The 144,179-nt window shown below is 38.7% G+C and overlaps 1 protein-coding gene across 2 annotated transcripts; it reads right to left on the reverse strand.

The window, feature by feature from the left end:
• Positions 1-16,426: 16,426 nt before the first annotated feature.
• On the reverse strand, positions 16,427-100,797 carry BARD1 (BRCA1 associated RING domain 1). Of its 2 annotated transcripts, none has more exons than XM_004262755.3 (11): positions 100,488-100,797; positions 88,642-88,698; positions 85,144-85,292; positions 71,429-72,390; positions 55,565-55,645; positions 53,695-53,867; positions 43,477-43,585; positions 37,350-37,482; positions 36,680-36,772; positions 19,191-19,288; positions 16,427-18,132 (listed from the first exon to the last, which is right to left on the reverse strand). In XM_004262755.3, exons 1-11 carry the CDS (start codon positions 100,628-100,630, stop codon positions 17,800-17,802), a joined length of 2,331 nt encoding a protein of 776 aa, XP_004262803.1. In that variant the 5' UTR covers positions 100,631-100,797; the 3' UTR covers positions 16,427-17,799. The 2 variants fall into 2 exon arrangements, with proteins under 2 accessions (XP_004262803.1, XP_033284044.1); XM_033428153.2 differs by lacking the exon at positions 100,488-100,797 and adding an exon at positions 88,156-88,322 and having other exon boundaries at positions 88,642-88,687.
• Between the last annotated feature and the right edge of the window lie 43,382 nt (positions 100,798-144,179).

The raw sequence follows: 144,179 nt of genomic DNA on the forward strand, positions 1-144,179 counted from the left end.
TTTCATTCCCTCTCTAACTTATCTCCCCCGGCTTCTACGAGCTGTTGCTGCTTCTTACGTTTGCTGCTGGCTATAGCTTCTACTGCTCCAATTCTTCCCTAGTTTTGTGGTAGTTTGTTCTTTCTGCTATGGCTTCTGGTACATAACACACACATGTAATCGCCATGTATAAATACACATGCACACTCACATACCTATGTTGGCTAGCTCCTGCTTCATTGCTAACAGTTCCATTTTCTTTTGTTGTTGTTAAGGGTCAACACTTTGCAGATGGGGTGATCATGTGACTTTCTGATCAATGAGACAGAAGAAGCAGATTTTAGGTGTGGTTGACAGAGCTGGTAGCTCTCCGGCTCTCTCCTTCCAGTCTAAAATGCAGATGAGATGGCCAAAGCTATAGTGAACACCTTTAACAATGCTGTAAGGTGGAGAATGGGACCCACTGTACCCGCCTTGGACCACTTGCCTCTAGATTTTTTTGTTACATAAGATAAAAATAATTCCCTACCTCATTTAGACCGCTGCCTTTCAGATCCATGTGACTGATGTATTCCTAAGACAGATTCCATGTATAATTATTACTCTATTCATGCCAAGGACTTTATATGTATTAATTTAATCTTCATGACCCTTCAAGACATTTTTGTCCCCATTTTACAGATGATGAAACTGAGTGTCAGACACGAATCATTTAAGTTAACTTTATAATTTAAAGTTAGTCCATTATTAACCACTACACTACGTCCTCTTTCACACTGCTTTTCTGAGTTCATCCTCTTTAGAGCTGTTGCTTCAGCGAGCTTAGGGTCTGATTCTTTGCACTAAAAACTCTTCTGGAGCTACATGTGGCTTCCAAGATGTTGTGGAGGGCTGAGGTAGTAAATAGTTCACGCCCTTGAGTGAGATTATCTGGATTCAAGTCTCAGCAGGACTAAAGCTATCTGTAAGGCTTTGGCCAAAGTACTTAAACTTTCAAATCCTGTTTTCTTATCTTTAAAATGGGACAAAAATTGTACCAAGGAAATGAAAGCCATTAAGAATTATTTAACACTTGTAAACCAATGAAAATGATGTCTAATCATGGTAGGCATGCAACAAGAAAGCATTCCCTGCTTTGATTACTATATAGTCCTGACTTTTAAGGAGCTTATACAAATTAGGTCATGGTTTCTTTAGTAAGAGCCAAAAGACCATTGACTTTCACCAGTAACTGGAAATAAAAGTTTTGGTAATTTTCTGATAGCTACACTGAGTCAATGTTGAAGTAAAACCCAAATTCTGGAGAGAAAAAAAGAGAGAAAGAAAAAAAGCTAATAATTCATAAGGCAAAAAAACCCAAAAAGTAGTGTTTTATTTACTGAAGTGGGTGAACCTCTGATGGCTTTATAAAAGTAGACAATTCCAAGAATCCTGTGGAACCTTGTTTCCTCTTGGATGACAAAGCTAGAAAATCACTGGGGAGCATGGAAACAGACTTTTTGAGACTGAATGCCATTGAACAGTCAATGAGAGGTAAAAATACAGAGAAGGCAGGAGAATGGTGATATGGGGGGAATGGAAGTCTAGCTGAAGCCAAAAAAAAAAAAAGTAAACCAAAGACAATGCAATCAGTCTTCTGTCCAAGATGTAGATGTAGGGCAGAGGTAGAGGCAGAGACCTTTCTATTAAGGAAGAATGTATTAAAAATATCTGGTGGTAGAACTGGCAATAAGAAAACACTCAAATATAAAGTGGAGAAAAATGGGGGGAAAAAAAACCCCTTAGGTCCAATTCTGTAGCCTTTTAGTTTATACGTGATGTAACATTTTAAACAAGACAACTGAAGCAACATGCTATATTTAGTGATCCTTAGATCACCTACAAATGGAAATGATTTATAATGGAACAAAATTTTGGAAAAGGTTCAAAACAAGAGAAGAAAATGGCTCAGATTCTAATTCACAATTTCCTGAAACCCAGCACAAGTTGACAGTATTACTAGGGATGATCCCATCAAGGACATGTTGAACTCTGAATTTTTTTTTTGTTGTTCTATGGATTCCTTTCCTTCAAAAATTATTATATAATATTAAGATATTCTCCAGAGATAACCACCTGAATATGATATTTCTATGGATTATTTACCACTCATAGCAGGGTAAGAGGTTTATTGCCCTAAACTCCCACAATGTACAGATATATTGAGAATTGAATGACTATGTTTTCTTACAGATGAAAAGCCACAAAACCACAAGCTTACCTTTGAATGAAGAGGTGTAGCTTACCTGCCAATTCTTAAGAAATTATAGTGTAATTTGTGTATTTATTAAAGCAATTATTATGTATGCTTCATTTTGTTTATTCTTTCTTCCTCTTTCCTCAACCATAGTTCTAGGAGATTGATAGACTTTCTACTTGGTATTCCACCCTCCAAAATGTCCAATCGGTCATCATCAATTGGCCTTATCTTTTTGTGTCATCATTACCTGATAGCTTTCTCTTCTTATGCCCTTTTAAAATCCCCATCACCTCCCCTACATCTAGATGACTTTCATTTCATCTCAGCAGATCTCCTGTGAATACTGCCTTTACTTTTAGGCTCTAAGATTTATAAATCTCAATAGTACTACCTAAAGAAAAACATGCCTGGTCAGAAAACATTAGGTGGGAAGGCTTGCTGCTAAAAAGATTAACCATGAATATCATGATAGTTTGTATACAGAATACTACAGATGGAATCAGTAGGCTTTTCTGGGCAAAGAATGATTCAGCCATTTAAAATCACCATTCAAGGGCCCAAATCTCATTTGGAACTGTTTAACTAAGTTCAGTTAGCAAGTTGCTCCAAGCCCCACATGACTAGCCTGCCTTATTTTGTCAAACATTACTCTAAGAGGGCCAGAGAACACCATTTAAAACAAATTATGCCCAGTTATTTCCAAATGACAAAGTAGTCCAAAGCACCGTTTTATTAACTATATATAAAAGGTAAAAATTTCTGGTTTTCAGAAGAATGAGTACAGATGTTAAAGGCATTGTTCCATTGCTTGCCCCTTTCTTGGCCTGGAAACCACACTGCAAAACCCAATATACGGTGGATGAAAACAGTATACAGTAGATGAAAATGACTTCGTAGATGGGAGGAAGGTCAGACCCCAGTGCCTGCAGAGGGAACACAGACGAGGAGAAAGAAGTTGACTCACCCCTTAAAATCCCACTCTGAGGGAAAACCATTACCACCTAAGAATTATTTACCAAGCCAAATGTCAGTGGTGATAGGAGAATAAAAACATTTTTCAGACAAAATACTTAGAGACTGTATTGCTTCTCATGAAGCTACTGGAGGATATCTCCATCAAAATATCGGTGTAAAGCAGAAAACAGGGATTCCAATAGAGAAGAGAAGCAGAGGGGTTTCCAGGACCTGGGAGAGAAGAGAAGTCGCAGGATGAAAGCTATGCAGCAGATATTACCAGTGAGCAGTCCACACTGGAGAGGGGAAACCAGAGGGCTTAGGAGGGAAGTGTCCAGAAAAACACTGAAACCAGTCTATTACCCGAACAGGTTCATCTTGGAGAAAAATTATATTGTGAGACCTTTCTCAAAGATGTCAGGAAGGGGCTTCCCTAGTGGCGCAGTTGTTGAGAATCTGCCTGCTGATGCAGGGGACACGGGTTCGAGCCCTGGTCTGGGAAGATCCCACATGCCGCGGAGCAACTACGCCTGTGAGCCACAAGTACTGAGCCTGCGTGTCTGGAACCTGTGCTCTGCAACAAGAGAAGCCGCGATAGTGAGAGGCCCGCACACCGCGATGAAGAGTGGCCCCCGCTTGCCACAACTAGAGGAAGCCCTCTCACAGAAACTAAGACCCAACACAGCCAAAATTAAATTAATTAAAAAATAAAAAGTCAGGAAGTATTGGAAGATGTAGACATACGTTCAAACATTTGAACGTAAATTTTAAAAACTTACAAAAATTCAGGAAAAACAAAAAGGTTTGCAGAAAGGAAATGCAATCACTGCAAATAACTTGAAAGAACAGGGAATATTTCCACAGTCATCACGGTGAAAACCCTGAAGAGAGATTTAAGTCACTTATTAGGAAGATTTGGAGAGGAAAGGAGACAGAATCTCAGACTGCCAAGATGACCATGTACCATAAGAGGAAATCAGTAGGTGTCTAGAATGGATGAATCAAGAGAATGCAGGGCACACATACATACTAATGGAGAAGGCAAATACCAAAGTAAACTGCTGAAAGGGTGTAAAATGATTGTTTCTGGGGAGAGACTAAGAGAGAGATTCAGGAGACTGATGCTTTTTCATCTAAATCTTTTAGTATTATTTGACTTTTTAGACTACACAAATTACTTTGCTACAAAATGGAAATTATTTTAAATGGAACAATCCATATAAAAAGCCTTTCTTACATTAAAAAAAATCCCTTCTTAATGACTACATCTGAATTCATAGAAAACCAGCATGAATATTAAAAACATGCATTTTTTTGGAAAAAAGGTAGAAGACATAATCTGTATAGCTTTAACTACCGTTTAAATTATCTTTAGATTAAATGTGATAACTTAGCAAATTAAACACTGATAGCCAAAAAAACCCACCTCATTTCCTATTCATGGCTTCAGCAAGATACATTTCCTATTTCTGACTTGACTTTCTAATTAAAAAAAAAACCTAATAACATATTGACAAAATGTCATTCTTAGAAATATCACTCAAGGGAAATCAAAAAATGTTCTATGGTGAATATTAATTCATCTGGTCCTAAGAATGAGTCCTAGAAACCTTTTCAAAACATACCTGTCTATCCAGAGCAAACGCTGGTTGGTCCTTCTGCCAAGTCAGTCACGTATGGCTGTGTGTGAGGAAGTCTTCTTGATGCCCCGACACAGAAATGCCCACTAGGGTACAGGTCTCCACCAAGGCGTTCTTCCTGCACAGGTGACAGGTGCCAGCCTTGCCAGAAACAATACCACCTGTGCAGTCATCTCTCTACTTGCTGGCTCTCCTGCTGGAGTGTAAGCCCCTTGAGGGCTATGGCCATGTCTTATTCACCTTCGTTGTTCCAAGTGAGCAACAAAGCCTGATATCCAACAGTTTCCAGATAAATATTTGATGAATCAATGTACAAAGTAGTGAGGGAATCAGTATCAGACTCTTGTTCCACCTCCTTTGAAAAGGAGATCTATATTTTTCAAATGGAAAAGGATAAAATGCTATGTGTAATTACTAGTGAATCTTTGCATAGCACTTGAAGAGGATACTTACTGAAAAAGTCAATTGCCTGCCCTTTGTGCTTCTGTCATATCTGCAAAAAAAAAAAGGTCAATGAAAAATAGCTTCACACTTCATTTGCTTTTCACAATGTATTAATTCCTTTTTAAAATAAACATGATATTTATGAATCATTACTTCCACAGCCCAGAAAAATAATATGAATTTACCACGAGGTATCAGAACTCACAGAAAAAAGAAATGATTATTATAGTGAGAATGATGATTTTAAGGCACATGCATCAACCACATTCTATAGCAAAAACCGCATACCTTAGCTTTAGAAATGCATGTCTTGAGGAATCATATATTACATACACAATATAGAGTTACATCTAGTCAAATACAGGCACATTTTGCATTGCAATAGGTGCATGAATCAGAATACAATCTCTAAACGGTGTGACCACATCACAAATAAATTTCCAACAATAAATAGTACCAAAGATGTAACTTGCACTGTGGGAAGTGCAGACATTAAAATCACCTAGAGAGCTTTTTCAAACCATATTCCTCCTTCCCAATTTCTCCCTGTCTTTGAGCTTTTATCCCCCTTCAACCCTCAACTAGGAGGGCATGGCCTCCCAGCTGAGAATCACTTCTATACTGAGCCACAATTAGTGACTGGAATAGGTCCTATACTTCCCATATGCTGTGGGGAAAGCAATGCACATATAAGGATTCCTTAAGTTTTTTAAGCATGGCTCAGTTTAGTGATGGTAAATACATCCAAACTGATAAACCAACTTGACCAGTTGGTTGTGGCTGCCTGAAGTAAGAGTTGAGGGAGATTTTAAGACCCTTTTTGGTCTCACAAACAGAAGTAATGATTAGTAACCTCTGCTGAGGTAGAGGCTGGTGGGGGTCACAGCACGCAGCGGATGGATGCCATCTACTCTTCTAGATGCTCTATATCAGCTTAATAAGTTCTTTTAAGTAAAAGTCAGATTATAGGCTCTATAACAGCGAGTGCTTTGGATTTCTTAAAGAAGCAACGTACCCTGGAAGGTGACATGGCAGAAATAGAAAAATGCATGCTTTTAATCTGGGCCCAGCCAATAACGAGGTATGTGATCTCCAGGCCCGTTTCCTCATCTTAACACAAGAGCTCCTCACTGGCAAGATGACCCGTAAGATCTCTACCAAACAGCCTAAAATTCCTTTTCCGCTTCTTTTTCTAATTAGCTTCTAACCCATAAGAGTTGGAGTGTTCTGAACCTTACATGTAAAGCCTCATCAACTCATGAAAATCATAGCAATCAACGAAGGCTCATTTTCTAATTTTTATATTTTAAGCATAACTATAGGTCTTAATTTAAATATGTAGGGTGTGCACTGCATTTTATAGAGATGGTAACGGTAGATACTGACTTGGCTTGACATTTTAAAGAAAATCTCTCCCTTCCCCCAGGACCAAAACGTATTATAAAGATGTTTATACAGCTTTATCTGTAATGGAAATAACCCCAATATTCAACAGCACAGATTTGATAAATTATACTACATGTTGTTGATAGGCTACTATACAACTACAGGAAATTACATTTAGGAATATTTAATTACATGGAAAAATATGGGAAGTATTTTCAGGGTTTAAATCCTTAGTTATAAAAGCTATATGTGTGTGTGCTTGCATAGAAGAAAAGATAAGAATGTTAATAGTTGTTATTCTGAGTTGTGGATTAACTCAACATTTCCAAGGCCCAAGTAAGTGAATAAAGTGGAAGCAGGGTAAGACAGTAAGGAGTGATGGGGACTGTGGAAAACTGAAGCATACATGACCTTTCAATTAGCATTCAATCTATTTTTTTACATTACGAAAGCCAAAAACCAATTTGTCAGTTTATGGTCCCTGAATTTGGCTATTATTTTCTTCCTTGTGTTTTTGTATGTTGCAAATTTTCTACAGTAACTATGTAATACTTCTGTAAGAAGAGTTATTAAAAAACTTGAAGGTAGCCACACTGGTAAAATTTAGAAAAAGACCTATGTACTTCACTGATGGAAGAATATTTTGGCAATATTATTTTAGCCAGCAGGCAATGGGGAGTGGTTTTGAAAATTTTGTAGTATTAATAATGAAAATATGAGTCTCACAAGTTATAAACCAAAGGCAGCCAAAAATCAACCTCTTTTTTTTTTTTTAAGAGATGTGTAAAGTAAGTTTATCCCAAAGTCATACAGCAGAAGGGTTGAGGTGCCCAAAAGGGATTGTGACACAATGCTGACAGAAGTTTGGCCAGTGCTTTCTAAGGGGCATATGTTAAGTATGGAAGGCAAGTAGTCTTGGTACCCAAAGTACATGCATTCAGGGGATGAAAGCCAAACAAAATCTTACCTGAATGGGTAGGAGAGGCTACATAGCTGGGGAAACTTCACTCATAGCTGGGGAGAGAAGTCAGACATGAGAAATTAGCCAGACAAGCCAGGTCCTGGATGTTGTTAAGGCTAATGTCAGTAAAGTGAAGATAGGACAGCCAGCAGTTGAGCTGGGGATGGGGACAATAGCCAGGATGATTCAGGACCAAGATGAGCTGTGCTACCCAAAGCCACTTTTCAAGAGCTGCTTTTAGAGATGTCTCTGATCCATCTTGCTCACACAGGAATGAAAGGTGATCCTGTGAGTGCCTACAAGGTGCTCAGTGCTTCCATCCACCTTGACATCCAACTGAGACAGACAGTATTATCCCAACTTTATAACTGTACACACAGGTTAACTAAACTAGTAAAAAGATGGTAAACAAACCCAAGTCCAATTGACTTCAAAGCTTGTGCAGGAGGAATGCCCTTCCTGGGTCTTCAATCCAATCTTCAAGCCTGATGTTAGGCTCACTGACCTTCTCAGAGTGGCTCGTGCAGGCAAACCGGAGCACTGGGACCAAAGGAATCCTTGTAAGTGCTGGGGTGTTAATCACAAACCCTTTAAGCCAGGTCAGAGTCAGAACAGTTTAGTGTTTTCCTCACTTCTCCCATATCACCATTCTAATAGACACTTCCAGGTATAGACAGGTGCACTCAGAGACTTAGAAAGCTACACCAATAACCAACAATCCCTAATTCATAAGAGAGTATGCAGCTAAGCAGCCAAACATAATACATATCGGCTGACTGGGGAAAAAAATTAGAGCTGCTTAGTTTTCATTTATTGGTTGCTTTGATGTGCATATTCTTGAAAAGGGCTGACTTATAAAGATATACATTAAGTTCACAATTTGTAGTTCACTCCGTCTTCAAATAAAATAGTGGCTCATCGTTATCAAATAAAAACATTATTTCCTGCCACATTTAGAGAATAGACATTTGTGACTACGATGAGGTCCACAAACCTTTAGAACATCATTGACTCTTTTTTCTACCCCAACTCATGGAGGCAGTAAGAGCTAACGTGTAATGTGGTCCCCCTCTCTGCATCTTATTTCCACAGGAAACATAAAACCTTCCGAAACACAATCTTCATCTATGCAGAGGTCACTTAATTGCTGAATTCACAAAGAAGGCTCAAAAGAAAACAAGAAAGATGAAATAAATTATAAGTCTTACCTATGAAAATATAAGTATCTAACTCAGGTGAATCATTAAAACTCTCACACATTGTTTATTTATCCTTATTTCATCCATAATTCTAATATGCTTCCTATCTTGTTTCCATTTCCCAGAAAGTCAAAAGAAAAAAAAATAACAAATTAGATAGGGTAATGTATTTATGGAAATAGGTAAGTAGCTATAAAGTAGCAGCTGTCAAGGGGAAAACTGCAAAATACAGGTAGAACTAGAACTAGAAAACAGCCATGTGTAACACTGTAGAAAAGCTCCCAACCCTCTGACTTCAGTAGAACCCTAAGACTCTGACAGAGGTGATTCAAGATGGCTGCATAGGAAGAGGCTGAACTTACCTCCTCCGACAAACATGACAAATACAAAACTACATTTGGATCAATTCCGTCTGAATAGAACCTGAGAACTAACTGAATACTTGCTCTACAAGAAAAGATAAAAGGAGATCGAGATGGGTAGGAGTGGCAGAGAAACACTCTTGCCAAAAATCCCACCCACACCTGGTGGCACACAATAAGGAGGGATTTCACCAGGCAGGTGCTTCTCCTGGAGGAGTGTGGGGTTGGTGCCCCACATCAGGCACCCCATCCCCTAGGATCTATACCAAAGAGACCAGCCTCAAAAATGTCTGGCTTAGGGCTTCCCTGGTGGTGCAGTGGTTGAGAGTCCGCCTACCGATGCAGGGGACACGCGTTCGTGCCCCGGTCCAGGAAGATCCCACATGCCACAGAGCAGCTGGCCCGTGAGCCATGGCCGCTGAGCCTGCACGTCCAGAGCCTGTGCTCCGCAACAGGAGATGCCACAACAGTGAGAGGCCCGCGTACGGCAAAAATAAATAAATAAATAAAAAATAAACAAATTAGGCAGTATAGACAACCACAAAGACCCAAGAGACAACCAAGAGCTAGTGCAGGGTTGAATAAGAAGAATCAGCGCCTATACGAGGCCACTCCTTCAAGACTGAGAGAATAGTTTTGCCTAATACATAGAAAAAATACGGAGAGCCAAGAAGAGTGAGGAAACAGAGAAATATGTTCCAACTGGAAGAACAAGACAAGACCTCAGAAAAAGACCTTAATGATACAGAAATAAGTAATCTACCTGATAAAAAATTAAAAGTAATGGTCAGAAATATGCTCAGTGAATTCAAGAGAATGAACACAGTGAGAACTTCAACAGAGTTAGAAAATATGAGGGAACCACTCAGACTTGAAGAATACCATAACTGAAATTAAAACTACACAGATCAGCAAAAGAAAAAGAACAGCGAAAAGAAAAAACGAATTAAAAAAAAAATGAGAATAGCTTAAGGGGCTCTAGAACAACATCGAGTGTGCTAACGTTCACATTATAGGGGTTCCAGAAGGAGAAAAGAGAATGGGGCAGAAAATTCATTTGAAGAAATGATGGCTGAAAACTTCCCTAGCGTGGGGAAGAAAAGAGACATCCAGGTCCAGGAAGGACAGAGTCCCAAAGAGGATGAACCCAAAGAGGTCCACACCAAGACACATTATAATTAAAATGTCAAAAATTAAAGAGAGAATTTTAAAAGCAGGAAGAAAAAAACATCTAATTACATATAAGAGAACCCCCACAAGACTATCAGCAGACTTTTCAGCAGAAATTTTGCAGGCCAGAAAGGAGTGGCATGCAATATTCAAAACACTGAAAGGAAAAAACTTACAACCAAGAACACTCTGACAAGGGTGTCATTCCAAATACAAAGAGAGATAAAGAGTTTTGCAGATAAGCAAAAATTAAAGGAAGTCATCACTACTAAACTGGCCTTATAAGAAATGTTAAAGGGAATTCTTTAAGCAGAAAAGACCATAAATAGAAATAAGAAAATATTAATATATAAAAAACATAAATCTCACTGGTAAAGGCAAATATATAGTAAAGGCAGTGAATTAACCATTTACAAAGCTAGTATGAAGATAAAAAGACAAAAGTAGTAAATCAACTATAACTACAATAAGTAATAAATAAGCACCAAAAAGATGTAAAATATGATGTAAAAAACATAAACCTTGGGGGGGATGTGGTGTTTTTATTTTTATAAATTTATTTATTTTTGGCTGCATTGGGTCTTCGTTGGTGTGCACGGGCTTTCTCTACTTGCGGTGAGTGGGGGACTACTCTTCGTTGAGGTGCGCAGGCTTCTCATCGCAGTGGCTTCTCTTGTTGTGGAGCATGGGCTCTAGGCACACAGGCTCAGTAGTTGTGTCTCGCGGGCTCTAGAGCACAGGCTCAGTAATTGTGGCACACGGGCTTAGCTGTCCCACAGCATGTGGGATCTTCCTGGACCAGGGATTGAACCCATGTCCCCTGCAGTGGCAGGTGGATTCTTAACCACTATGCCACCAGGGAAGTCCCTAGTGTTTTAAACTGTGCTCAAACTTAAGCAACTATCCACTTAAAATAGATTGCTTTATATATAGACTGTTATATATGGACCTCATGGTAACTATAAACCAAAATTTCTAATAGATATATCAAAAAATAAAGAGAAAGGAATCCAAACATAACATTAAAGAAAGTCATAAAACCACAAGGAAAAAGAATAGGAAAAGAAAATAGGAACAGAGAATTACAAAAAACCCAGAAAACAATTGACCAAATGGCAGTAAGTTCCTAATTATTAACAATTACTTTAAATGTAAATTAACTAAATGCTCCAATCAAAAGACACAGGGTGAGTGAATGGATTTAAAAAAAAAAAAAAGACCTATCTATATGCTGCCTACAAGATACTCACTTCAGATCTAAGGACACAAACAGGATGAGAATGAAGGGATGGAAAAAGGTATTCCATGCAGATGAAAACAAAAAGAAAGCTTGCGTAGCAATACTTATATCAGATGAAACAGACTTTAACCAAAACTGTAACAAAAGACAAAGAAGGACAATACATTATGATAAAGGGGTCAACCCAACAAGAGGATATGACATTTGAAAATATTTACGCATTCAACAGAGGAGCACCTAGATACATAAAGCAAAAATTAGCAAACATAAAGGGAGGAATTGACAGTAATACAATAATAGTAGGGGACTTTAATACCACACTTACATCAATGACTAGATCACCCAGACAGAAAGTTAATAAGGAAATGTTGACCTTAAATGACACATTAGACCAGATGAACTTAAGAGATATAGACAAAACATCCCATCTAAAAACTGAAGAACACACATTCTTTTCAAGTGCATATGAAACATTCTCCAGGACAGATCACATGTTACGCCACAAAGCAAGTCTCAATAAATTTAATAAGACTGAAATCATCATCAAACATCTTTTCCAACTACAACAGTATGAAACTAGAAATCAGTTACAAAAAGAAAACTGGAAAAAACACAAACATGTGGAGACTAAACAACATGCTACTAAACAATCAGCCAATGAAGAAATCAAAGAGGAAATCAAAATATATCTTGAACAAATAAAAATGGAAACACAACTTTCCCAAATCTGTGGGATGTAGCAAAAGTAGCTCTAAGAGGGAAGTTCAGAGAGACAAGACTATGTGAATAAGAAAATTTACACCTGAAACTAACACAATATTATACATCAACAATACCTTAATAAATTTTAAAAAAATTTAAAAAAAGAAATAAGAAAATTTACAAATAATCTAACTTTACACCTAAAGAAACTAGAAAAAGAAGAACAAACAAAGCTTAAAGTTAGTAGAAGGAAGGAACCAATAAAGATCAGAACAAAAATAACTGAAACAGAGACTAGAAAAATAAAACACAATAGAAAAGATCAATGAAAGTAAGAGCTGGTTCTTTGAAAAGATAAACAAAATTGATAAATCGTTAACCAGACTCATAAGGGTGTGTGTGTGGGGGGGGGGTGGAGTGGAGAGAGAAAGAGAAGCCAAATAAAGTCAGAAATGAAAGAGAAGTTACAACTGATACCATAGAAATGCCAAGGATAAGAAATTACTATGAACAATCATATGCTGAAAAATCAGACAACCTAGAACAAATGGCTAAATTTCTAGAAACACACAATCTTCCAAAACTGAATCATGAAGAAAGATAAAATCTGAATAGATTAATTACTAGTAGTGAAATTGAAACAGGAATTTAAAAACTCCCAGGGGAATTCTACCAAAATTTTTTAAAGTTAATACTTATCCTTCTCAAACTGTTCCCAAAAGTTGAAAAGGAAGGAACACTTCCAAACTCATTTTACGAAGCCAGCATTACCCTGACACCAAAACCAGACACCAAAACAAAACAAAAAAAGGCAAACCAAAGTCATCAACAATACACTGAAGGATCATACATCATGATGAAGCATAATGAAATAGGATTTACTCCAGGAATGCAAGGAGGGTTCAATACCTGCAAATCCATCAGTGTGATATACCACATTAACATTAACAAAAACAAAGGATGAAAATCATATGATCAATTCAACAGATGCAGAAAAAAACATCTGACAACATTCAACATCCATTCTTGATAAAAACTCAATAATGTGGGTGTAGGAAATGTACCTCAACATAATAAAAACTATATATGACAAATACACAGCTAACATCATACTCACTGGGGAAAAGTTAAAAGCTTTTCCTCTAAGATCAGGAACAAGACAAAGATGCCCACTCTCACTACTTTCATTCAATGTAGTATTGAAAGCCATAGCCACAGCAATCTGACAAAAAAAGAAATAAAAGGAATCCAAATTGGAAAAGAAGTAAAAATGTCACTGCTTGCAGATGACATGACACTATATACAGAAAATCCAACACGCCATGAAAAAACTACTGGAATACATAAATTTAGTAAAATTGCAGGATACAAACTTTATAGAAATCAGTTGCATTTCTATATACCAAAAACAAGCTATCAGAAAGTTAAGAAAACAGTCTCATTTACAATTGCATAAAAAGAGAATAAAACACCTAGGAATAAATTTAACCAATGAGGTGGAAGACCTGTACTCTGAAAGAATTTGAAGACAACACAAATAAATGGAAAAATACACCTCACTCATAGATTGGAAGAATTACCACTGTTAAAATGTCTACACTACCCCAGGCAATCTACAGATACTATGCAATCCCTATCAAAATACCAATGGCATTTTTCACTGACCTAGAGCAAAGAATCCTAAACTTTGTATGGAATCACAAATAGCCAAAACAATCTTGAGAAAGAACAAAGCTGGAGGCAAACCATAAAACTCCTAGAAGAAAACATAGGCAGCAAGCTCTCTGACATTGGTCAAAAGCATTTTAGTTTGATGAACCTGTCTCTTCAGGCAAGGAAGGACACAAAAGCAAAACTAAACAAATGGGACTACATCAAACTAAAATGCTTTTGCATAGCAAAAGAAACCATCAACAAAATAAAAAGGTAACCTACTGAATTCATAAATCATATATTCCATAAGGAGCTAATATCAAAACTATATAAAGAACTTTTATAACTTAATATCCAAAAATAAAACAAACAAAAAACACCAAAAAACAAAAAAAAACCCAGAACAACCCTATTTAAAAATGGACAGAGGACCTGAAGAGACATTTTTCCAAAGACATACAGATGGCCGACAAGCACATGAAAAGATGCTCGACATCACTAATCATCAGGGAAATGCAAATCAAAAGTGTTTATCACCTTACACCTGTCAGAATGGCAATGATCAAAAAGACAAAAAATAACAAGTGTTGGAGGGAATGTGAAGAAAAAGAAACCCTTGTACACTGTTGGTGGGAACGTAATTCATGCAGCCACTATGGAAAACAATACGGAGTTTCCTCAAAAAGTTAAAAATAGAACTACCATATGATCCAGCAATTCTACTTCTGGGTATTTACCTGAAGAAAACAAAAACTCTAACTTGAAAAGATATATGCACCCCGATGTTCACTGCGGCATTATTTACAGTAGCCAAGATACAGAAACAACCTAAGAGCCCATCAAGAGAAAGTGGAAAAAGACGTGACTTATATGTACAATGTTTATATACAATATCAACAAATTCAGCCATAAAAAATAGTGAAATCTTGCCATTTGCGACAACATGGAGGGACCTAAAGGATATTATGCTAAGTGAAATAAGACAGAAATACAATTTCTCTATGATTTCACTTATATGTGGAATCTAAAAAACAAAACAGAAGCAGTCTCACAGAAACAGAAAACAAACTGGTGGTTGCCAGAGGGGAAAGGGGTTGGCGGGTTGGGTTCAGGCAGAATCAGTGAAAGGGATTAAGAGGTACAGACTTCCAGTTATAAAATAAAGTCATGGGGATGTAATGCGAAGCATAGGAAATATAGTCAATAATATTGTAATAACTTTGTGTGGTGATAAATGGTAACTAGTTAACAAGGTGACCATTTTGAAATGTATATAAAATATTGAATCACTATGACACAATGAGACTGATACAGTACTACATCTATTACACTTCAGTTTAAAAAAATATGAACCACAAGGGAATCACTGTGTAATAAATGACAGTCTTAATGATGATTCCAAACTACCAAGGTTACACTGTATTCAAAAAAGTTTATTTAAGTAATAAAGTACCTAATATACTTTAGAAATGCAGTGCTCAAAAAGACAAGCTTTTGTCAGCTGCAAGATTTCCTCACAAGTCTTGCAGAGGATCGTTCTTCAACAGTGCAGAGTAAGTCACCTCAATAGAAGAAACAGAGATGTGGAAGCACAAAGAACTTTAGAGATTTATGGCAAATAAAAAGGAAGCTTGAGGGGCTTCCCTGGTGGCGCAGTGGTTGAGAATCCGCCTGCCAATGCAGGGGACACGGGTTCGAGCCCTGGTCTGGGAGGATCCCACATGCCACGGAGCAACTAAGCCCATGAGCCACAACTACTGAGCCTGTGCGTCTGGAGCCCGTGCTCCGCAATGGGAGAGGCCGTGACAGTGAGAGGCCCGCGCACTGCGATGAAGAGCGGCCCCCGCTCTCTGCAACTGGAGAAAGCCCTCGCACAGAAACGAAAACCCAACACAGCCAAAAATAAATAAATAAATTAAAAAAAAAAAAAAAAGGAAGCTTGAATCTATGACTGAAAAATGAAAATAATTACAAGTATATCTATACAGAAAATACAAGTTTCAAGAGCTTAACATCAACTAACTGCTGCCAAAATAAATATTTAAAGAAACCAAAAACAAAACTGCTTAATAGTGGGACACAAAATACAACAAAGAGGGAGGAGGACAAACCAAGAAAGTGAACGCAGGAAAGCGAGTAGCAACTCCCCAAAGTGTTTTTACAAACGGGGATTCAGATCCCCGTTTGAGGAACAAACCCAAACCTGTCTAGGAATATGACCAATGAGGCAATAGAAAGTGACTAGAAGTCAGTTATAAATCAAAAATGACAACCAAAATCCCAGAGTCTTAAATTATTTAATCCAGACATTATCTAACCCCTCAGATTTGCTTGGTGCTAGGTTGTTTATCATTCTCCATTTGAATGAAATGTGGAACAAACAAAATACTGGTTGGAGAGAGTGTTTCAGAGCTAATTCACCCTTGAAGGTCAGGGTCAGCTGTATTATTGTGTTCACATAATTTATTTCTTTATATAGAAAAATAACATGTCAAAGAAGGGATTAAAGTAAATTTTATTTTGAAATAATCAGCTGAATCTCAAACTTCAAATAAATGGATCTTAAAATGTTCATGAACTTCAGAATCTCAGTATTCTAATCTAATGGTTACCAAACTATTCCCTTTGGCCCAAAAGGGACCAAACTGGCAAGTCTCAACAGTAACACCCTTTCCATGTCTTTAATATTATAAGTACATTAAATTTCTAGAAAGACTTATTAAAGAATTCTACTTCTTAGAAAATATTTTAAAATGATCTAATCTACCTTATTGATTCACAAATAAGAAATACTCAGACCAGAGTAACCTTCCCAGGTCTCCCCATTCTCAGGTGACATCCTGTCTACTATTCTGCAGCCTTGATGGTCCTGGTCCTGGTATTATGAATAAGTCCTTTTCACTACTACCATTAAACTTACTGTCATAGCCTTTTGTATCACCTGGACAAAAATCTGTTCTAAATCAAGTAATCACCAACTTCTGCCTCCCCAGCAATCCAAAAGTGAAAAACAATTTATGAAGAAAGAAGTTAAGACCTACAGAAAAATTATTTTAGCAATACATAAGGTCTACCAGAAAGACTGCTCCCTAATTTATTTACATTTGACTAACAATGTCTCTAAAATGTGTTAGAGAAAATGTTCTACACATTTATATATATATATTAACACAGTTATAAGTTGATTAACAATAAGCAAATATATACAATAAAAATATATATCATGAGCCCAATGTTGACTTTCACCACAAGAGAACAGTAATGTTGAGATTCAAATCATGATTTCCTGATTAAGAGACAAGATTTTTTTAAAAAGGGAACAAAAATGTAGGAACAGGTAAATTATAAGTAGCAAAATAAATACAACTGTAGACAGGAGAAGAATATAACACCTATGGTGGCAAATTTAGACCAGGTAATCTATTTTCATTATAACAAAGCCAGAATAAATTATTTGACGATATTATTTGCTTACTAAACGAAGGCAAGTATTTTTGCTGGTGGCAGGTGTGGATTTTTTTCATCAAAGAACATTAAAAGGGTGAGACATAATGACACCACTTGTATGTTTAACCAACAGTTCTGATCCCCTCTCATTAATCTTTGACAGCTGATAATGTGAATAGAAAGACATGATGAATCAACACATATGCCAGTTTTAAAAAGAAAAACCCCTTAAAGCAATCTCCGCATCTAAATGGTAAACACAGAATGAATTCATAATCTGGCAATTTGGTTTTTTTTAATTCAAGGCCAAAAAATGTATGAATGAGTCTACCTATTTGTAAAAATGTGAATGATCAAAACAGTGCAGTCACTGGGCTCTCACACTGTGTAAGTTCAATTTGAAATGTACATCTGGTATAGGATTCAGTTGTCAAGAGGGATCAACTCAAAGGACATCACACAATCTATAAACCAGCTGGAAGAAGCCATCCAGACTTTGCCCTGCCTAACTCTCTCTGGGCGATGATTAGACAAATCCTCATAGATGATATACTGTGTGCAGAAGTGCTGATCAGAGTCAGGTTTGGCATGGTACGCGACTGTATTGATGGTCTGAGTCACATCACTGTCTGGCTTGGGCTTTCTACTGAGGATCTGTCCCCCAGATGCCGTGACAAGCTTAATAAGGCTGTCCTTTGGATGGTGTTTGAAGGTTCCCCCAAAATAGAAATAGCATCCATCAAACAGCTTTGGCAACTGAAAAAACAAAAAAAAAAAGCTCATTAAAAGCAGACCAAAATATTTAAAAACACTGTATATGAATAGGGAAATAAAAAGAAAAGTCGCAAGCAGTTAAGAAGCTACTTAATGAGGTGCTAGGACAAGCTGTATTTCAAATAAACCATTTAGGTAAAAAAAAAATACTCATGCAAATAAAGGTTTCCTATACAATTTTTTCCTTAAGACTCTGGTGCTTTTCACTCTTCTCACATTTTAGGTGTGCTCTGTGTGTGTGTCTCTGTGTGTGTGTATGGTATACATCCACATAAAACCTGTTCATCAAGCGTCTTATATCAGAATATTTATTCATTTATTTCGTGGGACTTAAAGCCCCAAGAATTCCTTCCTAGGGTAACTGAAACATGCTTCACGGATACCAAGCTAAACTTAATTGTAAGAGTAACAGCTTTTCTATGGAGTTTTCCAATTCTGCCCATCCATATTTAGGTTCCTATATACTACCAATCTAAGGTCCCCAGGGCAGTGACGTGGGAGTGTGGCCTCCAGGATTCTAGAGATGTTTTCCTTAGAACACAATACATTATATGGCCATGGCTAGGGATCCAATTAGATATGAAACACACTTCTGTGAGCTTTACAGAAAAAGTTTCACAAGTCCCTTCTACAAAAACTTTTCTTTGGCATTTTTAATATACCTATATGTCAACAGGGTAATGGAATTTTATCCATTAAAACTACAATATATGGTAATAAAGACATGGTTAACTAAATCCAAGCAGTAGCTCTAAGTCTTCTCTCAAGCTACTTCCTATATCTGAGACTCACCTCAGATTCTGAAAGGTTTATGGGAATGTTCAAGATGCCCAAAATCTAGTAACAGTATGAAATTATTACATTCTGGTTTTTACTGCTCATTGTAATCATCTCTCAGAATCAAGTGCTTGAAATAAGCACAATTAAAGTTTTAATCAGTCACCTGGACTTGTTGAAAGGGCAGGAGAAGTTTTTCCTGATGGTAATAATAGTATTAAGTTATAATAAGAACAATAAAATTAGTATCAAAAGGAAAATACCAGCTGTTCTCTGTTGAGCCTGCTTCTATGTGGTCCTTCAGGAATTTCATACTTTTCTTCCTGTTCATATTCTTTTCTTTGTAGACATGCTTTCACCCCTGGGAAAAAAAATGAGGATAAAAGCAAAATAAATATCAAGTGAGCATTATTTCTTTCACATTGAAATTATGCCATTTACCTAAGTGATTTTTCTTCTTCATGGTTAAATATTGTTCTGAAACAGAAAAAGAAACTTTACTTATGCCAAAACAAAATGTAATAAAACTGGTTTTCCAGGGCTTCCACGGTGACACAGTGGTTGAGAGTCCGCCTGCCGATGCAGGGGACATGGGTTCGTGCCCCGGTCCGGGAAGATGCCACATGCCGCGGAGCGGCTGGGCCCGTGAGCCATGGCCGCTAAGCCTGCGCGTCCAGAGCCTGTGCTCCACAACGGGAGAGGCCACAGCAGTGAGAGGACCACGTACCGCAAAAAAAAACAAAACAAAACTGGTTTTCCATATAAAGAAAATGTAAGAAATCTTTTCTTCAGAGGACTGAGCAATGAAGTAGTACTGAATACAAATTTTAGTTTTCTTTCTGAAAAACCTAAATCAGTACATTATTTCATGTACAAGAATAAAAATCTAAATTTTAATTTATAACCATTATCAAAATTAAAGTAATAAAAAGTCACTCATTTAGTTCAGCCCACAATGATCTGACCCTGAGGTCTTATCATCTGCCCCACTCATTCTGGTGGTCCTATGCCTAACCTCCTGTTAGACTATAAGTGGTCTGACATTAAGGAAAGTACTTGAGTCCAGAACACCTCGCTTATTAAGCTGGTCAAATAACAGGGGCTCTACAGCTCTTGTTAAAATAAACAGTAAAGCAGAGTCTGGGACATGTTTGGAATTGACAGGTAGTCAATGAAGTCACCAGTCTAGAGATGACTTGGTGAATATTTCAAATGTTTTAGAGCTGCTTCAACTGAGATATTCCAAGACATTGCATAATATATAAAAGTTAGAATATTTTAATGACTGAATACATCTATCTCACCAAAAGCAGAGCTTTGTCAAGGGACTGAATTTTTTCTTAACTTGGGACTATGAATGCATATTCCAGTTGAACACTCAACCCTGACATATCTATAATTCCCTATCACATGATTCTTAATTTTTTGCTAGTTTTGCCTGGGGACTAGAACATCCCCAGTGTTTTCAATACAAGGATCATTTTTTTTTTTTTTTTTTTTTCGGTACGAGGGCCTCTCACTGTTGTGCCCTTTCCCGTTGCGGAGCACAGGCTCCAGATGCGCAGGCTCAGCGGCCATGGCTCATGGGCCCAGCCGCTCCGTGGCATGTGGGATCTTCCCGGACCGGGGCACGAACCCGTGTCCCCTGCATCAGCAGGCGGACTCTCAACCACTGCGCCACCAGGGAAGTCCAAGGATCATATTGAGCTAAGTTTGCTATGCTGAATTCTACTCTTCTCACTAACTTATCATAAATATGATGTTTTTTATTAAAAATTGGTTTTTTGCATGTAGTAAAAATCATATTTTAAAAATAGAATTTTTAATAACTACCCACAGGGTATAAAAAACTATCTTTCCAATGAAGCTAATACTAAAATATTAACATTACTGTATACTAAAAATGAGTCTCAAAATAAAATTTTTGACTAGGTCAAAATCATAGGAGAAACACTGACAGTGTGCTTACATGACATCATATATTGGTTCTACATTAAACACCAATGCAAAAAAAATTACCAATCTAGTCAAATCACTGACTTACCTCGAACTCATTATTTCACATATAAATTATTACTTTTACTTTTTATCACTTAAGCATGTTACCCCCTTCCTAAACCTCCTTTCCTGATGATATTTGAAGAGCATTTATACCAGTTCATCTTTAGATGAACTCTATATGCCAGCATATAAAGCCAAGGACTGAACACTGAATACTCCTATAATATCAAGTAACTGTAACAAGTAAAGAGCTAATGTGTAACTACAGAAATAAATAAATGGGCTGTGCCTATGCTGGCTGCTTATGCATTTTATGGGTTTATTTGACTGGTTATTTAAACGATCAAAAAAGCATACTAAAATGGTTTCAATTGATCCAGGCAATATGCCAGCATTAGTCAATCAACAGAATGTAGTCTTAACAGATACTAGAATGAGATAAGCATGGCATCAAGAGAAATGAGATGGCAGACACCAAGAGGGCAGCATGGCACTACCAGAGGAAGATGCCAGTACTCTTTCAGTGTAAATATGCCTCAAGTCACAAAACTTTCAGCCTTATAGCAATTGTTCAGTAAATTTCTGTAAAGGCAGGCAGAAAAATCCAATGCTCTAATTACAATTACTGAGCTAAATGAAGAATGTGTTCCTCTGATATCCTTTTATTCCAAGTAACAATTTGCCAACTCTCTCTACCACTTAATATCAGCTAAAGAAGGAAAATATAGCTTCCCTGTGAAAACTAAGGAACAGTTTCTAGGTCTATAACAATCTGTTAGGATTGCTGTTGTAGAACAGAAAACATGGAGAATTTTTTGAAATTCGGGTGTGACATCTAGTCCAAAGACTGTAACTCGAACACCTACAAGGGCCGCTCAAATTATATAATCATGTGGGGAACCTTGTGTTAAGTGGTAGGGAGTTATGGAGACTGTAACAAATAGGAAAATGTACATGATACCTAAAGACACAAAAATTAAATGATTATGCTGAACTAAACCACATAAATTTTATCTGTTTTGGACTTAGATTGCCAATTTGACTTGATGCTTGTCTAATCAACCTCTTCATTTCATAGATAAGGAAACTTAAATCCTAAGAGATTTAAGCAGCTTTCCCAGTGATACATGTGAGATAAGAACTCAGATATCCTCCAACTTCTAGATCAGTGTTTCTTTATCTTTATTTTATTAAAAAAATAAAGCATCTTAGGAAATGCCAGGTACTCTCTACTCAGATTTAATATACTGTATCTCAAAATAAATGACACAACCACTTAACAGATGACCAAATAGGAGGATCCTTATTTTTAAGAGATTAGCCAAAAGGTACACCAAAGCGTCAAAACCTGCTGACTACCTGGGAGTGGGGGGTTGGAGGGGGGAGAACAATGCATTTGGCTTTGTCTTCAGTGAATCAATGAGTTTGTTTAATCTGACTGATGCCAAAGCTGTCACTCTCTCATTTGTACCCTATGAGTTTCAGAATGTTCATACTTCTCAGTAGACATTTACGATAATTACATTTAATATCAACTCCCTAGTAGATTTCTTTTGAGATAAACCAATTGAACTGATTTACCAAAACAAGAATGAAATGCTTTAAACCTTCAGCAACCTAAATGCTGATATATTAACATCATCAATGACATGGAAGAATCTACAAGCCATAATACTACCTAATTAACAAACCTAAATAATAGATAATATTTTAAGGTTTTAATTACTCAACGTATGTTAGTTAAGCAAACTGCAGCAAGAAGTGTTAAATCTATTTTCCATGTTAAAAAAACTATCAGAACTTTCACAACATTCCTAGTCATAAACTCATCTAAAGTATAATATATACTGTAATCCTTAATCTCTATAAAGATTTTAAAACAGGTCTTTTTCCAGCAATTTAAAGATACTTCCTTACTGTATAGCACACAGAACTATATCCAATATCCTATGATAAACTATAATGGCAAATATAAAAAAGAATGTATATGTATAACTGAATCGCTTTGCTGTACAGCACTAATTAATACATTGTAAATCAACTATACTTCAATAAAAAATACATCCTAAAACTCAACCAAATTATATTTTGTATTTGTACTTAATAAAGTCCATATTATTCCATTACCTGCCAATAAAATAGTTCAGCAGAAATTGATTCTTGTGAAGAAATACGCATATGCAAGATCACTAGTTAACTTTCTCAGCTGAATAGGAGGATCTGAATCCAAATTGAAATGACTATACATGAATAATTTATATTGTTTATGTAAACACAGATTTCTGAATATGCCAGAATGATATATACTTTAAAATGTGTCAAGCCACTATCCTTGTAAAATGTATGCTTTATATCATCTTTCTTACTTTTCACACGTTCTATTATATTTTAAGATTTTGACCAAAGCTATCATTTTTCAGAAGTACAGGAATCAACTACCTATCTTATTAAAACTAAGATTCTTTTCAGCACAGATGTATTCCGGATCATGTGTATACCATTTCAGGTAAGCTTTCTTTTTGCCCTGATTTTATTACTTTTTTATATAGAGGTAAGCAGCCCAATTCCCAAAGTACTGCTTAACTCAGAGTCATTAACTCGAAGTCATTAAAGTAGCTCTGGCTACCTAAGCAAAGTCTAGAATCTGTATACTAATGCAGCTTATGAATTCTGGGATATGATTTTTTTTTTAAAGGAAGCTTGTACCATCCAGAAATGTATTCCTTTATTCTGAATCTCGAGGAGCCACTCTTGCCTCCTACCTCATAAAAGCACATATATCCATGGATGTATATTTTCATTTCAGCTGCATGAACCACTGATGATGTTCATTAATCTATATTAAGTTTAGTCACTTTTCCTAGTTTTAGAAAGAAAAAAAGGATTGCACAAGTGGGAGGGAGTAGAAAAAAGGGTTTCTGAATCTACAGCTACATACAAATGATTATAGAATACAATGAAGACAGAATGAAGCGTTCAAATGGAGATCTGTTAAATGTCCAAAGAGGAAAGTATCCCTCCACGAAGACCACAGAATGTGCTTACTCTCTTCAAAAGCTAGAGCAATAAATAAATTCCTAATTTAAAGAACTGTTATTCTTCTGAAGCCACTGGCTATTTGTAACTGAAACAGCACTGAAAATCAGAATTAAATATTACTCTTAGCCAACCCTAAATGTTATCCTAAAAAACAAGAAAATACAGAATCAAATATTTTATGTCAAAATCAAAAATCCTAATAAATATGTCATTAGATCCAAACTGGGCACTTACGTAACTCAAGAAAACTGCATTATTAGTAAAATAAACACTGAAGAATTTCCTTTCTGATTGTATTGAAAATGAACACCCAAGTTGTAAAAACAAAAAATTATTTTTAGATGCTTTTCTAGTAGGCTTTTTAGTCAAATAGGCTATGATATCACTAAATTTCAGACAAAAGGAAATGGTTTTTAAGAGAAAACTTTTTACAACAATGACAAAAATGGAAAAACAACTTTCACTCTCACTGAAATTTTTAAAAAATAGTATGGCAAGTAAAAGAAGAGCTAAGCCCAATACTATGAAATTCCACAGTGAAGAGTGGAAGGACAATAAAATGAAGGCTGAAAATGTAAAATAAAAGGTAAATGCTCCTCTCGTGCCATCATAAACATTTAGATTTAGGAAATCAACTGTCACAGATCATTAGATTTTGTGTTTTCATATAAATACCATTGAACAACTGTTTATTTTTGGCTACTTTTTAAGCCAATATTCTAATTATAAGCATATTTATACATAAAAATACATTTCCTCATAGGATAGTTTGCTAAATTTATTTATTTTACTTAATGCATATTGAGAAGCAGGTCAAATTCTATCACAAAAATATATTACTGTATCATAAAATTTGCTTGGGCAAAATCTGGGTATCAATTCTAAAACCTTGTATTATGAATAATAATATCAAAACAATCCTCAATAATTTAAAAACTCATACTTGGTGTCCTTTGTTAGTCATATATTTAAAACTGAAATATTTATGTAAGACTTCCGTTTTTATTGGACAATAACCATATTAAAATTTATCTGCTAGGTCTGCACAACAGGTATCAACAATCTGGTGTACCAGACTGGAGCAATATACATACACAGGTTCTAATTTCCCTGATTAAGAATGAAACCCTCTGGTGGCGCGGTGGTTGAGAGTCCGCCTGCCCATGCAGGGGACGCGGGTTCGTGCCCCAGTCTGGGAAGATCCCACATGCCGCGGAGTGGCTGGGCCCGTGAGCCATGGCCGCTGAGCTTGCGCGTCCACAACGGGAGAGGCCACAACAGTGAGAGGCCTGCGTACCACAAAAAAAAAAGAATGAAACCCTCACCTACCCAATTAATTTTTAGAAAAGATCAAAAAGAAGATCTAATTGTTATTAGAACTTGAGAATTTGAACTTCTTCATAAAAAACTTGAATTTAAGAGACATACATTGATTTTGAAACTGTTATAAACTAACAGACCTCTACCTACCAATCTACAACTGTTTTGATTGTTTCTTTCCCTGTACATATTCACACATTTATATATTGACAGTGAAGATATAATTGTTTTATGCTCTTTAAAAAATTTAAACAAATTTGTTTTTTCATATTCAGTCCTACTAATTATCATATAAAAATAAAAATTTTTTCAGAAAACACCTTTAAGCATTCCAGAATGTTCTCAATTTTCTCATATTCCGGTTATTGCCCCCTACTTCTTGTTATAAGAAATAACAATGCAAATAGTTTTTTTTCTTTCTTTTGTATTACTTGCTTGGAGTATATTCTCAGAAGTAGGACTATTATATCAACAGATGTTAATTTTTTTTTTATTCTTAGACAATCTTTGTAAAATATTTCTCTAAGCATGAAGTTGCCTAATCAATCTTAGCTGACAGAAATGCTTTGGTATGTTTATTTTTTGATAATTAGCGAAATATGACTAGTAAAAACTACCTGTATTTTTAAAATTCCACAGCTCACTCAACATCAATTCGAAGAAATAAATTTTAATAGAAAAGTATAAGTTTATTAATCTGATTATGAAGCTATTTATAAAATGATGATATAATGATTGCCTCTTAGGATCAATCTTCCTCATCTAAAACAAAAATAAAGAAACACCGTATCTGGCCCTTCCTCTCTTCACAGACACAAGTCCAGTGCAAAATGTCTGGCACATTCCCACAGCAATTCCCTTAGGTGCTAAGGCCTTTCAGAACTTCTATAGCAGCAATTTTATTTAAACCTAGATGAGAGTGGGGAAGAGGAAGAGATGATGAAAGAAAAGAGGACAACCATTTGCTCTCCCCATCACAATGAGATGAGAAATGAAGAGGCAGAATTAAATTTTTTTTAAAAAAAGGTTAGGCTAGATGAGATTTTGAAAGCAGTGTACTGAAAGAACAGGTCAGTAAAATACATTTTCACTTTCTGAAGGCTAGTTTACATCCTTAGGATGCAATTCCACTTTTTTCATTCTCTAAGAGATGAATAAAATGGCATATTTATATATCTTCTAATCTTCATTCTAGTCACCTCTTTCATTACCAAAATTCACCCTGTCCGGGGATGGTTATTAGTTGCCTGTAAGGAATTAGCACCAAAACTAGGACTAAAGCAGAATCTCAGGCACAAATTTAACCTTGAAGAAGGAACTTTCCTAGCTGTATCTCCCGTTTCTGTAAAATAAAGATAAATACCATTTGATAAAATATCTGTAAAATAAATATGATGAGACAGAATGGCTAGTACAATAGTATAATTATGCCCTATTCTTAGAATGTTCATTCAAAGTTCATTAACTATGACACTGTAAGATGCTCTCTCTATATATACAATATAAAGAAAGAAAAGATATGGACCAATTAAGACAAAATAAGTTTCAACAGAAGCCTTCCAATAGTTAAATTTGGATCCAATGGATTCAGATTGTTTTGTATAATTCTTTTTGTTAATTTGTTTAAATTTGCTTAAGTTTTTAAATAAGACAGATCTCTGCAGAGAAAGTTTAGATGAAATTTCCTCTTTAATCTACTTGGTTTGTGGAAAATGGCATAAAACGTTGATACTAAACTTTCTATATAGTTCAGCCAGTAAAGTTTCTGTCTACCAGGCAAGCTGGTGGATAACCTCAAACACAAGATCTAGTTTTAATAAGTCATAAATCTTTATGATTAATTTTGAAAGCTTTGGTCCACCACATCTTTCCTTAATATAGATGGTTTTCAACTAGTTTTGAATAGCTGTGAACATTTTTTAAAAAATCACACTAAGTTGCCTGACATTAAGAACAACACAGAGACTTCCGGGAAGATGGCGGAAAAGTAAGACGCGGAGATCACCTTCCTCCCCACAGATACACCAGAAATACATCTACACGTGGAACAACTCCTACAGAACACCTACTGAATGCTGGCAGAAGACCTCAGGCCTCTCAAAAGGCAAGAAACCCCCCACGTACCTGGGTAGGGCAAAAGAAAAAAGAAAAAACAGAGACAAAAGAATAGGGATGGGACCTGCACCAGTGGGACGGAGCTGTGAAGGAGGAAAGGTTTCCACACACTAGGAAGCCCCTTCGCGGGCGGAGACTGCGGGTGGCGGAGGGGGAAGCTTCGGAGCCGCGGGGGAGGGCACAGCAACAGGGGTGCAGGGGGCAAAGCGGAAAGATTCCCGCACAGAGGATCGGTGCCGACCGGCACTCACCAGCCCAAGAGGCTTGTCTGCTCTCTCGCCGGGCCGAGCGGGCCTGGGAGCTGAGGCTCGGGCTTCAGTTGGAGTGCAGGGAGAGGACTGGGGTTGGCGGCGTGAACACAGCCTGCAGGGGATTACTGCGCCACGGCTGGCTGGGAGGGAGTCCGGGGAAAAGTCTGGACCTGCCGAATAGGCAAGAGACTTTTTCTTCCCTCTTTGTTTCCTGGTGCGCGAGGAGAGGAGATTCAGAGCATTGCTTAAAGGAGCTCCAGAAACGGGCGCGAGCCATGGCTAAAAGTGCGGACCCCAGAGACAGGCATGAGACGGTAAGGCTGCTGCTGCCGCCAACAAGAAGCCTGTGTGTGAGCACAGGTCACTCTCCACACCCCCCTTCCGGGGAGCCTGTGCAGCCCGCCACTGCCAGGGTCCCGAGATCCAGGGACAACTTCCCCGAGAGAACGCATGGCACGCCTCAGGCTACTGCAACGTCATGCTGGCCTCTGCCGCCGCAGGCCCGCCCTGCACTCCAGGCCCCCCTACCCCCCGCCTGAGTGAGCCAGAGTCCCCGAATCAGCGGCTCCTTTAACCCCGTCCTGTCTGAGCAAAGAACAAACACCCTCCAGCGACCTACACGCTGAGGCGGGGCCAAATCCAAAGCTGAGCCCCTGGGAGCTGTGAGAACAAAGAAGAGAAAGGGAAGTCTCTCCCAGCAGCCTCAGAAGCAGCGGATTAAAGCTCCACAATCAACTTGATGTACCCTGCATCTGTGGAATACATGAATAGACAACGAGTCATCCCAAATTAAGGAGGTGGCCTTTGAGAGCAAGATTTATGATTTTTTTCCCATTTTCCTCTTTTTGTGAGGGTGTAAGTGTATGCTTCTCTGTGAGATTTTGTCTGTATAGCTTTGCTTCCACCATTTGTCCCAGGATTCTATCCGTCCGTTTTTGTTTTTTTCTCTTAATAATTATTTTTTTATTTAAATAACTTTATTATATTTTATCTTATTTTATTTTACTTTATCTTTTCTTTCTTTTTTCCTTCCTTCCCTCCTTCTTTCCCTCCTTCCTTCCCTCCCTCCCTCCCTTCTTTCTTTCTTCCTTCCTTGCTTCCTTCCTTGCTTCCTTCCTTCCTTCCTTCCTTCCTTGCTTCCTTCCTTCCTTCCTTGCTTCCGTCCTTGCTTCCTTTCTACTTCTACTAATACTTTCTTTCTAATTTCTCTTCTCAGACATGTGGATGAAAGGCTCTTGGTGCTGCAGCCAGGAGTCAGTGCTTTGCCTCTGAAGTGGGAGAGCCAACTTCAGGACACTGGTCCACAAGAGACCTCCCAGCTCCACATAGTATCAAACGGCGAAAATCTCCCAGAGATCTCCACCTCAACACCAGCACTCAGCTTCACTCAACAACCAGCAAGCTACAGTGCTGGACATCCTATGCCAAACAACTAGCAAGACACGAACACAACCCCACCCATTAGCAGAGAGGCTGCCCAAAATCATAATAAGTCCATAGACACCCCAAAACACACCACCAGACGTGGACCTGCCCACCAGAAAGACAAGACCCAGCCTCATCCACCAGAACACAGGCACTAGTCCCCTCCACCAGGAAAGCTACACAACCCACTGAACCAACTTTAGTCACTGGGGGCAGACACCAAAAACAAGGGGAACTACGAACCTGCAGCCTGAAAAAAGGAGACCCCAAACACAGTAAGATAAGCAAAATGAAAAGACAGAAAAACACACAGCAGATGAAGGAGCAAGATAAAAACCCACCAGACCTAACAAATGAAGAAGAAACAGGCAGTCTACCTGAAAAAGAATTCACAATAATGACAGTAAAGATGATCCAAAATCTTGGAAATAGAATAGACAAAATGCAAGAAACATTTAACAAGGACCTAGAAGAACTAAAGATAAACAACGATGAACAACACAATAAAAGAAATTAAAAATACTCTAGCAGAATAACTGAGGCAGAAGAACGGATAAGTGACCTGGAAGATAAAATAGTGGAAATAACTACTGCAGGGCAGAATAAAGAAAAAAGAATGAAAAGAACTGAGGACAGTCTCAGAGACCTCTAGGACAACATTAAACGCACCAACATTCAAATTATAGGGGTTCCAGAAGAAGAAGAGAAAAAGAAAGGGACTGAGAAGATATTTGAAGAGATTATAGTTGAAAACTTCCCTAATATGGGAAAGGAAATAGTTAAACAAGTCCAGGAAGCACAGAGAGTCCCATACAGGATAAATCCAAGGAGAAATACGCCAAGACACATATTAATCAAACTGTCAAAAATTAAATACAAAGAAAACATATTAGAAGCAGCAAGGGAAAAACAACAAATAACACACAGCGGAATCCCCGTAAGGTTAACAGCTGATCTTTCAGCAGAAACTCTGCAAGCCAGAAGGGAGTGGCAGGACATATTGAAAGTGTTGAAGGAGAAAAACCTGCAACCAAGATTACTCTACCCAGCAAGGATCTCATTCAGATTTGATGGAGAAATTAAAACGTTTACAGACAGGCAAAAGCTGAGAGAGTTCAGCACCACCAAACCAGCTCTACAACAACTGCTAAAGGAACTTCTCTAGGCAAGAAACACAAGAGAAGGAAAAGACCTACAATAACGAACCCAAAACAATTAAGAAAATGGGAATAGGAACATACATATCTATAATTACCTTAAATGTAAATGGACTAAATGCTCCCACCAAAAGACACAGATTGGCTGAATGGATACAAAAACAAGACCCATATATTTGCTGTCTCCAAGAGACCCACTTCAGACCTAGAGACACATACAGACTGAAAGTAAGGGGTTGGAAAAAGATATATCATGCAAATGGAAACCAAAAGAAAGCTGGAGTAGCAATTCTCATATCAGACAAAACAGACTTTAAAATAAACATTATTAGAAGAGACAAAGAAGGACACTACATAATGATCAAGGGATTGATCAAAGAAGAAGATATAACAATTGTAAATATTTATGCACCCAACACAGGAGCACCTCAATACATAAGACAAATACTAACAGCCATAAAAGGGGAAATCGACAGTAACACATTCATAGTAGGGGACTTTAACACCCCACTTTCACCAATGGACAGATCATCCAAAATGAAAATAAATAAGGAAGCACAAGCTTTAAATGATACGTTAAACAAGATGGACTTAATTGATATTTATAGGACATTCCATCCAAAAACAACAGAATACACATTTTTCTCTACTGCTCATGGAACATTCTCCAGGATAGATCATATCTTGGGTCACAAATCAAGCCTTGGTAAATTTAAGAAAATTGAAATCGTATCAAGTATCTTTTCCGACCACAACGCTATGACACTAGATATCAATTACAGGAAAAGATATGTAAAAAATACAAACACATGGAGGCTAAACAATACACTACTTAATAACGAAGTGATCACTGAAGAAATCAAAGAGGAAATAAAAATATACCTAGAAACAAATGACAATGGAGACACGACGACCCAAAATCTATGGGATGCAGCAATAATAGTACTAAGAGGGAAGGTTATAGCAATACAATCCTATCTTAAGAAACAGGAATCATCTCGAATAAACAACCTAACCCTGCAACTAAAGTAATTAGAGAAAGAGAACAAAAAAGCCCCAAGGTTAGCAGAACGAAAGAAATCATAAAAATCAGATCAGAAATAAATGAAAAAGAAATGAAGGAAATTATAGCAAAGATCAATAAAACTAAAAGCTGGTTCTTTGAAAGGATAAACAAAATTGATAAGCCATTAGCCAGACTCATCAAGAAAAAAAGGGAGAAGACTCAAATCAATAGAATTAGAAATGAAAAAGGAGAAGTAACAACTGACACTGCAGAAATACAAAAGATCATGAGAGATTACTACACGCAACTCTATGCCAATAAAATGGACAACCTGGAAGAAATGGACAAATTCTTAGAAATGCACAACCTGCCAAGACTGAATCAGGAAGAAATAGAAAATATGAACAGACCAATCACAAGCACTGAAATTGAAACTGTGATTAAAAATCTTCCAACAGACAAAAGCCCAGGACCAGATGGCTTCACAGGCGAATTCTATCAAACATTTAGAGAAGAGCTAACACCTATCCTTCTCAAACTCTTCCAAAATATAGCAGAGGGAGGAACACTCCCAAACTCATTCCACGAGGCCACCATCACCCTGATACCAAAACCAGACAAGGATGTCACAAAGAAAGAAAACTACAGGCCAATATCACTAATGAACATAGATGCAAAAATCCTCAACAAAATACTAGCAAACAGAATCCAACAGCACATTAAACAGATCATACACCATGATCAAGTGGGGTTTATTCCAGGAATGCAAGGATTCTTCAATATACGCAAATCAATCAACGTGATACACCATATTAACACAGTGAAGGAGAAAAACCATATGATCATCTCAATAGATGCAGAGAAAACTTTCGACAAAATTCCACACCCATTTATGATAAAAATCCTGCAGAAAGTAGGCACAGAGAAAACTTTCCTCAACATAATAAAGGCCATATATGACAAACCCATAGCCAACATTGTCCTCAATGGTGAAAAACTGAAAGCATTTCCACTAAGATCAGGAACAAAACAAGGTTGCCCACTCTCACCACTCTTATTCAACAGAGTTTTGGAAGTTTTATCCACAGCAATCAGAGAAGAAAAGGAAATAAAAGGAATCCAAATCAGAAAAGAAGTAAAGCTGTCACTATTTGCAGATGACATGATACTATACATAGACAATCCTAAAGATGCTACGAGAAAACCACTAGAGCTAATCAATGAATTTGGTAAAGTAGCAGGATACAAAATTAATGCACAGAAATCTCTGGCATTCCTATACACTAATGATGAAAAATCTGAAAGTGAAATCAAGAAAACACTCCCATTTACCATTGCAACAAAAAGAATAAAACATCTAGGAATAAACCTACCTAAGGAGACAAAAGACCTGTATGCAGAAAATTATAAGACACTGATGAAAGAAATTAAAGATGATACAAACAGATGGAGAGATATACCATGTTCTTGGATTGGAAGAATCAACATTGTGAAAATGACTCTACTACCCAAAGCAATCTACAGATTCAATGCAATCCCTATCAAACTACCACTGGCATTTTTCACAGAAGTAGAACAAAAAATTTCACAATTTGTATGGAAACACAAAAGACCCTGAATAGCCAAAGCAATCTTGAGCATGAAAAATGGAGCTGGAGGAATCAGGCTCCCTGACTTCAGACTATACCACAAAGCTACAGTAATCAAGACAGTATGGTACTGGCACAAAAACAGAAAGATAGATCAATGGAACCGGATAGAAAGCCCAGAGATAAACCCACGCACATATGGTCACCTTATCTTTGATAAAGGAGGCAGGAATATACAGTGGGGAAAGGACAGCCTCTTCAACAAGTGGTGCTGGGAAAACTGGACAGGCACATGTAAAAGTATGAGATTAGATCACTCCCTAACACCATACACAAAAATAAGCTCAAAATGGATTAAAGACCTAAATGTAAGACCGGACACTATAAAACTCTTAGAGGAATATATAGGCAGGACACTCTATGACATAAATCACAGCAAGATCCTTTTTGACCCACCTCCTAGAGAAACGGAAATAAAAACAAAAATAAACAAATGGGACCTAATGAAACTTCAAAGCTTTTGCACAGCAAAGGAAACCATAAACAAGATGAAAAGACAACCCTCAGAATGGGAGAAAATATTTGCAAATGAAGCAACTGACAATGGATCAATCTCCAAAATTTATAAGCAGCTCATGCAGCTTAATAACAAAAAAACAAACAACCCAATCCAAAAATGGGCAGAAGACCTAAATAGACATTTCTCCAAAGAAGATATACAGACTGCCAACAAACACATGAAAGAATGCTCAACATCACTAATCATGAGAGAAATGCAAATCAAAACTACAATGAGATATCATCTCACACCAGTCAGAATGGCCATCAACAAAAAATCTAGAAACAATGAATGCTGGAGAGGGTGTGGAGAAAATGGAACCCTCTTGCACTGTTGGTGGGAATGTAAATTGATACAGCCACTATGGAGAACAGTATGGAGGTTCCTTAAAAAACTACAAATAGAGCTACCATATCACCCAGCAATCCCACTACTGGGCATATACCCTGAGAAAACCATAATTCAAAAAGAGTCATGTATGAAAATGTTCATTGCAGCTCTATTTACAGTAGCCCGGAGATGGAAACAAGTGTCCATCATTGGATGAATGGATAAAGAAGATGTGGCACATATATACAATGGAATATTACTCAGCCATAAAAAGAAACGAAATTGAGCTATTTGTAATGAGGTGGATAGACCTAGAGTCTGTCATACCGAGTGAAGTAAGTCAGAAAGAGAGAGACAAATACCGTATGCTAACACATATATATGGAATTTAAGAAAAAAAAAATGTCATGAAGAACCTAGGGGTAAAACAGGAATAAAGACACAGACCTACTAGAGAATGGACTTGAGGATATGGGGAGGGGGAAGGGTAAGCTGTGACAAAGCGAAAGAGAGGCATGGATATATATACACTACCAAAGGTAAGGTAGATAGCTAGTGGGAAGCAGCCGCATAGCACAGGGAGATCAGATTGGTGCTTTGTGACCGCCTGGAGGGGTGGGATAGGGAGGGTGGGAGGGAGGGAGACGCAAGAGGGAAGAGATATGGGAACATATGTATATATATATAACTGATTCATTTTGTTGTAAAGCAGAAACTAACACCATTGTAAAGCAATTATACTCCAATAAAGATGTTTAAAAAATAAAGGAAGAAAGAAAGAACAACACAGAAACCATAGAAAAATGTATTAGGATAGAAAGTATTTGAGGGTTCTTGCTTTCTTTTTATAAACGCAGCGGCTATTTAAAGTAATTGTCTCAAACTCTAAACCTATTTCTCAAACCTATTTGAACTTTGTATTAGACAATATGGGGATATGAACTTCAGTAAGAGATTCCATCCATCTTTTATCCTAAAAGAACGATTGATATTAGAGTATATTATTCACTACTGTGAAAATCACCAAGCAGCACGCTATTAGGTCAGCTTGAATCCATCAGTGATTCTATAAAAATGACATGACCAAGCCACTAAAGTGACAAAACTTCCATTTCTTAAAGAAGGCAGATATTTGGAAATGAATCATGTAGTCTGTAAACATAGATGCAAGTTTGGCAAATTCACAAGAACTAGACTTACTGGGTAAGTGGTAAATGTCTTAATATTCAAAATTTCACATGGCTTCTTTATTACTGAGACCTTATTATTATGAAAATCCATTCCTTCCTATAACCACAGGCAAGGTTTCTGGCACAAGTTCAGTACAAAAACGTCTATAATCATGGATCCATTTTAAGTCATTTTTTAAAATACTGAGGCCCAATAAGACTTGCCCCTTGATTAGAAAGGGAAATGAAAGTTCAAAAATAAGAGACATAAAGAGAAACTTTTTTTTCTATGTAAATGGCCAATCAGTCCAATTGTTTATCATACTTGTTTAACTGGTTGACTGGCAGAGTCTAGTAACAGATATTGTTGAGAACAGATAGAGTAGCATTACTAGTCACAGCCGACTCAGACCAAATCAGTGGAGACTACCATCACAAGAAAAGTGGTAGCTGTATTTTATAAAGACGTGAATATCAGTTGCTAAAAGAAAACTTTTTTACAAACCAAGTTAATTTCAAACAACAGATTAAATTAATAATATAAAGATTTTGATTAAATCAAGCATCTCTGCCATAAAACCTTCAAAACACAAAGCTATAAAACAAAAGATTTTTCAAAACTAATCCATCATTTGCTTCTTAAAAGGAAAGGTTCATTAAAAATACTCACTATTCTTTTTTAAATTTTTAATTTGAAATAATTATAGATTCACAGGTGGTTGCAAAGAAACATACAGGGAGGTTCCATGCACCCTGTCTCCAATGTTAACATCTTACACAACAATAGCACAATTATCAAAAGCAAGAATTTGACACCGATACAATCCAAAAAACTTATTCAGATTTCATCAATTATACATGCTCTCTTTTGTGTGTACGTGTGCACACATGCGCACGTACACCTGACATTTAATCACATGTGTAGACTGTGTAACATAACTACCACTAGGATCAAGATACTCAACTGCATCATAACAAGATTCCCTGTGTACCCCCTTTATAGCCACTATTCTTTTATAAACAATTAGCAAAAAAGATCAATTCATTGTCCTATATTAGCCATCATATCACAAGTAGATACTTTAGTGACTGAGGAGTAGAAAATAACCTTGCATGAGCTTTCTTTTTATTTTGTTAAGTCCTAGGTGAATCCAAGGTTAAGAAAAACAAACAAGTGAGAGCTGGGAAGGTGAGAGGCAGCTCCAAAGGTAGTGGTGTTTGACTACGTAACTAGAAAGGGGTAATGGGGACACATTTTCATCAGAGGTTTAGAGACTACCCAGTGTATTCGCCCCAAACAAGGTAGTACAGCGCAGTCTAAATTGCCAAACAGCTTCCTAAAATATACCATATTAGCTAAGAGAGCAAAAGAGAGAGCTATACAGGTAAGTTTTTAGGAATCAAAAAGGGAAAGCAACAAACTACTTTCATTTCATAGTTGTATATTTAAAACATGCATTTATTAAGTTAAATATGTCACGTAATAGTAATACAGATTGTTTAAGCTTACAGGTCTATTACACAATCCATTTACTCTTAATTAAAATAGTTGGTACTGTAGAATAAAAGATTTTGAAACATACTTGTGGATATTTACTAAGAACATCTAAATGATACCATTAATATGAGACGCTTTTCAAAATGCAGTGACTAACCAGAGGTAAAAAAAAAAATTAGCATAAGGTCCTTAAATAATTATTGGCAGTAGTGTATTATAAAAATGAAATTAGTCAATTTCATTTTATTTCATTACTTAATTCCTTTTGTAATTCTCCCAAATCCAATACTTACATTCAAATTTTAGGATCCAGCAACCACTGAGAATCCCAAGCATACATTTCAGGGTGCTTTGAACTGTATCACCAGGAACAATGACATGAGTTACTGGAAAACGAAAAAAGCAGTGAGAGAAACAGAAATATAAACCGAAATAGTTTTTTAACCAGTCTGCTTTTTATAACCAGTTAGTCTACATTTTATAAACTTATACCTGAGTTTTCTTGAAAGGCAACAATTTTTATACTTAGGTATAAGACTTCTTTTATTTAGTTTCATTCTCTATTCTGGCTACCAACATGAAAAACCAGATCATAAACCATATATCTTAAAGCCACAGTAGTCAACAAAAATTTTTCTTTTCTATTTCAAATTATAACTAAGGAAGTAAAGCATTACGCTGCATTACAATTTATTTGTCATTAGCAAACTCATAAAGTTGCTCTGATGTATTGTTCTGTCTTAAAATAGGTGCAAAGCTTTAAACTTTATATTTCCTAACTAAATTGAGACTTGTAAGTAAGTAGTTTATAACTGTAAAACCATTTTAGAATTATTACCAGATTCAAAGTATATAGTTAGATCCCAATGGTTAAAACATATAAATTATCAAAGGGAGCTCTACAATGGAATTACCCATTTAAAAATTTCTTCAACCAAAAATAAATAAATAAATAATCCTCACCTGTACTGTCAAACTCAGCACATTTTTTAGCCTTAAGAATTGCTGCAAGCTCACTGAGCATTTGCTGTTGTTCTGAAGAAAGTCCACTGCCTATAAGTACAAGAGGCCCATCCCTGCGCTGACCAGTGTTTACCTGTCAATGGAAGAGGAGATGCCAGTGTTAAAAACATTTAAAGATTAGAGAAAAATTAAACTGACTTTCAATTGATACAAGCTTGGATTTCATTCCTTAGTTTATCTAGTAATTTCCCAAAATTTCCATTGAACTTTAATGCTCAATGCATTTGAATAACTGTTTTTCTATTTCTTTACCCCCTTCTTCCAATAAAACACTACTTGGGCTAGCTGTCTATACCCAGAATGTCTTGTTTCCTTGATTCTTTTTTTTAATAAATTTATTTTACTTTTTATTTATTTGTTTTTGGCTGCATTGGGTCTTCGTTGATGCGCGGGGGCTTTCTCTAGTTGCAGCGAGCGGGGGGCTACTCTTTACTGCAGTACGCATGCTTGTCATTGCGGTGGCTTCTCTTGTTGCGGAGCACGGGCTCTAGGCGCGCGGGTTTCAGTAGTTGCGGTGCGCGGGCTCAGTAGTTGCGGCTCATGGGCTCTAGAATGCAGGCTCAGTAGCTGTGGCGCACGAGCTCAGTTGCTCCGCACGGCATGTGGGATCTTCCCGGACCAGGGATCGAACCTGTGTCCTCTGCACTGGCAGGCGGATTCTTAACCACTGTGCCACTAGGAAGTCCCTCCTTGATGCTAAATTGGGTCTCTCTAAGGTTTTACAACTTCATTCTGTCACCAGTAAGCACTCCCCCCTTTTTTTAAAGTAACCCAAAATACCCACTTAAAATGATCAATTCTCTATCTCCCCCCCACTAACTTATTCCAATAGAGTTAAACTCAACTTGGTCTTTTGAATTTAAACTGAGATTACATAAAAAAATAAAGAAAATTAAGACTTCTAGAACAGCACTGATCTCAAAGACAGAAAACAAAATTTTAACACTAAAACAGTTACCTCTCGAAACCAAGAAAGTGAAAACAGACAAAGGAATACCAAAGTTATATCAGACTCACCAACAATAGTAAGTCAATGCAGCTTATGAAAAGGGAAGTGATCTAACAAAGACTAATATTTTCATTTTAATAGAAAGACTTAGAACTTACAGAACACAAAAAAGACAAGAATAAAAAGGAGGCACCAATGGATACCGTTAAAAATTAGACATGAAAGATTCAAAGAAGCAACGGGACAGTGTTTTCAATAGCAGCCAACAGAAATTTAATAAATGAAATTGGAGTGAGAGTTAGCCAAAAGCTACCTGATAAAAGCAAAGCAATGACCCAGCAGATAAGAAAGAAAACGTAAATCAGCACTACTGTATTACAAGATAAAAAGCCAAACATAATACTTTAATTTTCAAACACCATACAAAGGGTCCTCCTAAATGTATGAGTGTATATGTATTCTGGACATCTGGGCTCTCAAAAGTTCCACAGAACATGAGTGAAACACTGCAGGTATAATTACCAGTATAGTTCAGCAAGTAGATTGGAGAAAACTGATATTTAAATATTCATTTCACATATCTGAGTAGTGATAACAATTTATCTAGTCTGATGCTGTACAATATTACACATAAATTGTTGGCTACAACTGTAAACAGACTGATCTCAATAATTTATTCACTCAAAATACATTAAGTAAGTTTCTACTATGTATTTAAGTGTGTATTGTAGACATTTTTAAAAAGATTTCTATAAAAAGTTTTTTTAATGGCAATATTCAACACTTAAAAGTTTGGCTTACTGAATTACTTCTTTCTCTAAGGTTCAAGTTGCAAAGGTTTTCCTGGATATGCTGTGCACACACCACACACATACTGACATCACATTTCTGTCCACTTATCTTTCCTATTCACTAAATTATAAGATGAGGTAACCATGCCTAACCTAAACACTGTAAACACTCCGTAAGATGAAAATAGTTCAGTCTACTTTATCAATCATTCAATTGCTATACAATGATAATATTAAAAAACAGCATTTCAAATATTCTTGTCAGTTATACAAATAAGTGCCATAAAATAGCTCTGAACGGAACACATTACTTTTCAATTTATATAACTCCACTTCAGCTAAAGTAGTTCTCTGCACGAAATAACAAATGAAAGGATATCAATTCTAAATATAGCATATGATACTATTTCCACCAACCTCAGGAAAGCACCAAAGTGGGTCAAGCATTTTCCTATCCAGTTTCTAAATTAGAATAAAAAATAGAAACTGGCACTAATTTTTCATAGTTAAGGAAAGCTCTTTAAAAAATGAATAAAATTGGGCTTCCCTGGTGGCGCAGTGGTTGAGAGTCCGCCTGCCAATACAGGGGACACGGGTTCGTGCTCCTGTCCGGGAAGATCCCACATGCCGCAGAGCGGCTGGGCCCGTGAGCCATGGCCGCTGAGCCTGTGCGTCCGGAGCCTGTGCTCCGCAGCGGGAGAGGCCACAACAGTGAGAGGCCCATGTACCGCATATAAAAAAAAAAAAGAATAAAATAAAGCAAACAGCTATCAAAGCCACATGTCTGATATGGGGTGGGAGGTGGGAGTGGGGAAGGCATCTGATTTGAGAGTAAGCAGAGGTCTCAGAACCAGGAGGTTCAAAAGATGTTCAGAAAACATCCAAAAGTTTCAATACTCTACTTTTAGAGAGATTAGATATTATGTACACTGGCATTAAATACACTTTTATTTAAGGAATAATTAGATATGAAACTTTTTCTTAGAAAAATTAGTTATTCTGAATTTATCCAAATTAATGAGTTTATCAATAATAGCACCTGAAAAACTATACAAGGAGTCTAAGGGAGTGAGGAAGCATATGCCATGTGTACATCTGGCTCCCTACATTTGTTCCTGGTAGAGAAAACAGCTCATGCTAAGGACCTGAAATGGGACCATGTTTCGGGGGGATTCAAGAAACAGCAAGGCAGCCTATGCGGCTGAAAAAGATGAGTGAAAGGGAGTCTGATAGTGGCTGGGGAAGCAGATCCCAGAGCTTGATTTTAATGAGTACACGTAAAGAAACAACCCTTTCAGGGGCTTCCCGGGTGGCGCAGTGGTTGAGAGTCTGCCTGCTGATGCAGGGGACACGGGTTCATGCCCCGGTCTGGGAGGATCCCACATGCCGCGGAGCGGCTGGGCCCGTGAGCCATGGCCGCTGAGCCTGCGCGTCCGGAGCCAGTGCTCCGCAACGGGAGAGGCCACAGCAGTGAGAGGCCCGCGTACCGCAAAAAAAAAAAAAAAAAAAAAGAAACAACCCTTTCAACTTAAGGACATTTTACCATTCATTGTCGTTTCCTTAGCCAACGATCTACCATTAAGATAGTAAATAACGATATTCACAGGCTATGTCCATGTGACATAAAGAAAGTATAGGTTTCTTACATTTAATAAAAACAGGATCGTAATTGGATAGCTGAATTAAAAGGAAGATTGCCACTCTCAGATTCCGATAATACCATAAAGATATCTTTATTTTTGACATATCTAAAATAATCCTTTCCCAGGTTTTACATAAAAGAAACATTGGCAAATGACAACTTATTTATGTTCTGCCAGCAGAGTTCAAGTCCAAATGAATAAAGTGCCAATTTATAGTTAAGTATGATGGGACTGAATGAATACTGACCTAAGATTTAAGAAATTTAAGTTCTAATTGATCCATTAAAAAAGTTTTTTTTTTCCTATGGCTGGTTAACCCTGGGCAAATCACACTACATCTCAGTTTTCTCATTTATAAAATGAGGAAATTAAACTGCTAATTTCTAGGTCTTCCAATTCTATAGATGGGGCACACTTAAAAGGCTTAAGTCTAGAGCAGGACATTAAGAGTTTTCAAAGTATAAGGGTAACCAGCCTGTGACAGCACCTATGACCACCTCAAATTATAAACACTTTCGGTGACCTCCTTATCTTAAACAGTGGGGTCAATCACTACTCCACTGCCCTCACTAGACAAGAAGTCTTCTCTGAACAGTTCTAGATCTCAGCTCATCCTTCTCTCTCATTTTCCCCCATCTGGGCAGTTGCTAAGATACAGTGCGTCCACCATCCCTGTCTCTCTAAAAGCCCTCATCTCCTCTCCACACACCTCCTCCTTCCCCCACCACTTGTAGTTCCAGTCCTCACCATTTCACACCTGGATCCCACTTCAATAGCCTCCTAACCAGTCTTCAGTCCCGGCCTGCCCCCAACTACCCCCTGCAGAGTCCCATTCCACTTAGAGACACGCTGAAGGCGCCCCACTAACTGGGGAATAAAGTCTAAACTCCTCCACAGGGAACTCAAGGTCTTTCACAATCTCTTTACCTCCAACTGCTCTTTAACACACCTCATGCTCCTCTAACACTGAACTCTAGTTTCTCAAATTTCTAAGGTCCTTCGTGTCTCTGTTTCTCTGACCAGCTGTCCCCTAGATTTGGCCTGCCATCCCTGCTTCGCACACCTGATTGCAGCGACCAATCAAAAGCCATTCCTCACTCCCTCCACACTAAGAGAATCCTAATTCTGTTCAGAGACTCACTCTTCAAGGACTGACCCTATCTTCAACCATGATGTATGCCAAAAACAATTGTGTGACCAGTCCTGACCAGTAAGACATAAAGGGCAAGTCCACTGGAAGGCTTCTGGGAAAGGTTTTGGTCCTAACGCTGGACACTGTCACATCTGGAATTGTGGCAATTATCCTGCAGCCACTAGGAGGGAGATTAGTGAGGACAAAGCCACCGAGCGGAGGATGGCGAAGTAGAACAACAGAAATAATTTGGGTCTTTGGTGCAGCCAAGTAATTGCTAAACTAACCAAATTAAGAGCTATCCTATATTGGGATTATCGTTATATAAGATAATACGCTGTCTTTAAGCATTTGCGTGAACGTTTTCGTTATGTGCAGCCACTAGCACTCTTATTAGATACCCTGCTAAAAGCTGTACCTTTAAAGGCTTACTTAAACACCTTGTCACCTTCTCTTCTGATCCCTCCTAAAGTCAGCTTCTTCCTTCATGATTCTACTGTACATTTTCTATGGCATGTATTACAAATTCACTGCATTGTGTAATAATTTTTTTTACATCCATATTCCCCACCAAACTAGAGGTTCCTAAGGAACAGGCATTCTTTCCACAAGGCAGTAAATGGCACCACCATCTTCTCCACTATTAATTCTACTCCTTCTCCACACTTTGTATGTAATCCATCTAAAAGTTCTGGTGGCTTTAACTCAAAAATACATACTAATCTCATTACTTCTCATAATCTCCACTGCTGTTACCTTAATCCAGGACAGTATCTTTCTCCTGTCACAAAGAAACAGTCCTAAGTGATCTCCCTGCTTCCACTCTTGCTGCCACACCATGTTTCTTGATTAGAAAGCAGCTAGAGTGAACTTTCTAAAGCATAAATCAAATCATACCATTCCTTGCTTTAAATCCTACCAATGGTTTCCCATTACTCTTAGACATGCCCTATTCACTAGCAATAATGACCCTCTCTCTAATCTTCAAATACACCAGGGTCATCCACTGAAGGGCCTACATACTTGCTGTTCCCTCTGTTTGGACACTTGTCCTCCAGATATTCACCTGGATGCCCGCTCATCGTCATTCAGGTTTCAGACCAAGTATCGGTTCTTTAAAGGCCCTCCTCGATGACCCAGCTAAAACCGTGCCTTTTTTGGAGCCCCCATTCTCCACTCTGTTACACTCTATAAGATCTGCTTCAAAGCACTCATTTATAAGTTTCCGAAATTATTTTATTAGTTTACATATTTACAGTCTTTTTCTTTCCTAGCTCTCACTAGAATAAGCTTCTTGAGAATAAGAGTTCTATCAGTCATATTTATTGCTGTATGAGTGCTGCCTAAAATATAGAGGGGGCAGGTTAATAAATATTTGTTGATTTATTCTGATTATGTCTTTGAACTTGAATTCACAATAGCTACTACACAGAAAGTGCTCAATAATTGGTGAATGAAAGCAGTTCGCTAACTGGAAATTTTGTCATTATGTTCGTTTTATAACTGATTTCAATAAAATACATAAATTTCCCAAAGCTAAAACCATACTCACTACTGAACAATGGCTAGTTGATGATGATTCATTCTTCTCTGGTAGCAGCAACAGCGATTTCATATTTTCACTGTCTGTATAATCCACAGGCCGCAGACCAAATATGTTACTGGTAAAATAAGTGCAGATGGGTTTAAGTAAATAAAATGTGTGATTTGATTCTTAACTAAATGAATATACTAGTGGAACAACTTTTTCAACTTCCTTAATAATATACAATTTTTACTAAAATAAATGACTCAAGAATTCACATAAGGCATAAGGATCAAGTACCACAAGCTGCTGAATAGAAAAAAGATATAAAATTTCAATTTGACACCAGACCATTATAGGGAGTATTTCTAACTGAATTTATTGTTACTTACACACGAAGTTTTTCACAACTCTGTATTCTTGTGTATTCATATTCATATTTTAAAATATAGCTTCATAATCATTAATCACTATGGGGTGAGATGCTTTCATGCAAGTAAAAATCATTTACTGTAGCTATTATAGGCTCCATAGTCTATATAAACAAATACAGAAATTAGATAAATTCACAAGATAGGAATTTAGATCCACTAGAAGGAAAACTATGCCACATGACAAACAATTTAATAAAGTAGTAAACAGGGCACTTTTAAAATTAATTTTACTATGTATGTACACTATAATCTACAATAATCACAGCCATCACAGAGCAAACTGACGTGCTGCAGAGAACATGCTGACGCAGAATTCCCAGCATGCACTAATTCACGAGTCACAGAATATTATACTGGAAGAGACCTCAGAAACATGGTACAATGGTTATTTCATAGATTAGAAAAGAGAGAAAGGTTCCAATGACTTGACACGGTCACATTTTCCTTCCATTCATTCCAACAATATTCCATATTGCCCATGACTAGTCTCCAATCATAAATAGTTAAAACTACAGCACCATGTCTATTATTCCACTTCTTTACATATGGTTTCAAAATGATTTTAATTTATTATACCATGGCAGAAAAATTTTCTAAAATGAACATTTCTTTTAAAATTTTCTGTTTTTTTAAGATTACATGGTATCTATATAATGGTCATTAATGTTCATGTAAAAAAATGCAGTGTGGGGGCTTCCCTGGTGGCGCAGTGGTTGAGAGTCCGCCTGCCGATGCAGGGGACACGGGTCCGTGCCCCGGTCCGGGAAGATCCCACATGCCGTGGAGCGGCTGGGCCCGTGAGCCATGGCCGCTGAACCTGCGTGTCCGGAGCCTGTGCTCCCGTAAGAACCAATGAGATATAAGGTCTGCACAGAGCTCAGTGGGGCAAAAGCAGAGGAAAGAAAATAGGAAGAACTTAAAAGTCTGGTGAAGCTGCTTAGATGTGAAAGGAGAAAGAATAAAAGGAGGTACAGAAGTAGAATGAGTCTCCCAGCAGAGAGTAGCGAAGGCCTTGTGCGAAGGCGTTGAAGTGAGCTAGTGTGGCAAATGAGAAACACCAAAAAATTTAAAAACAAAGAGAAGAGCAAGAAAGACAGAAGAGAAGAAGGAGGAGAAAGACAGAGAGAGAAGAGAGAGAATGCACAGAAGAATGGGGTGTTCTGGAAATGTAAGCTGTGACCAGAAACAAAAAGGATGGTACTGAAGAGGTAGACTGTCTCCTTAGGGCACAAGAAACCCTGAACAGCTCCCTAGACGGTTGTAAGCAGAAGGGATATCATCAATAGAGCAGGGTAGCTAAGAGCTAGAGTTACACAATCAGACGGCCTGAATTTAGGTTCCAGCTCTGCCACTCAACAGTTGTATGACTTTAGAGATATTTAACCTCCTATGCCTCTGTTTCCTCATCTGTAAAATGAGAATACAACCTACTTCGTCGGATTAATATATGTAAGGACCAAGTGAATTAATGTATATGTAAGGACCAAATGAATTAATGTATCAAAAGCACTTAAAACAGTGCCTGGCAGATAGTAAGTGCTCAATAATTGCTTGCTATTAATATTAACAGATTGGCATTTTGGGGGAGACAGATACAAAATGAAGATATAGGAACATAAGTTACATCTCCAGTGTTGACCTCTTCTCTCTATTTTCTCCAATTTTATGACATACTTCATGTATGCTTTGTAATGACAATTTAGATATACACTAAAGGGAAGGACAGAAACCTGGTTTCTTAGCAACATTAAAATAGGAGTAGATTTATGTTTTCCTATATGGTACAACATAAAAAGTATGAATGTACAATGTAAAGATAAAAAGTATAAACTAGATGACTCTGAAAAGTCCTTTCCTCACTAGGATTCTTTTTAATCACTAAGGCTAATAAAAAGGAAGTTTAACACTTCAGCTTTTTTTCAGGAGTTTAACATTTTGGCTTTACCCCAAAGGTAGAGTTCAGAATATAGTATAGCACTTCAATGTCCTCTTCCCCTCAAGAATGATAGAATAGACACCCACCTACAACTGTGCCCAAGATGAGTTTTACCACCAGTAGAAGGGGAGAAGGAGAGATGGGCAAATTTAAACTTGCACTTGCACATATAGATCATTCAATCCCAAACACACATGCAAAAAGGCTTTTTTACTAATGCGAAACCTATCATGCATGACAGAATACCAAGATGGTCCATGATGCAATCCTTTATGAACAACTATGAAATTGCAAACATAGATTTTAAGTTTTCAAGTCACTTGAATTGCGGTGAAGCAAGAAAAAGCAGAGAAATTCAAAAGAGCAACATGTTTTTTTAAAAGCTATAAAACATAAATTATCTGTTACAGATTAATTTTTTAAACATTAACTAGGGCAGTGGAATAATTAATAAGTCCAATGGTCTATATACTATTTTCTAATTAAGAATTCTACATCCTTGCAAGGAAAACTCTGTTAATAGCAGACCAAGTAACAAACCCTAAACTCTGTATTTCTGTTAAAAAAAAAAAAAAAAAAAGCATATGATATTCTCCAAACACTCAAAATAGTTCTGATGAGACTGGAATAGCTTTGGTTTTAAGTTCACACTGGGATGCACAGAAGGCAGTGCAGATGGATAGCCAACGAGGTTTTGAACAGTTATCAATATAAATATTCTTGAGCAACAAAGAAGTATAGAAGATATGAACCTTATTCTCACATCTGAAGTTAATATAGAACAAATTTTCCTTCTTAGGTAATGGACTCTCATTTTAGTCCTTAAGAAGTAAATTTCTCATGCAAAACACAAGTAAATTCAGAGTTAAATGAATTAGCACTGTATTCAAATGTAAGAGGCATTTAAAAAACGCCAAAGTTTGCACAGCAAAAGCTCAAAGCACATAAGAAAGTACTCTAAGCAAAATGTGACTTTAAGAAAACAGTAAAGTATTAGAATATTAAAATTAAATCAAGATAAAGTCAGAAGTACACATATGGCCTCAGATAAAACTATAAAATAGGTAAACTTTGTGTTATAGTCCACAGGGACGATTTCAGAATAAATTTAATGGGATAACAAAAAGTCCGTTTCTCTTTAGTTCCTGCACTCTATTATTAATACATTAGTATTTCAGAGTGATAACTAGTAACCAAATTGAGAGAGATCTCCAAATATTATACAGTATGAAAGTTATCAAAATAAATAATGTTATATCAGGTTGGAGACAAGGGACAGGGGATGGAAAACAGGAGGCAGGGTGGGAATTATTTCTGTAAGATACTCCATTCACATCCCCCAGACCAGAGAAGGTGGAAAGCATCCTGATTATTTTTAAGAAGCTGTAAGTATGATTTTCATATCAAAATCTGAGGGCAAAAAATGAAATCTAAAAAACAAACCATTCTAACTTACACCTATAGATGCAAAAGTCTTAAATAAAACCCTAGCAAACTAATGTAAAGTATTTGTTTAAAGAATAACACAATACACTAAGTCAAGTTTATCCCAGGCATGTAACATGGTGTAATATTTTAAAATATGTTAATGACATCAACAGGCAAAAAGTCTAAGATCATCTCAAAATCACTTAATAAAATAAAATACAGTCTTGTTTAAAAATGGTAAAATAACTGGGAGGAAGATTTTTTTTTTTTAATTGAAGTATAGTTGATTTACAATGTTGTGCTATTTTCTGGTATATAGCAAAGTGATTCAGTTATACATACATATATACACATATATATATATATTTTTTCATACTCTTTTCCACCATGGTTTATTATAGGATATTGAATACAGTTCCCTGTGCTATACAGTAGGACTTTGTTGCTTATCTATTTTATTTATAGTGGTTTGTATCTGTTAATCCCAAACTCCTAATTTATCCCTCCCCCATCCCCTTTCCCCTTTGGTAACTATAAGTTTGTTTTCTATGTCTGTGGGTCTGTTTCAGTTTTGTAAATAAGTTCATTTGCATCATATTTTAGCTTCCATATAAAAGTGATATTATATGGTATTTGTCTTTCTCTGTCTGACTTACTTCACTTAGTATGATAATCTCTAGGTCCATCCATGTTGCTGCAAATGGCATTATTTCATTCTTTTTCATGGCTGAGTAATATACCATTGTATTTATACATATACCACCTCTTCTTTATCAATTCCTGTCAATGGACGTTTAGGTTGATTCCATGTCTTAGCTATTGTAAGCAGTGCTGCAATGAACATCAGGGTGCATGCAGCCTTTCAAATTATGGTTTTCTCCAGGTGTATGCCCAGGAGTGGGATTCCTGGATCATATGGCAGCTCTATTTTTAGTTTTTTAAGGAGTCTCCATACTGTTTTCCATAGCAGCTGCACCAATTTACATTCCCATCAACAGTGTAGGAGGGTTCCCTTTTCTCTACACCCTCTCCAGCATTTATTACTTGTAGACTTTCTGATGGTGGCCATTCTGACCAGTGTGAGGTGGCAGGTACCTCACTGTGGTTTTGATCTGCATTTCTCTAATAATTAGTGATATGGGTACCTTTTCAAGTGCCTGTTGGCCATCTGTATGAGAAGATCTTTATTTTTAATATTGATTTTAATAGTGACTTATAAACCTACAATCACTATTTTTTAAAAATGAGAATAAAACAAGCATGCCAACTATCAATATTATTTTATAATATTGTTCTGGAAACTGTGACAAAGGCAGTAAGAAATAAAAGTTAATAAATGACCATTAAATCCTTCAAGTTAGGTGTTGGCTAGGTATAAGAGAAACACACTAAAATCAACAGCTTTCCTCTATATCAGGAATAACAAGTTTTATTTATTAACAGAATATCCACTTCACCAGGGCAACAAAAGGCTCAAATACCTAGGAAAATCTCAATAAATAGTTAGTTCCATGTGTATACACACATATATAAAACAGATTAAAAACTTGACTAAGATGTATAACAGAAGACTTAAACAAACAGAGAAACATACCATGGTCCTGAGTGAGAAATCAACTTTATTAATCCACTATTATCTATACACTTACCCAATTTTAATCAAAATCATAATAGGATATTCTTGAAACTTAACATAGTAAACCAAACTTCATGTGAAGGAATAAACTGATAAAAACAGCCAATTCCCCCTCCACCCCCCACTGCTACTGTCACGACTTTAATTCAGACTCTCATCACTTGTCCCCTAGATTATTGGACACACCTCTTCACTGAACTTCCTGCCCAGTGTGAAGGTGAAAGTTTTGAACTTAAAATTTGAACTCTACGGCTTCCCTGGTGGCACAGTGGTTGGGAGTCCGCCTGCCGATGCAGGGGACGCGGGTTCGTGCCCCGGTCCAGGAAGATCCCACATGCCGCGGAGCGGCTGGGCCCGTGAGCAATGGCCGCTGAGCCTGCGCGTCCAGAGCCTGTGCTCCGCAACGGGAGAGGCCACAGCAGTGAGAGGCCCGCGTACCGCAAAAAAAAAAAAAAAAAAAAATTCAACTCTTTAGCACACAAGGCCTTTCACTGCTTCTGCCCACCTTCTCTGGCCTCTCATCTCATCCTCCTCCCTCCCTTCATTCCAGTCTTGTATCAGCTCCTAGAAGTGAACCAACAAGCAGTCTGGCCGTAGTACCTTAGCACCCATCATCCTCTTTCTGAAAAGCCCATCCTCCTATTCTTTTTCTTCAAATTCAGCTGAAGTGCTACTTCCTCTAGAAAGCCTTTCATGCCATCCTCTAGTCATATTTCTAGCCCCTACCCTGGATTTTCATAGAATCTTGGGGCATTGAGCTATGAAGGCCTGTATCATACTGTTCTGTAACCACTAATATAATTGTGTTCCCTCCTACTAGAATACAAGTAGCAGGTAAAACAACTGGGGAGGTTTAAGAAGTAAAGGGAGTGATGGAGAAGAGAATGAGAAAACCTAACAGCATTTCATTGGAAACCGAGGAAAAGAAGGCATCTAAGTAGAAAGAAGACTTCAACTTTGAGATAATAAAGATTGCCAAAATGTCTGTTCTAGAGCTAAAGAATGCCATTTAGAAATTTAGAATAAGCAAAAGAACCCTACTTATCTACAACTTCAATTAGTCAAAGTACCAAGCCCTAAAGAAGGAAAGATAAAAGAATAGTTTTTGCCCTTTCTTCTACTACTTTCTTCTACTCTAAGAGTAGGGAGAAGGTCTCTACTCTTCTCCCAGGGATGGAAAGAGTCTAGTCCTGGTTATTGAGAAAAAAGATACATTAAGAGTAACAAAGAGGGCTTCGCTGGTGGTGCAGTGGTTGAGAGTCCACCTGCCGATGCTGGGGACACAGGTTCGTGCCCTGGTCCGGGAGGATCCCACATGCCGCGGACCGGCTAGGCCCGTGGGCCATGGCCGCTGAGCCTGCGCGTCCAGAGCCTGCGCGTCCGGAGCCTGTGCTCTGCGACGGGAGAGGCCCGCATACTGCAAAAAAAAAAAAGAGTAACAGAGAAAAAAAAGAAAAGCGTGTTTGCCAACTCAGAGTCTGGAGTCTGAGATATTAATGGCTTAAAAGGAACAAGAACTTCAGGCAAAAAAAAAAAAAAGAGTAGTAAGAACCCTATATAGTCCCCATGCCCTGCTCCCCATGCTCTGCTTAAGGGATGGAGGAAGGCACAGGAACAAACTTCACCTATTCTCACCTGCCAAGTACTTAACTCTAGAAAGACAATAGACAGAACACTGGCAGAAAGAAAAATAGACCTTAAAAATGCCAAGGCTGGAGGAATTACTTTGGGAAATTATTTTGTGATCCCACAAAAGGTAACATGGGTGCCTAATGGGCAAGAGACTAACAATTCTGCTCAGGGAGCACATATCATTTACTCTGGCATCTACCAGGAACCCATTCTACCGGCCTAGACAAGGTGCAGCTTACGGAAACTTAGTTTTAGACATTCTCTTCACAATTATAGTCAAGTTGGGAGCAGAAGGAAGCAATTCCTATTTTCAGCTCATCAGCCCCTTTTATCAAGAGAGGAAAAAATATACCGTCTTTTTATGCATTCGAACACTTACTAATTCACTCTACAAATAAATGTGGGTACAGACTACGTTAGGCACTCGGCAGGGCCTGGGAGAGCAGGCACGATCCCTGGTACCTAGAGCATACTACCTAATGAGAAGATAGTAAAAGGCAGGTGTACTACCACCTCTGGTCTATGACTGGGAGGAAGCGTCACATACAGACAAAGGATTCGGGAAAGCCAGCCAGAAAGAAATGATACCTAAGATGAAACCCAAAGAATGAGAAACTGACCACCAAAAACGAATACTCCAGACAAAGGGAAAGCATATTTAAAGGTTAGGAAGCAAAACAGCTTGGCACATTTTAAGGAAATAAAAATTTAGAAATGCTAGTGCAAAAAAAAGGCTGAAGGAGAAGGGGGACAAGAGGAACTGTGGAGAGACGGGTCTGGAAGGATGAGGAGAGCCAGACCATCTGGGGCCCTACAAACCATGTTCTAAAGTCTGACTTTTATTTTAAAAACATTAAGAGGTGCCAGTGAAGGGTTTTAAGCAAGTAAGTCATTTGACCAGAATTGCATATTTTTAAAGTTCTTGGGCTGCTTTATGAAAAGTAATCCGAAAAGGAAACCAGTTAGTAAATGGCAAAGCCAATCGCGTCAACAACAACTACCACAAAATAAAACAGAAAGCAGAAAACACAGAAAATACTTAAGTATAATGACCAGTAGTCCACAAAATAAGGATGTTTAGAAACAGCTCCCAACCTGTTATACCCTAGATTAAATCGACTCTTGCATTTGCCCTATAGTTGCCTTACTATCCTCTATCCAACATCATTCCCAACTTCTGTCACCAAATAAACCTTCCTTCCCTACTATCCTAATTATATCAACCAGCTCTCTGGAATGCAGTAGCCACTTGGCATATGTGACTATTTAAATTAATTAAAATACATTTTAAAATTTATTTCCTCAGTAGCAATAGCCACATTTCAAGTGTTGAATAGTAACAGATGTCTAGTAGCTACTGAGTGCCCAGCACAGATACGGAGCATTTTCATGAGTGCAAGAAAGATCTACTGGACAGTGCTGGGCTATCGATGTACCTAAAACTGCCACTTCACTATGTAAGCCTATTGAGAACAACACAGCTGTCTGAGAAGGACCCGCTCACTGTCTCAGGCCCTCACCTTGTGTATTAACGGGCTTCACGATGTAGTGAAGAATCATGGTGCACACACCATAAGACAGGCCCTGTGTTTTGGCTCATTAATCCTCACTATGCTCTAAGGAAACAGAAAAGCAGCCGGCATCACCCATGTTTTATAGGTGAGGACACCAAGGCACAGAAACTAACCTGCCTGAGGCTATAAAGTCAATAATGGAGTCACAAATAAAAGCTGGAATCCCTAATGTCCTGACTAGTCCTCCATTCATTAGAGTAGTCATGGCTGATTTAAGAACCCATGAATAGAAACTATTCTGTTTCACCTGACCCAAGCAACCACTTGCTCTATCAAATGGATTGCTATGCCCACAGGAGGGTCATATCTGTTAGATATGTATATATATGTATATACACACACACACACATACATGAATACATACTGTGTATGTGTGTGTATGTAAAAAAACAGAAAAATTGAAAAATATAAGATATGTATTCCCTGAGCTTGTCCTATCTTATTACATGTGATGGGAAATAAAGGATATCAAAAACACCTACAGGGGCTTCCCTGGTGGCGCAGTGGTTGAGAGTCTGCCTGCCAATGCAGGGGACATGGGTTCATGCCCCGGTCCGGGAAGATCCCACATGCCGCAAAGCGGCTGGGCCCATGAGCCATGGCCGCTGGGTCTGCACGTCCGGAGCCTGTGTTCCGCAACGGGAGAGGCCACACAGTGAGAGGCCCATGTACCGAAAAAAAAAACACTTATCAAAACTAACAGCACCAAGGTATGGTATATTCCTGTGTTATTAACTTGTTTTTCAATTACATTATATGATTACCTATAAAAAAAATTACAACCTAGAAGCTCTGCATTTTGTAATCCTTATTTGCCTCTGTAACCAGCGTTAAGTCCTGACTTTTGTGTGCTCCTTCCAAACCTGTAGAAGTAATGCTGGCACAGAGAGGCAATTCTTGCATTTTCATTTCAACTACCTCATTAACTGAAAAGAGTAAAATAATATATAGGGAGACATGAACCAAGTTAGAGATTAAAGATATAAAATCCACATACAGCATTTGCTTGTGACACTCTTGAAAACAGCAATTTTAAAATGCAGCCGCCAGCATTCACTAATGTGTCTCTCTGCCCTAACACTGCAAAACAATTTACCCAGAGCTCATTTGAATGATGTAAAAAAATCTAAGAAATAATTTGACTGCACATGCCTAACATCTGAATTCTTACATATTTTAACTGTGGTTACACTAAATATGCGAGGAAAAAAAAAGGAGAAAAGGAATAGAATATTTAAAACAATTCTAAAGTATTGGGAAGCATACAAAGTAGTTATATGCTTCTAATTCTTGCCTTATTAATAAGTATGAATCACTTTATATAATATAAAAACGAAGTGAATTTTGCCAGAAAGTCAAAGCTTCCAAAGTTAACTTGACAACTGTTTCTGAATTAAAAGAGCAAATCTCCCTCAAATATGTAAGTATCATAAAGGAAAAGGGCATGAATGCTGATTTTAAATCCAGAATATAATGGCCACATCTAAATTTAGTTGTGAAAGAAAACAGAGCCATCAACTTGGGTAGTAAAGTCTCTGTTTCATCACAGACCTTGATTCAAGAATAAGTCAGAGAAAAAAACAGTTTTTAAGTTGAACTACTTACACCGCGCTCCTGGAGGCTCCATAGGAGAGTAACAGCTTGACTATATCCACGTGCCCATTCTTGGCTGCGTCGTGAAGAGGTGAGTCATTCTGATACCCAGTGGTGTTCACCAACGCCTTGTGCTGGAGCAGCAATTCCACCACCTTCAGGTGCCCATGATTGCAGGCTTCGTGCTAATTAAAGAAAAAGAAGAGTGATGAGGAAGAGCAATGAACAGCATCATAACAAAACCACACTTCAGAAAAATAAATGTGAACCTCAATCAGTAAATTGGTTCTTACCTAAATACTCATACTAAACCATAAGTTGTTGACAGAGTAAAAGCCACTATTAAAAGTCTTTATGGTAAGATGCATGGCGATCAAGATTTATGCAATTCATGGAAAAAGATTTTTTTCATTTGAGCCTTGGGTCAAGCTCTCTTAATTTGGAAGAAAATATAGCTTTGGGCCAATTATGGCTCCTAAATTGTTCTACAGTAAGAAATCTAAAACAAGAAAAAAAAAAAACACAGAAAATATTTAACAACCAGATCATGCATAAAATCTGAAATCCTCCAAGGCTGAAGAGAACTCACCAAATCAGGCGCTTAGCCATAAGCTAAGCGGTGCACCTGCATGTATACATAACCACCCAACAAAGTGAATATCCTAGAATGAGTATTTATAAGAAAAGCCTCTCCAACTGCTGAAGCTACAGATACTGTATGGCTGGTGCCAATGATAACAGAAAAAACACAGAGTAGGCACTCAAAAAGAGCTTACTGAATGAATGTTCAAAGATGCTTTACACGCACATCTTTCCTTATGTTTAACGATCTGCTAAAAATGCCACTATGCTGTAGTATTCTAATAAACCTCTGGCATGCCATACTTTTTAAGTACATACATTGAAATCTTAATAGGCGATACACCACATTAAATGTCTGTAGGTCTATTTCTAGGAGAAAGGGATCCAAATAAGGCATTAGGTCCTCTAAATCACTCACCAACTTCTACTACAGTTTGCCTGAGTGGCTTAAAAGAAAAATTAACCATTCTTTGAAAAGGTTTGCCAGGCTGTGGAGTCCAAACAACAAAGTGACTCTGATCCAGAATAAACACTCCTAGCTTAAAAAATTGGCAAGAAGTCATTATATACAACTTTAAAACCCTATGTGCACCTATTCTAATGAGACTCTCAATTTCTGTGAATTTACAGTTCACAGAATAAGGGCATCCACCTCATCTCTTAACACTTCTATGGCTGCATTCAAGCCACATGTTACTGTCCTAATATAATTAGCCGATATAGCACTTGTTCCCATGTATTTGTACCATTCTTTTCCCAGACTATCCTTCACATTTTTTTTTTTAGTAATAATAAGCAAAGACTTTAAAAAATGTTTAACATGAGCAAAGATTTCTACTGCCTCTGTGTGTCATACCCTAGATAGGGTATAAGTGAGACTAAGACAGATCCTCGATAAGAATCACTGCCTTGTGATACATTGCTACACCCAGTTCCTCCGACCTCTCTTTGTTCCAAGAAATGTGGTTCCAATGACATGCAATGCTGCAGAATGGAGCCGGATGTCAGCTGTAGCAGTTACCTCTCCATAAATGAGCTAAATTCAGCAATATGGTGTAACTGGATTCTTAAATCTAAACGTAGTCAGTCAAAAGGTAGCCAATTTTTTGCCCGTCACAACAGAAAAGCTAGATAAAACATAATCATTTACTCTTATTTGTTGAAAATATAAGTTCTTCAGATTAAAAAGAGATTGTATATGTGGTAGAGGATGATATATAGGTGACTATATAACTATAAACTATAATAACTATAAAACATAAACAGAATGATAATAAAAAAACAAACAACTAGAAACTACCAATGGTGTCCATCCAGCATGGTCTTTAACATTCGGGTCACTTCCGTTTTGTAAGAGGTATTCAACAGAAGGTATGTCGCCCTAGAAGAAAAATGAAAAGGTAGAAAGAAATTAAAAATCATCAAGGACAGAAAAAAAATATTAAGATTTAAGATTTTACCTTCTTCAAGATAAAATTTAAATCTTTTCTTTTCTGTGCCTATTGCTCGTGAGTCAATAAATGGTAAGCTATGTATGCATGGATTGTTCCGAGGTACCAACTCATCAAAGCCATGTGGTCCATCACTGAATACAGAGTACAAAATCTCTGCTATTAACAACCTGTATCAAAATTCATTTCAAAATACCAAGGACACTAGCCAAAGATCACCTGATCAAAATGAAGTTTTTAAAGTCACCATTTCGTTTGTGAAAAACATCCTTTCTGAGCACACATGAAAATGGTTTCTGATTTCTGTTTAAAACAAAATTAAAGCCAAGAGGGCTGCTCAGTGAAACCAATGTTAGAAAGCCAAAAACTGCTGTCTTATTGGCAGTTAATCCACTTATCCTCGAAATATTTAGTTTATATTTACCTTATTTGCTCAAAGATATTTTTTAGGCAAAAGCAAAGCTTATTTTCTCCAAAATAACTGACAGCTTACTCTGAAAAAGGCTGAATAAATAAAAGTCACATATGACAAAAGTTATACACGCCAATGTTGTGTGTTGAGAAGAGCTTCTTTAGGGAGAAGGACATCTCCTCTCTCCTACCACTCCCAGCCCCAGCACTCTTCTGAAATGAGTTTTTCTCTATTGGTTTGAAAATGTAGAAGTCACTAAGTCCCCTAAATACAGTAACATTTGCTTTTATTGGATTGTTTCGGACTACCTCTCAAATACAGCAAATCTTAAGATGGTAGCTTACTCAGTTTTCTAAAAAAAACAAACCTGCATACAACATATATTTTTAAGATCCTAAATTAGCAAAATGACCTTAAATATTAAATGGGCCTAAAAAAACAAGTATTCTGTATGTTTCAAATCAATTGCCCCACTTCCAATAAAAAAAAATATGTCCCATAGTTCCTTAGGGGTACAAATTCTACACCTCTAGCACAAGTTAACATACACTTAGCACCTTTTGCACTATATTCAAGTCAGTTCCAAATGAGCTCAGGAAAATCTGTCAAGATACAAATTTGGTTTTTTTTAAACGAACCCATGAATATTGGGGCAGATGAACTGCCAGAACCACACGCATTCCTGACCTTCAAAATGAAAGTATCCACAAAAAAATATATGTAAACCTTCTCAAAAATGTCCTCTGTCTAATTCTACATGGCAATCACAAAAACATATTAACCTAAAGAAGCCTGTAAAATAATATAAACACAACTGTGGAATGGAAGAGTCCCATAGACAATTAGTGACAATTTAGAAGCTAAAAGCAGAATCTCTTTTCAGGTTGCTAGCCAGTGGTACTTTTCTTTCATGTCACCTCTTCATATTATCAAAGGTGTCTTCTGTTAACATTTTACCCCTATACTTCCCTGAAATGTATAGCTGATTTGCAAATTGCTTGCTTATACCCGATCTGCTTTTTCCTCCCTAGTATTTAAAAGCTCGTCATATTTTCTCCTTCTACTTTATGTAAATTTAATGTCATGCACATAAATAAAATTATGATAATTAGATAGGGTCCACAGTAACTGCGTAAGCTTGAACCAATACAAAGTTTCCAGGAAACAAATTAACTTCCGCTTCTGATTTCTTTAAATTACTTTCTTCTCAAACAGAATATTTTCTGAGTAATAAGCATGCACTTTTAGGCTTCTCACAACTTAAAAGAATAATTGAGATTCTCTTAAAACCACAGGGGGGGAAACCATCTAAGAAAAAAGTATTTACCAAAGCTTATAAAAAATCTTAAACAGACTTGGTGTTTTCAAATAAAACCTTAAAGGCTGAAAACAAGGGAACATGAGTGTCATATTGAATTTTCTTATTGCTAACCTTTCATTCATAGGAAATATTCTTCATACATGCATATGGCAGTAGTATAAGTTAACTTTCCAAAAACAAATACACACACACACACAAATAAAACTTTTTCCTTATAAAGGTTAGCTCTTCTAAAATACTATTAAGAATAAATATTTTTATAAAAATAGTACAGGACATTACAATTAAGTACAATAATGATGACTTAGCCAAATGGTTAAGCTTTTCCACATAAATGAACTAACCAGGTACCTAAAATTTCTCCTTTTAGCAACTAGGTGTTGTTAAAAAAAAAAAAAAAAAGTTTAGTCATCTGGAATGGAGCTCTAAAGTTTATTAAACATTTTCTGGGTGTCTTAGTTATTTACTGAATAAAATAATTTCACAGATGACTCGGACAACCTAGCCATCGTGACAGTAAGTTACTGGTATTACAAAGATGGTGTGTGACAAAGGGAAAAATGGAGACTGACTCCAAGAGGTGCTCTAGAAATTGAAATCTTGAAAATATCACAGATGCCAGTTTGCTTTTGAGTCCTTTGTTATTGTCTGAGGAAGCCAGTATGGAGGATAAGTAATAACATGATTTTACACACAATATAACATGACTGTCTTAAGGTATAATGAATGGTTACAAAGTCAAACCCTAAAGGAGATGCCTCACAAGGGATTTTCTCTCTACCTAAGAAATCCTCATCACCTTTGTTATGTTAGGCATACCATCCCTTGTAAGTTGCCTTCAAAATATTATCTATTATGTCTGCACCTTAAATACATCATGGCATGTCAACTTCAAGCCACTCTTCTATTTCTAATACATTCACTGCCATGGCATGAATTATGAGTAATCATTACCATTTGAAGAATCTGTGCTACAGAACTTTGGGGCAGTTTATTCCAGCATCAACAAATTCTAAAGCAAAGGTGAAAAAACAGAATAACAAATCAAATTTTTCTCTCTGTATAAGGAAATGTCAAATACTAAGATTTTTCTTATTAAATCAGAAGAATAAACAATGAGTGTTTATCTTAGTTTCTAGTAGGCATAATGCTTCCTCATAAAATCTCTTGTTTATAACATAATGTTCTCAAAATCACTTTAGCCATAGGTGACATAGATATTCAAGTACAAACATGGGGACATGAAGAGAGCACAGTGAATCTCAACTTTTGTTCTGGTTGAATAAGGATACTCACAACATCCCAGACACAGTATTAATAAATATTCCCCTTGAAATTCCATAGTGTAAGAAAATAAATGTATAAAGAAAGAATTCAAGAATAATCCTGTCTAAGGTATGCATGCAAATGGCACTGAATGTCCAAAAACTAGCTGGCTGGCCTATAAGCCCATGATCCTGAGGAGAAAAGGATCTGAGAACTGAGAACATAAACATTATCTGCTGATGATATAGTAACTGTCTACATTCAGGCAGCCTGAATATTTAGGCAGTCTGGATATTTAATAAGAGACTTCTACTGCCAAGTACGGAGCGTTTCAAGATAAATAAGGTTAACAGATGCTTTACATTAACCCAAAAGTCCCACTTCTAGGAACTTATCCTAAGGATATACCTGCTCACATATGAAACAAAGATTGCCCACTGCAGCACAGTTTATAAAAGCAGAACAATGGAAACACAGGCATCCATCAGTAAGGAACCAGTAAAATAATAAAAATTCATGGAACGCTACTCTACAATAGAATGTACAGAAAAGTGTGTACTAATATGGAAAGCATTTACTTATATTTGTATAAAGAAATTCACAAGAAAGGGCTTGTCAGCAAGAGGGTGGCTGAGGACAGAAATGGGAGTGAGGCTTTCCACTGTAAATACTTTTATTCTTATTTTTGAAGCATGAAGTTATTACTCACATTTTGAAATTACATTTTAAATGGGCAATAAACTCCACATAACCACAAAGTCAAATTGAGGAGTCATATAATAAACAGAAAGCTAAAAACATATAAATGCAAACAAAACAATGTCACCACAGAGGAAAAACCAACTCTGGGAATTCTGTAAAAGACTGATTCAGAAGGCAGGCTATAACCTAGATTTTGAACGTTAGATACAAAGGATCATGAGGGAAAAGGGAAAGATTCAGAGGAAAGGATATAAGCGGCAGAAAAAAGAACATGTGCCAAGTATTCGTAGCATTAAAGTTCAGTGTCAGGACTTCCGGGAAGATGGCGGAAGAGTAAGACGCGGAGATCACCTTCCTCTCCACAGATACACCAGAAATACATCTACGCGTGGAACAACTCCTACGGAGCACCTACTGAACGCTGGCAGAAGACCTCAGACCTCCCAAAAGGCAAGGAACCCCCCACGTACCTGGTTAGGGCAAAAGAAAAAACTAAACAGAGACAAAAGGATAGGGACGGGTCCTGCAGCAGCGGGAGAGAGCTGTGAAGGAGGAAAAGTGTCCACACACTAGGAAGCCCCTTCGCGGGTGGAGACTTCGGGAGGCGGAGTGGGGGAGCTTGGGAGCCGCGGAGGAGAGCACAGCAACAGGGGTGCGGAGGGCAAAGCGCACAGATTCCAGCGCAGAGGATCGGGCCGACCGGAACTCACCAGCCGAGAGGCTTGTCTGCTCGCCCGCCAGGGCGGGCGGGACTGGGAGCTGAGGCTCCGGCTTTTGTCGGAGCGCCGGGAGAGGACTGGGGTTGGCGGCGTGAACACAGCCTGCGGGGCGTTAGTGCACCGCGGCTGGCCGGGAGAGAGTCCGGGGAGAAGTCTGGACCTGCCGAAGAGGCAAGAGACTTTTACGTCCCTCTTTGTTTCCTGGTGCACGAGGAGAGGAGATTAAGAACGCTGCTTGAGAGAGCTCCAGGGACGGGCGCGAGCCATGGCTAAAAGTGCGGAGCCCAGAGAAGGACATGGGACGCTAAGGCCGCTGCTGCCGCCGCCAGGAGGCCTGTGTGCGAGCACAGGTCACTAGCCACATGCCCTTCCGGGGAGCCTGTGCAGCCCGCCACTGCCAGGGTCCCGGGATCCAGGGACAGCTCCCCCGGGAGCGCACGGTGCGCCTCAGGCTGCAGCGTCACGCCGGCCTCTGCCGCTGCAGGCCCACCCCGCACTCAGTGACGCTCCCTACCCGCCGGCCTGGGTGAGCCAGAGCCTCCGAATCAGCGGCTCCTGTAACCCCGTCCTGTCTGAGCAAAGAACAGACGCCCTCCGGCGACCTACACGCACAGGCGGGGCCAAATCCAAAGCTGAGCCCCTGGGAACTGTGAGAACAAAGAAGAGAAAGGGAAATCTCTCCCAGCAGCCTCAGAAGCAGCGGATTAAAGCTCCACAATCAACTTGATATACCCTGCATCTGTGGAATACCTGAATAGACAATGAATCATCCCAAATTAAGGAGCCCTGTGGATAAAAGGCTCTTGGGGCTGCAGCCAGGAGTCAGTGCTGTGCCTCTGAGGTGGGAGAGCCAACTTCAGGACACTGGTCCACAAGAGGCCTCCCAGCTGCACATAATATCAAACAGCAAAAATCTCCGAGAGATCTCCATCTCAACGCCAGCACCCAGCTTCACTCAACGACCAGCAAGCTACAGTGCTGGACATCCTATGCCAAACAACTAGCAAGACAGGAACACAACCCCACCCATTAGCAGAGAGGCTGCCCAAAATCATAATAAGTCTACAGACACCCCAAAACACACCACCAGACGTGGACCTGCCCACCAGAAAGACAAGATCCAGCCTCATACACCAGAACACAGGCACTAGTACCCTCCACCAGGAAGCCTACACAACCCACTGAACCAACCTTAGCCACTGGGGACAGACACAAAAAACAACAGGAACTACGAACCTTCAGCCTGCAAAAAAGGAGACCCCAAACACAGTAAGATAAGCAAAATGAAAAGACAGAAAAACACACAGCAGATGAAGGAGCAAGATAAAAACCCACCAGACCTAACAAATGAAGAGGAAATAGGCAGTCTACCTGAAAAAGAATTCAGAATAATGATAGTAAGGTTGATCCGAAATCTTGGAGATAGAATGGACAATAGAATGGACAAATTGCAAGAATCAGTTAACAAGGACCTAGAAGAACTAAAGAGGAAACAAGCAACGATGAACAGCACAATAAATGAAATTAAAAGTACTCTAGATGGGATCAATAGCAGAATAACTGAGGCAGAAGAACGGATAAGTGACCTGGAAGATAAAATAGTGGAAATAACTACTGCAGAGCAGAATAAAGAAAAAAGAATGAAAAGAACTGAGGACATCTCAGAGACCTCTGGGACAACATTAAACGCACCAACATTCGAATTATAGGGGTTCCAGAAGAAGAAGAGAAAAAGAAAGGGACTGAGAAAATATTTGAAGAGATTATAGTTGAAAACTTCCCTATTATGGGAAAGGAAATAGTTAATCAAGTCCAGGAAGCACAGAGAGTCCCATACAGGATAAATCCAAGGAGAAATACGCCAAGACACATATTAATCAAACTGTCAAAAATTAAATACAAAGAAAACATATTAAAAGCAGCAAGGGAAAAACAACAAATAACACACAAGGGAATCCCCATAAGGTTAACAGCTGATCTTTCAGCAGAAACTCTGCAAGCCAGAAGGGAGTGGCAGGACATATTGAAAGTGTTGAAGGAGAAAAACCTGCAACCAAGATTACTCTACCCAGCAAGGATCTCATTCAGATTTGATGGAGAAATTAAAACCTTTACAGACAAGCAAAAGCTGAGAGAGTTCAGCACCACCAAACCAGCTCTACAACAACTGCTAAAGGAACTTCTCTAGGCAAGAAACACAAGAGAAGGAAAAGACCTACAATAACGAACCCAAAACAATTAAGAAAATGGGAATAGGAACACACATATCTATAATTACCTTAAATGTAAATGGACTAAATGCTCCCACCAAAAGACACAGATTGGCTGAATGGATACAAAAACAAGACCCATATATTTGCTGTCTACAAGAGACCCACTTCAGACCTAGAGACACATACAGACTGAAAGTAAGGGGTTGGAAAAAGGTATTTCATGCAAATGGAAACCAAAAGAAAGCTGGAGTAGCAATTCTCATATCAGACAAAATAGACTTTAAAACAAAGACTATTAGAAGAGACAAAGAAGGACACTACATAATGATCAAGGGATCGATCCAAGAGGAAGATATAACAATTATAAATAATTATGCACCCAACATAGGTGCACCTCAATACATAAGGCAAATACTGACAACCATAAAAGGGGAAATCGACAGTAACACATTCATAGTAGGGGACTTTAACACCCCACTTTCACCAATGGACAGATCATCCAAAATGAAAATAAATAAGGAAGCACAAGCTTTAAATGATACGTTAAACAAGATGGACTTAATTGATATTTATAGGACATTCCATCCAAAAACAACAGAATACACATTTTTCTCTACTGCTCATGGAACATTCTCCAGGATAGATCATATCTTGGGTCACAAATCAAGCCTTGGTAAAGTTAAGAAAATTGAAATTGTATCAAGTATCTTTTCTGACCACAACGCCATGAGACTAGATATCAATTACAGGAAAAGATCTGTAAAAAATACAAACACATGGAGGCTAAACAATACACTACTTAATAATGAAGTGATCACTGAAGAAATCAAAGAGGAAATCAAAAAATACCTAGAAACAAATGACAATGGAGACACAACGACCCAAAACCTGTGGGATGCAGCAAAAGCAGTTCTAAGGGGGAAGTTTATAGCAATACAAGCCCACCTTAAGAAGCAGGAAACATCTCGAATAAACAACCTAACCTTGCACCTCAAGCAATTAGAGAAAGAAGAACAAAAAAACCCCAAAGCTAGCAGAAGGAAAGAAATCATAAAAATCAGATCAGAAATAAATGAAAAAGAAATGAAGGAAACAATAGCAAAGATCAATAAAACTAAAAGCTGGTTCTTTGAGAAGATAAACAAAATAGATAAACCACTAGCCAGACTCATCAAGAAAAAAAGGGAGAAGACTCAAATCAATAGAATTAGAAATGAAAAAGGAGAGGTAACAACTGACACTGCAGAAATAAAAGAGATCATAAGAGATTACTACAAGCAACTCTATGCCAATAAAATGGACAATCTGGAAGAAATGGACAAATTCTTAGAAATGCACAACCTGCCAAGACTGAATCAGGAAGAAATAGAAAATATGAACAGACCAATCACAAGCACTGAAATTGAAACTGTGATTAAAAATCTTCCAACAAAGAAAAGCCCAGGACCAGATGGCTTCACAGGCGAATTCTATCAAACATTTAGAGAAGAGCTAACACCTGTCCTTCTCAAACTCTTCCAAAATATAGCAGAGGGAGGAACACTCCCAAACTCCTTCTACGAGGCCACCATCACCTTGATACCAAAACCAGACAAGGATGTCACAAAGAAAGAAAACTACAGGCCAATATCACTGATGAACATAGATGCAAAAATCCTCAACAAAATACTAGCAAACAGAATCCAACAGCACATTAAAAGGATCATACACCATGATCAAGTGGGGTTTATTCCAGGAATGCAAGGATTCTTCAATATACGCAAATCTATCAAAGTGATAAACCATATTAACAAATTGAAGGAGAAAAACCATATGATCATCTCAATAGATGCAGAGAAAGCTTTTGACAAAATTCAACACCCATTTATGATAAAAACCCTGCAGAAAGTAGGCATAGAGGGAACTTTCCTCAACATAATAAAGGCCATATATGACAAGCCCACAGCAAACATCATCCTCAATGGTGAAAAACTGAAAGCATTTCCACTAAGATCAGGAACAAGACAAGGTTGCCCACTCTCACCACTCTTATTCAACAGAGTTTTGGAAGTTTTAGCCACAGCAATCAGAGAAGAAAAGGAAATAAAAGGAATCCAAATCGGAAAAGAAGAAGTAAAGCTGTCCCTGTTTGCAGATGACATGATCCTATACATAGAGAACCCTAAAGATGCTACCAGAAAACTACTAGAGCTAATCAATGAATTTGGTAAAGTGGCAGGATACAAAATTAATGCACAGAAATCTCTGGCATTCCTATATACTAATGATGAAAAATCTGAAAGTGAAATTAAGAAAACACTCCCATTTACCATTGCAACAAAAAGAATAAAATATCTAGGAATAAACCTACCTAAGGAGACAAAAGATCTGTATGCAGAAAATTATAAGACACTGATGAAAGAAATTAAAGATGATACAAATAGATGGAGAGATATACCATGTTCTTGGATTGGAAGAATCAACATTGTGAAAATGACTCTACTACCCAAAGCAATCTATAGATTCAATGCAATCCCTATCAAACTACCACTGGCATTTTTCACAGAACTAGAACAAAAAATTTTGCAATTTGTATGGAAACACAAAAGACCCCGAATAGCCAAAGCAATCTTGAGAACGAAAGAAGGAACTGGAGGAATCAGGCTCCCAGACTTCAGACTATACTACAAAGCTACAGTTATCAAGACGGTATGGTACTGGCACAAAAACAGAAAGATAGATCAATGGAACAGGATAGAAAGCCCAGAGATAAACCCACGCACATATGGTCACCTTATCTTTGACAAAGGAGGCAGAAATGTACATGTGGAGAAAGGACAGCCTATTCAATAAGTGGTGCTGGGAAAACTGGACAGCTACATGTAAAAGTATGAAATTAGATCACTCCCTAACACCATACACAAAAATAAGCTCAAAATGGATTAAAGACCTAAATGTAAGGCCAGAAACTATCAAACTCTTAGAGGAAAACATAGGCAGAACACTCTATGACATAAATCACAGCAAGGTCCTTTTTGACCCACCTCCTAGAGAAATGGAAATAAAAACAAGAGTAAACAAATGGGACCTAATGAAACTTAAAAGCTTTTGCGCAGCAAAGGAAACCATAAACAAGACCAAAAGACAACCCTCAGAATGGGAGAAAATATTTGCAAATGAAGCAACCGACAAAGGATTAATCTCCAAAATTTATAAGCAGCTCATGCAGCTTAATAACAAAAAAACAAACAACCCAATCCAAAAATGGGCAGAAGACCTAAATAGACATTTCTCCAAAGAAGATATACAGAGTGCCAACAAACACATGAAAGAATGCTCAACATCACTAATCATGAGAGAAATGCAAATCAAAACTACAATGAGATATCATCTCACACCAGTCAGAATGGCCATCAACAAAAAATCTAGAAACAATAAATGCTGGAGAGGGTGTGGAGAAAAGGGAACCCTCTTACACTGTTGGTGGGAATGTAAATTGATACAGCCACTGTGGAGAACAGTATGGAGGTTCCTTAAAAAGCTACAAATAGAACTACCATATGACCCAGCAATCCCACTACTGGGCATATACCCTGAGAAAACCATAATCCAAAAAGAGTCATGTACCAAAATGTTCATTGCAGCTCTATTTACAATAGCCCAGAGATGGAAACAACCTAATTGTCCATCATCGGATGAATGGATAAAGAAGATGTGGCACATATATACAATGGAATATTACTCAGCCATAAAAAGAGACGAAATTGAGCTATTTGTAATGAGGTGGATAGACCTAGAGTCTGTCATACAGAGTGAAGTAAGTCAGAAAGAGAGAGACAAATACCGTATGCTAACACATATATATGGAATTTAAAAAAAAAAAATGTCATGAAAAACCTAGGGGTGAAACAGGAATAAAGACACAGACTTACTAGAGAATGGACTTGAGGCTATGGGGAGGGGGAAGGGTAAACGGTGACAAAGCGATAAAGAGGCATGGACATATATACACTACCAAACGTAAGGTAGATAGCTAGTGGGAAGCAGCCGCATAGCACAGGGAGATCAGCTCGGGGCTTTGTGACCGCCTGGAGGGGTGGGATAGGGAGGGTGGGAGGGAGGGAGACGCAAGCGGGAAGAGATATGGGAATATATGTATATATATAACTGATTCATTTTGTTGTGAAGCTGAAACTAACATACCATTGTAAAGCAATTATACTCCAATAAAGATGTTAAAAATAAATAAATAAATAAATCTGCTACAAATAAAAAAAAAAAAATAAGTTCAGTGTCAGAAGAAGAGGGTTCAGATCATGGCTAAGTGGGAAAATCGCTCAATTATTCAACAAATATCAATCTATTACATACCAGGCAGTGTTCTAGACACTGAAGACAGAACACTGAACAAACAACTCTTGCTCTCATTCTGAAGAGAAAGACAGGAAACAAAAAGATCTCTAATAATGATGTCAAGAAATAATAATAGGAAGAAAAACAAAACAAGCTAAGCATATGGCAGAGACTGCTATTTTATGTACGTGCAGAAAAGTCTCTCTGAAGAGGTGGCGTCTGAGCAGAGGTCTGTAGAGGCCATAAGGAGGACTGTGGATTTTATTTTAAGTGAGCCGGGTAGGGCAGCACAGAAAAGACAAGTTATGGCTTTGGTCAGATGACTTTGGCTGTTATACGAAGAACTGAGTGCACTAAGTACAGAGGAAAAGCAGAGAAGGTAGTTCAGTGATGTGGATGAAAACTGACAACACCCACACTGCCACCAACAATGTCCACGTTCTAATCCCCAGGGACGTGTGACTATGTTACCTTACACAACAAAAGGAACTCTGCAATGTGATTAAGTGTACAGACCTGGAGGTGGGGAAGATTTATCCTGCACTGTCCGAGTGGCTCCCATCTAATCACATGAGTCCTTAAAAGCAGTGAACTCTTCCCGGCTGGGGCAGAAGGATGGAATACCAGGACTCCACCTGCTGCTGTCAGCTCTGAACACAGAGGAAGAGGTCCACACACCAAGGAATGTGACAGCCTCTAGAACCTGAGAAGGGCCCTCAGCTATAAGCCAGCCAGAAAACAGGATCTCAGTCCTACAACCAGAAGGAAGTACACAGTTCCTGCCAACAACCCAAGTAAGCAAGGAAACGGGTTCTCTCCTAGTGTCTCCAGAGAGTAGCATAGCCAACGAACTGATTTTAGTATGGTGAGACTCATACCAGGCTTCTGGCCTACAAAACTGTAAGAAAATAAATTTGCCTTGTTTTAACTCACTAAATTTGTGGAAATTTGTTATGACAGCAATAGGAAACTATTTCAAGTGGTTAGGACAAGAAAATACAGGTAGCTTCCACTAGGGTGATAGCTATGGCCAACAAAGATGCCCAGAGGTAGGTCTGGGGCAAGCTATTAAAGAATTTTATTAATGATGTGACTAAGTTCAAAGATCATTCTATAAAGCCATCACTGTAGCAAGGGAAGCTAACTAGCCCAAGAGAAGAGTAAAACTACTGTGGGGTTCTCTGCCCTCAGTGTATCCACCAGGCATGCACAGTGCAACAGTGCACACTTAGGATCTGGGGGAAACATGGAAAATGTGGACACTGCATGTCTATAAGATGTTTCAGGGGAAAATAACAACTACAATAACAACAACAAAATCTATCTTTGACAGCAAAAAACCTCATTTGTTCCGGCTACCTGCAAAGTCATCAGGTCTGTATTCATGACTCAGCTGCAGTAACTCTTTCCTTTTCCCTGCTCCTCGTTCCATGTTATAGTACAGCTGATCCGTGAACAACACAGATTTGAACTGCGCGGGTCTGCTTATACACACATTTTTTTCAATAAATATATGGGAAAGTTTTTGGAATATTTGTGACAATTTGAAAAACCCTGCAGACAATCCAGGTAGCACAGAACTATCAAAAAAATTAAGAAAAGTTAGGTATGTCATGAATGCATAAAATATATGTAGATAACAGTTTATCCTTACATAGACATAAGGTGATATTTAATATAATTAATAATGTGTTAGTCTTCTTACTGTTTTATAACTTTGCTCTCAAAGAATTACATTACCATACAAGATGCCTCTCTGTACAGCATGCCTCTTCTTGTAATTGGAGAAACTGCCCATTAGCCTATCATCACAGGTAAGTGGTTTTTAAAAAAACGTAATGATGTTTCCAATACTGTAATATGAATATGACTGTAATACTTAGGCCATAAAATTTTATGATTCATTTATAGTATATAGCTAGGCTACAGTGATGCAACTCTATCAATTACACTAGTCTACCATAAAGCAATCATATTGCTGCTTCTTATCAATGCATGAATCACTATACATGTAAATAAATACGAATTTCTTCTTCACAATATCTTTTCATTTTTGATGTCTAGTGTTAGTAATACATATACCAACTACAGTGTTTTGTATCATATAAGACAACGTTGATGCATGTACTGACAGACGATTCATCTTATAAACAGATGACGTAAACTTATGCTATCTAAATGCAGTACAGTACCATAAATGTATTTTCTCCTCCTTATGATTTTCTTGACATTTTTCTCTAGCTTCCTTTACTGTAAGAATACAGTATATAATACATATAATATACAAAATATGTGTTAATCGACTTTGTTTTATCAATAATGCTTCCAGTCAACAGTAGGCTATTAGTAGTTAACTTTTAAGAGTCAAAAGTTATACTAAGATTTCGACCATGTGGAGGTCAGCCCTCCTGACCCCTGCCCTGTTCAAAGGCCAACTGTAGCTTTAACTTTAGAGCCACCTCAGATCCTTTTCTGAAGGAGGTGGATACAAAGCATAAACAAGACAGCAGGATTGCAGCATTTGGTTTTCAAGTATGCACAGATCATTCATTCTCGGTTGTAAACAAAAAAATTAGGATAGAAAATGAAATGAATACTATTTATAAAAGGATAAATATACTGATAAATCCTTTGATTTTTCTTCAAGTATTTGTTTGATTATTAAAATCCAGCTGAGACGGGGACATGCATTCACCTTATAATAAATTTGTAAAAGAGGACATTATTGTTAAATAGGCATTTTAAAAAACAATAGAAATCAATTAACTTTTCTTAAATGTACTATATCAGAATCTGCCAATGAATGACAGTATAGTATTTGATAAGTTCAAGAGAATCAAAATGAGTAATTCTAATTCTGGCAAGACAATTGCTAAGTAAAATGACAATCTGACAAAACTTGTATTGAAGCAATCTTGAACATATCAATGGAGAAAATTCACCAAGATGGTATCATGCCACCATTTTTTCCTGTCTTAAGATTCCACTGGGCTTTTTTCCACAGCCTACGCCAAGCACAGATAAACTATGGCCTGTAGGCCCGACACCTAATTTCATGTGTAAAGTTTTATTGGTTTACATATTATCTATGACTACTTTTGCACTAAAACAGAGTTGAATAGTTAAGACTATATTCCTACAAAGCCGAAAATATTTACTCTAATTGCTCCTTTAAGAAAGATGTGCCAAACCATGGCCTAGACTCTAGGTCCTAGAGATCCTCACTAATAAAGATAAATGATTCTTACGACTGAGTGAAAAATTCTCTACCAATGAAAGCAGATGCTTAACTGCTGGTCTGAAAATAATTCCCAGTAAGCAAAATGTAGAAACTAAAGCAGTCTACATGTATGTATTAGCCAGAAAAATGAACAAAAAATATTTATTATTATGCTAGCTACTTATATCTATGAAGCATTAATAACATTATGTTAGGATTATTATACCTTATATATTATACAATACACACACAAACACATAGATATAAATAAAACAAAGAGGACAAAAAATATAGTCTGCTTTTTAAAATCATGCTTTGAAAAAAATCAGACTAAAACGTAACCAGAGCCAACTCCAAAAATTCAAGTTGTTCATAGGATACGAAATGCCTAGAAAAGTAGTCATGTTGCAGGTTCTCCCCTTACTGGCATCAGGCGTAGAGATCCTACATTCATCATTTATTGGAAGATAAAGCAAGAAAAAAAAAGCGCTGGAAGAAACTCACTTTTGTGCTTTTCCCTTTCTCCACAGAAAAATACAGGAATCCCTGGACTCAATGCCTACTCCGTGTTCTCCCCAGACATTTTATGTTGCTCACCAGCTTCATGTTCAGGGTCTCAAGGGGCTCTTTCCAGACCTCCCAAAGTTCCCCATCCATGCAAAGGACCCAAGGGTTTCCCAGTAAATTTATTGAAAGATCATAAAAGCTACGCTAATTTAGTACTAATCTCTCCCATATTGTATTTTCATAACACTTGCATGAATTCACAAAGTCTATAAAGCTACGATGCTAACTGCTCCCCTCTACGTGCAGCACTTGCATCAATTTCAAAGATTAACCACTACAAGTACATACACCACATGCTCAGCAAACTAGCCAGGTTCCAAAAAACGAACACTGCCGCATCCCCGGTGTAGAGGCAATAAAGGTAACTCAGTGAATAGGCTAGGAAAAGGAATGGGCTGACTGTGGGCTCCAGAGAAGCCCCTTTGTGGTGAACCACAGGAGCCATTTCTGACAATCAAATTTTCAGGTCATTGGAGAAATGTACAGACCACATCTCGCAACCTCCCAGATCCCGGCAGTACCCACTAGGAGTGTCAACAATACAGAAGCTCATCCCCTCTCACACTGCCCCTGAGCTCTGAAGTTAGGTAATAAAGATGTGTTGCCAGCAGTAACTTGGCAAGTGTCTCTTGGCAAGCATGAGAAGAATGGGTAAACAAAATGGTGAAAACTGACAAAAAACATTATGGAATAGACAAAAATGAAAGCACTTGGCAAAGCTGAAGCTGAAATACGGAAATATTGGTTTTGTCCTGCAAGATCAAGCTCCTCAGGACTAGGGGCCACTGCTCTGAGGTAGGGATACAGTCCCTATGAATTTCTGCTTCTCTGGTTCACAGGAAGTATCACATCTGGTTAGGTTAATTAGCCTAGTAATCTTATATCATTTTCCACAAACTCCAAAGAAACTGTTTTATACTGGATCTCATTCTGAAGTTGTATTTTCAAGTAAGCATCCTACCTTAATTGAAGCAATATGGAGCAAAGTCTCTCCTCGATGATTTCTTTTCATAGCCATAAGACTACTGGGCGATAGCTTCATTGCTGAGGGACTACACATCATTCGTCTGTAACTTGGACTATTCAGTGTAGAAGGGGGCGTACCTGGTGAAGGGCTAATGGATTCATCTAATATATTACTGCTTTTCCTCCTCACGGTGTCACCAACTTTAAGTTTCTTTGAAGGTGGTGAAGAACATCCAGGCAATGGCATGTTTTTTGAGAGCACTGTTTGCTTAATAGAATTTCCACTGGTGCTCGGACTGCTGCTTCTACATCTCTTAGAAACAGAACTGGAAAGTCTCTTGCGACGCCCACGTTTCCCATTATGACCTGATGGCAAGGATTTCTTAGATGTAAGATCGTTTTCACAGAGAGTCTTCTCAGGAGTCACTACTTCATTCCTGCTCTCAATTTCTGGAGACTCAATGTGCTCAGCCAATGGTAAAGAGACTTCAGTTAAGCTTCTAGAACATTCAGATTTTGTTATGGAGCCACTCGCTAGTAAGTCTATTTTAGCATTTATCTGCGGACTAGCAATAACAGATGGTTGGCTACAGAAGGATACTAGCTTTTCCTTAAATTCCTCTTCGGAGTCAAGTTTACCGTCTTCTTTTTCTGCCTGTAAATTCCATTTTTGGTTGATTTCAGCCAAAGTTTTCTTTTTCTTTTTTTTTCCAGATTTTGTGGAAGCCTTCTTAGCTCTCTCAGAAACATCCACTGGAGGGCTTGTAGAGACAAATTCGTACATGGAGGCCTGCTGAGCATTTTCATCGTTTATCACAGGAGGATGAGTTTGCACTGAAACTTTACTCACAACATACCTGACCTTCTTACTTCGAGGACTAAACCACATTTTTATTGAATTCTTCTTATATTCTGCATCACTAAATAAACTTTTCCTAGATGTTTCTTCTTTCACATCTGATAGGAAAAAGGAAAAGAAATCTGTTACACGACAATCTCTCCCATCTTGAGCTCCCAAAGAATTTTGTTGATAGTTCTCCTAAGGTGTATCACCTTTTATTTGTGTACTTCTTCCTTCCCTCCTAGATTCTGAACTCCCTGAAAGCAGATATCCTCGTTCAACAAATATTTACAGAATCCTACTTTATTTCAGACAATGTTCTAGTGGCTGGAGACACAGCAGGGAACAAAACACGGGAAAGACAAAATATACAAATAAATAAGTAGAACATACAGTCTGCTGTATGGTAGTGATAAGAGCCATGGAGAAAAGCTATACTAAATAAATAAACAGACTGATAGGCAGGTATGAGACTTGATAAGCAGTAGTAAAAAAAAAATTAAGACTTATTAACTGATGCTTAATTTAAAAAAAGACTTTTGAAAATCAATCAATATAATTCACTGTATCAACAAACTAAAATAAACCATGTGACTTTTCTCAACAGATATAGAAAAAAGCAAAATCCAACATCCATTCATTATTTTTAGAAAGGTTCAGCATTAGGGATAAAAGGAAACTTCTTCAACCTGATAAAGGACATCTACAAAACTACACACCGCTAGTACCATCCTTAATGAAGAAAGACTGGAACTACTGTTTTGTTCCTATTACCTTGTTCCTGTCATCAAGAACAAGGTGAAGATGTCTGCTCTCACCATCCCTATTCAACATCATACTGAAAGTCCTGGATAGCACACCAAGGTAAGAAAAAGATAATAAAAGGCACACAGATTGTAAAGGAAGATATAAAACTGTATCTATTCACAGCTGACTTGATTGGCTATATAGAATATCCCAGATAATCTTTTTAAAAAAATAAAACAGGTGACTGTAACAAGGTCATAGAATACAAGGTCAATGTACCAAGTTCAACTGCAACTGTATTTCTGTATACTAACAATGAACATGTAAACTGAAATTTTTAAAAAATCTGGTACTGTTTATAATAGTACCAAAAAAAATACTTAAGTACAAGTCTAACAAAATATGTACAAGCTCTGATTGCTGAAAATTAACAATATTTATGAAAGAAATCCTATACAATTGGAAAGACATACCGTGTTCATGAACTGGAATACTCATTATTGTTAAGATGTCAATTCTCCCAGACAGATTTATAGACTGTAACATAATCCCAAGAAAATTCCAGTATGTTTTAAAAAAAAATAATAGACAAGCTAATCCTAAAATTTACATGGAAGAGCGAAGTAACTATAATGTGGAAAAGCAGAAGACCTGGATGGCCAACACAACACTGAAGAAGAACAAAGTTGAAAGGACTACGCTACCTGATTTCAACTTACTTCAGACAAAATGAATCTCGGGAATTAAAGATAATAGTCACAACTCTTCAGGTACCATCTAATGTAACCTCGAGCTATATAAACAAAAAACTAATGAGAATGAATGAACTATAACTCTATACTCAAACATGCTCTTGAGCAAAAGAAGCCAGATATAAAAGAGTACCTAGAAACGGCTGTAACTAATCTAACGTGTTAAGTCAGAACAGTGATCATCCCCATGGGGAAAGGAGTCAGTGACTGGAAACAGGCAATGAGAGGGGCTTCTAGAGTACTGTTTATTCTTCTGGGTAAGTTCAGTTTGTGAAAATTCATCAAGTTATACATTTACGATGTATGTATTATATACTATATAAGAAAGTTTTTCTAAAAAAATACTATTTATAATCAGGAAATAAAACACAAAGATTCGTTAGAACTTTAAAAAAGAAAATAATCATTGTCCCTAATGACATTTTGTGAGTGAGCACTCTTTACACAAACACCTTGCTGCTTCAGCTAAGGTCATGAAGAAAGGCCTCTCTGAGGAGCTCACTTTTAAGTTGAGACCTAAATGACAAGAGGGAAGCAGTCACTTACGGATCTAGGAAAGTGTTTCCCAGGCAGAAGGCAGAGTAAGTGCCAAGGTCCTAAGATGGGAACCAGTTTAGCATATTCCATGGATAGCATGCCATTGTGGCTGGAACTTGGAGAAGGAGCAGAAAATGGAGGGAAATGAAGTCAGGCAGGTAAGCAGAAGCATTCTATAAAAAGCTCAGTCTCGGGGTTTTTTGCTGCTACTCCTCATTCCACTCACTTCTGAGGTGGGAGGGATCAGGACTTTATCTGCAGTCTCTCCCTTAATAATCATATATATACATAACATACACGCAGTTATTTATGTATACGCTGGCAACTCCAAATGTGTAAGTGCAGCCCAGACCTCTCCCCTGGACTCCAGGCTCCACTATTCAACTGCCTACTTAACGACTCTACCTGCATGTCTACTCCTAGTAAGTATCTCACACCAAGCATGACCAAAACTTGCTCCTCGTACAATTTTCCCATCTCAGTAAATGGCACATCCATCAGTCCGGCTGCCTTAGGACAAAACCCTTAAGAGTCAAACCTGTCTCTGTTCTCTCTCTCACATTCCGTATGTAAATTACAAGTTCTACCAGTTCTACCTGAAAAATACATCCAAAATCTGACTACTTTTTGCACCTCCACTCTTACCACCACAGTACCATACTGTCTCACTAGATTACTGCCCCACCCTCCTTTGTCCTCTCCCTGACGATGTCTTTGCCTCCTCCGCTCTAAGTCGATTCTCAACACAGCAGTCAGTGGTCCTTTTATAACTGGTCAGATCCTGTCACTAAAACCCACCAAGGCTGTCAATCTGACTCTTAATAAAAGCCACAATTTTAGTCTAAAAGGCCAGAAATAACCAGACCCTCCATTTCCTTCCTGATCTCACCTCCTGTTCTTTCCTTCCTCACCATTCCAGCCACTGGGCCTCCCTATTGTTCCTCAAACACAAGAGGTATGCTTCTGCCTCAAAGCCTTCACATTTGCTGACCCTTTGCTTAGAGACCTCTTCCCCAAATATCCGCATGGCTCACTCTCTCACCAACTACAGGTCATTGCTCAAAGGTCACATTTTTTGTGAGATCATCCCTGACACTCTATTTAAATTTACAAATTCTCACCTCCTACTTATTTTATACCTCTTTTGTGTCTTGTCTGTCTCATCCTATCAGAATATAAGCTCTAGGAAGGCAGAAGTTTGTATCTCTACCCTGCCATTCCCCAGTGTCTACTCAATGTCTAACACACAGTAGATGTTCAACCAATGCCTCCTGCTAAATAAATGAACTTAATGGGATCATACAACCCAGCTAAAGCAAGCTGGATCTCATTCACACTCAATTCAGGAAGAATGTTTTATGCTTTAGAATGATCACTCTGGCTGCTATTGAGAAGGAACTTTAGAAGAAAAGAATGGACACAGTGACCAATTACATAGCAATCATCCACTAGAAAGATCACAGTGGCTCTGACAAGCACTGTAGCAGTAGAAATGGTAAAATACAAAACCTAAAAGGCTACTAATTAACTAAACAAATAGGCAGGGGAGAGATGATAAAATGCTTAAAGCCCAGTAGCAAGAGGGCGTATGATACATTTCAGTAACTAAAAGACAACCAGTACAATTGCCTTGCAGAGAGACCAAGGAATAAAGTGGTTTAAAGATGAAGACTGTAAAGCAATAGTCAGACCGTGCAGATTCTAGCTGGCAATGTTAAAGACTTCAATACCTATGCTAAGAGCAATACAAAACCAATATATTGCTTTATATGAATCAGGTGGCATGACTACACCTGTGTTTTTAAAAGATCCCTCTTGGCTTGAGTGTGGGAGAATAGGTCGGAAGAAGGCAAGAGTGGATGCAAGAATAATTATTAAGAGGCCGAAAGAGGAGTCTAAGTAGAAGATGACAGCCTGGGGAGGTGATAGTAGAAAAAGAAAGAAGTAGAATTATTTGAAAAATATTTAGGAGACAAGATTTACAGGATTTGGTGATGAAATGAATAAAGGAGAAGGTGACAAAAACAATTCATATGTTTCTGGCTTGCACCACTGAATGCACCTAGAGAAAAAACACTGATGCTGGAAGAGACAGGCCGCCCGGGCTCCTAAACATCCCTACACACTCTTGCAGGATGTACCGAGAAGGCAAGGCCCTGGCTGCTTTGTACCCAGGCCATTGCTCAGGGCTGTGTTTGCAGCAAGCCACCGTGAGGGATGCAGTAGTGTCTCCTCAGGGGAAAAAAAGCTCCCCTATTTCTGCTTATTATAAAAACAGTCAGTTCCCCAAAGCTCAGAGCTCCTTTCCTATATCGCAACCCCCTGTACGTGCAGGAAGCCATGACAGGCCCTTTGCCAAGTATCATCAAAGATGCAGCACTGCACTGAGGAACTTCAGGGGCAATGTGATAAAATATTTGCAAATTTTACACGCACATGCTCTTTCACAAAGCAACTTTACCTCCAGTAACCTATCTTACAAAATATACAAAATATTCATACATGTGCCTGAAAACATAGATGTGTTCATTGCAGCCATATTTGTAATAGCCCAAATTAGGAAAAAAGTCAGTGTTCACTCACCGGAAATCAGTTAACTATTGTTCATCAATTGGAAATCAGTGAACTATGCAAAATCTTATGTAGCCATGATACATGTCAATTAACATGCAAACATCCTCAAGACACTTTAAGTGTAGCACAACCCTATTTACATTTTAAAAATTCTATTGTGTTTATGTCCAAATATTTTCATAAATTCATAAAAGAAAGACTAGGAAGCTTAAACAATGAAAACAGTACCTCTGAAAAAGATGTTGTGTTTTTTGGCTGGGGATAAAGGGTGAAGGGGGGACTTTCACACTTTACACACTTTTATATTGCTTAATCAGTTACTAAGAGAATGTTCTCTTATATTCCTTAGGTAAATTAAACAAATAGAAAATAAAATACATGAAGTTATATACCTAATTGGTGATAGAGCTGGCATTTGAATTCATGTTTCCACTAAGTAAACATTCAAAAGTTTCACTAAGTACACACTATATGTGATATTGTGATTTACAAGAAATATATATTTGGTCTTTGTCCACTGTCCCAGGCACATAGTTCCTAAAACCCTTGTAATTTCCCGTATGAACCACAGGGGCATCTTTTGTTATATTTAGTTGTGTTCCCAGTTCCCAAAATAGCTCCAATGAAAAAGGTGAAATGGGTGTCTTTTATTATTCATAACAAGCCCCATCTCAACCACACCTGAGTTTATGTTAATGAGGTGACTTTTGGAAAGCCCCTAATGATGGGGGCTTGTTGCCAAGGGAACCAACCTGGATTATAGGGCTAGAACTTTCAGTCCCACCCCCTGACCTCCAGGAAGAGAGGAGGGATTGAGGTTGAGCCAATCACCAATGGCCAATGAGTTAATCAATCATACCTATGTAAAGAAGTCTCCATTAAAAAAACCCCAAAACAGGGTTAGAGAGCTTCCAGGTTGATGAACGTGTGAAGCTGCTGGGAGAGCGGCACACCCAGAGGGGGCATGGAAGCCCCTTACCCCTTCAACATACCTAGCCCTATGTATCTCTTCTGTCTGGCTGTTCCTGAGGTATATCCTTTTATAATAAACCAGTAACCTGGTAAGTAAAATGTTTTCCTGAATTCTGTGAGTCACTTAGCAAATTATTCAAACCTGAGGAGTTGACGGGAGCTTCCAATCTATAGCCAGTTGGTCAGAAGCACAATCTGGACTTGAGACTGGCACCTGGGGTGGGGGGGGTGGGGGAGTGGAGGCTGGGTCGGGGGGGCAGTCTTGTGGGACTCTTAACCTGTAAGATCTGACACTATCCCCAAGTGGACAGTGTCAGAACTGAGTAAACTGTAGACACCCAGCTGATGTCACAGGATGGCATGATGTGTGGAAAACCCACACATCTGGTGTCATAAGTGAAACAGTACTGTATGTAACACAGTAGTGTGAGTAGAGGAGACACAATGGAGAAGTGAGCCTTTTTCTACACACATATAGTATAATCTTTGTACGTACTGTATTTTTTCAGACCTACTGATCTTGCCTGTTAACAGATGCTCCAGAAAGAGTCAGTGATGAACTGTACAGTTTTCCCTTTCTGATTCTGGCAGTGATCCCTCTTCAGGTTCTCTTGCTTTGTTTTTGCCCTTCAGCCCATTCACTTTTCTTTAAAAAATATTCCCTTGAAATTCTCTTCTCTCGCCCCACACAGGCAGGTAAAACCCAGGTCAGCCCAGCACAGAGGTGTGCACATAAATCGTGCTCAGAAAACATTGATGAATTGATGAATAAATTATCTGATATCCTCTCTTAAATCTTGACAGGTATTGACACAAGGGAGGTTAGAATTCAATTTAAGGGCTAGAAGAAATCTGAAGGATCACCTGTCCAATTCTCTCATTTTAAATATGAGGCATTAAAGTTAAAAAGGAGAGGAAGGGAGTCTCCTAACTCCCAATTCAGTGCTCTTCTCTCCACACAAACTGGATTATCAAGAGGACATTTCAGGTATAAAAAAGAACACCAGAAAGGCAGGGAAACTAGAAAAAACACCATCACCATGACCACCACCACCTGACAGGATTGACAGTGACTAACAATAATTTCATATTGCCTGATACTCATTCTCCAAATTAACACAGACGGAATCTCCTATAACCAACTAGGACAACTGAAATATGTTTTGTCTTATTTTTTTAAAAAGAAGGAAAAAGGACATTATTTGAATCATGTTTTTCTCCTGAGAGGTCACTCCTCATTCAAGCTGAAGAGAACTCTGTATAACAGTTTTCTTACATTATGGAATCAAGAGAAAAATTTTAATGAACCAAGTTCTAACACTAAGTTACTTTAAGAAGAAAACCAACAGCCACCGGTACATCTTTCGCCTAAGGACTGGTAACAGCCACTGTGTAGGGAATAAGCGTGTCTGACATTACTACAGTGTTATAAAACATTGTCAAGTGTGCTCTTCCTACAAAGCTTTCATAGTTAAAAGAGACAACGTAATTTTAATTTCATTTTTCTTATTGTTTCTGGGAATGCATTTCAACATTTCTCATGTCTTAAAATATTAGCAAAAGAAAAGGAAGTTATGAAATATCATTTTTGAATTCCTTTTAGATATTCTTTATTCACACAGAACACTTTATTTTATCAGTTTAAAATTATTAATACACAAGAAGATTAATAAACTAAAAGCTCAGATCTTCTCTAAAGTTCAAAATCTCTTTTGCCTATTCTTTCACCTCATGTTTCTTAAGTACAAAAGTCCTATCCTTATAAATAGATCTACCAAGTAAAAGACAGCACTTTAAACAGATAAGAAAAAATGAAACAGTGGATTTTGAAAAACAATTAGCATTTATCTCTGTAGAAATTTCAGAGATATGATCCCTGCCAAGCAAAAGAATTCAGTCAAACTCCACTCCACTCCAAAGAAGCTATCCCTTCCTTCTGGAAATGGAAAAGGAAAGCACTGCACTGAAAAGTCAGTAAATGATAAACCCAGCTGGAAGGAGGAGTGGGTATCCGAATAAGAGCAGATCCTCTGACACCCTTTTACATCCGAACTGAACATCACCTGCTCAGAAAAGTGCTGTTAGGACAGGATCTTGGAAATAAAAACAATCAGAATGAGGATCCATTCACACAGACTTTATGTCTAAATTCAACAAGGTCTTTTCTCTGCAGTGACAACTAGATTTCAAAACCAAGTCATTTCCGACATAATCTCGAGACTAGAGAAAAGGTCAAAATGAAATGTTATCAAGATTACTTTTTAAGAAAGACTCAGGATTACAAAGTCTTAAAGGTTAATCCTCTGGTAGCCTGTAAAAACTCATACTTGAGTTTTTAAAATTTATTATTAAACATAGCTGATGACATTTTCAATTAAAAACAATGTCAAATTCTGAAGTCCTCAACACTTACAAAACTTCCAAAATGTAGAATTAGGCATTTTAAAGGAAAATTGAGGCTTGTAGGTAGTAACAACACACTCAATCAACTAAAAAATCTAAATCTAAAAAGACAATAAAACTTCAAACTCAGGAGCACATATTTCCTAACTTACAAAGGAGTAAATGCAGAGAGCATATATTTATGTAGTTTACATTGTACACAATAATCTCACTAGTCATCCAGTAATAAATTTACTTAAGAAGATTTTGATTATGCATCTTGTCCTAACTAAGCAAGAACCAGTAGAGCAAGCATGATTTTAAGTTCTGGATTTTACACAGTATAACTAAGTTAAGACTGTAAAAAGCAAAATCACCACCACTGCTGGAACATAAATCATACTACTAACAGCTACAACAGTTTTTACGGGTGAATGCTTCTAAGCATGATAAATTATCATACTCATTTCATGAAGAAAAATATTGGTCCTTCCTCTACATAGTAAATTTCCTAATGATGACATTTTTAAAAGAATTCTATTCTCTGAATTTAAATATTTCTGAGTACACCACAAAATATCGAGGAACAGACAACACACATGTTGCTAAGGAGCTGCTTAGCCAAGTGTTTTTCTTAAAATTTAGTAATAAACTAAAGAAAAGGGAGGCAATTAGAAAATGTGATTTAGCTATCATTAATCTACATCAAAGGATTATAATGATGTACACTGTGTGCCTTTCAAATTATTCTCTATTATAGGTTTCACAGCAGAAGTTGAGAAAACTCTTTGACAAACTAGCCCCTTATTAAAAATCAAAGGAAAGTACTTTGCTACCATCTGTGCAACATTAACACCTTCACTAAAGAATGATTATTTTGTAAGTTAAGAAGCATTCAGTTCTATTTAAAACAAAACAACAGCGACACAGCTATTCAAATGCTCATCTTCATCTATTATAAAAAAGTCATAGCATATATGAAACACTATGTAATTTGCTACAGAAAGACCAGGATCTCTCCCAAACCAGAAAACAGAAGGGAAGTTGGGATCCTATGAAAGCATAATCAAAGCATTTTTTTTAATGTCACCAACACCAACATATGCTTCACAAAACCTAACCAGCACCTGCAAGGTCTGATTTAATATGATAGGGGGCAAGAGAAAATAAAAACTTTTAAATTTAACGCCACTGGTAGAAAGCAGACTACATTTTAAAGAATAAGGTAAAATTATCCATAAATGGTTGTCAGAAAAATTTATGACAACCTCTTCTCTTTAAAGTACACTGAACCAAGAAAAATTTCTTCAAGTATTTAGAAGTTCATTTGAGAAAGTATTACTGTAAATCAAGCTTCTTTATCTCCAGTACACTATATACTATGTCCACCATTTAACAAGTTCTTCCTAATTACCCATCTTAATTATAGTAATCATATATTTTATAGTAAATGAAAGTAACAAGGTTCATTTGGAAGATGAATTGTGAACTACAGGTTTAAAAAAATAAATATAGAAAATGTGGGAGATGTCCAACCATTCCGCTTAATTCATCATCTTCAGCACTTGACTATTTAACAGAACCATATGACTTTGGAGCTAGAACTCAGGAATCACTTAATCTAATACCTGTATTTTATAATGATATCATTTTCCAATTTCCTCATTATAAAGAAGATCAACCATTATTCGTCCCCAACTATTAGCTCCCTCTACGCATTCACCTAGTTTGCCTTATACTTTAGTTTTAGAAGTACTTGCTAGATAATAAACTAACATAAAGGTATATATACATGAAATATACTTAATAGATAAACTATAAGGAACCAAGGGATATACCGAAAGAAAACACCTCAAATGCCCTTCAAGGCTAGATTTGTTTTGGGGGACCTTAGGAGGAAAAGTTGATAACAATGCAACTTACAATAAGTAGAAAACACTTTGTACCATGGAAATTACAGATCCAGATAGAAAAGTATATGTTTATACTCTAGACTTATTTCATCTTCTCTAAATGTAGCAAAGGAGGATGTCACCATTATAAAATGGATTATTGAAATCAAAACCTAAGAGTTTGTTTTAAAAATTGTTTTAATTAAGTCTAGTCTCTAGGATATGAATTAGTCTTAACGCTGCCAATTTTTCTCCAACACAATTCAACAAGTAAAACAAATGCCCACACGTATAACAAAAGCACCGTGTTAAATGATAAAACAATAAGCAAGAAACTGACAGCATGACCACCCTGCTTAACCTAGGCCCTCAATTTCCTCACCTACAGAATAAAGATCCTAAAATTCTGATTATAGGTTAGGCAATCAGTGAAATTTCAATTCATCTTAAAATAAGTAAACTATTAAAGCCAGCACAGCTAAAGTCTGGTAATGACTAAATGTAATTATTATTATTCATTATAATGAGGAAAATGAACACAAAATGGCCTTTGGAAAGTGAATCACCATAATTCTCTCCCCAAACTCCACCTCTCCTCTGAGATGAGAAAGACAGCATTCCAAAAGGCCTCAGGTCCCACACAAAAACTTGTTCTCAACTCAGCAATTTTCCTAAATATCTTTTTTAATGATGAAATCTTAAGGCATTTCATATTCCATGGTCCACAAAATATGAAAACCATACTGATAATTCAAACATCACTAACTACAGTAAAATTTCTTGAGGAGTCATCTAATTCTTTGCACCACATGGCACGCAGTACCCCGGCATGCGATAACTGACTACAATCAACCCACTGAAGGTTATTCTGCTCCCCCATTATCACCATTAAAAATGTCACATTACTTGTTTATGGGTTAAACTATGTCCCTCCCAAAATTCATATATTGAAGTCCTAATCCCATTACCTCAGAACATAACCTTATTTGGAAACAGGGTCATTGCAGATATAATTGGTAAAGATGAGGAAAGTGGGGCTCTATGCAATATGAATGGTGTCCCCACAAAAAAGGGAAATTTGACACAAACATGTATACATGCATACCATGTGAACATGAAGACCGCCTTCTACAAGCCAGGGAGAGGCCTGGAACACACACCTCCCTCACAGACCTCAAAGTAACCAAACTCACCTAGCCCTTGATTTAGAACTTTCGCCTTCAGAACTGTGAGACAATAAATGTCTGTTGATAAGCTACCCAGTCTGTGGTACTTGCTTACAGCAGCCCTAGCAAGCTAATATATTACTCTACAGCAACTGAAGAAGAATGAAACATCATGACAGCCACAGACAAAATATAGATAGCACCCAAATTTCAATGCATGGCCAACATTCCTAACAGACTACACATCTTAAAGAATCTGAGGAAAGCCACTTTCACATAGACATGAACCTTTTTCATATTGTACACTTAATTCAAGAGACTCGCTAATTCACCCCGGCCCCAAGCCCCAACACTGCTAAAAATGCATGGACTCTTTTTTTTTTTTTTTTTTTTTTTTGCGGTACGCAGGCCTCTCACTGTTGTGCCCTCTCCCGCTGCAGAGCACAGGCTCCGGATGCGCAGGCTCAGCAGCCATAGCTCACGGGCCCAGCCGCTCCGCAGCATGCGGGATCTTCCCAGACCGGGGCACGAACCCATGTCCCCTGCATCAGCAGGCGGACTCTCAACCACTGTGCCAACAGGGAAGCCCTAAAAATGCATGGACTCTTAATTAACAACTCCTGTTTTAATCAATGGTAAGGGGGTGGGGGGAGGGGTAACAGATCACACACTAATCTGTTTTAAACAGAAAATAAAACACTGTCAGCACTGGCTTTGATAAAGAAGGAAAACATTACAGATGAACTAATAAAACTTTTCTTCACTGTGCTCTTAAAGAGGTTTACTACATATTATTTTTTTAAAGTACTTTTTAAAACATGTGCATATATAATTACATCTGAAAATCAGTAAAACTTTATCACCATAGCACATTTTGTCATGAAAGGATGGAGTCTAATACAAAAATCAGAAAACTAGACGAAGAAAACTTTTCTTAGGTAAACTGCAATTTAAATTCTTCTCAGAAATATGGACCTGGTCAATACGACTCAAAGTAGTTGCCTTATTTCTTTATTTTTCCCAATCAACTTCACCCTTAGTAGCTGACAATAACACATCATGTTGGAAAACTAAGATCAAAAGTTTTCAAAACAGAAATTCAACCATTTTATATGAGCTTTATCAATCATTCATGGCATCCTGCCAGTCAAGAAAAGGTTCTCCCATAAACACAAGCTAAAATGATGGTATCTGGCCAATAAAAAGACAATTTCAATCTGATTATGAAGATTCAAAAACACTTTACTTGCTTTCCACAGCTAATTAGCTCTCAGCGGAAAGCACAATGGGAAAATATATAGTTAATACACAGAGTGTAAGAACAATTTGAAAAACATTAACCTCCATTTAAATAGAAAAGAAAATGGATATTAGAGTTTTGCTCTTTCAAAACTGTGCAAAATTAATCTAACTAATTTGTAGAAAAGTGATACCCAAAAGGTTGTGTTCTATCTTGTGAAATAATAGTTAACTGAGTTTAAGGACAAAATCACTATTCCATATATATTATACAGAAATTATTATAACTGTAAAAAGCAGGTAGTATAGGTGGTGAAAAAGTCTGTGGACTGACAATCAGAAGAAACAGGCTCTATTTCTCCTGCTCCTGGTACTAACTGCATGTGTGACTTCAGGCAAGATCATTTAACCTCTCTGGACCCTGGTTTCTCATCTATAAAATAAGGGAGTCAGACCTAATTACCTCTAAGGTATCTGTCACCTCTCAAAATGATTCCTAACACTATAAATCTTAACATCTGAAATATGTCATTCATATTTTACATACTTTATGAAATCAATATGAATTTATCAGTTATTTAACTAAGAGAGACAGTGAAATTTCTCACCTGAAAAATCAGTGTCATGTAGCAAATTTCGAAGCTTACTACAAAGCTGGATCATGCTGTCCAATTGTCTATTTATCTTCACATCTTGTATCCAGGCTGGGGTGTAACACACTGGACATGCGGTTCCAATGCAGTCACTTACACAATTACTTAAAAAGGATCAAAAAATATATAGATATCAATACATTCAGCAGGGTCTGAATTGAAAAAAATGAAGTTTGAACTGAAGTAAATGAAGCAGAGGCTGTTCTAATAAACAATGGTCAATGATAAAATATTAGGTAAAACAGTGTTTTTGAAAGAGTATGACACTGACACACAAACACACACACACCATATCTAAATCTAAAGTTGCTCATGTAATTTGCTATGTAGAGACTACACTTGGCCAGACAATAGTCTGCATAATTTTTCCCTGCAAATAAATCTATAGTTTCTAAAGAGTGAGGGTACAGAGGGAGATATAAAAAAATATTCAGTACCTAATGCATGTAAGCCATGCATCTCAACCTTTCCTACTCTAAAGCTAACACTGTGCTTCATGGAGATACCTAAAATTACTGCAAAGAAATGGGGAAAGGTGTTTTTTCTTTTATTTTTGTACAAGTGTCTAAAGGCTTTAGTTTTTGAGAAAAGATGTTTGGTTCTTTCAGGTACTTTTACAACCTGTAAACTCAATTAAATTACCTCGGGTTATATGTCCAAGAGTTACAGTCTCATAGTTAGAAAGGTTTTTCCTAACTTTGGGGGTTACAAACCCTTTGTGACTCTGACGAAGATGTGCACGAGCGTTTGTTCACAATCCCCCCTGAAGCCTATCTGTGAATCCTGAAATAAGAAAGCTCTAAATCCACACCTCCCTTAGCTTCACCAGATGGGCTCTAGCAGGACTGGGTAATATAATAGTCGTAAAAGCCACATCTCCTCCAAACACTACATCCCTTTTCATGTAACCCTCTCGTTTGTAGGGCCAGAGGATTCTTACAATGGAGCCCCCTTCAAAATACGTAACCTGTCTTCTACTCAGCAAAATAAAGAAATCTGCAAAAATGTAAAAGCAGTGCCACTCTTCTATTTTTTCTTTAGTTTGCAAAATAGTTATTTCTCCTTAAAAAGTGTTATTTATGTTATTATGTAATGGGTTTTTTATTGTTGTTTTTAAATGAATTAGTATTTTTTAAATGTCTCAGTTTTATATGGGAAACCCTAATTCTTGGCATCATATAATAAAAATGAACCAAACTACACTGAATCAATTCTTTCCTCTGTTCACATACAGATGACCATTTTCTCTTTTAAGATGTTCTCATGCCTCCCTTAATCTTTCATTGGCCATTTTAAGTCACAGACCCCTTTAGAATCCAATTAAATGTATGGAACACACACACATACACAAGCTTTACATGCAATTTCATTACATACAATTTCAAGTTTGTTATGCTCCAGATTCGTCACTAATCTATTATATACTGTGAGTACAACCCCTGAAACAAATCTGCTTGCTTCAGAGTGGAGACAGGGAGCGGCCAAAATTTTATACAGGAATAATGGGAGGCCTCTTGGAGGAGGTAATATCTGAGCTGAAATGGAACTGATGAAAAGCCAGCCTCACAAAAATCTGGCAGAAGTACATTCTAGATGGAAGAAATAATAAGTGCAAACGTCCTGGGGCAGGAGTGAGTCTGATGTGTTTAATACACTAAAAGGAGAAGGTGGCTGAACAGTGTGAGCCAGAGGGATGTGCGGTACGAGAGGCAGGCAAGGACTGGGCCCTGCACAGGGTCTCGTGGGCCTCAGAGCAGAGTTTGGATTTCATTCTAATTGTAATAGGAAGTCACTGAAGGACTTTAAGAGCCGTAATGATACAAACGTGATTTACATTTTCAAAAGATCTCCTGTGAGATCACCCACAAGAACGTAGAAAATGGGGAAGCGAACCAGCTATGAACTAGTCTGAGGAGAAATAATTTGATGGTGGCTTGGACCAAAGTATAAACAGTAGTAAATATAGAGAAAAGTGGGAAAGTTCAAGATTTAGGGCACATTTTGAGGTGAAACTGACAGAACTTAATGACGTGGGATAAGGAAGTAAAATAGCAACCAGGTATGACTACTGGTTTTCGCTTTGAGCAACTTTGCTACCATTTATTCCAGTGGCACCAGTTACTGCTATGAAGATTACCGAGGCAGGAACAGGGTAAAGGGGAGGACGATCAACAGATCTGCTCTGAACATATCAAGTCTGAAATCCCATTTCGTCATCCAGATGGAGACGTCAGGTAGGCAATAGATACTATTTCCTACCCCATCCTCCTTCTGGATATGCCCTATGTAACAGACCTATGTTTCTAGAAACAAAATTGGGACCCCAAGCATAGGTGCCCTCCACACACCCCCAGCCCACTGAAGTCATACAGTAAATTACTTCCACATGTGCTTAAACTTCATATTGCAGTCTGTGCATGCTGGATAATCACAGTCATAACTTGAAGTAATTAAAAGATTGATTCAAAGGAGGATATATTAACCCTGTCTCAGACAATTAAACTATGACATTCACTCCTTTAATTGATTCCTACTGAGTAAGAAATAAGATGAAATGAAAACCTAATATACTAACCTCTCAGCCAGGGCTTTAATGGATATAATTTTATAATAACTGTTATGGCTTAAATTGTGTCCCACCAAAAGATGCTGAGGTCTTAAACCCGAGGACCTGTGAATGTGATCTTATTTGGAAATAGGGTCTTTGTAAATGATCAAGTTAAGATGAGACCATCAGGGTGAGTACCCTAATCCAATATAATTGGTATTTTATAAAAAGAGGAAATTTGGACACAAAGACAAACACGCACACAAGGGAGACTGCCATGTGGACATGAAGGCTAAGATGAGAGTGATGTATCTATATAAGCCAAGGAAAATGTCAGAATCCAAAGATTCTCCACCAGAAGGTAGGAGAGAGGCATGGCACAGATTTTCCCTCATCGCCCTCAGAAGGAACCAACCTACCTGACACCTCGCTGTCACACTTCTAGCCTCCAGAACTGTGAGACAATAATTTCTGTTGCTCTAAGCCACCCAGTTTTTGGTACTTTGTTATGGCAGCCCTAGGAAACTAATCCAGTAACGATAAGAACTAAAGTTTCACAATTTGCAAAGTCTGGATTCAAAACTAACTGGAAAAATAAGAGAGACATATTTGAATTATACAACAGATATTAATTTTTCCCCAAAACTTAGCAAAGTCACTTACTAAGCTTTGTAACTGTCAACAAGTCATCCTCTTTGAGCTTTTAGTTTCTGATTTGTAAATTAAGACAGTTGAAAGGACCAAAATGAGATAATGTACAGTAAGTCACTGCAATCTATGAGAGTTACACAACATAAGGTAATACTAGTATCAACATGATTGCATGACTATTACCTAGTAAAAAACATAGTTACACTATATGTGTGTGTATGTGTGTATAGCTATCATAAACCATAATTACTTACCTACAGAAGATGTGCTCACATCCTCCTAAACACACAGGGTCCCTCAGAATATTAGTGCTGTTTGAAGAAAGAAGAATAATCAAGACTTAGGTCGTTGTTAGATAAACATTTTTTTTTTTTTTTTTTTTTTTTTTTTTTTGCGGTACGCGGGCCTCTCACTGTTGTGGCCTCTCCCGTTGTGGAGCACAGGCTCCGGACGCGCAGGCTCAGCGGCCATGGCTCACGGGCCCAGCCGCTCCGCGGCATGTGGGATCTTCCCGGACCGGGCACGAACCCGTGTCCCCTGCATCGGCAGGCGGACTCTCAACCACTGCGCCACCAGGGAAGCCCCAGATAAACATTTTTTACCCAACATTTCACAAGTCCAAGGCCCAACACTACCATATTTCTTTCTCAAAACGGAAGATATTAAGGATGTATTCATTTGAAAGGTTGTTACTCCCTGATTAAATATTGTCTCATCACACACCTGCTGAATTCAAATAGCAACTACCAAACTCAGTACAAATTATAACACTTTTTATAATGCATATACTGTGAAATCATAGAAAGAAGCAACTTTGTTCAGTATCTCTGAACCTCTTACAGGCAAAGCCAACCACTGGCTGCTTCTTTCAACTAATGATTCAAAGTGTAGACCATAAATCTCAAAATCAGACCCACAAGTAGAATGACTATGTAGTGTATTGTCCAAGTGAGAACACTTCTGAGAGCGAAGGGGATAACTAGATAGAACAGCAGGACTGCCACAGAAAAATAGGACATCTGGTCACTTTGACCATAAGAATTTATGGTTTCCTATTAAAAAAAAAAAAATTTGGTTTCCGGTTGTTGTCAAGTACCCACCAATTTTCTACAGATGTCTTATCAAAAATGCAGCCATTCTTTCATTTTACAGGAAGTTGTTTGTTTTCTTTAAAGCAACTGCAAATGGGAATCATTAGGTTGGCTGTCTGCAGACAATTAAGTATTCCCAACGTTTCCATCAAAAAACACCTGCTAAGTTTGATAATCCTAAGAAGGTAATGCTACTTAACTAATAAACACATATCAAGTCATTATATTCAGAGGGCGTAATGAGGCACGAGCAAACAGGAGAAGTAAAGCTTTTAAAGAACGAACATCTTTTGTGCTTGGTTTATTATACTAACCCTAGGACCTGTAGGTATTTACACCATTATTATCCAATTACCTCTGTACACATACCATATATCAATAAAAACAGTTTTCCACACTTCTTGAAAGATCAAAAGTATCACACTGCACATTTTAATAGATATGAACATTAAAGTGAAACTGAGCTTTCAGAAAGAGTGCTAAAAACAGAGCACACCCACAATGTTATACTCAAGATATCGAAAATGGGGCTCACTGACATTATAAAACCCATCACTTTCTAAAAACCCAGAATATCTGATTTTTCTATCACACTACATAGAACACGGTGATAAAAATATGACTTGTGATGTGCCAGCCACTTCTGTGATTCTGGCAGTTCAGATGACCCTTACTACAATGCGTATGCTGGTCCTGTAATTTTTGTTCATTACTTGACCTACCAAACCTAACCCCTGATCTCGAATCAAGTGTGCTGAATTCTACTTCATTACGAGCTCTGCCTCTAAGATCCCAAAAGTGGTGTGATCTCACTCCCTCCTATCATAATATCCCGCTTCTCTTTTATCCCATCACCCTGACCAAACCTCCATATTCAGGTTGTTTTCCACATGGAAAGACTTCCATTCAGTATTAGCTCCTTGGATTCCCTACCAGCCCAGGCCACAGAGCTAACTTGTTCTGGGCCATCTTCACCACCACCCTAATTCTACTAACCTCTTAGACACTCAAGGATGCCAATCTATTGATACAATGCTAGACAGGCTCCCCAGTCCACTCCCGTGCCTGCTCTCAGGCTCTGAATAACCATTACAAAAAGACTGGAAGATATACAAACTTGTCTCTATAAACTCATTTGGTAGTTTCCTCACCTTTGTATCTCTACCAAAGTGATGTAGTAGACGTTCTGTGGGTAAACAAATGAATAGACGGCTATACAAAACAATCCCCAGGCTCTAAATCCCATTAACCTTACTGAAGGCAAGCAGTGTGAGCTTTTCACCACCAGACTCATTCCTACCTCTCCACCCATAATCTTACCCCTCCCTCCAGGCTCAGAGGAAAAGAACTCCTTCAGTCATTCTTCCTTCGTAAAATGTGCTGCTCTATTGTCCTTAGATCCCTTAACTTCTCTGCTTTCTAACAGTCTATTCTCATCACTACAGTCACCTTTCATCTTCTATCTGTATCTAAACATGCAAAGGTAATCTCTCCTGCAAACTAAAACAAACAAAAAACCTTTTAGACCAGCAGTCCCCAACCTTTTTGGCATCAGGGACTGGTTTCATGGAAGACAATTTTTCCATGGACGGGGGGCGGGGTGGGCACGGCAGGACAGAATCAGGCAGTAATGCCAGGGATGGTTCAGGTGATAACGCAGGCGATGGGGAGCGAGGCAGATGAAGACTTGCTCCTGCTGTGCGGCCTGGCTCCTAACAGGCCATGGACCAGGGCTTGGGGACCCCAGCGTTATACCGTGCCCCCCACTGTACGGTCTGCCCCAACTCCTCCCTTTCTTGCTGATGTAAGTTCTGGTAAGTCCTCTGTAGGTGCTCTGTACCAGCTAACTCCATCTCCTTTCCTTCCTAGCTTTAATTCCCACCACTCTGCTCAAACTGCTCACCAAAGCATCTTTTGGTCCTCTTTCTCCCTGACCCTCTGTGAAATAACATCGACCTCACCTGTTTTCCTAAAACCTTCCCTTCCACTGAGTTTTAATTTCCTTATAGCACATTTATGTGCTGATTTCAGCTCGTTCTTAGCTGCTTCTTTTCCCATCTCTCCATGCAGGTTTACCCCCAGGATGCAGTCCACAGCCTTCTGGCTTTCTCTGCCAATACCTGACTCAGTGCCTTGATTCTATTTCTAAACTTAAATTTCCATCCTAAGATGACTCTGTACCCCTTGATCTATAGTTCTTACCCTTCACCCTAGCAACAAGATGCTACAGTGCAAGTAGCAATGAATCTAGTACTACAAATAATTGATCAACTGTACTAATTATTCTAATTAGTGACCTAGAAAATACTTTTTATTGCTGTTAATAGATGAGAAAAGACACTGGGAGAGTGAATGAAAAGTATGTGCACACATGTGCTGGGAGAAGGAGCAGAGAGAGGAGTGTTATAGCCAAAGCTGGGAGACGGTAGTGCCAAGTTCAAAAGAATTTTAATGGAAGAGCTCAAAGAATAGATACACTGCACAGAGGGTGGCACAAATCTTTGTCAAAGCGAGACTTTCTGAAAATGTCTAGAGCTTAGCTGAGAAGACACTCTGGAATAAAAGAATTCTTATTACAACCAGACAGTATCTATCAAAATTTTAAATGTACCAAACTTTAACTCAACTATCCTACTACAAGGAATTTATTCTTCAGATAATCTCAGATGCTTGAAAAATTGAAATTTCAAAACACTAAAGATATCTATCTAAACAAAATACCAAAAGCTTCCAGGAACTAAGAAATAATAAAATGTCAGATACATATGTGTGTGTGTGTGTGTGTGTATAAATATATATATATATATAATTTTTTTTTAAGGATTCAGAATAGCGTAAGACATCTCACGGGTGACAAGGAAAAAACATTTGGCCTTCACAGTAATGAATGAAAATTATTTTGTACTTTGAATTCTATATCCAGTCATCTTCCATAGTAGAAAGTTGATCATTGGTAATAAAAAAAAAAAAAAACTCACCCTTTCAGAGTAGGAAGTTAACAAAAAATGTCTAAAATGGAAAAAAAAATCTAGAACTAGCAATAGAAACACATTTCGTAATCTGGAAATTAAAGAATAAAAAGAGATGAAAGAGGTTGTATCTGGAGTATAGAACTCAAGGGTGATAAGGGATGAGGCAAAATAATGTTTTCATTATAATATTTGTCCTATTGACTTTGTCAACTGTGTTCACGTATAATTCTAATAAAAAATTTTTAATGTAAAGGCACATGGACAAGGATATTCACTCCAGCATAAGTCTTGTGTTTATTACAGCACAAGACTGGAAACGATCTAAATTTCTACCAAGGAAATGGTTAAATAAATCATGATACATCTACCTGATGACCGGTACCCTCTCATCTGAGGTACAAACATAGAGAACCTCTTAAAGGATACACAAGAAACTGATCAGAGTGGGTTCTTCGAGAAGATTCAGACATACCTGTCATTCATTTAACAAATATTTAATAACCGTATAGCATGTTATTTTAATTCTTTGGCATATACATGTATTACTTTCAATTTTTAAAACCTTAAAAAGTTCTTCACAGTCCGGTTACTCCAAAGCCAGGCAACCTTTGTTCTCACTGCTCCTCAACAAAAACTGCTCTTATCAGGCCAGTCAGTGTCTGTAACATTTATCAAACACCTTATGACCAATTCCAAGTCTAGTACTGCTCAGACTGTCCCCAGCCTAGAATATACTTCCTCCTCCCACAAAACTATTCAAGCCGAACACATTTTCCAAATACCATCCAGGATGATACGATAAAAATGACACTAAACAAAGAAGCACAATTTCTTGGAATTTAGTTTCCATGCCATCACTCGTGCAGAATCTGTACCCTGCAGCAGACACATATAAAGGACACAAAATTGACTGCATTACAGTCTTTCCTAAGGGGCTTACAATCTAGCTGGGTAGTTTTATAAGCCAAGTTAACATACGACTTAAGTACAAAATGCTCTAAAGTTCCAGAGATGGCATCAAGCTGGGGCTCTGGAAATCAATGTTGAAAACTAAGTATTTTGTATTTTATCTGCCCGATTCTTTCTTTTCTTCTTCTTTTTTTTTTTTTAAGTCTCCAAATAGATTGTAGTCCTACAGACAAGAGATCCTGACTTTCAATTCTTCAGAGCTCCCCAACACACCATTACCTACCTAGCATGGTGCTATGCGAACAGCAGGATTTCAATAAATCCTTAGTGAACGAACTAAGTGGAAGACTACATACAAAATGCATTTATATTAACAATTCTATTTTATCCTTACCCTATTTTTTGTTTGATATACATATATATTAGAAGGAAAAAAATCCAGAAGAATAACAAAAGACATTTGCATAGTAACAGGACTTCGGAACCTTGAAAATTCAGCTACTTTATTTTTTTCCATCTGCAGTCATACTTCTGTTACTTTATATGTAGTTCATTTGGAAAGACCGGTACAGTCAGAGAATTATAACTTAGGGAAGAACTAAATAGGGAAAACAAACTTTTTTTTTTCTTTTTAAAGGTCCTATTGAGAGAAAATTTTCTTTGCAAAGAAGAAAAGGAAAGTAAATTCAGTTGAGATTACAATACAGAGGCAGACCTATTTCTTAACTGAATGACTCCCTAAGCTTCCATGAGACATCAACTGCTATTTAATATTAGACAAGATAGCTACTACAACGCTCTTGCGTTTTAGAAAATTCCCATGCTATTTTTAGGTGTGGACCAACACATTTAACACCAAAATGCAGAGGCTCCCCAAGCCAATTAAACAATTGGCTTTATTTTTCTTGAGGAGAATAAATAAAATTGTTAACAAGTCAGGGATATGGAATAATGACATGAAAGCATCTTATTCTGTATAGTTATTCTGTATGCCATATTAAAGTAAATCATATGAGAAAAACAGTAACTCATGTCTAATTGTTCAGTGTCAATAAATACTGAATAAATCAATGAGTCAAATATCCCCAAAATCAAAGGGGTAATAGAATTCTATCTATTAATGACTATAATAGAATCTACTATTAGGAGACAGATAAGCCACAGAGAATATCATGTATACCCAGCTCAAACAGTTTAGGTTATTTTGTCTTCTATATTCCCTTTCCTCCAAAGCAAAACAGTATCTAAGTAATTGCTGATATTCCTGTCCTTAAAGCATCACTTCCTCCACCCGATGTTCAAATATTGAGTTTCCAGGCTCAGACATAGGCATTCACCTTTATACCCTCTTCCCAGCCCACTTCCAGAAGTATGCCTTCAATTGCCACATATACGTAGATAACTTTCAAATTTGCCCTCCACCCTGAAAACTGTCCTCTGGGCCCCCAGACCTGCATAACAGTAACTTCACTTGTAATTCCATCTCCTCTGCTATGGAGGACAGTACTAAAGGATGCTCAATGTGTCTGCCTGGTAAGTCTCCCTGGCAGTCCCAAGCCCTATATAACACCAGGCATGTGTAGCCTGTAACAGGACTGTGCATGTCGTGGTTCTAGCTCTAAATCCCAGGGGGAAAGACCTGCACCTTCTACATCTCCCCTGAAACTTTAGTCACTGTTTACTACCAGGAACCTGTGGAGGATTCTTGGCAATTCAAATGAATTAACCAGGTCCTCTGGTATTTCCACCTGCAATGTGACCCTAACTTAACCTAAATTTTCATGTCTTAATTTAACAAACACTAAGAAACTATGTGTCCAGCACTGTGACTGCAAATGTGAACCTGTCTTTATGAAATGTGCAGTATAACTGAAGGAGACAGGTGTCAATCAAAGAATAAAAATACCACAAAAGTAAATAAATCCCATAATTTGGAGGGACATATGATACGTGAACACTAATGATTTGTGCCCTTTTCTATGTGTATGTCAAACTTCACTAAAAAGTTTTGTTTTTGTTTTTGTTTTTTGCGGTACGCGGGCCTCTCACTGCCGTGGCCCCTTCCGTTGCGGAGCACAGGCTCCGGATGCGCAGGCTCAGCGGCCATGGCTCACCGGCCCAGCCGCTCCGCGGCACGTGGGATCTTCCCGGACCGGGGCACGAACCCGTGTCCCCTGCATCGGCAGGCGGACTCTCAACCACTGCGCCACCAGGGAAGCCCTAAAACGTTTTAAACAATGTTTTGCATCCAAAAGACACTAATAATTCCAGAGTCTGTGAATTGGACAGAGCCTGAAAGATCAATTCATCCATTTTCCTCATTTTACATATGAGGACACCGGCGTCCCAGGAAAGTTACACAAATTGCTCTCCTCGGGTAGTAACTATGTGAAACAATATTAAGCTTCTAATCCCTAGGATCTGACCTTGTCTTTAACACTGCCCACCTGACTCACTCCCCCTCTATTCTACATACTTTTTAGCATATTTTTATTTGCTATAATCCTCTACCCGGCTCACCTATAAAAATCTCTCCAAGCCCCAATTCAAAAGTCCAGGAATCTTTCCTCCACTGATCCCACCCAAGTACTCTTCTCTGCATCCCCTTGGCCTTCATCCTAATTTACCCTGAACTGTGTGTACACTTCATCCCTTATAACTAAGGACAGCGCCTTAAGGGTAGAAAGCCTCACTGCATCACCACTTACCCAACTTACAGTGCCTCAGGGATTGTTTCCTAACAATGAAGGGAGTAATCATCCCATCAAAGGATGAATGGCCTATAAGAATGCCTCTCAACATTCCAAACTAATGAAGAAAGACAAAGGCTAATGCTGGAGTCAGGGAATCTACCCTTTATTTTACAAGCATTCATATAGCACTTAGAACATAACACACACTGCTCTGAGTACCTTACAAATTAACTCATTTAATTCCCCTAACAAACTTAAAAAGTAGAAACTACTACTAACTCATCGGCAGGTCAAGAAAAGGAAGCATACAAAGATGAAATAATTTGTCCAAAATCACTGAGCCAGGATTTGAAGCCAGGGTCCAAAATCCATTCTCTTAACCACTAAGCTATGCAGCCTCAAAATAGGAGAGAAAACAATCTCAATCACCTTTACTAAAACGACAAGAGATAATTTAGAAAAATAAAATCACCTATCTTAAAAATCACAAGACTGTTTTTTGACTTTTTACTAAAAGTTGATTAAAAAATCACTAGAGGGCTTCCCTGGTGGTGCAGTGGTTGAGAGTGCGCCTGCCAATGCAGGGGACACTGGTTCGTGCCCTGGTCCGGGAAGATCCCACATGCCGCGGAGCGGCTGGGCCCGTGAGCCACGGCCGCTAAGCCTGTGCGTCTGGAGCCTGTGCTCCGCAACAGGAGAGGCCACAACAGTGAGAGGCCCGCGTACCACAAAAAAAAAAAAGAAGAAAAGAAAAATAAAAGAAAAAAATCACTAGAACAACAAGGTCCTATAGTATAGCACAGAGAATATTCAATATCCTGTAATAAACCATAATGGAAAACAATATAAGAAAATGTACATATATGTATAACTGAATCACTTTGCTGTACACCAGAAGCTAACACAACATTGTAAATCAACTACAATTTTAAGTCACTAGAGGACTTCCCTAGTGGTGCAGTGGTTAAGAATCCACCTGCCAATGCAGGGGACACGGGTCTGATCCCTGGTCCAGAAGATTCCACATGCCGCGGAGCAACTAAGCCCGTGCGCCACAACTGCTGAGCCTGCGCGCCTAGAGCCCATGCTCTGCAACAAAAGAGGCCACTGCAATGAGAAGCCCGTGCGCCACAACGAAGAGTAGCCCCCGCTCACCACAACTAGAGGAAGCCCACGCGCAGCAAGGAGGACCCAATGCAGCCAAAAATAAATAAATAAATAAAATGAAAATAATAATAAAAAATAAATAAAAGTCACCAGAACTCCGAATTAAAATTGTGGTAGATGCTAAACCCCAGCCCCCACCAAAAAACAGATCAAGAGGTATCTAGTTATTTAAATTCCCAAAACAGTGTCATAAGACACCTGGGCTTTTTCACTACAGCTCCCATTTCCTGCTTCCTTTAGGAACCCATTATTCTCATGCTTCCTGTCTCATTTTCCCAAATCTTTAAATAGCTTCTATCTCGTTGTGAGGCTTGGACCTAACACATATGTCACATCTGGCCTCTTGAACAATTTCATCAGCTTCACCTTGGAGTCATACTTATGTTAAAGGTGAAGAAAAGATGCTCTGTAATGTAGCCAATCCACCCTCACTCACAAGTAATGCTTGCCGCAAAACAGATCCAATATGCTACACAGGACAGGTGACAGCTGGGAGCACGAGATGGATGACAGCTGCAAGCTGAATGTGAGGGTAATTGGGGTAATCACTAGCCCACTGGGTAAAACTTTGAAGCTCTGTAAAAAGGACAGACACACTGACACACAATTTCAAATAATATGACACTGTTTTGAATGATGGGTAGCAAAAGCAAGAAGCAGGCCATCCTGAGTTGCTCCTTTGGAGTAATGATGTCAGGCAGCTACTAGGCAAAGCACAGGAGGGAAGAATGCGTTGGTTTTTTCCTATGCTTTACTCACTACAGACAGTGCCAAACATGCAGTGACAGGGAGAGGAACACTAATCATTTCTAAACACTAAACCCCACGTGACATTAAATTTTACACCAAAAAGGATTTTTAACCTTAAGATGTTTTACCTGTTAAAACAGTTTTGCAAACTACTGTCTATGCACCAAATCAAGCCAGTAGCCTGTTTTTGTAAAGCCCTTGAGGTAAGAATTATTTTTTTATGTTTTTAAGGGTTGTAAAAAAAAAAAAGAACAGACACTGTTTGTGACAGCAAAGCCTAAAATATATACTATATGACCCTTAACAGAGAAAGTTTGCAGAGCCCTATGTTAAAATATGCACCAAAAGAAACAGCTGAGATTTAGTTAATCCATCCGTGGTTCGTATATTAATTTTTTTTTTTTTATTAATCACTGGAGGGGATTCCCTGGCAGGCCAATAGTTAGGACTCCTCGCATTCACTGCCAAGGGCCTGGATTCAATCCCTGGTTGGGGGACTAAGATCCCACAAGCCGCATGGCGAGCTGCGGACCAAAAAAAAAAAATGTTTTTTCATGAATAAACAAATCACTGGAGTTCAGTATCATTAACCATCCACGACGGGTTGTATTAAAAGTCTGGACCTAGTTACTGATGTCTACTTTCAGTCTTTTGGCTCCTACTGTCTGCTCACTTCAGTTAGAAACTGGAAAAATACTGGTAGGGGATAAAAGTGAAACTGGCTTTATTAGATTTCAGGACAACCTATAGATTATTCCTCTTTTATTCCTCTTTTGTCTCCCCCAAACCATTCAGCAAGCAGACTGTATTTTTGTATTTTCATAAAACACCTGCTGTTAATCACTTATTCTATAACAATCACCACATTCACCACTTTACATGTATAATTTCATTTAGTTTCTTCCCTCCCATAGAATGTTAGCTTCATAAGGGTTGGGGTTTCTGTCTGCTTTGCTTACTAATGAATCTCCAATGCCTAGAGTAGTCTGGCACTTGGTAGGTGTTCAATAATATATTTTTTTATTATTAATGAATCCTCACAGGAGGATGAGCTGAGCACCATCGTCACTCAGATAAGGAAACTGAGGCACAGAGATGTTGAATGACTAGGGCCATTCAGCAGTATCAAAGCTGGAACCTGACCCCAGCAGTCTGACTCTACGGTCCAAGTGAGGCATCACGCTGCCGCCCTAGTGCCTTCCGTACAGAAATGTGCCATCTGAATGTCTAACTTTCGTTGACTTATGAAGGTGTGACTACAATTGCTTATAGCAACCAGCAGAGCCAGTTTTAAATTTTTTAGTCTCTGATGGATGACCCTTGTGCTATGGGAAAACACACACAACATCAGAATGTCTTCATGTACAAAAGTGCCACTTTTCTAAGGAGGGTAATGATGTCATTTTGTCACAAGGTTTAAAGATTTTGTAAAACAAAATATAAGTGCGAAACTCTGACAGTTACGTCCTTTCCATTTTTAAAGAGAGAGTTGCTATGTTACTTATGCTTTACGTACAACAAAGTTCTGCAAGTTGGACATCAGAGGGGGGAAAAAAAATCAAAACAAAGTCCCAAAAAAGAAATAGGGTAGAACAGCTACAAGCAGAGAGAAAACCTGCCAGAGTGATACGGATGCAGAAATACTGAGCTGTGCACACAGCAGGCGCTCAATAAACGCTTTTGGAAGAAATGAAAAGTGAGATAAGCCCTTCTTGGGTTTTATAAACCTTCTTTATTTCTATACTAGGAGGAGCTACAGGAAAAGAAGAAGCAAGGAGTACCAGTCAAGAAAGTGATGTCTTCAGATGGAACGAAAACTTTGAACTTAAAGGATTCCCATGGTGTAACAGCATGAAGGAAAATAAGCAAAAATAATAAACAGCATCTCTTAAGAGCTGGAACCCCAAGCCATACAGTCTTTGATCAAACCAAGGAAATGTGATATTGAAAGAGAAACTGGCGATGTCCATCACCCCGCCATCTTCAATCTACCCCTCAAAAAAGTCCCCAAAACTCTCCTCCCTCCCCAAACAAGGCTGCGACGGAGAAAAGGTCAACGGGGCCAGCTCAGCAAACGGTGACAGCTGCTTCTAATTTAGTGGGCCTCTTCAAACCTAACAGCCCTCGGCCTAAGGTTCTGGTATTACCCTGGTCACAAGAATCACGGGCCCGGTAAACAGTGCAGATGCCTCAGCACTACAGATTCAAACTCTGGAGGCGGGAACAGGGATCCGCATCTTTAGCCACGCCTCTACACTCTCAGGCCCGCTAAAGTTTGAAAACTACCATCTTAGTTGGGTTTGGTGCAAGAAAGGCTAGAAAGCCGCCCAGAAAGGGTTGAATGGGGGCCCGGAGTGGGGATAAATAACACCAGATCCCTGGTACTAACTCTGCTCGGCGGCCCAACTGCTGGGGGGAGGTGGGGAGACGGGAATGAACGGAGGAAACCGGAGGTTTGAAAAGACGCCTGCCCCCCGCCGAGGCCCTCCCGGCAGCCCCCTCGAGGGTCGATCTTTACCAACGCGAGCAGCGCAGCAGCTTCTCCAGCCGGTAGAGCGCGGCGCGGCTGTGGGCCCAGGGGCCGCGACCAGCCGGCTCCATGGCGGGCGCAGGATGAGGCTCGTTCCCGGAGCGGACCCTCGGCTGCCTGTTCCCCTGCATCGCCCCGCCCTCGCGGAGAAGCCTCCTGGGAGAGCGGGAGGCTGGGCGAACTCGGGCAACCACCCAGACAGCGCAAGCCTGCGACCTGACAGCCGGCCCCCTGCCCCAGCTGTTCCCACTTCTGTGCCTGCGGGACGCCTAGGGCACCAGGCGCGCGGGGTGGGCGGGGCATGGCCAAAACGCGCCAAAAGTCCTGGCGCGCGGGACGGGGGGCGGGGCCTCGGCGAGGGGCGGGGCGCGGCCTTGGTAGGACACCTGCTGTCGTTGGGAAAGGGGGCGGGGCCACAGGCTGCCCTGAGGCATAAAGGCAAGAAAGTGAGCAAGTCCTTGCTTTCCCATAGTGAGGATTCTAGGGCCCCTTAGCCGAATTTAATCAATGGAAAGTCACAAACCGAGAAACTTTTTAGTTGAGCATGGTCTGTGCCGTTTCGACTACTGCTGAGCTTGGAAACGCTTTGCTTGTAACACTGACACTCTTTTAATTCCTAAGAAGGTAACTTTCTTTTCTCTCCCCACCCCCATCCCCGGCTTTTCATTGATGGCCATATATACAGATAAACCTACTACGCACCCCTTCACCCTCCCCATCCAGTCCGCTGCCAAACCCTTGCATTTTTTTCCCCTTACTCTCAAATCTTCCCACTTCTGTCTTCACAACAGGCCCAGTTGTATCATTTTCACCTGGAGTGTTCCCATAGCCTTCTAGCTGATAACCCGGTGTCCACCCAAGTCCCGCTCAGTCTTTAAGCTACACGGCAGCCATCTAAAACATTTCCAAATAAACACGTGGTTAGTAGACGCAGAACGAGTAAAACTAAATAAGGTCTTATAGGGTGTTTTACCTGACCTATGATAACACATGAAATTAACCAAATATATATAAATATATATATTTAACCTCACAGGTAGCCAAGAAGTTAATCCTTGATTTTTTTAAGCCATTGCTTACCCTTTGCAGAGAAATCAAACTCTAGGGAACTTAAAATGTTAAATGAACTTGGAGAGATGCTATGGTGTATAATGGAGTTAGTTGGAGACCTCAGGAGCAGGGAAGTCCTACTTCTAATCCCACTTCCTCCACTGAATAATTGTGTGATTTAAGTCAAGCCTTAAGTTCTCTGAGCATTTGTTTCCTTATCTGCAAAACGGGGATAATAGTATTTATCCTGTAGATTTCTGGGATTACAGTAAATGTAAAAGCACCTACATCATAAGTACTCAAAACTAATGTGAAGATGATCAGTACTGTGAATGCTTTACTTACCACAGCATGACACTGAATATTTTTATCAGATGCTTTTTTTTATTAGGGCATAATTTAACTGTGATCAGAGTAAATGAAAATTTCACATTTTGGTCAAATGCTTTGAGGACCAAACAATTGTTACTGGCCTGTTCCTACAGTGCTATTAAATGAATTATGATGCAGGTGCAATGACTTCTTTCTCCTATGAGTTTCCTCTTCCTTCTACCACTGCTCCATTACCTCTTCCCAAACTCACAAAATTCTTGGCAGCTGTTTCATGGTGGCCATAGTACACGTCAAGAGAATAAGCAAGCTTACTCTTCCATCTGCCACTTCCCCTTCCATTTGCTTCCTCCCAGCCCTGCAGTGCTACAGCTCAGGTGACTGATGCTTAGCTTTTAGTGGAGATGGGATATGTGGGGTTTTTTTTCTGCTTTTATTTATTTATTTTTTTGTGTGTGGTACGCGGGCCTCTCACTGTTGTGGCCTCTCCCGTTGCGGAGCACAGGCTCCGGACGCGCAGGCTCAGCGGCCATGGCTCACGGGCCCAGCCGCTCCGTGGCATGTGGGATCTTCCCGGACCGGGGCACGAACCCGTGTCCCCTGCATCGGCTGGCGGACTCTCAACCACTGTGCCACAAGGGAAGCCCGGGATATGTGTTTTTGAACCAACTCTTCCTCTCAGGCCTGGATCCTGAATTTCAAGAGCCAATTCTTTCTCCCATGTCCATTATGTGTGCAGGTGGAAGATGGGTGACCTACCCAGGATGAGGTACACCAACAGTGTGTGAAATCCTGAAATTCTGTTCCCAGAAAAAACTTCCCCAGGCAAATGAAGTCCAGCTATAGGGTCCTGGTAAAGCCTTAGCTTAGGGCATTAACAGTATCCCCTCTCCACTTTAAAAAGGGATAAATGGTATCTTATTTCCCTTTCCGTTTTCCTGCAAGGACCCCCTGAGTCCATCAAGTTTAGGTTTGTTGCTCCATTTCACTCCTAGTCTATCCTCCTCTCCTTCCAGTTAAGCAGTATTCCCCAGAACCTTAGAACCTTCAACCCTTCCAAGATTATTCATCCTACCCCAGTGTAACTCTCCAGTCCCAGGGGGGATTCTGAGGCATACAAATTGGCTTGCTTTAGCCCATTTACCCATTCTCTTTCCATGCCCTGCCCCAGATCACTTTGATTACCATCTGTAATTCTACTGTACTCCAAAGGCATCTCCAGCCTGCATCTCTTTCCCAACTTCAGGCTCAATATAACAGTTCGTTGAAAACAGTCTAAATGCTAATTTTTTTCTTCTGTTGTGTTGTGAAGTATTTTACAAGTAGTAAATCTTACTCATATTCACTTGGATAAACATATATAACAAGTAAAATGGGACAAGCGTAACACCCAGACTCTCAGCCCGTGGAATGTGAAGCTATCTCACAAATTCAGCACGTACACTAATTCTTCTCTGGCTTTGAATTATGGTGTCATGCAGTGAAATCGACCACCTCAATTCTTTTGAGTGCACTCTCTGACAGATATAAATTTTGTTTGCAAGGACCTCTACGAAACCTAGAGTTACCCCCAGAAAATGCAGTTTGAAAACAATTGATAAAGAACAATTGAATGTGGTAATTGATGGAGTGGAACAAACCTCCACAGCATCTAGGAGTGTGGTGTCTGCTCTCTGCATTTGACTGAGCTAGACTTCCTATGTGAAAATGCCATTAACCTAAGTTAAAGTCATAAGCTCTGTGCCATTTTTTCTGGAATCCAATGTGGCATAATGATTAAGTGCCATAGAGCTCTGGAGTCAAGCAGAACTGGGTTATAAACCGACCCCTGCCATTTCCTAGAATTGAGCCCATGGGCCCATTGTTTAACCTATCTTGGAACTTAGTTTCATCTTTTGTAAATGTCAGATTAATGTGTATCGGTCTCTCACAGGGTTGCTGTGAGAAAGGAATTACAAACTATGAAACTGTTCTAAACCAGGAATGCAGCACAACCAATGCAAATCCCTTCACAATGGACTGTCCTGAACTTTAATACATATATTGAAGCTTAAGTCACAGCGCACAACACATTTTCCCATCTTTAGAACTGGTTTTAGCATTGTTGAGTTGCACTAAGCCAGTTATGCTTGCTTTAAAATTCTCTTACGAAACAGTACATCTTCTGAGCTAGAGGGAGCCACTCAATTCCGCGACTATGGAACAGAGATGCTTGCCGTAGCAATTCCTTTGCAAATATGGTGCAATAACTCTGACAGGAAGCTTGAATTTTGCTTAATGACCATAATCTCTCTTAGTATCATCGCAAATGAAGTTATCTACTGAATTCCTAACACCATCCTTGGCATGGTGTTAGGGCCCGTTAACGAAAATCCTTATAGTTTTGTTCAGTTAACTTGGAGATCTGTTATTCATTTTGTTCTTCCTTTAAGAGCAAGGAAACCTCAACAATTAAAAACAGTAATTTTGCCCTATGTACTATAGACAGCTTATATGAAGCAAACAAAACAGTATGGCCAAAACTAATCAGTACCGACCACCCACAGACGCCACATGACGAATGTGGACCCCTACTTGGGCAGTACAGTTGTACATACATGTATTGATCAAGTTAGTGGTTACAGTCTCTCTGGGTTGCACATATAGACACAGTCTCAATGTCATGCAGACCTTGGCATTTACTGAAAAATTACCTAAGTCACTAGAAGCATCTAGATATTTTGAAATGGTTTTGAAAGGATGTTAACCCCATTCTTGTGGGCACCTGCCAAATTTCTGTTACAGAATCAGAAGTATGTAGTCTAAGGACATAGATATATTATTATGTCCCTTCAGCAATGGTTTTAAAGGTTTTGATGTCTTCTGTATTTCCTGATCATTTATCAAATTCAGTCTGACACAGATATTTCACTCGTCATTGTTTTTGGTTCAACAGACTTCAGAGTTCAGCTCATTCCACTGCCTTTTATTGCTTGCTGTTTTTAAGGAGAGATCTCAGTAGAAACCCCCTTTTTCTGTACAGTGTAATTACTGAAGCACATAAAGTGGTTATAGCAGGAATTTATCACTTTCAGGTGGAAATATTCGCAGCCAAATAAAAGATAGAGTAGGAACGCCAGAAGCAATTTATAACAGGCTCACTGACATTTTGTGTTGAGAAGCTCTACCACCGAATAAGTATTAAGTCATAAATCTCTGTAAATGTGATTAAAGCCAGCAAGTTATTCTTTGATGGGACACCATAATGAAAGAATGTTGTGATGCAAAGCAGGAAGATTCTGTTGACAAAAATCACCAAAAACAGCTGTATGTAAAATTTACAAACTGCTTGTTTTAAATTCTGTTGAATTCCAGCAGCTGTTTGTTTGCACATAAAATGTTCATTTAGGAAATGAGCATTGACCCTAGTTTGGGTTCCATTGTGTTTCAAAATTTTGTAATCAGTGCAATCAAAATTCATACAATAATTTAAATTTCTTTCCAAGGACATATAAGAGGTAACCAGTATATTTAAGTATGCCTTGGACACATTATACATTTGATAAATAGGGAAATGAGTGAATGACTGTATACCATTGTTCCCGAAAGCAATGGCCAGTTACCAAGTGCATTTCAGCTTTATTTTTTTTTTCCATTCACATATACTGTTTTGGAAATTATGCCTTGTTCATATTAGATTCATTTTGCTAGTATTGATAATAACCCTTAATAGGCCTTTAGAAATACATTTTGGAGTTTAGAATATTGAATTAAAATTTAGTTACTGTTGTAAAGTCACTCTCTGTGACAGAAAGTTTATTAAATCTCTCCTCAGTATTTTTGCATTGCCTTCATTTAGTTGCTTTTCTCGCTGTCTCAAAAGATAGCTTATATATTTTTTCATCTGTGAAGTAGGGATAATAGAAAATACCTCATTGCTGTTGAATGGATAAAATAAGCTAATAACCTTAGCAAAGTCCTTGACACACAGTAAGTTCTTAATAAATTCTGTCACTTATCACTCTATAAAAACTCTAGGTTCAAGAATAATAAAATGGGGCTTCCCTGGTGGTGCAGTGGTTAAGAATCTGCTTGCTAATGCAGGGGACACGGGTTCGAGCCCTGGTCCAGGAAGATCCCACATGCCGCGGAGCAACTCAGCCCGTGCGCCACAACTACTGAGCCTGTGCTCTAGAGCCTGCGATCCACAACTACTGAGCCCATGAGCCACAACTACTGAAGCCCGCGCGCCTAGAGCTCGTGCTCCACAACAAGAGAAGCCACTGCAGTGAGAAGCCTGCACACTGCAAGGAAGAGTAGCCCCCGCTCACCACAACTAGAGAAAGCCCACGTGCAGCAATGAAGACCCAACACAGCCAAAAATAAATAAATAAACTAAATTTTAAAAAAAAGAATAATAAAATGATAAGAAATTTATTCTTAGATAATAAGAACAATATCCTCTTGGATAGTCAGGTAGATTGCAATCCAGTATATTTCAACTTTTAAAAATATCTGTTACCCCCAGCCTCAAAATAATATATATATATATATAAATTACATATATATATATGCAATTTTTAGGTGTTAATTGGGAGATTGGGAAGTTACTTCAATGAATAAACCTTATCTTAAAACTAACTATAACAACACTTTGCATTGTTAAGCCAGACATACACAATGATAGTCTTTCCTTTACATGAATTAATCAAATCACTGAGAAAAATATACAGTCGTTCCTCAGAATGGGACAGGGGTCAGGGGGGTAGGGAGGGGGTGTGGGTTCCATGACCTATCACGATACCAAAATCCAAGGTTGCTCAAGTCCCATGTAAGCCCTCTGTATCCGGGGTTCCATATCCAAGGGTTAAACCAACCTTAGATCATGTATTAAGTTGGTTGAATCCGTGGATGCCAAAACTACAGATGTGGAGGGCCTACTGTGTTTATTGAAAAAAGTCCACGTACAAGTGGACCTGTGAAGTTCAAACCCCTGTTGTTCATGGGTCAACTGTATCCGTTGGTTTTAAATTTCCACAAAGAGTCTATATAATTTAGACTTACCTATCCATCCTATCCATCACCTGAAGGTAAAGAGGTCATTATCTATCCAATTGACAGAAGGGGGAAAGGGGCTTCAGGTTGTTTAGTAATCATCTCAAGGACACACAGGTTATAAGCGGCAGAGTAGGGAAAATCGATTCAGGTCTGCCTGACTTCAAAGCCCAGGTTTTAAGCACCTGCATAACCTAGTTTTAATTAACTTCCAAGGACTTTAAGTCCAAGTCAGTTTAAATATGAGGGTGTGTACTGATGTTCAGCACAATCATGCATTGTACGATTATAGAAGAAGTTTAACTTATAGTCTTTCCCCTCAGAGAATTTACTGTCTACAGACAAGATTAATATAAGAAACAATACAAATAATATGATATGAGACAGGTTATAATTAAATGTTCAGTTATGTGGTGCACATGTAAGTATCACAAAAGGTCAGGGAAGAGAATGCTTAAAATTGCTTACAGGGTCCTGTTGGTCCAGTGGTTAGGACTCAGCGCTTTCACTGCTGTGGCCCAGGTTTGATCCCTGGTCGTCAGGGAACTAAGACTCTGCAAGCCTTGTGGCCCGGCCAAAAAAAAAAAAAAAATTGCTTACAGAAGACTGGGGAGGACTTCCCTGGTGGCACAGTGGTTAAGAATCCACCTGCCAATGCAGGGGACACAGCTTTGAGCCCTGGTACGGGAAGATCCCACATGCCGTGAAGCAACTAAGCCTGCGTGCCACAACTACTATGCCTGCGCTCTAGAGCCCACAAGCCACAACTACTGAGCCTGCGTGCTTCAACTACTGAAGCCCACATGCCTAGAGCCTGTGCTCTGCAACAAGACAAGCCACCACAATGAGAAGCCTGCACACCGCAATGAAGAGTAGCCCCCGCTCGCCGCAACTAGAGAAAGTCTGCGTGCAGCAACAAAGACCCAACAGATCCTAAAATAATAAACTTATTTAAAAAAAAGAAAAAAAAGAAGACTGGGGTGATCGTGGATATCTTTGTGGAAGAAGTGAAAGCAGAAGTTAAGTCTTATAGATAGAGAGGTTTAAAGTAGTAGAAGGGTGGAGGAAGATTATTTCAAATGGGCAAAATGATATAAACACAGACACAAATGATGGGGGAACATCGGCACCAGTTTGACTAGAGCAAAGACATTGAACTGAAGCGTAGGTCAGAAATGGTCAGATAACAGCAATTTCATCTGGCTCAACCTAATGCATATTAGATAGTAGTGATTACATATAGCACATAGCTGAATGCAATAAGGAACTTCTGGAATTTGGGGAGGAATTAGTGAAAAGTCACCTTCTTGAGAGGGAAGCTAGCAGGAATCAACAAATAATGGTTGAGATTATTATTTGCTCATTTATGCATTGGAAGAGAGATTTGGAAATAGGTTGCTTAGAGATTCAAAGAAAAGCCCCAATCCAATCAAAGCAAATAGAGTAAAATTAAAGGACTGAATTTTTTTTTAAACTTGCCCTTTCAGGGCAACTTGAGCCTGAGAATAAAAATTGTCACATTATTAATAATAACAATCTACATTTATATAGTTTTGGCATCTACCAGTGATGTGTGCTAGCTGGTTTATACAGGCTCATAAGAGCCAACCTTGTATTTGTAGGAATTTTACTAGCTATTTGTTAAACATAGCCATTATTAAAAACCATATTGTGTAAACTTAGAATTAAATAATTTCTTAAAACAAAAGTAATAAATATTTAAAACTCATCACTTCCTAAATGTTTTACTACACTTTTTTTTAATTATCTAACCTCTTAATGTGAATTACATTTTTTAAAAATGTCTATGATGGACATGCCATGGTATATAATGGTATGTCCTTGCACATTCTTGCCAACTCCACATTCAGTAACATGACCTTGGTAGCTTGAAATCTATGTTAATAATACAGATTAATATGTCATATCTATAGCTCTTGTATCGTGAATAGGTACAAAAAATTGATGATTTATTTTTCCAGTATTCAAAACTGACTGAGCAAACAATTCACTCACATCACTGACAAACAAGTTTCACTTTTATCTTACTCATGAATTGAACACAAATATCAGTGAACGTGTGTGGGAATTACTCTCAGAAAGCCAGTTGTTCAACATTTACCCGTACACCAGAGCATCTTCCTGCTGTGTTGGATCTGGTGTCTCCCCCGCACCCCACCCCCACCCCGCCCGGCCTCCCCGCCCAGTGGAAGTCTTCAGGCTATATTTCATGTTTACTCACAAACACAGTGCTACTGGCTACAGTATTGGCATCTAGATTTTCCCTCTTCCTAGGCTTTGATTCTGAGCCTTGCAGTGACTTCTGCTGCCTCGGCTCAGAAACCTGATATGCTCTGAGATGGTGAGATTCTTACTCCTTTGGACTCCACAACCCCTCCAGCTCAACATCGTCTCCAGCTGCTGCCTTTGGAAGGTCCTCTGGGTCAACACTGCTTTATTAGAATAGGGAGATTTCCTTTTCCCCAATCTTGTACCTACTCTGTACTAATTATGTTGCCTAGTGCCTTCAGTATCTCCCAAAAAGAATGTATGAAGTTGACGCTTCTGGTTTTGCTGTGCTTTTATGTTCACATCACATGCCTGTGAGGGGCTGGACTGGAGGAACACTTCCTACTGTATTTTACCTTCTCTGTGTGTTTCTGGCGGGTATCACTAGCTAATACATTATATATTTAACTTATATTGATCTAATTTAGTATCTGTGTTTCCTCATGGAATGTAAGCTCCAGGAAAGCAGGGATTTATTGTTATAACCCCAGCACACAGAAACGCACCAGGAGCTTAGTAGGTATTTACATGAATGAGTGAGTGAATGAATGAGGACAAAGCGACAGATCTGCTGTAGTCAGCATCAGCTTGGCCCTTTGACGCTGGGGGCATTATTTCTGGACCAAACTTGCTCTACTTTCTCTTTAATTAAGATAAGTTTGTTGTTGTTTTCTCTAGACATTCCTAAATCATTTGTGCCCTCCCGAGTTCTCTAAAGATGATTCAATTCTCCTTAGTGGGTGTTGCTTACATTCCGCTCCCCACACCATTCCCTAGTCATACATGAAGCCATAAGTGGAACGTTATAATGTAATCTAACTGAATGAAGAGAAATAAAACCTATGAGCGTGTTAAATCAGAATGTTAAAAAAAATGCCTTTTCTTAATGGTTCAGATCGGAATTTCTTTTGTGAGATGGTTTGGGAAAATTCTTGATGAGGTTCTTGGCTAAGACGGATATTAGCAAAAGCCAAAGCAGCAACAGGCAGTGTTTAAACTACTTTCCATGGACAAGAGAAATTAGGTTTGGGGCTTGGGAAGGAGGAAGGGGAAGAGAGGGAGAGGGACAGAAGGAGGAAGCAACAAGATTGTCACGAGATGGGAACGGCAACTAGAAAAGGCAGCCAGTGAAGCGTCCCAGGAGTTGCATGACTGAGAACCTTAAGAACAAGTCCTAAATTATGGAACTCTTTTAGCTGGATATAGGATTACTGTGGAAACAAACCGGAAATCTATGGATTTATGGGGCCTGGCTCCCTGGAAAATGCTATGGATGTTTTCTGTGTACACTGAGTGTAGAGGTGATAATATTTCATGTCTGAACAGGTAGGTCTCTTGTGCAAGTGAACTGGCTGAACACATTATTACTTACAGATCAGAATCAGAACACATCATCGTGCGGCCAAAAAAAAAGGTAGGAGCTGGCTGGCAATCCAGGACCTTGAAATGATGAGGAAAGTATGAAATTGTTAGCAAAGACGGTGAGAGCTCAGATTTGCACCAGTCTGGTTTGAAATCTAATCTTTTGTTTTATCTCAGTAGGGCTGGGTAAGAAGCTTCAGGTTTGTTTTTTTTTTTTTTTTTAAATATCAGATACTTCCTGCCCCCAAGGGGAAACAGTTTGCTACCAGAACAAGATGGACAAAGGTCGTGGTGCTGGAAGATGTTTCAGGCTTTTATCGTCTCCCTCTCAAAACTGTCCAAACAGCCCAGCAAATGAAGGCTTATCCTGCCAGAGGCAAGAAACGACAGTCCGTGTGGGTAAAATATATTACCTGAAATTTTTTCTGATCATATTATCTTCTCAATAGAGTTCTATTTTCACACTCAGTGACTTGATGTCAAAGATTTTCACACCTTTCTGGCTTATTACTTTAGGTGAATGTGGATGCTGTGATAGCAGTAATTATCAAAACCCAGAAAGAAAAGGAAAAGGAAAAAAGACCCTTTGTTTTCCAGCTCTTTTTAATGGTTAAGAGTATTTAAAACTAAAAGGAGAAATATACTTTAAAAGTATACATATTTTTAAGAGAATTCATGAGCATCTCTTGGGGGAGGAGCAGGCAGGAAAAAGCAGGAGAGGTGGGATAACAACTAATGAATAAGCAAAACAAGAAGAAAGACAGGACATTGTTCTTGAAACTATAAGATACATGGTCAAGCCCTGGCCCTGTCATTTGCTAATTTTTTTCCCTAAGCCATTTAATGCATTCTTCCAATTATCTCATGATCAGATGGTTCTTGAGTGCTTACATACCAGTCACTATCTTAGGTGTTGGAAGCCCAACCTGACCCCCTCATCACAGAGTGTACAATCTCTGCTTCCCTTTTATTAACTCTACAATGGGAAAAATAATAATTGCCTTCTCATAGTGTTTCTGTGACGATCAAAGGAGAATACCTTACGTAAAAGCAGTTTGTAAACTATACACGTGAATGATTATCATTATATTTCTCTTTATCCAAACTCAAAATAAGAGGTACTCAGCCAACCCTATATTTGTTAAAATTAAAACAAATTTTTTAAACTTCAATCGTCGGTGCACAATGGCCCCTGCCGAAATAAATACCTTCTTTTAAAAAAGTCTATCAAGATTTTGTGCAACTCCCATTATGATCAATAGACAATGTGGCTTGCTTTGAAATGTCTCCTCTTCATTTCATTTCTAAGTAGGAATTAAATTTCTTTTCTTGAATTATAGGGTGCCAGAATAAATGATTGAAGCATTGGGGGAGAATCACAAAATCGCACTCATTCTGTTCTGATATTTGAACCACAGCCAAAAAATCAATATCCTATAATTTGAATAGAGATATCCTCAGACTTAGGTAGTATTTAATTACACAACATTAGTACAACATAGTTTAAAAAAAAATCTAAAGATCATTTTTTAAAATACTGAATTAAAGTAACAATTTAATCTGCTTACTCAGAGAATAAATTTAATATCAAATCAAACAGAACCATAGCCCCACATCCTCTCTTATTCTCATTCATGTGCTATATCTCTTTAAATAAAATTACAGCACTAACATGGTCACAGGTCGAGCAATCTTGACAAGCTCAGCTCTGCTTAAGTGTGTTATAATTATTCAAAAATTGTTAAGTATTACTTGAAATGAGTATTTCTTGTGTTTTAAGTATTACTTGCTGACAAGCATACCAGTTTTGAAATAGTGGTAATACCTATTTTAAACAGTATTTGATCCATTGATCTTCTAAATAAAGATGCCACTAACTTTTGAAAATAAAGGTTACCATAAGACAATAAAATAAATACATCACCTTCTTTCCTACAAACTGAACTATGTTTGCAGCCTTTGTCAATAAATTAGTATGTGTATTCATTTCTCTGTTGGGCTTTACTTAAATTTACAACCAAGTAAACATAGAACAAACCACTACATAATACAACTAAGAGCAAATGGATATAAATGTAATAGTACATACATACAAATATATTATGGTAGTAGGATATAAGATTAAACTTGACTCATTCTTAAATTCATAAGGTTAAAGAGTTGCAGACTCTAGAAATATAGGAAAGAGTTTTTTCTGCAGTAAATTACAGCAGACAATTGGACATTCCAAAGTGCTAACAACTGGGCCCAAGCAAGCATAAAGAATAAACAGGGCTTCCCTGGTGGCGCAGTGGCTAAGAATCCGCCTGCCAATGCAGGGGACGCGGGTTCGAGCCCTGGTCCGGGAAGATCCCACATGCCGCGGAGCAACTAGGCCCGTGCGCCACAGCTACTGAGCCTGCGCTCTAGAGCCCGCGAGCCACAACTCCTGAAGCCCGCGCGCCTAGAGCCAGTGCTCTGCAACTAGAGAAGCCACCGCGATGAGAAGCCCTTGCACCGCAACGAAGAGCAGCCCCCGCTCGCCACAACTAGAGAAAGCCCGCGCGCAGCAATGAAGACCCAACGCAGCCAAAAATAAATAAATAAAATTTAAAAAAAAATAAAAAAATAAACAGATCACTAAATTTGGTTTATGCGATGTTTAAGCATAAGCAATGCAGTTTTCGCCTTTATAAGGCAAATGTATTTTAAAATCAATTTGTAATGTGACAGAAAGACAATAAAATAGTTTCAGTAGTCGTGTGATATACTGTGATGGTTTCGTTCTGTGCAAACATGAATCAAGACACCCATATCCTGTCAAGGCAACATAGGACCTAACCTTGCTAAGAGAGAGCAATATGAATTCCAAACAATGTGCTTCTTAAAGGAAACATTTAAGGAGAAAAAGGGCACCAAGTTCTTTGGAAGAGAAGTACAATCTTATTCCAAGTTGATTGTACTGCAGCCTCTGTATTTTAAAGTAGCTTCACTTGTTATCTTCTTCTTTGTATACTACTTAATACATAAAGTATATTTATTAAAATTCCTAATGAAAATTTGAATACAAATACAGTACTCATTATTTTACAAGGTTTGGCATGTTTTTTTTAATATAGTAAAAGTTTAAAATATTCACGTTTGTGAAAATCAATATTTTAACTCACTGAAATGAAGTATAGGAAGAAAAACTTTACAATTGTGAATTTGTTTTTAAAATAATAAACTTTCTTTTGTAGTTTTCCAACATGACTTCAGAGGGGATAACAGCTCCTTTCTATGATATATTATTCATATTCTGCATAAATGAAATGAAGAATATCATGAAACAGTTTATAAAAGTTTATAATCAGTCAATGAACTACATTTTACTTAATAACTATTTAAGTGAAATATAATAAAATCCTGTATAAATCATGTTTTTATAAGGCATAATGATTTCACATTTTATATTGGAGCTATGTCACTGGTGAGATTTTCTTTAAAATCATCTATTAAGATCAGTTGTAAGGTATCTGAAGAAAATAAATTGCAAATATGGACAGCCTCTTAAGATTCAAACTCAACCTAAAATTTATGCTTAATATTTTTATTGGGCATCTACACTAGAACTAGGGGTGACCAAAAGACCCAGTACTGATGACCTATGGTTCGTTAGAAAGCACTGGGAGGGTAGGTACCCATAGTTCTTATTCCTCACTTGTACGGATGCTCTTGGCTGAATCATAATGAGCAAAGATGTTCAGTCATATCCCCTTTTCCAATTACTCAAGCCGGGGAGAGACTGAAAATTTATTCTGGTGATGGTATTCTCTGATACTTAGAATTAACAAAAAGAATACATTGAATAGAAAGAGATTCCTTTTCAAGTCCAGAATGAAAGGGAAGGATGTGAGAGATTTGTTTCCACACGTTGCAGAATAGTAATGCAACCAGAATGGCCTCCTCCTGAGATTGTGCCTGTTGTACCTGTTCGATTTGTTGAAACTTGATTTTCATTAGAAAAAAAATTTTTTGGTCAGACAAGTATTTAGAAAGATCTCTAAAATGTCCCTGTTTACCCCATGGTAAATAAAACCTGATTCTTGATATACAGGACATTCAAGGAGAAAGTATTGAGGAAGAGGGACAAGAACCTTAGGGAACTGATGACATTAGGAGGCAGGAGAAGCAAGATGATGCAGATTAAAAGAAAAAATTCAGGTATACAGGAAGCATCACTTAAGTTTGAAAAAACTTATTTTGAAGAAGAGTTCGGGATTGTATGTGAATAAGGTGGGTGCAGGGAGGAAGAGACTGAAAAACATCGCGATCACATTCTTCTTTTTAAAAAACTCTCCTCCAGCGCTGAGAGGTCAAGGGTTGAGAACTGAGAAAAGGCCACTGATTTTGGATATTCTACCCCCCAAAGATGATGGCATTCCAGAACAAGTGTTGTTACCTATGTCCCCAAATGCCTGCTCTTTCATCTTTTTCAGAATATTGAGATCTGAAATGGCTCTGGCTCATTCCTTTTTCTGTTTTTGCCCAGTAGGTCCCTGGGATCTGACACTATTTCGTACTGGGGAAGGTCCACTTGAGGTGGGTCCTCTTAACCCCGGGGCAAAATTTCATAACAAATACTAAAGTAGGAGAATGAAAAAGAAAAAGAGAAGGAAGAGGTGATGGAGAAGAACGAAGAGGAAGATAAAAGAGATTGGATGGATCTTTAGCTTAAAAAATGAAATTTAAATTGTGAAAATAAATTATCTTATTTAACATTTAGGTTATAACTGCAATTATGTGTTCATTTTTTAAAAAAATTAATTAATTTATTTATTTATTTTTGGCTGCGTTGGGTCTTTGTTGCTGCGTGCGGGCTTTCTCTAGTTGCCGCGAGCCTGGGCTGCTCTTCATTGCAGTGCGCAGACTTCTCAGCGCGGTGGTCTCTCCTGTTGCAGAGCACGGGGTCTAGGCGCGCGGGCTTCAGTAGCTGTGGCTCGTGCGCTCCAGAGCGCAGGCTCAGCAGCCGTGGCTCATGGGCTTAGCTGCTCCGCTAATGTGGGATCCTCCCGGACCACGGCTCGATCCCATGTCCCCTGCATTGACAGGAGGACTCCCAACCACTGAGCCACCAGGGAAGCCCTTGTGTTCATTTTTAGAATGAACCAAGAATGAGCTAAAAATTCATTGGTTTGCGGTGTAACATGGCAAAGAAATGTTTTTGATAGTTGGACATGGCATTATTAATCCACTTTTTCCCAGGGGCCTCTCTTAATCCTTTGATAGTCAAATAATTCCCTTTTGAAACTCCTACCTTGTCATCATTGCTACTGCTTTCTTTTCTCTTCTCCAGTGGTTGAGTGGTGAAATTCTCTTTGCTCAAGATTCTAGAAACTGCCCATTGTCACTTTCAGTGACTTCAAGAAAGTTTGCATCTTATGCAACATTGGTATTTTTACTTTGAATTTGATTTGCATTGTATTTATATCATATTGTCCAGGTGCTGATGCTTTAAGCAACAGGGAGTATAGAATCTAGTGTTAGGCATAGAGAATTCTGTGTTGAGTGAGTACTAATTTTATAAAGGGCTAGTTTTGTATTATGTATTTATAAGTATTTTGTATTTTCTTTCCTATACAATCTTGTATAAATCCAGGAATTTGATTATGAAAACTCAGAAGAAAGACCTCTCTGATCTCTAAATAATCAAGAATGGCCTGTCTTCCCAAACATCCTATAAATGACTTGATTTTTATATAAATGAAATGTAATCATTGAGAAATATCATTTTATATAAATGAAATGTAATCATTGAGAAATGATTTCTCAAATCATTGAGAAATAAATTGAGCAATATTATTTCACCCTCAGAAATCTTCTTATGCTATTCTCATGTCATAATAATATATTTTGGGAATATATGCCTAGTCTTTAACAAGTTAATCGTTCATCTCAAAATTTAACTTAAAAAAAAGCAGAAAAATAATTGCTTACCCACTGCCTGACTGGTGAGCTGTTAACAAACAAAAGATTCTCTATTTTAATTGCTTTTCTCTGTGGCAGTTTAAACTGGTAAAAAAAATGATTAGTCAGATTGTTAGGTTTGTCTTTAACTTTGTTAAGTTGTTTGTATATGTAGGGAAAAGATAACTGTAAATTATGACAATTTGAAATGCAATTATAATCTTATGATACAATGCATATTCACAGTAAGAAAAATACAACGTTGGAATGAGACTTGTTGCTAGGAAATGAAGCTCTCTCTACCAGTTAGCATTTCTGGAAATTTTCACTTAAAGTGATGTATTGATTCATTTTGAAAGTTTCTCTGGATAAATTTGAATTTTCAAATCTGGTTTACATAAGGAACTAAGATGATAAAAAATGTAAATCAAACTTAAATCTATCCAATCCTTTTCAAAAAATAATTAAGAATGGGCATTCTGGCAAAATCCCACATATAATTTTAAATCTCCACATTCTATCTGACTAGTGATTTAGGAAAAATCATCATAATGCATCATAAAATTTACTTGTTTGGCTTTACAAAGAAAAAAAAAAAAGATTTGCTTCTGGAAGAAGCATTTTCAGTGCCCAAATTGTTTTGCATTTGGTTGCATTAGAAACCAAGCCATTACTGGCCAACAGATATTCAGTAAATGCAAAGATTCAATAGAGATGCACCTCCTTTCCGCCATCTTTAATGCTTTTCTATTGTAGTAATTTGGTCCCTATCTTGCCCTTTTAAAAACATCCTTTTTTTCCAGTCATTTCTTTATTTAGAATCCTGTGAACCTTCTCATTGCTTTAAACAATGGGGACCACTTCTGACAATACACTGTTGATTCCACTTTTCCCCCACTGTCAGCCACAAACATGCTCTAGTAATTATTAGAAATGACCAACCAATTTCCCTAGGACAATGGCCATAAGATTTGTTTTTAGAACTTGGTCCATGGCAGGAGCAAAAGAACTCTGTCTCATATACACTATTTCTCTCACTTTCAAATGAGTAACAAAGAAGTAGCATCCTATAAGAATAGGTCAGGGAAATAATATAAACGACAATGATGTCTCAGGATGATTCTCAATTACTGTTAGTCTTGTTTTGAATTAAATTCTTCGATAAACTCAATCACACAGTAATTTTAGTTGATGCATATCAAAATTTAGTAAGTTCCTAGAAAGTTAGCAGTACATAAAAATTACCAAATGATTTAAATTTTCCAAGGAGGTCTAAAAAATTATATATTACTGTGAGAGGTGCATGAGAAAAAATAGATTATAAAAATGCTAGACCATGGTAACTGCCGTGCCTTTCTGCCCAACAATCTCTACGGAAACTATAAACTTCATCTGTCATTTTACTCTACCTCTTTGAAGCTTTCAAATTCATGACAAAATAAATGACAGACATCAAATTATGATAGAAGAACCCTAAGTTGTGGGTCTCTCACTCACTAGAGAAGTCATAATACCCATAAATGTAAGCTTCTATTGCATCCCTCATCTGCTTTGCTCCAACTTAATTTGTCTGCTGAAGTCAAACAAATGGCACCTTGACTTTTATTTTCTTCTGTATTTATTCCTGCACTGAAAGTATTTTTCCCTTCCTTTCTTCCAAAGAGAAGGACCTTTCTTTGTGCAAGAAATCAATAAAGATATAACAACTCCTGGACAGTTTTCTCAAATTTAACCCACCTTCCTCTTCACCCTAAGCACTTAGCAATCCTTTTAGCCTTGTATATAGCTGTAACTGATAGTGAAAAAGATTTCATAATTTGGGTATTCTTCCTTGAATTTATCCTATCTCCTCAACTGTAGCAATTCAGTGACCCTCATTAGTGCATAGGCTCTAGAATCACGGAATCCATTCCAATTTTACTAAAGAAATTATGCAATTAAACTTGCATTTAGATTGCCCACTTCTGAGAAGCTGCCTACCTTCCCCAGAGAAAGTGCTTTATGCATAACTGGACCTGCTGATGCTTATTCCATAACTGTTAGCCCAGGCTAGACAGCCTGCACAAAAGCTCTGTCCAAAGGAGATAACCTATTATAAATCCTGCTGGGCAAACCAATTGAATCCTCATCCTGCGGAAGTCAAAACTCAGGCTCAGAGGAGCTAAATTGCTATGATGGTAGACAAACAGACCAGAGAGATTTTATGTGCTGAAAAATGTGATAGTCTGAAAACATAAGCCGATTCATGCATGGATCACTGGGATGGCCACCAATCTCATGCTTGTGTCTACACCGCATTTACATTTTATGTACCAAGTAAAGGCCAGCTAAAATCAGTGTGAGTTTCCCAGGAATGAAACTTGAGAAAAGTGTTGGAAATATTGAGGGATCGCACAACATGCTGAGTTCAAAAAAGTCTTCACCACAGTACAACCACACTTGCAAGGAAATTGCGGCAGGCTTATAAGAGGGAGGTAGAGGGAGACTTGACTACAGAGACAGAAAAGGAGAAGGTGGTGTGATGGTGAAGCAAAGACAGATCTGAAGATGCAGGAAGGAGCCATAAGCCAAGGAACACAAGCAATGCAGCTCTAGAAGCTGGAAAAGGCAAGGAAACAAATTCTCCCCTAGAGCCTCCTGGGGGAGCTTGGCCCTGCCAACACTTTAGTCCAACCCAGTGAAACGGATTTTGGACTTTTGACTCCAAGAACTGCAAGATAATAAATACGTGTTGTTTTATGCCACCAAGTTTGTAGTAATTTATGCATCAACCATAAGAAACTAATACAGAGATGTATGTGCATATTCCGGCCTTGTATTTGGTAAATAGAATCATAGATACACATTAGAATTTTTTTTTTCTTTTCCTCATCACTAACTGGAGTTAGGTACCTATTCAATGCAAATTTCAATAAACTGACAATCAAGGGTTGCTCTGGACAAAATCTAGTTAATTACAAGATCTGATTATCTTCAAATAGCAAGCAAATTCTTGAAATTATTAATACTAATGTGAATTAGCATTATTCGTATTAGTATTATTGAGGTTAAAAATGTACACATATTTTAACATATTATGAGGTTGAAATAATACTGTAAGATGGTAGAAAACAGAAAAATAGAATAAAGGTCCTTGATTGTCACAGTGGTTAAAAAAAAAAGTATACATAAATATAAGACCTGAGTCTGTATCTTTCAAATCTTTCTATTATTTTGTTATTTTATCCAGTCTTTTATTTAGTTTTCTATTTAACTTTACTGAAATAGTAGCATGAGACATAGTTAATGCTTTCAATTTAAATTGCATTAGACTTATACTTTGATTTATATTATATTTATATTTATACTTTGATAAATATTTAATTTGCAATTTTGTTGATTTTATATTTTATTTATGTATTTATTTTAGTTTATAAGAGCTACTAGCTTAAGGAGTTTAGGCTTAGTCTTACCTTTGTGTATATATATATATATATGTGTGTGTGTGTGTATATATATATATATATATATATAAGTCAACCTCAGTATCAGAAACTTTTTTTTCCCTTTAAAAGCCACTATTTTTAAAGCTATTTTAAAAGCTACTTGACTCAGAAACATTATCCAAAGTTTCTGTGAGGCTTAGCTAGGCAATGGCTTTCTATTCCTCCATACTTGCCCAACAGATTTCCAGGAATAGAGTATATCTCTCAAAGCCTGAGAAACCTTACCGCACCCATACACATGTGCACCTTATTGTTAAAGATATTCCCAGATACCTTTGCTCTGGGATGTAATTTGCTAAATTCAATCTTTATAATGAATTCAACAATTATGTGAGTTAAGCATAGTTTTCAGAATAACTACATACTCACTCTGGTTGGAACTCTTGTAGTTTGAATATGCAACGTTTCAGTTAAGATAATATTGTTCCTTAGATGACAGTTTACATGATATAAATTCCACAAGTAAGGAACAACAGACAGTTAATAGACAATAGTGATAGATGTTAGAAATGTGAACTCCTTAGATCTTACTCATCTCTGAAAACTCAGCTGCTTTGTCATTCCCCTCCAGAAAGGCTTCCTGGGTCACCAGGCTCCAGCCATGGGCTTGGTGCTGCTTATCTAGACTCTCAGGGTACCTTGTCCTTGCTGTGCTGCTTCCCCACTAAACAGTGGAGAGGGCTTCCCTGGTGGCGCAGTGGTTGAGAATCCGCCTGCTGATGCAGGGGACACGGGTTCGTGTCCCGGTCCAGGAAGATCCCACATGCCGCGGAGCGGCTGGGCCCGTGAGCCATGGCCGCTGAGCCTGAGCGTCCAGAGCCCGTGCTCCACAACGGGAGAGGCCACAGCAGTGAGAGGCCTGCCTACCGCAAAAAACAGTGGAGAAAGGAAGGGGGTAGGAGTTGGTCTATTTAATCTCTGTATTAGATAGAAGGCCTGTCTCAAGGCCTCAGACCAGCATGCCTAGTGTATAGTACACCCTCGATTAATGTTTGTTGAATAAGTCTAGTTCCTACAAATGCTATGTGCCAAGAGGAAGAACACTTTTACTAAGAGGCCCTTTCTCAGGGGCTATTCAGCAAATGTCAAGCCTTTTAAACTGTTGCCTAGGAAAATCTGACACTGGAAACTTCATCCTTTAGAAGCCATATCAGCATTTCCTTGAAAGCTATGTTTTGCAACGAATAACAGGCTACACCTAAAGTCAGTTAACTTGAACTCCGATAACACAGATTTAATAAAAATGTAAAGTGGATAGTGAAATTATCAAAAACCATAAACTCCCAGCTTATTACTCTAAAGCAAAGAACATATTCTCTAGCTCATCTTCTATTTCCCAATGATCCATGGCCACTTAATCATCCCCAGAATCCAGCCAAATCAATTATAGCATTAGTTCTTACAGCTTCCAGGAAGGAATATCCTTCATCTGGCCACATCCTCACGTTTCCTTGTGGATGCAGAGTTCATCGTATCATCAGGTGAAAGCTGATCTTTAAAATGACATGTTCTTTGAGTGATTTTCCCTATTTGAAAAAAAATGAAAAGATAGGAGCTGCGGAATCAGCAACAGTACAATTGCACTTAATCTGTGTCCACTCGGGCTTTCTCATTGCTCACCACTTTGCTGAATGCATCTATAAATAGTTTATGATTCTTAATCTAGTTTTTCATGAACACACGTACTCATAATTATTTTATATTTTATACATATTTGCATTCATTCAACAAATATTTCTTGAGCATATACTATATACCAGGCACTTTTCTAGTTCTATAAATGTATATTTCTGCTAGTAAAATATTTCTAGCTTATATGATGAAATTAAATATATCAATGTTTTGTAAAACTGTGAATCTATGTGTTCTGCAGCTAAACGCAATCACAGCCCTCCCAAGATAGAGCCCATTAAACTATTTGTGCCCATTGATTAGTCTTTGAAGCAGAAAAAAAGATAAGTCTGGAAGAACCATGTTTCATGCCTCCCTAATTGCAGTTCTGCTACCAGTGACTGGTTTATTTTTTGTCTAACCTGACAGATATAGTATTCTGGTATGTTAGCTTCTCCTGCCTGGTTTCATACTCTTCATGGAACTCTTGATTTATCAAAAACTTATCCCTCCCTTAGCCTTCCTATCTCAGTAAATGGCATGGCCATCAACACAGTGCCTCATTTCAAAAATTTAGGAGTTATCCTTGATTTCTCTCATCTCCTCCTCAGTATCTAATCTAGTATTTTCATAACTATTGGCTTTACCTTCAAAGGTACCACAAACCCATTAACTTATCTCCATCCCCTCTGCTCTCACCTGGTCCACCACCATCTCTCACCTAGTCTAATGCAATTACTTTGCTATTAGTTTTCCCATTTCTGCTCTTGCAATTTTGCAATTCATTCCCTGCATAGCAGCCAGAGTGATGCTGTAAATGTAACTCCAGTACTTAAAGCTCTTCTGTGGCTTCTTCTTCCACATGGAGTATAACTCAAACCCCTTTCTGTGATCTTCATAAGCTTGATGATGTGGGCCCCACTTCCATCTCTAATTTCCTGTCCTGTCACTCTCCACTCTGCTCACTAAGCTGCAGCCACTCTGGCTCCTTGCAGAAATACTAAAAAGGCCAAGTGTCTTCCTTCTTCAGGGCCTTTGCATTTCTATCCCCTGGGCCAAGAACATTCTCCCCTAGTTCTTTGGGGGTTTGGCTACCTCTTGCTCTTCAGATCTTCAAACAGATTTCATGTTCTCAGAAAGGGCTTCCTGGCCACCCAATCTAAATGAGTCACCTTCCCTTTGTTTGCCAATCAGTCTCCCTCATTGGAGTGCTTCATGATCTTGTGTTATGTATTTGTTTATGGTCTGCTTCTACCCACTTGACTGTAATCTCCATGAAGGCAGGGGATCCTCTCTCTCTTACTCATCTGAATGCCTGGATCAGGCACTTGTTCACCTAAATGGTTGCTGGGCACACAGTTGGCCAAAAGTACTTGTTGCATGCATAAGTAAATGAATACTTGAATGAAAAAAATTTGTTGAAAAGGCCAACACACTCAGAGTTTCAATGTGACTCATGACATTGCAGTTCGCTTTTCTGACACTCAGAGCTATGTATCTACATAAATGGCCCCATGATGTAGGTACTTGAGTTTGAGGATGGATAGATGGATTTATTTGTTTGTTTACTGTGCATCAGGGTCCGTAAAGCTCAGTGGCTCATTTGATTTGGGTTGAGAGGGCATTGCCTCTGATTTAGCAACACGAGCAGCCATACTGTTACCTAGTAGGTATCACTTTAACAGAAAATAAACTAACAGATTCTTTTGTTTCTTTTTTCCTAGGATAACTCACTGCCTATTTTCTGAAACTATTTTCTGGCTTCAGAGAAAAACAGATTCACAAAGCCCACTTTAAACAGAGACCAATCTTTACACAAACTTTCAATATGAATAGGCAGTGATCATTTTTATTCATGCAAATTCAAAACATTTGATTAAAGGAAAAATTTAGTGGCTTAGTGATATGCGGGAAATATGAAATACATGCTAATGTTTGAACTGCACACATTTGGTAGGCAGAAAAAAGTTTTTTAAAAGATACGTTTCTATAGCTCTGTGTAATTTGCTTATAAGAAGTAATAAATATAATACTTTCTCCTAATTAACTAGGAGTTAATAGAGGATCTGATCCATTTTTATTGAAAATGAAAAAGTGAGTTATTTTAATAAATATTAAAGTTTAGCTCTTGGATCAGACAGGAAAAAAAAATCAAGTCATATAGGAAAATAAAATGCTCTTCTGGGATAAAAGTAAGGAAGGCTGGAAGATTCCCACTGAGACAAAAGACAGAATTCAAAAAGATTTTAAAAATCATTGCAAGACACGTATCATTTTATTCTTAAAGAAAAATGCTTTCTTGCTTTATGACAATATTCAGAACCTCTCCCTAAATCTACATGGAATTACAAACTCTACTGAATGCAGAAGAGAATACAGCAACTTTGTCTGAGGTCTGGGAATTATGAATAAGGAATCTCTAGACTTGCTTTGAATGCCAATGAATGTCAAATTCATAACTTACTAATAATAGCACTAACATTTGTGTAATACTTTATAGTTTATGGACACTTTCAAATACATTATCTCATTTGGTTTTCAAAATAACCCTTGGGAAAATCAGAATATGTTTGGTGATATTTAACTGATAGGGAGAGTTTAGGGCAGGCCCAAAGTCACTTAATACCCGTACTGAAATAAGCAAAATCCTCCCTCTGGCTTAACTTCATTTTACTTGGGAACAAAGCCTCTCATTCCACAAAAGTCCCTAGGTTTAAACTGCAGCTGCCCCGGGAGGCTTAACACAGCAATTTACATTTCCATTAAGATGCAAATGGATGATTACAGATCCTTTTCTGTGGGAAGATTTTAGGAAAAGGTGAAAGAGTCTGGGTGTGCTCAGCTCCAGAAAATGTGGACGCCCTTTAGTGAGGAGGTTGCTGGAAGGAAGTAGGAGCCCTTGAAGAGAAACCTGGCCTTTCTCACAGGTCATCTCAGGCCACCCTGTCCTTACTTTAAGCTGTGCTCGTGAACATTGTGTGTGAAAGTGTATTACTGTTCTTGAAAATGATCAGCTGTGCTGATTTTTTAAAATAATGAATCAAGGCATAGTTTAAATTTGCTAAGTGATGTTTAGACTAAGATGGGAAGAGTGAGTAGGAGTTAGTCAGGTAAGGAGGAAGGAAAAGCAGCAATATTCCAGGCAGAGGAAGTGACATGTGTGAAAGTCAGAGGCAAGAGGTGGTATAGCCCTCTTTACTACTATGTGTCAGAATCATTCATTGAGGAATGAATTTGTGTTTTGTTTGCACAGCTATAGATGGATCAGAAGCTCAAGAATTTTTTCTCCTCCACAAACCTGTCTGTCCCAGTTAGGCTTTTGGTTGAATGGAGAAGTGGACCTTACCTTGCAGAGTTAAGAAAATTTTGTTTTGTGAAAGAAAATAGTCCAAGAAAGGGGATGGGCTTTGAGGCCCTAGGATCAGGAACTGGACATGACAAAACTGAAAGAGGGTCCTAGGAGGGTGGTGATTAGGGGTCCTGGGAGTAGCAGACCTGCACTAGCCTACCTCTTCAGTGCATCCCAAGGAGGTGTTAGGAGCTTGAAGAATGACTGGATCCAATCACCAAAGCTCCCAGCCTCTGCAAGGGTCTCAGTGGTCATGTTATCAACGATACCTCTTTACAAAGAAAAGTCCAGGCCTGGACAATAAATTGTGACCTATTTGGGCCAAAGACAAGACCTACTGAATCTGAGGTGGTGGGGGAGTGGGCTGGCAGAGGGAGAGGTGTGTTAGTTTTCTTAGAAGTATGTAATTGCTGTAAATACTCATTTAGGATATGTCGATTGCTTATCTCAGACTCAGAGACCTTCAGACTCAGGTCTGATCCAGGCCTTTGGAATAGGAGTAGCTCATATTTACTCTTGTCTCCAGAGTTTGTGGGGTTTCTGAAGGTCTCGGGATCATCATTTCCAGCACATTCATACATTTAGAATTAGAGATATTCATTTTCACCATGATTTAATAAACTATATTTTACATTTGTCACGGTCACAAAGAACAGAAACCAATATGAATATAGGCCATGCAAAGGTTGAACATTTACCACAGAAAGGTAAAAACAAGAGGAGACACTCATACACACAGCACAAGCTCTTTTCCAAGTACTGTTTTAAGTGAATGAGCTAGATTAAGTTGCATGATACGCTTAACAACCCTATAGACAGGTATTATTTTTATCCCAAGTGTGACTACTGCCATGAGAAGGATGGTGGATGAAGAAATGCAAACACTGACTAGGTAGGACTTTCCATCAGGAGAGAAGATGATATTGAGCACCAATGAAGTAAAGCTAAAGGTAATTCCTGGATCAAAATCAAATACGATCAAAAGAGAAAAATAATCTATTATTTTTACCAACGTTAAAACCAGACACAGAACGACTTTTGCCACATAGAGGATGGATGACGTGACTATGTGAACTTATTTTGCCCCCTCCCTTCTGGGAGTCAGTTGCTTTTTGTATATAAGGCTTTTTGGCATTATCCCTCTTGAGTTTTCATTGAACAATGAAGGCTTACTGTTGGGTGATTTCCAGCATCATCATTAGAAGGGTGCACCACCCTGAATCCAGCCATCATTTCCAGGCATCTAGGGGCTTCCCATTGATTGTAATAAGCCAAAATGCTCTGAAATTGAAAATTTTAGGTACTATTGCTCAATAGAATCTACTATGCAATTTATTTTACAGCAAAATCTATCACAAAGCATTGAGTAAATTAATCTGGCTTGACTGCCAGGAGATTCTAATGTTCCAATATTTTTCCCCCAGAGCACCAAGGGGAGTTTGTTCATCTGCCCTTCATATTATTCCCAGTGTTTTATCGTCAGTGACACAGCTGACCCTAGGCAAAATGGCAAAGCAGCCAAAGCACATTTTAAGAGTCCTTCCTTCTTCTCGTGCTTACCCTCTTCATCTTCTTGAGAAAGCATGGATTGTATCTAGTCGCAGGAAGGCTCAGATATCCATTGAAGCTCACTGGATTTATGAAGTGTTTAGACAACCAAAATTTGTCATCAGGATTGAATTGACCTTCCCATTGCTAAATCCACTCATAAATGCTTAGTCCTTATTTGACCTAACTTAGCAGCAGCATTTGATACCGCTTCCTTGATGTATCATTTTTCTTCACCCCGTTGGCCTCCCATTTGCACATCCCATTTCCTCGGTTTTCTTCCTATTCCACTGCTAGCTTCATTTTGATCTCCGTTGTTCCTTCTCTTCCCTCTAGGCTTTTAACATTGGAGGGATGCAGTGCTCAGGCTTTGGTTGTCTTCTCTTTCCCTCTGTATTCACTCTTTTTAATTTTAATTTTTATTTTATTTTATTTATTTATTAACATCTTTATTGGAGTATAATTGCTTTACACTGGTGTGTTAGTTTCTGCTTTACAACAAAATGAATCAGTTATATATATACATATGTTCCCATCTCTCTTCCCTCTTGCATCTCCCTCCCTCCCACCCTCCCTATCCCACCCCTCCAGGTGGTCACAAAGCACCGAGCTGATCTCCCTGTGCTATGCAGCGGCTTCCCACTAGCTATCTACCTTACGTTCGGTAGTGTATATATGTCCATGCCTCTCTCTCGCTTTGTCACAGCTTACCCTTCCCCCTCCCCATATCCTCAAGTCCATTCTCTAGTAGGTCTGTGTCTTTATTCCTGTCTTACCCCTAGGTTCTTCATGGCATCTTTTTTTTCCTTAAATTCCATATATATGTTAGCATACAGTATTTGTCTCTCTCTTTCTGACTTACTTCACTCTGTATGACAGTCTCTAGGTCCATCCACCTCACTACAAATAACTCAGTTTCATTTCTTTCCCTTTTTGAAGGGAACCTGGCCTCCTCTTCTTAATTAATGAGTCATGGGTCTGATAACTGACTCAGATGTGAACACAAGTGATCGTGATCTGTTATTGCAATGGCTGACATCAACCATTTGCTTTCCAGCTTTGTTTTTGCTTATACAAATCAAGCAACAATTGTTATTGGTTGCCTACTTATCTAGTTCCAAGGCACACCCTGGTCAATTAACCATCGTCACAGATCCTTGTGGATCAAGTTTCCTTGGTTACCACTACAGTTTGTGCCTATCATAGAAATAGTTAAGTGATGCCACCTGGCCTCTGTTATTCCAGAATCTTTTCATCTCCCTCATCACCAGGAAGCTCAGTTTCATAGCAGTCTCCCCTATTGTCAACCCTGAGCTAGAGATGACATCCATCACTTAGTTTTTCAATGATGCCGGCACCCCCTCACTAGTGTATCCTTCGAGTTTTCTTGAAGAGTGCCTGCCCAGGCCCTTCTAGGTAACAGAGTCAGCTAGTGGGTTCCCTGGACTTAAGTAATAAACCCATCCCTTTGAGTATCAGGACCCCTTTCTCAAAATTTTGCTGAGGCAGGGCTGGCATCTCCATCTCCACTGTAGACGTCCTTATCTCCAAGTTCAAGGTGTCATTCTAGCTGCGTACTAAGACCGACTCCAGGCATCCTTGTCAAGGTGTTGCACTCTAAGTCACAGGAGAGCACCCCATATTAATAAACTCTTCCCTAGTGTTAATATTCTGTCCCCACCTTACACCCAGCCCCCATCCAACCCCCTCAAAATTCATATCATACAAACCTCCTGGTTCTTGCTGATATATACTAGCCAGGTTCTGAAGAACTCTGGGGAGATTAGCTGTTTCCTACAAAACAGGGACAGTATTTCCCCCATCTGATCCATGCTGAGACCTGACCCCAGTCACTGGTCTAGAAGCCAAGAGGGGAGGTGAAGGCAGATCTTGAGGAGAAGAAACATCATTTTGTGAGGCATCTGCCTCTGGAGAGGTCTTTGCATGAGCCCCAGGCAATGGGAAGCTAGAGGGAAGGAGGTGCTCATGCCATCCAGAGATGCTGGAGGGTTAGTGCCAGTAGTAGCGACCCAACCCTCAACAAATAGTGGAAGGGGCTTGCCTGGGACTCACAACTCAGTGGCACAATTCTGAAGTGTATTCCACAAATTCTCTGAAAAAGTCTGCAGCAAGATTGAGCTCTGGTCACTGACCGTGGTAACCTGCTCATCATAATGTTAAATAACAGATACACAGATGCGTAACAGGCCAGGCATCTGTGCTAATCATTTAACAAGAAGTGCTCCTATTGTTCTTGTAAGAAAGGGAGGAAAGCCCATACAAAGTGCATTACTATCAGATGTTTGCTCCTAAAAACAGAAAATTAAGATGACTAAAACATGGCTTTTGGATTTATTTGAATTTATTTTTGAAAAAAAAAAATCTCATAATCTTGTTTTTGGTTTTAACTGGAAAGTTTGAGTTAGTCTAGAGCTCCTGAAGGACTGTGTTCTATCAATCCTTGTCCTTGAAGCAGCTAGCCTTACACCTGGTTCATGGTGACATCACCACTGGCCAGAGAAATTAATCATTCTCCAAGATTTGGGAAGGTAACTATTAGAAGGACAAAACCATTTGTTTCAAGTTATATGTGAAATTTTAAAATATTTTAATTGATCACATTAAAATGCTGTCAAATGAAATAAATTTTATACTTGTATGTGGTAGTATTTGAAAAATTATCAATTCAAAAATATTTATTGAGAACCTACTATTTGTCCCAAAGTGTGCTAGAGACAAGATATTAATTCTCATAATTGCTGTCAGTGGAAGTTTCCAAGGTAGTTAATCCCATTCCTGGTTTTTCTTCTCGGCATCATTCTCATAGGGAAACTGCCCATTCAGTGGATTAAAGAAGGATCCTTCTAGAGAACTGTCACTGGGCTGTGATAGAAGTTCCAGGATGTAGAAAAGAGAACAGTCTGCTGTAAATCTTAGTTTTTCTTGCTGCATGTTTCAGAGCTGTGTTTCATCAGATGGTTGTCCCCTGTGGCACAACACTGAGTTATACAGGAGAGCATTGATATTTCCCACCTCTGTACTCCACGAACAGCATAGAGACTGGCCCTACTCAGCCTCTGTAAAGAGAAAGATATTTTTGTAAACGACTCTATACACTAGCTCCCTTTATTGGTTTGGACTCTGAAAGTTGTACTTTAGCAAGGTAAACATGTCAGTGGCATGATTAAAATCAGTGAATCTGTCCAAAGAAAAGCAAAAAATGTACAAGATTCCTCATCAAATGCTTTAAAAGAAGATCTAGCAATAATTTGTTTCTTGTCCTTGGATGTCCCTGGGGTTGTCCGTGTGTCCTTACTGTAAAACACCCTGTGGTGTGCTGGAGCTGGTTCTTCCCTGCTCTTGTTGATCATACCCATGTCTTCCCAGCTCTGCACTTGGTGACATCACCACTGGTAGTTTGAAACCAACCATAAGTAAAATGTATTTACATCATGGAAATCTAGCAAATGCTACAAATCCTGGCCTTTTTTCCCCATGGAGACATTTACCAGCATACCACTGACACCCTTTATTTAACAAGTATATGGTTCCTTGCACCCAAACTCATTGACAGGAATAAAAGTTCAAAGTCATGAAAAGACACGGAGGAACCAAAAATGCTTATTCCTAAGTAAAAGAAGCCAATCTAAAAAGGCTACATACTGTATGATTTCAATTATGTGACATTCTGGAAAAGGTAAAACTATGGAAACAGTAAAAAGATCAGCAGTTATTTGGGGAGGGGGATGTATAGGAGGGCACAGAGGATTTATAGGGCAGTGAAAATGCTCTGTATGATATTGCTGACCTAAAGCAAATACACTGCCAGATATTTCTCCAGCAAAAATGGGATTTATTCAGGACCAGCAGAGAATCGAAATTTGGGGTATACCACTATGATGAGCCATGTGCAAGTTTCCCCATGGCAAGGGAAGGAGAGCACTTTTATAGAGAGAGAAGGATGGTGGGAGGGCTATAGTAAACAAAAAGTCCACAGCTTTTCACTGGCCAAGTCCTCGCCAAGAAAGAAGAGGCAAGTTCATGGGTCCAAGGCACGATGAGGCCATACAAACTGAAATGTCGGAGCTTGGAGCAGAGAAAGGTTTATTGCGGAGCCAAGCAAGGAGAACAGGTGGCTTGTGCTCAAAATTCCCTGAACTCCCTGATGATTTTCAGGGAGAAGTTTTTATAGGCAAAATTTGTGGTGAGGTCTGCAGGGTGATTGACTTTCTTCTGATTGGTTGGTGGTGAGGTAACAGGGTGGTACTCCAGGAATCTCAATCATCAGCCTTCAGATTTTAACCAGTCTGGGGTCTGAGCATGTAGTTACCTTCTTCCACGTGGGTGGGGGTCTTAGTTCTTGCAGAAGAACTCAGAGATACTGTTATGTATGTTCCTTGAGGAGGAACCAGGACCCTGCCCCATCACTGCAGTATTGTCTCTTGACTGCTCTTCCTTTGTTTCTGCATTCCCTCCCTTCCCTGATTAGCAACTGTTTGAATCTGCCCTTTGGTATTCCAGAAGGTCTAGGAGGCTGAAGTCTTTTTCCTGCAAATAAGAAATGGGAGATGGGGGCAATGTGTTTAGGGGGGCAGAATTTGCCACCCCAAAATGTGTCTCTTTGGAATATTATGTTAAGCTGGTTATTTTTTAAGAAACAGCAGACGTGGGAAAAACTCTGAAAACCAAGTAGAAGTTACCTTTTCCTAAGAAACATTTACACTTATAAGGGAAATCTCCCTTTGTAATGGTGTCTCTCTCGCTGTACCAGGAAAAGGAGGATGACCAATTCCCTAGAAACTTATCAAAGGATGGTATTTAAGGTGAGGGCTTCAGCCCTTTTGGTGGATTACTCAGTTTTCCTGGGTCTCTCCCACGTATACGTGTTACTAAACTTTTGTTTGATTTTTTTCCTGTTAATCTGTCTCATGTCAATTTAATTCTTAGACCAGCTGAAAGAACCTAGAAGTGTAGAGGAAAATTTCTTCCTCTCCAACAGGGGTATATGGGAAATCTCCACCCTGCTCTCAGTTTTGCTGTGAACCTAAAACTGCTCTAAAAAATAAAGTCCTTAAAACATATATCAATGGATACCTTAAACAAGAAAAAAAAAAGGAAATCAAATTTCAAGTTACTTTTCACTTGGACAAGTTACTTATTCTCTTTGAAGCCCAGTTTCTCATTCACAAAAATGGAAACTATGATACTGCCTTATTTACAGAAAATAATGATTTTATAAGAACATATTAAAACTACAAGTCATCCTATAAAAACTTGATGAAACAGGGATCAATGGCTGTATTTCAAAGCATTTTATTTCTCCTGGGGTAACTCAAGTGTCTAGCAGACAATTTGTTGCTCTGAGCTACTCCCACAAAAAAAAAAAAAAAAAATAACGCCTCCCATGAAGGTATTAGTAAGAAACATAGGATTTACAAGCAATTTCAGAGGAGAAGCAGAGGAACTTTACTCCATATGTCACTTAGCCAATGATTTAGTAATATCTTCTTAAAATTTTCTCTTTTCCTCTGAAACCTGTTAGGTTGGGCAACCATGTCCTCCTCTTTTTTCCAGAAACTTGCCGCTCCCAGCCCTTATGTCCTCCCCTCCCCCCTCTCCCTTCATATTATTCAAATTACCTTCCTTTTTCAAGAAACATAGGGGCCAACTGGAAGTTTCCTTAAACCCCACTACTGGCATCTCTTCAACAAATCTGTGTCTTTTCCCACAAAGGAATTCTCCTACCAGCTGCAAAGAAAAAGGCGTTTTTCCCCAGGTACTACATATTCCCCTGAGAAAATATTTCCTCCCTGACAAATCATTTATAGAGACTCTGTCCCTTTAGGCTGAATGAACAGAAGAGAAACACAACATTTATATGTGATTCTCAAGCCTTAGGGTTCAGTCACTCGTGCTAGGATGCGCAAGGGTACAGGATACAGGAAATGTTTTCATCTCTTCCCGTAGGGCATCTTCCCCACGCTAGCCCACCTCCCACTCTGGAGAATTCTCCTGTTCTTCACGCAGAAGTGGATTTCATTGGTTCATTACAGGAGCTTGGGGATATAAATTTGCCTGGGAAAGTAGCTGGGAAGCCCACGCTGGGTCCTCAATTACCCCAGAGCCCAGGGCTCATCTCTGGCCTTTCATCCCTGACCCCCACTCCCATTGTCTCTGAGGGCTATACCTGGCTTGTGTCAGCCTCACCTTCAGGCTCCCTGCCTCTGGTGGGAGGAAAGGGGGCTGAGAAGGTAGTAAGTCTAACAGGCTAGAATACCTTCACAAATAACCTAACAAGCTGGACTACATCCCTGCCTTATTTTCTTGTCTCAGTTTCTGGAGGACCAGGGTAAAATTTGCCTCATAGATGTACTCCTTCAAGATGCCTATTCTTCTCAAAATAGAAAAAAAAAAGAAAAAGAAAGCTGATTGTTTCTCTCAACAGAGTTCCCGGCACTCCTCTGTCTTCCTCAGAATGAAACAGGAGGGAAGGGGTCAGAGCACTAACTTTAGAAGAATGACATAGCCATTGATGATATGACATAAACTGGTTAGAACCAGTCAGGCCCAAGATGGCGGAAGATTCCACTTCCAGTGGGCCTTGAGCCTCATTATGTGCTATTATAATACATTAGGATATGCTAAATGACACACCCACAGGTGCCATGACAGTTCGAGGCTGACCATAAAAGTCCAAAAAGTGGGCAGTGGCCCAATTCCTGGAAATCCCCACCCCCTTCCCCAAAAGGGTTGGAATAATCCTCCCATTCACTAGCCTATAAAATTACCCAGCCCATAAAAACTAACCACCCCATATTTTAGGGCCTGCTCTTGCCTTCTGAGATGGACCACATTCTGCCTATGGAATGCATACCTCTCTAAATAAACTCACTTTCACTTTACTATGGCTCGCTCTTGAATTCTTTCCTGCGCAAAGCCAAGGACCCTCACTTGGCGGCCCGTCCCAGGGACTCACCTGAAACCTGGGACATGACCGTCCTCTCAGGCCTCATTTTTCCTGCAAAAGGAATACCAGAGGACTGGTGCTCAGGTGGTCGTGCCTCTCCTGTCAGGGAATAGGTAGCCTAAACCACCTGTACATTAGTGGGTGGAGCTTAACCAGGAGCTGAGCTTTCCTGTGCATGCTTCTGTGGACGACTGGGTTTTCCTCTTTTTGAGAAGTCTTCCTGTGGGGAACTGGACTGGAGCTGGGAGACTGAATCATAACAAGTAACTCTAGTTCCCTAAGTTTGAACTGGGACTTACCTGGGCAAACTCCCTTTTTGGTTTACCTGCAACCTGACAGCAGCCAGATCTCTCCTTTTCTTTCTTCTTCTAAATTATCTCCACCAATTTTGGCAAATTTCTTTCTGACCTTGCCTCTGTCTCTTAGCTGTCTGAGCTCCTTCAGAAAAATCTGACTGTAAATTGTTCCTGTACCTACCCACAGAAATCTTTCTGACTTTGTCCCAGAGCATCTGGTTTAAATTCATATCGACACAGTCTCTCCAGTCCTGGTACAGGGGCTGAGGCCTTGTCTTCTTGTAATTGTATAGTCAGAATCGACCTATTGACGCCGGCCCTGGTAAATCCCTATACTCCTGAATATCTATTGATATATTCCCAGACACCTGTTTTAAGGTCACAAGAGACATTCGAGGCCTTAAACTCCAGAATAATTCTGAATGCCAGGCCTAGAAATTCTAATTTTCATCCTCAAATCCTCCCCTCCAGTTCCTGGCACTGAGTACCTTGAAAATGCTTATATTTTCTAGAAACATGTAGCTCTCACTTGATAGGCACTTGCTACATAGTCCGATGTCAGCTGCTGAAGGGTGGAAAAGGACCTGAATTAGCCCATTTCTCATAACTTCAGATTCTGATCTTTCTCCAGGAACACTCCCACTTTCTACAAATCTCCCATGGAGACCGGGTTAGCTATGAATTTCTAGCCTGCTACCTCATGAGCTTGTTTCTTGCACTTAACCAGGACCCATGCACCTGATCCTGCATTTATCTGATTCCCAGTAGGATCCACATAATCTTGAACCTTGTCATCTCCCCAAAGACTAGATTGCCTATGTCATGAGAGTTTCCACATTCTCTTGCAGAATTTCGAAGGGTGTTCCAAGAACTGACAATCTCCTTGAACTCTGTTTTGAAGAGGTCAGGGTTCCACTGGTGAGGGTACACTCCTGGCTCAGTTCCATGAAAATATCAAGACTCTTGGAATAATAGTGGAAAAGAACTCTGTAGCAGACACAGGAACACTCGGTGCCAGCCTTAGCTCCACCACTAATTAAATGGTGTAACTAAAAACAAGTCACTTAACCTTTCGGTGCCTCGTTTCCCTCATATATCAAAAGGGAAATAATAACTAGATTTGTTGTGAGACAAAACTCAATAATGAGAAAGTGCTTTGAAAAATATGAAACTGTACCAGTGTGAGGCAATTTTGTTATTATATAGCCTAAGTTGCTTTGGTCTTCTAATTTTAGTTGAAATGAAACATTTGAACACGAAGTATCAATTCTGTAAAGAAAATAGAGCAGAATAAACAGTAGTAAAAAGATCAATTTAATCTAGACTTCATGTTTTTATTATGTGAAGTCATTTAAAAAGAAATGGTATTTTTACTTATAACTTTGGTTTAAGAAAGGAAATATATATTGGAGCAATTGCAAAGAATTGGGCTGTAAATTTTATTAGATTTTGACATCCTTTAAACACACTTCAGGTAAAGGTTATATGTTTGTTTCATGCTACCAAAATGGTAAACTCAAATGATAACACCATATAGGGAAAATTAAAAGGGCTTTTATCTTTTGTGTTAAAAAAAAGAGGGGCTCTTTCTTTAAAAATATTAGTATTGTAAATAGATTTTAATAATTTTTGCCTGTGAATTATTACAAGCCATAAGAACAGCAAGTAATAATTCTTTCACTTATAACTCATTATGATTTTAAGTATAATTTTGCATTTTTATCATTAAAAATTTCAACAGTTTTTAAACTCTTGTCCCTTCTGGTTTGTTGCTGCTGGTTTACAAGCCTACAGTCAAGGTGATTCAGCAACTCCTCTGCTTGCTTAAAATGACTTGAATTCTATTCACAATCACCAGGGTGAACAATCACAGTGCAAAGAAATCCCTAAACAATCTTGTTTTCAGGCAGCCTCCCCACCTTAATGCCTTGTGTTTCTGGGATCAGAACACCTCCTTGGAGCAGACAGAGCGCACTGTGCTATGCCTGGGCTTTTCCATCAGGCAGGTCTATTTTTCCAAATGGAAATTAAAGTTGTTTCCAAATCTGGTGTCGAGAGCACTGGTCTACACCTACATGAAGGGTGCATGCTGATACATTTTTTACAGATAGGACTGTTGCTCACATATTTGGAGTACACTTGTTTAGAGCACCAGAAAACATGTATTTGATGAATGGTGAAATACCTAGAGATCTACAGTTGAGTTTCGTCTTTTAACAACTTCTAATTTATCTCTTTTTCCCCTTGTCCTCCTGGTTCTTAAAATTCTGAACAATTCAGCTCTGAGTATAACATTCGGCAAAACAGAAGTCCTAGACTTAAATTATTCTACCCAAGTGAAGAATTAGTTCAGGGGCTATATTCCTGCATCTTCGGAATCTCATATACACCTCCAAGTGGCAAAGCAAACTATTTAGTCTCCTCTTTAGGGGTTAGAAGGTAGATATTTGGCATCCTGTTGCTAATAAAATTTTTTCTATATGTTTACATTTGTAGTTATCCTTGATTTGTAAATACAAGTGTTTGAATTTATACTTTTCTATTGTCAGGAAGGAAAAACTTCCCCTCTACACTCTTAGATACAGTGCTGGGGGTATGCAAATGTAACTGACAAAAGACAGAATAATAGGAGAAAAAGAACAAAATTTATTAATATTTTTATATTCACGGGAGTTCACAGAAAAGAAGTGAAACTCAAAGAAGCAGTTAGACACAGGAGCTTATGTACCCTTTTTAACAAAGGAAAGATGGTTTGAGCTTCAAGGTATGATAAACTGTGGGGAAGTGATTAGGAAATATATGGGAAAACTAATGGACAATACGGGTCACTTTAGTAAGCTTTTTTTTTTTGCTGTACATGGGCCTCTCACTGTTGTGGCCTCTCCCTTTGTGGAGCACATGCTCCGGACGCTCAGGCTCAGCGGCCATGGCTCACGGGCCCAGCCACTCTGCGGCATGTGGGATCTTCCCAGACCGGTGCACGAACCCGTGTCCCTTGCAACGGCAGGCGGACTCTCAACCACTGTACCACCAGGGAAGCCCTTTAGTAAGCTTTTAAAATGCAGATTCATCTGGTGATAGGGGTCACTCATCCTGGTATAGGATGGGGGGAAACTTATGTCTTGTTTTTAGGCAGATAAAGAGAGGGCAAAGAACTCTTCCTTTATTTGTTGATTCTTAATTGCCTTCAGCTCAAAATAATCTTTATGCCAATGTGGCATATATTGGGGTGTCATATCCAATCCCCTTCACTATCAACATCTCTAGTGAGTCAGCATCTTCAGCCTCTGAGGCAAACACTCGGTCAGATGAGTCATTGTTATTCCCAAACCCTTTCTCCTTTGCCTTCTTCCACATTGGGGTGGTAAAAGCTAAATATTCTTTTCCCAGGTTCCCCTCCAGCTGGGGGTGGTCAATAAGACATACTAGAGATCTCTAGCTTTCTTAATAAGAGGACAGCTATGACTTGCCATCTACTCTACTCATTGTTACTCTCAACATGGCTGTACCATTAGAAGCCGCAGCCAGCATCTTTGCCACCATGAGATGCTAATCTGAAGGAAAGGCTGAGAGAATTGTAGAGGCTTTAAGCCTGACAGTCAAGCCACTGGACCGAGAGCCAGCAGTTTCTTTCCCCCAGAATTGTTCTGAGAAAAATATATCCCTCCGTGAGTTGGATTTCTCTATTACTTGAAGCTGAATGCGTTTCTTAACTGTAATAGCCTTTCCCTGAACAAGACAACAATAGTTTGCTTTCGGTTACATCCTGCATTCCTTTCTCAGCAGTTCCCATTGTCACATTAGCTTTTCTTAAATGCTGTACATTGACAAGTCAGATATCTCTGCTTCCTTCTGCTAATTGGATTCTTTTTCTCCTTTTACTGGAGTTTATCCCTAGGAATTCTTTCAGAAAGAACTCATAGATGGTAACTTCTTGAGCCTCGCATGTCTGAAAAACGTCTTTATTTTGCTCTCACACTGAATTGACTGGATATAGAATTCTAGATTTGAGCCAATATTCCCTCAGAACTTTGAAGTGCTTGCCTCACCACTTTCTAGCTTTTCTTGCTAGCAGTGACAAGCCTGGCCAGGGTGCTGTATTACCAACTGCAGGCAGCGGTCTTATGTGATTGGTCCCTCGGGGGCACAGTGAGAGCTGTTCCCACGGGGGATGTAAATTCCTGGGGGCCCTGACCCTGACACTTATTCAATTTTCATTCCTTCATAGGAATATGTTTTCTTGTTTTCTTTCTGAAAGTCTTGAGATTTTCTCTTTATTCTTAGGGCTCTGAAATACTTGCAGCATGTGTCTGTATGTGGGTCTTTTTACATCAGAGCTTCAGCACGCGTTGCGCCTTTCAGCTCTGGTGAATTTCCTCCTTCACCTTCCTTTCTGTTTCCTTCCTTTCCTCTCCCTTCTCCTCTGTTTATAACTTCCTCCCTTTCATTTCCTTTGCTCTCTCTTTTGTACTGCCTGTGGGAACATCTAAATGAATTATCCAGACTTATCTTTTCTGTTGTACTTTCTGCCTCCTCTCCTGAGCCGCATTCTCAGAAATCTACTTAGCTCCGCTGGCCCCTCACTAAGTCAGCCTTGGTTTGTTCCCAGTCCGTCAATCTACTGACTGTTTTGGGGTAGGGGTCATATTTTTCATTTCTATAATCTCTCCTTGTTCTTTGCATAGTCACTTATTCTTGTTTTTCTATTAAATGTCTCCTTTGATGTGAATTTTCTGTTGAGTTTGGTGCCTCTATCTCACAGCTTTTTCTTCAGTGTTTGGTAATTTTGTTTTCTTTGTCATGTAACTATTTGAAAATTCTTCTTTCTCTCTTGGTGACTGTAGGTTCTGTTTAGAGCCGCTTGTCCCTGGCAATTACAGGAGGGGGGAGTGCGTGAAGCCAGGGTACATAGGGATGGTTTGGCATCAGGGCATTTGCATCCTCATGCCTCCCAGAGAACGTATGTCACCAGGGCGCTGGCCGGCCTCCTCTAGCTCAAGCACCCACTCTGTGTGCCTCCCATATGAGAATTTCGACTTTAGAAAATAATACTCATGGTTCAGGTCAGTCTAGGGATGAGTCAGATTCTCTCTTGCCTTTTCTTCAGTCCTGCTGTTCTTAAGGGGATCTATAGAGAACTCAGAGCCTGCTCTGCATCTCTCCCCAGCCCTAGCACTCATGTCAGGAGAACTTCTAGGCAGACAGTTTCCTAGGTTTAGAAAGCAGTTATCAGGAACTTCCCTGGTGGCACAGTCGTTAAGAATCCGCCTGCCAATGTAGGGGACACAGGTTCGAGCCCTGGTCGGGGAAGATCCCACATGCCACAGAGCAACTAAGCCCATGTGCCACAACTACTGAAGCCCACGCGCCTAGAGCCCGTGCTCTGCAACAAGAGAAGCCACCGCAGTGAGAAGCCCACACACCGCAGCGAAAGGTATCCCCCGCTCACCGCACTGGAGAAAGCCCGCATGCAGCAACAGACCCAACACAGCCAAAAATAAATAAGTAAAATAAATAAATTTAAAAAAAAAAGCAGTTATCAAAGTGTTAGCTGGAGAGCAATATCCGTGCACCAATATTCATGTTCCAAACACAATTAATTAATACCCTGATGATATTTTGATACCTCTCACTCTCTCTTGTTTCTTTGAGTTTGGGATATAGCTGGACTTTCTCTTATCTCTCCAGTCATTTCCTCTGTGCATTTCCTTCTTTCAGTCTGTTTCTCTGTTGATGTGCTCCTATCTGTTTTCTATCACTTGGGACTTTCTGTTCCACTGATGGCACCCTTGTTTTTTAGCACCATGATGGAAATACCTTCTTAAAGATATGTTTTCTGTTATGTAAAAGAACCCTAGACAGGAAGGTGGGTAGATATTGTGATTGGTCTTAATTTTTATAGTGTTTTCTGCTACTACTCATAAATTTGGAAATGCAACTTAAGCCAAAAATAAAAATCACATAACCCCAGTATCTTGAGATAATCAGTATTCATATCTTGATATTTATCTTTTGGGGTATTCTACTGATATTTGTTGAAACAAAAATGGGATCATTGCAAATCTGTTTACCTTTGTGTTTAATGAGTGTCTAATAAGTAGCAGGCACAGGGATGGATGAAAAGATTTAGAGGTGTGATGAGGCCACAAAGGAAAAAAAAATTCTCTGCCTTTAAGTAGCTCCCAATCTAAAGGATACAAAAATATATAAATATTACTACTTTCTCCCAGTTACTCAATCAAACATGAATCTAAGTATTGCTATGAAGGGATTTTTCAGATATAATTAAGATGCTACAGCAGTTGACCTTAAAGTAGTGAGATTATCTATATATGTCTGGCCTATTCAAATGAATCTTTTGAAAGAAAATTTTCTCCAACATGGTTTGGGAAGAGGAAGCCAGAGATTTGAAGAAGGAGAAAGATCAGACACAGAAGGATTGCTGGCTTGCTAGATGTAGGTGTCCACGTGTGTAGGAATGCAGTAGGCCTCTAATTGCTGAGGGAAAATCCTGCTGGACAGCCAGTAAGAAAATCAGGACCTCAATCCTACCACTGCAAGGAACTAAACCCTGCCAACAGTAAGAATGATCTCGGAGGCCTTGGGCTTCCTCAGAGCCTCCAGATGAGAACCTAGCCTGGCTGACACCCTGATTTCAGACTTGTGCTACTCGGAGCAGAAAACCTGGCCACACCACGCTGGACTTCTGATCAGCAGAACTTTGAGTTAAGAAATGGGTATTGCTGGGCTTCCCTGGTGGCGCAGTGGTTGAGAGTCCGCCTGTCGATGCAGGGGACATGGGTTCGTTCCCCGGTCTGGGAGGATCCCACATGCCGCGGAGCGGCTGGGCCCGTGAGCCATGGCCGCTGAGCCTGCGCGTCCGGAGCCTGTGCTCCGCAACGGGAGAGGTCACAGCAGTGAGAGGCCCGCGTATCGCAAAAAAAAAAAAAAAAAAAAAAAAAAAGAAATGGGTATTGTTTTAAGCCACTAAGTTGGTAATAATTTGTTTTGCAGCAAATAAAAACTAATATGACCCACACATTGCTATAGGACTTAGCCAAAATATACTGGCGAATTTGGGGAGCACCCACAGGCCTGGATTCTGAGAGTGCTGGATCAAAGGGAGCAAAACACAGCTGTTTATTGATTTGAGAGCTCTCTTTATCACATTTAATACTTGAAAAAGACCACAGGTTATGGTGTTTTTCCTAGAAGTATGGACAGGGTGGTAACCCACAATAAATGAGGTATTAAATGTCAGAATTGCCACAGCAGACAGTGGAAGAAAGGATTAAAACGACTCAGAGGATTGAACATGCTCTGGAACAGCTCCCCTCTCCAGGCAGTACAGTAACTTAAAACCAACACTGCATCCCAAACAAACGGCAGAGATTAGTGTGACCCTCTAAGAGCTAAAGGATGCAGGGGTGATGCTCCCTTTCGTAGCTCCACTTAGTTCACCAGTTTGGCTCCTGCAGAAACTAGGCAGATTCTGGAGGCTATGGTGGTCTACCACAAACTCAACCAAACAGTATTCCCAGTCGCAGCTTCTGCATCAAAGTTCTGTGGGATCTTTACTAGAGTGTATGAACACGGCCACAGGTAAATGGTAGATAGCCAATGAGCTGCCAATTGCATTATTTTTCCATCCCTTTCACAAGCAGGATCAGCAAACTTTTCAGTCACTTAGAACAGACAAATGTATACATTTACAGCTTTGCCCTAGGACTATGGCAACTCTTCTGTCTTCTGTTGTAATATGGTCAGAACAGACCAGGACCGGCTGGATGTTCCACAGAACATCACACTGATTCACTCTCTGGATACCAGTTGTCAGGTAGGGGGTCTTTGTAAGACACAAGCCATCCAGATGTGGGAAATAAATCTACAATACAAAGATTCTTCGACCAAACACATCAGTACATTTGGTAGAGGTTCAGACATCTGGGGCATCAAAGACACATGATCATATTTTGAACTTCCTATGATGAAGAAGGCAACACAATGCCTGGTGTTTTATTTTTGAGGCAGAAGATTCCACACTTAGGAATACTATTCTACTCTAAGCTATACACCAGGTGACAGAAAGTGGCCCTGCTTCTTTGGCCATACAGCCTTGGGTTTCCTATTGTATTAGAGGTATCGGTGGTAGGAAGAGATGCTCTTTGGCATTTATGTCAAGTCCCGATGGAAGAATCACAACATAGATCCCTAAGGTCCTAGAGCAAAACTACAGCATCTTCAGTGGAGAATTATACACCTTTCAAAAATAATATCTGGCACGCTATTAGGCTCTTGTGGATACTAAATGCCTGACCATGTTATATCAGTTGATCATGTAGCCAGAACTGCTCATCATGAGCTGAGAGCCTCTACACGTGATAAAAATCGGGTAGTGTATAAGATGGAGGTGGCACATTCAGTGTTAAACATGAAAAGACTGGAAGCACATGTATGATGCACAAGCCTAGATATGTTTAACATCCATCGCAGTTTCATCAGCACCTCTCCCTCAGTTCACACCTATGACTGCATACTGGTTCCCTGATGACCAGGTAACGGAAGAGAAGAACATTCAATCTTGGTTCATGGATGGGCTGGGTTGTTATATAGATGCAAGCTGATACGGATGGCAGCTATACCAAGGTCCCACTCAGAGGGGGCCTTGAAAGAAAATAGTGAGGCAAATGCTTCTAACGAATGGAACTCTGGATGGTGCACTGAGTCATTACTTTATGTAAAAGGAGACATATTCTGAAGCTAGAACATACATAAACTCATGCCTTGGCTAACTGGATAGGGACCTGGAAGATCTGCAGTAGAGACGTATGAGTGGATATATGCATGTAGGCAGAGTGTGAAAATACTTGTATCACGTGTAATGTACTCAGCAAACATTCAGCAAGGAAGAGGCATTAAACAATCAGGCAGACCAAAAATATCCAGTTGATATCAGCCAGCCTCTTCTTCATCTACAACAGGGCTGTCTCAATGGGCATATGAATGAACAGCTATGATGGCAAGGCTGGAGGCTACGCATGGACCCAACTGCATAGACTGTCACTTATTAAGACTGATGTAGTTACTGATGCTACCAAATGTCCAATTTTCCTGCAGCAGAAACTAATGAGTTCCTCAATATGACACCATCCCTCAAGGAGAACAATCAGTTATTTGATAGCAAGTTGATTACATGAGATCATCTTTACCATGAAAGAAGCAGCTAGTTTTTTGACAGAAAGAGAGAGAGATTTCAGGTATTGATTTACATTTCTTGCCCACAAGGCCTCAGGTTTATATAGTATTTCCTCCATTCATGTGGCATCCTACATACATTGTGTTAGACTAAGGAACCCATTTGATGACAAAGTGTGGGAGTGAGTACATGACCAATGGATCCACTGGGCATGTCACACTCTACACCACCCAGAAAGCTGACAACACAGCTGAATGGCAGCCCAGAGGCAATACTTTGCAATGATGGCTACCATCCTCCAGTGTATGCCTCCAGTATGTATTTTAATCAGTGCTTCTCAACCAGGGGCAAATTTTCCCCCTGAGAGACCTTTGGCAAAGTCTAGAGACATTTTTGGTTGTCACAATTGGGGGTTGCTACTGGCATCTAGTGGATGGAGGCCAAAGATACTGCTAAACATCTTATATTACACAGGATAGCTCCACAAAAAATTATCCAGCCCCAAACGACAACAGTACCAAGGTTGAGAAGTCTTACTTTAAACTGATGACTTTTATAGGGTGCAGTTTCCCTGGAGTTGAATACATTGGTCTGAGACCCATGAGTAAGAAACAGAGTGGCCCATTTACCGTCACTTCCACCTCTTCTCTCCAGCCCTTGCAATCTCAAGAACACTCCCCAATAAACCGCTTGCATATAACCTCTATCTCAGTCTGCTTCCTCGGGAACCCCATCTATGCCAGATTATAAATTGAGCCAAGGCAGTTGCAATAGCAATAAAGCCTGCATAGCAATTTTAGAATATTTTAAGGAAAAATAGAGTTCATTGTCAATTGGATGTAAAAGGAGGGGAAGATGGAAGACTTAATTATAATTTCTAGGTTTACTTGGACAACTGGGTAGTCAATGGTACATTCACTAAGATAAGGAATATAGAAATAGGAGAGAATTTGAGGGGGAAAATGACCAATTTTTTCTGGTACATTTTCATCATGTATATAAAGGAAAATGCATCAATATGATATGTATAAAGTTATTAGGCTGAATCATATGAAATTGCCATTTTTATAGGTCACAAACTGTCAAATACTGGCAATTTCAAATAGATCAACCTAATAATTACATATTAGCTTCTACATGGGAAAATTTACTATTTTTATTAAAACTGATATAGGTCATATAAGATTTTAGAAAGGTAATATCTGTCAGATTCGAAAGACAATCTTTTGGGTAATGAT

The sequence above is a fragment of the Orcinus orca genome, chromosome 7, assembly GCF_937001465.1.
Source record: "Orcinus orca chromosome 7, mOrcOrc1.1, whole genome shotgun sequence".
NCBI lineage: Eukaryota > Metazoa > Chordata > Mammalia > Artiodactyla > Delphinidae > Orcinus > Orcinus orca.

What these genes read in the sequence shown, in the direction of transcription:
- BARD1 (XM_004262755.3), bottom strand. Translation starts at nt 100,630, where the DNA reads ATGCAGGGGAACAGGCAGCCGAGGGTCCGCTCCGGGAACGAGCCTCAT. An exon ending in TGTGAGCACATCTTCTGTAG is followed by an intron (nt 85,293 to 88,641) that starts GTAAGTAATTAT and finishes ATCCTTTTTAAG; the next exon opens with TAATTGTGTAAGTGACTGCA. An exon ending in CTGGATCCTAAAATTTGAAT is followed by an intron (nt 19,289 to 36,679) that starts GTAAGTATTGGA and finishes TTTTTTTCCCAG; the next exon opens with GGGTGAAAGCATGTCTACAA.